General features: G+C 44.8%; 1 protein-coding gene across 7 annotated transcripts; it reads left to right on the top strand.

Moving 5' to 3' along the window:
* The first annotated feature begins 28580 nt into the window (after nt 1-28580).
* efr3b (EFR3 homolog B) lies at nt 28581-120078 on the top strand. Of its 7 annotated transcripts, XM_033025091.1 has the most exons (24): nt 28581-28688; nt 43636-43841; nt 66741-66817; nt 69194-69321; nt 69638-69788; nt 71427-71548; nt 73820-73969; nt 74669-74803; nt 79264-79342; nt 83563-83698; nt 84730-84891; nt 87212-87323; nt 90342-90393; nt 91048-91220; nt 93812-93887; nt 94519-94680; nt 95452-95583; nt 100478-100545; nt 112132-112259; nt 113001-113092; nt 114985-115033; nt 115978-116084; nt 116983-117032; nt 118897-118999. In XM_033025091.1, the coding sequence occupies exons 2-24, from the start codon at nt 43802-43804 to the stop codon at nt 118997-118999; spliced, it is 2484 nt and encodes an 827-aa protein (XP_032880982.1). In that variant the 5' UTR covers nt 28581-28688; nt 43636-43801. The 7 variants fall into 7 exon arrangements, with proteins under 7 accessions (XP_032880982.1, XP_032880981.1, XP_032880983.1 ...); XM_033025090.1 differs by lacking the exon at nt 28581-28688 and having other exon boundaries at nt 43579-43841; XM_033025092.1 differs by lacking the exon at nt 28581-28688 and having other exon boundaries at nt 43657-43841; nt 115981-116084; nt 118897-120078.
* The last annotated feature ends 10830 nt before the right edge of the window (nt 120079-130908 follow it).

The raw sequence follows: 130908 nt of genomic DNA, 5'->3' as shown, positions 1-130908 counted from the left end.
AGTCAGTGCTATATAGTTGATGTCACATGGCACACAATACAGCAAAAGCATCCAAATCACAATCGATTGCCATTGATGAATTGTTAATCAACATATACTACTACCAAGAAAAGAGTAGTAAATAGATAGACAGACAATAGGTGCAGGAGTAGGCCATTTGGCCCTTTGAGCCAGCACCGCCATTCAATGTGATCATGGTTGATCATCCACAATCAGTACCCTGTTCCTGCCTTCTCCCCATATCCACTGACTCCGCTATCTGTAAGAGCCCCATCTAGCTCTCTCTTGAAAGTATCCAGAGAAAGTATCCACCACCCTCTGAGGCAGAGAATTCCACACACTCAGAACTCTGTGTGAAAGAGTTTTTCCTCATTTCCATTCTAAAAGGCTAAAAGCCTTGCAATCGTGGAAGATTTTGTTTGATACAGGTGTGAGAAAAATCTTGAAGCATGGGTCAAATCAGTGGCTGTCCCTTGGAATTTGTATTGACAGACTTTTGTCATAGTGGGAACCACTGCAACTCGTTTTCAAAGAGGAAGACAAATACACAAAAGCTCATCAGTAACAACAAATCAAGGACCATCCTCCACGTCAGCACCTGCACCAGTGAAGCAAGCTTCATCTGCTGACAAAACACAGAAACAATGTCAAAGAATAACCTCTTGTGCAACTGTACCAGTGAAACAAGGTTCATACATGAAAAGTAAAACATCAACACCAAAGGCAAAGCAAATGTCATCCACTGCTGGAGCAAAATCAAAACTAATTATGTCCGAGAGTAGTACTAATACAAAAACTGTACAAAAGATGGCTGCTTCCACTCTTGGAACCAAACAGTCTGCATCAAAAGCTGTGAAAAGGTGTTAATCTATGTTGAGCATCTTTTTTAAGATGAGTCTCTTGAAGGAAAATGACATCTGTCTTCAATCTGTTCAACTGAGCTAACACCTTTCCCCTTTTAATTGGTTCATTAATTCCTTTTACATTCCAACTGCAGAAGGTTACTCCATCACCCCCAGTCTTCACCTTTATATCATGCATTTTACTATTAGGGCGGCTTTTTTTGGAGTAGCCTTCTTGACTCACCCAGCTCCCCGTTGCACCCGGACATCAATCCAATGAGAATTTCTTTCCACCTTAATCCACATCTATGTCTTCTTAAACTAAATACACAATATCCTTCACATCTACATTCAAATAATATATAATATAAGATCAATAAAAAACAAAAACAATAAGAAATATCAATAATAAAAAAAAAGTAAAGGGTGTTAATAGGGTGCTCAGAAAAAAAAGAAACTACACTTGTATAGTGTGTAGTATGTGAAGGTGAAAGCCACACTAACGTGGCCATTAATCTAAAGACTTCCGTTTTTTTAATAAAAAAAAGATGTTGATTATACCAGCTCCTATCTCAAATGCTATATATATTGGGGTGGGGTACTAACTTTATATACTTAGTACTTAGTAATTATTTCTATTATTCATATTACTATTTGCTAATTACTAATATCAATTGTATTTAATACTATAATATGTAATACTATTATCATGGAATAATTAAATATTTTCTAATAATTAATACAGAACTACTACTAAATGCCCATTATTCCACTTCCTTCTAAGTGAGTATTTCATAACCACAGGTCGATGATAAAAGTTCAGTCCTCTCCTTCTCCCTCGGGTTCTTCCTCCGCATCTTCTCTCTCTTCATCTTCTGGCTTCTGCTGTATGCCTCGGGCGAATTTCAATGCTTCAGTATGCTTAACGAAACGATATTCCTTGTCATCATAAGTTACTCTCAGTATTGCTGGGTACATCAAGCCATATCTCAGATTCTTAGTATTCTGTACATTCCTCAGGATACCTTTTGTTTCTTTAAATAGTAGCTCTTTTCTTGGCCACTTCTGCTGGGAAGTCTCTAAAAATACTGATGTTGTCTCCCTCGTATTTCAGGTTTCTCTTTTTTATTATTATCTTCATCATTTCTTCGAAGACATGGTCAAAGGCCACTTTTACAATCATTTGTCTGGGCGATGAACCTATCCCAGGGGCCCGTCTTAGAGCCCTATGTGCACGGCTCAACAGGGGTTCATGATCCAAATTCAAAATATCCATTAAAAGTTTTGCAACAAATTTTCGAGGATCTTGACTCCCCTCACGACCTTCGCTCAGACCAACTATACGCAAATTTTTACGGCGTTGGCGTCCCTCCAGATCAATACATTTCTCGTTTGTTTTATGTAATAATTCTAAGAGGCGTTTGTTCTCGGCACGGAGTTTTTCGGTCTCCTTAGTATTCACTTCAGCAATTTTAGTTAGCTCTTTAATTGCTTCGCCTTGTTGGTCTAGCGAAATTATAGTAGGATCTATCTTGTCATCCAGCTTTCTTTCCATCCCAGCAGCTATTTCCTTTACATCCTCAATTTGAGTTTGTAACTCGGCATTAGCCTTTTCCTTCCACTCATCCATCATACTTTTTACCGTCGTTATAACTTGTTTTATTAAGTCTTCTTTATCTTCTTTATTTTTCTCGTGAGACACCAGCATATCCGCTTTTAAACTTTTTATCTCCTCCATATACTCCTTCCTCTGCTTCTTTATCTCCTCCATATACTCCTTCCTCTGCTTCTTTATCTCACCTAGAATGGTAGTCTTAAGTTCCTCCATTTCAGCTTTCCTCTGTGAGACATCTTCTTGAGAAGCAGCAGTTGCACCCGAGCTGAGGCCAGTTTCCTTTCTCGTAGCTTTTTTTCCAGCGGTGGGGGTGGGGGAGCGCTGGGTCATAATTTCTTCTTAAATCGCGCGCCTGATGACGTCACGCACCTTTTAAACGCTGCCGGAGCCGTTCGCAATCGATCTCCTGTGGTAAGTGCGTTTGTTTGACCCTTTTACCCCCGTTTTAAATTCAGTTTTTTTCGGAGCTGTAATGGCGCGATTCCACTCACATGCTCAACATAGATTAACAGCTAAATGGATTTCTAAGGTGTATCATTCTACATTTATTCATAAATCTAGAGGAGTTGCAATAATTATTCGCAAAGGTATACCTTTCATACAAAGTTCTATTATAGAGGATAAAGAAGGCAGATATGTAATAATTACAGGGGAATTATATTCAAAAAAGGTAATTTTAATGAATATATATGCCCCTAATTTTGATAATCCATTATTTTTTAAGAAAATATTTAATAATATTCCTATATCCACTCAACACAATTTAATAATTGGAGGTGATTTAAATTGTACTTTAGATAATTATCTAGATAGATCATCCGCAAAAAGGAAAGCTGCCTCGAAATCAAGTAAATTCATAAATGCTTTTATCAATACATCTAATATTAAAGACATCTGGAGGTTAGATAATCCATCCGGACGAGAATATTCTTTTTTCTCGCCCGTACATGGAGCCTATTCGAGGATAGATTATTTTTTAATAGATTCTAAATTACTTCCTTTTACGTATGATGCAAAATATCATAATATTATCATCTCGGATCATGCGCCATTAACATTTAAGATAAAATTAAAAGATATATCTAATAAAACTACTACCTGGAGATTTAACCCTCAGATATTAAAGGACAATGACTGTTGTAAATATGTGATGGATCAGATTAAATTATTTTTTGAAACTAATGATAATCCTGAAACTTCTCCATCACTATTTTGGGACACATTTAAGGCATTCATGCGTGGCGCAATAATATCCGCACAAGCACATCTCAATAAAGAAAATCGAAAAATAGAACAAAATTTAGAAAATGAGATAAAACGTCTAGATAATGAAAATATAAAACAGCCTTCCAAAGAGTTAAGTAATAAAATTGCATCAGTAAAATATAGATTAAATAAAATATATTCTAATCAAGTGATTAAACTTTTTCAACAAACTAAGCAAGTGTATTTTGAATTTGGAGATAAGCCACAAAAATTACTAGCACGACAGCTTAGAAAATTAGAAGATGAGAAGATGATACACGGAATTAGATCTGAGTATGGAAATATATTAATTACTCCAAAAGATATTAATGATAGATTTTTACAATATTATAAAAATCTTTATTCGTCAAAACTAACAGGACAAACAGATAGTATGGAAATATTTTTACAAGAATGTCAAATCAATAGCTTAGATCAGGAAGGTAGAGAATTGTTAAATGCTGAAATAACAGTAAAAGATATTATAGAATCAATTAGTTCGCTAAAGAACGGAAAAGCAGCGGGCCCAGATGGCCTGAGTGCAGAATTTTATAAAAAATTTCAAGATCTGATTTCCCCAAGATTACAAATAATGTATAGATATGCATATGACCAAGGAAAATTACCAGAATCTTTAAATGAATCCACAATTACACTCATCCCTAAAGTAGATAAGGATTTGGAAGATCCTGGATCATATAGAGCGATTGCCCTTTTAAATACAGACCAAAAAATATTAACTAAGGTCTTATCTAGGAGATTAAGTTTAGTGATCTCTAAATTAATACATTATGATCAAACAGGTTTTATCCCAAAACGTTACTCATCCCATAATCTCAGACGTTTGTTTAATATTATATATTCAAAAAGAATACGAGATACGGAACTAGCGGTTATATCACTAGATGCAGAAAAAGCGTTTGATCAGGTGGAATGGATGTATTTATTTAATATAATGGAAAAGTTTCAATTGGGGGATAGATTTTGTAAATGGGTAAGAATTTTATACTCGAATCCTATGGCAAGAATTTTGACTAACCAAATTTTATCAGCCAAATTCAAACTCTCTAGGGGATGCAGACAGGGATGTCCGTTATCACCCTTATTGTTCGCATTGGTGATAGAACCATTGGCGGAAAAAATTAGATCTGAACCTGAAATATATGGCTATAATACTGATACAACAATTAATAAAATTTCTTTATATGCAGATGATGTTTTGATTTATATTACAAAACCGGAAATTAGTATTCCCAACCTGCTAAACATTATAACTAAGTTTGGTGCATTTTCTGGGTATAGGATTAATTGGGATAAAAGCGAGATTATGCCAATAACAGGAATAAATCTTAATACATTACAACAATACCCATTAAAAGTAGTTACAGACAAACTTAAATATTTAGGGATTAACGTAACTAAAACTCATAACTCATTAATAAAATCCAACTATCCTCAACTATTAGATAAACTTAGAAAAAATATTTTATATTGGAAAACACTGCCTATATCCATGATTGGTAGAATAAGTGCCATAAAGATGGTATTTCTACCGCAGTTGTTATATTTGTTTCAGGCTATTCCTTTTTTTCTTCCGAAAACTTTTTTTTTTTAAATTGATAATATTGTCAATAGCTTTATTTGGGATTATAAAAATCACAGAACAAATAAAAAACATCTATGCAAAGCTAAGATAAATGGAGGATTAGCACTTCCAAACTTTTTATATTATTTTTGGGCTGTTCAGATTAAGAATATGAATTTCTGGTGGGTAAATATGGATCATGAACCGACATGGTTAAATATAGAAAAGGAGGACTGTCTACCTTTCAATGTAGGTTCGATAATTTTTGCACCAACGGAAGTACAAAAAAAATATTATAAAGACAACCTAATAATATATAATAATAGACGTATTTGGAAACAAATAGTTAAGACTCTACACTTGGATAATCTCTCATTTAGATTACCAATTATGAATAATCCATCGTTTAAACCTGCTATATTAGATGGGGGGTTTAAACAATGGGATGATTTAGGAATTACAAGGATAGAACACCTGTATAGAAAAGGAAAATTTCTTTTATTCCAGGAGTTACAAGATATTTATGGATTGTCTCCACAACATTTGTTTAGGTATTTACAAATTAGAGATTATATTAAATCCAATACACAAGATTATAAAAATAAAGAAGCAGGATTGTTAGATGAACTGTTTAATTTATATCCAAATACAGAAAAATTAATAGCTTATATATATAACATCATTTTGGATAAGGAGAATCCAATAACGGAAGTATATCGTCAAGCATGGGAAAATGAAATGGGATTGGCTATAACAAAAGAAAACTGGTAAGAAAGTCTACAACGAATACACCGGTGTTCATTAAACGCCAGACATATACTGATACAATTTAAAGTATTATATAGGTTACATTATTCGAAAACTAAATTAAATAGTATTTTTCCGAATCTCTCCGCTATTTGTGATAAGTGCAAGAAAGCAGAGGCAAATTTAATACATAGTTTCGTTACATGTCCTAAATTGAATTATTACTGGACAGAAATCTTTAAAGTTATTTCTGAAGTCATCAAAGTTAAATTGGACCCTAACCCAAAGCTAATAATATTTGGAATTCCGGATTTACATCTATCACTTACAGTAAATCAAAGAAATTTCTTTGATTACTGTTTAATAATTGGAAAAAAAATCATATTGAAATTTTGGAAGGGAACATTATCCCCCACAACCAAAATGTGGGCAACAGAGATGATGGAGACGTTACATCTGGAAAGAATTAGATTTGTCCTATTGGACAAGTATAATTCTTTTGAACAGATATGGTCTCCATATATACAGTATTTAGAGAAGTAGCTGTTCTTGGCAACACAGCTCGACGTGCACCCTGCGGGATTTGGTGAGAATAATTCATTTTTATATTGGAATTACATATATGTCTTTATTGATACTATCACTTGTAGTAGTGTTATTAATAATACATATTGTGGTTACTAAAAATTTTTTTTTTTTTTTTTTTTTTTCGTTTCTCTTTTCTTTCTTATATATAATCAAATTATTATTTAATCACTCTCTTAATGATTTATAACTGTTCTATTCTTTCTCTATCATTATTTCTAAAAAAATAGTAGATAAGTATTACTAGTGTTTTACTTAATGCAAATTGAATTAATTTGATATAAAGTTGTTTGAAGCATTGTAATTGATTACCTTTAATAAAAAAATATATTAAAAAAAAAAAAGCTGTGAAAAGGAAACTGACAGAACCGTCTCATCATTTCCAAGTCTGGCACTGCACATTCTCCATCTCAGTTACAAGAGTCACGTTTAGCCAGGGTCCACCGCTTAATGATTTCACCCCAAACTAAACTTTTTTTTTTTTCTGAAGTACAGCAACAAGATCTTTGATAAGATCAACCTTCTTCTACAGAGAGAGCAGCCTTGTCTACATATCCTTGACAGGGAGTTGCAAAGAGTCTTCCATGATTTGCTTGTTAGATTTGTGAGACCAACAGTTATTTCAGAGTTCTCATCAGACTTGAAAAAAGTTGAATTTGGAAAGAGAGAAAATAAAAAATGTAATGAACAGCTCATGATTGGAAAAGAGGCAAAGGATTATAAGAAGTGAAGCAGAATCTCCATCATGCCTGACAAAGCAGGACATGGATCACTTCTATTGCTCAGTACAATACAATACAATACAATTTATTGTCATTTGGACCCCTTGAGGTCCAAACGAAATGTCGTTTCTGCAGCCATACATTACAAAACAAAAAGACCCGAGACACAACACAGTTTACACAAACATCCATCACATCGTTGTGATGGAAGGCAAAAAAAACTTATCTCTCCACTGCACTACCCCCCCCATGTCAGAGTCAAAGTCAAAGCCCCCGGATGGCGATGGCGATGGCGATGGCGATTGTCCCGCGGCCATTAAAGCCACGCTGGGTGATGCAAGGTCGCGCACCGGGTCTTGGTGTTAGAGCCCCCGGTGTGCGCTCGCAAAGTCCCGCGGCCATTCCAAGCCGCGCGGGGCGATGGTGTAAGGCCCCGCTCAGGTAATCTTCAACCCCGCAACTCGGGCGGGAGAAGTCGCCGCTGCGGAAGCCCCGAAAAGCGGTCACCCAGCAGGGACCCGCGGGCTCCCGGTGCCGCCGTCCACCAAACCCGCAGTTGCAGCCTCCGAAACTCCGGAGGTCAGGTGGCAGCAGTGCTCAACCACAGCTCCACCCGCTCTGGACTCCGCCAGCCCCGTGACGGTGAGTAGTCGGCAGCTCCGCAGCTGGAACCCCAGGTCGTTCCTGTTGGAGGCCGCTCTACGTTGCAGCCCCAACGACAACGGAGACCCGACAAAGAAAAGGTCGGGTCTCCCGTGCAGGGATCACTTCTATTGCTCAGTAAAGGGCCTGTCCCACTTACGCGTCCTTGGCTCACAAATTACGCGACCTCGTGGTCGCTTGAGGCGTACGGGCACCGTATGGCCGCGCGGGGCCGGTCCCACTTAGAAGCGCAGAGGGGTATGGAGTTGTGCGGGGCTGGTCCCGACATCGCGCGTGGCTACAAAATTCTTGCAGCAAACTAAATCTTCGCGCGCCAACGGCGTGTCGCGGAACTGACGGCCAAAGTGGGACAGGCCCAAGACTCTCGCGCGACGCAACGTCTCACCTCCAACAGCAGCAGAAGCAGGCAAACGATCGCCGAACTCGGCCTGGGGCTCACGGCCGTTGCGGTCCGGATCCGCCCCCACTTCTACTCCCACAAGAAAATTGAAGATAGACACAAAATGCAGCAGTAACTCAGCAGGACCGGCAGCAACTCTGGAGAGAAGCAATGGGTGACGTTTCGGGTCAAGACCCTTCTTTTCCAACTGAAGAAGAGTCTCAACACGAAACGCCACCCATTGCTTCTCTCCAGCGATGCTGCCTATCCCGCTGAGTTACTCCAGCTTTATGTCCATCTTCAAATAATGCCACGCGCTCCAGACGGCTGTGCGTACGCATGTAATTGCACCCGACCTTCGCTCGACCGTTTCGGCTCAACGCGACCACGAGGTTGTGTAATTTGCATGCCAAGGACACGCAAGTGGGACAGGCCCTTAAGGAACTATTTGATGGTTTTTGTAGAGAAGTTCCCAAACATTCTGCATGATACAAGTTCTGATGTAGTTGATCGACTGGAAGTGGAGTATGCAAACTATCAGGTTGAAAGTTTCAGTTAGGTACCGGAAGTGTTAGATGCAGCCGTCAGAGTGGACAAGAAGTGGGATATTATCTCCAATATGAAAGATGCAAATGGCTGCTAAAGGTTCCCATTACTCGGTAAAGTCATGAAGGGACTTCTTGTTATACCACATTCAAATGCGGCATGTGAACGTGTTTTCAGCATCGTAAGAAAAAATAAAACAGACTTCAGAGGATCAATGAGTCTTCAAACATTGCAGTCCTTACTGATTGAGAAAATCAGTAATGCAGATGTACCTTGCCATGAAAGACAATTTTCTGAGAACTTCCTCTGCAAAGCAAAGCATGCTACATATAAGTCATTGCAAGCAAGGAGTGCATCGACATCAAGTACATCTACACCCCAGTCCTCCTCACCCAGCAGGAAATTTTAAGTAGGCATAAAAGGTAAGAAACCAAGTATCTTATTGTAGTTGCAAATACATACTGTATGTTTAATATGGTACTGACTAAGTAGATCTATATCAACAATTATCAAATAATTTATTGCCAAAATACTCAGGAATCATTGAAAAATTGTACAGGGAAAGGATGTCAGAATGGCTAAAACCCATGAGCTTCATGAGCCCCTGGACCCCACCCGCAAGTGCTCGCTCGCTTCGCTTGCTCTCAAAAATCTCCCTGATTGGAAAATCCCAATGTTGGCAGCTCTGTGTGCTGATTGGTGATTGCTGGTTGGTGCGGACTCGGTGGGCTGAGGGGCCTGTTTCCGCACTGTATCTCTAAAGTAAAAACTAAACTAAACTATCATTTCCCCTCAGAATGTTATGCATCTAAGTGAGATCTCCACTCATTTTTTAAATTCCATTTAGATTGTGCTCCTCATAGATCATCACCACTTCCCAGGAGGTACCAGTAAATCTGTGCTGCCTTGACTCACAATAAAATTATTTTTTCTTTTTTTTAATGAAATTTATTCTAATAATTTATTCTAATAATTAAATACTTAATTCAAATATTATAATGTTAAATAAAAATATATTATTTTTAAATCAGGGGACCAAAATTTCACACAGTATTTCCAAATGATGCCACAACAAAGCCTGATATAAGCCCAGAAAGACATCCTTTTTAAATTCAATTTCCCTTAATAATTGCCAGCATTTCATTTGCCTTCTCCTTTGCTTGCACAATGCATATGTTTACTTCCTATATTGCCTGAACTTGGGCATATTGGTACACAAATATTTATCAATGATACAGTTTTAAGGAGTACTAGACTAAGTGGGACCCGTTGGGTCCCAGCATCACACAGGAGGGCTGGTCATCCAACGCAATATTCCACCTCTCCACCAATTCTAATATTGGTGGCCAGTTGGGGGGGGGGGCCTTTCTGGAGCGCTAGTATGGGTGTTGTGGGCTGAAGGGACTGGTTTCCAGAGGGCTAGTATGCAAATTGTGCGCCAAATGGATTCTTGGGCTGGCGTCTCAGTCAATCAAGCCTGTTGTGCTGGCAACTCACTCACGGCTGGTGGGCTGGTAGTTGACTCACGGCTAATCCTTGAAATTCTATTTCAAGCAGGGTATAAGGCCACCAAATTCAAGTGCAGTTTCTTACCACTTCCAGCAGGGTGCAAGGCCACCAAATTCAAGTGCAGTTTCATACCATTTGAAGTAGGGTGCAAAGCCACTAAAGACAGCGAGTCGTGACCTCTCCCTCCTCCGTCTTGCAGAGACTGAGCCACACCCATATTTCCGGGTTTTATAACCCCTCCCCCCCACCGGAAAAGGTGTGGCTTTCATGGAGTGATTGACAGGAGAGAGATTCTCAACATTTAAAAAAAACTAATAATACTTTTATTTTTCATTGATGGGAAGAATTCTCTGCATCTGCTCAGCGGAGGGGGACTGAGTAAGATGGCCAAAATGGTCGCGTTTTATCTAAAATCAACATACAGTGCAAACAGGAAGTAAGTGCATTTACAGTAGTGCCTTTTAACTTCAAGCCAAAGCACCCAAGCCACCATTTGCAGTAAGTAGTGCCTTTCAACTTCAAAGCTCCCAAGCCACCATTTGCAGTAAGTGGTGCCTTTCAACTTCAAGCCCATGCACCCACGCCCCCATTTGCAGTAAGTAATGCATTTTAACTTCAAGCCAATGCACCCAAGCCACCATCTGCAGTAAGAAGTGCCTTTCAACTTCAAGCCACACCCAAGCCATCATTTGCAGTAAGTAGTGCCTTTCATCTTCAAGCCAAAGCAACCAAGCCACCATTTGCAGTAAGTAGTGCCTTTCAACTGCATGCCATCATCTGCAGTAAGAAGTGCCTTTCAACTTCAAGCCACACCCAAGCCATCATTTGCAGTAAGTAGTGCCTTTCATCTTCAAGCCAAAGCAACCAAGCCACCATTTGCAGTAAGTAGTGCCTTTCAACTTCATGCCACCATTTGCAGTAAGTGGTGTCTTTCAACTTCAAGCCACACCCAAGCCATCATTTGCAGTAAGTAGTGCCTTTCAACTTCAAAGCTCCCAAGCCACCATTTGCAGTGTGGTGTCTTTCAACTTCAAGCCACACCCAAGCTACCATTTGCAGTAAGTAGTGCCTTTCAACTTCAAGCCAAAGCAACCAAGCCACCATTTGCAGTAATGGTGCCTTTCAACTTCAAGCCAAAGCTCCCAAGCCACCATTTGCAGTAAGTAGTGCTTTCAACTTCAAGCCAAAGCACCCAAGCCACCATTTGCAGTAAGTAGTGCCTTTCAACTTCATGCCACCGTGGAGCGGCCTCCAGCAGGAACGACCTGGGGCTCCAGTCACGGAGCTGCGGACCTACTCACCATCGCGGAGCTGGCCGAGTTCGGAGCGGGTGGAGATGTGGTGGCGCACGGCTGCGACCTGACCCCGGAGATTCGGAGCTCCAACCGCAGGTCTGGTGGACAGTGACATCGGGAGCCCGCGGGTCCCTGCTGGGAGACCGCTTTTCGGGACTTCCGCAACGGCGACTTCACCCGCCCGAGTTGCGGGGTTGAAGAGTACCTGGAGCGGGGCCTTACATCATCGCCCAGCGCGGCTTGGAATGGCTGTGGGACTTTGCTAGCGCCCGCCGGGGGCTCCAACAAGAACTGGAGCGCGGCCTTGCATCACTCGGCGCGGCGTTAATGGCCGCGGGACAATTACCATCGCCCGCCGGGGGCTTTGACTCTGACATCGGGAGGGGAATGGGGAGTGCAGGGGAGAGATACGTTTTTGCCTTCCATCACAGTGAGGAGGAGATGCGATGTGATAGATGTTTGTGTAAATTGTGTTGTGTCTTGGTTCTTTCTTGTGTGTATGACTGCAGAAACAACATTTCGTTTGAACCTCAATGGGGTTCAAATGACAAATAAATTGTATTGTAGTGCCTTTCAACTTCAAGCCAAAGCAACCAATCCACCATTTGCAGTAAGTAGTGCCTTTAAACTTCATGCCACCATTTGCAGTAAGTGGTGTCTTTCAACTTCAAGCCACACCCAAGCCATCATTTGCAGTAAGTGGTGTCTTTCAACTTCAAGCCACACCCAAGCCACCATTTGCAGTAAGTAAGTGCCTTTCAACTTCAAGCCAAAGCAACCAAGCCACCATTTGCAGTAAGTAGTGCCTTTCAACTTCAAGCCAAAGCAACCAAGCCACAATTTGCAGTAATAGTGCCTTTCAACTTCAAGCCACAATTTGCAGTAAGTAGTGCCTTTCAACTTCAAGCCACAATTTGCAGTAAGCAGTTTTTTGCAAGCTTTAGAATCAATAGACATTTTTTGCAAGCATTTTAGAACCAATAGACATGTTTTTGCAAGCTTTAGAACCATTTGACATATCTTTGCAAGCTTTAGAAACAAATAGACATATCTTTGCAAGCTTTAGAATCAATAGACATTGTTTTGCAAGCATTAGAACCAATAGTCATTGTTTTGCAAGCTTTAGAACCAATAGACACTTTTTTTTGCAAGCTTTAGAACCAATAGACACTTTTTTACAAGCTTTAGAACCAATAGACACTTTTTGCAAGCTTTAGAACCAATAGACATTTTTTGCAAGCTTTAGAACCAATAGAGACACATTTTGCAAGCTTTAGAACCAATAGACATTTTTTGCAAGCTTTAGAACCAATAGACATTTTTTGCAAGCTTTAGAACCAATAGAGACACTTTTTGCAAGCTTTAGAACCAATAGAGACACTTTTTGCAAGCTTTAGAACCAATAGACATTTTTTTGCAAGCTTTAGAACCAATAGACATTTTGTTGCAAGCTTTAGAACCAATAGAGACATTTTTTGCAAGCTTTAGAACCAATAGAGACATTTTTTGCAAGATTTAGAACCAATAGACAATTATTTGCAAGCCTTAGAACCAATTGACATTTTTTGCAAGCTTTAGAACCAATAGACACATTCTGAAGGCATTTTAGAACCACTAAGGGCACTTACATTTGAGTAGACATGTGTTCAGTGTTATTCACAGCTCAGAGAAACGTGACCCTCTGCCTTCCTCCAGCTTGCAGACACTGATTGAGGCACACCATTTCCTGGTTTTATAGTCCCTCCCCCCTGCCACCAGCGGGGGCAGCAGAGAGAATGGGGAATTTTGTAAAAACATTAATATCACTGTCATTTTTAATCGACGGGAAAAATCCTCGGCACACATGCGACGGAGGGGGGCTCTGAGCAAGGTGGCCAAAAATGACGGCCGTAGGTAGCGGCGTTCTCTCGGAAATCGCAGCACAGATCGCCAAAACCAGTCAAGAACAGAGTTTTAGTAATATAGATTCCTGCTTTGCTATTTTTTCCAATCCCCACAAGGTCACCCTTCACTCCAGGAAAAAGTCCCAGTCTATCCAACATCTCTTTTTAACTCCCGATAAAACAATCATAATTTTTTCCAGCTTAATGACATCCTTCCTATACCTGGGTGACCAGAACTTTGTACAATGTGATTTCATCAACAACTTATATAACTGCAACATGATGTCCCAAACCCTCTAAATGCCCGCAATGGCCGCCTCGCCAACGGTCTGTCTTGTCCTTTCTTTGGTGTTTTTTAGTAGGTGTTAAATGTATGTTTTAGTGTTCTTTAGCTTGTTTTATGTGGGGGGGAAGGGGGGGAACTTTTTTAAATCTCTTACCTCGACGGAGATGCAATTTTATTTTTTCCGTATCGTAGCTCCTAACATCGTGGAGCTGGTGGCCTCTGCTGGAGACCGACTTCGGGAGCTCCATCTGCGGGAGCCTGCAGACTTACCATCATGGAACTGGCGATCCCTGTCGGGGATCGACCTCGGAGCTCCAACCGCAGGAGCCTGCGGACTTTAACATCGTGGAGCTCGCAGTTCCTGATTAGAGACCAACTTCGGGAGCTCCAAGCTGCAGGAGCTTCGATTGCCCCGACGTGGGAGCTTTGATCGCCCCGACATGAAAGCTTCGATCTCCCCGTCGTGGGCGCTTCGATTGCCCCCACTGCGGATGGTTCGACTGCCCCGATCGCGGGAGAATAAAGAGGAAGAAGATTGCCTTCCATCACAGTGAGGAATATGTGGAACCGATGTGGTGGATGTTTATGTTAACTTTTATGAAGTTGTGTGTCTTGTTGCTTTTTTTAGTACGGCTGTATGGTAATTCGAGTTTCACTGTACCTTAATTGGTACACGTGATAATAAACAGACCTTTGGTGAAGGCAAGCATACCAAATAACTTCCTCTACACCCTGTTTACCTGGATGTTCTTTTTCAGGGAATTTTACCCCTGGTCTCTCTGTTCTACAACATTTTCCAGAGCCTGCCATTTACAGTGCAAGTTCTGCCCTGATTTAACTTTTCAAAATGCAACAAGTCATAATTTTCCACATAAAAATTCCATCAGCATAAATACATCTAAGGGTTGTGATCTCAGTCCCCTAATCCACTCTATTTACACCCATGATCATGAGGCTAAACACTGCTCCAATACCATCTCTACATTTGCAGATGACTCCATTGTTATTGGACCAATTACAGTGATGAGGCAGCAGCATGCAGGAGACAGATTGACTATCAGGATGAGTGATGTTGCAACAATATCCTCTCAGTCATAGTCAACAAAAACAAGGAACTCATCATTGACTTCAGAAAGAGGAAGTCAAGTTACTATATGCCAGCTTTTATTGCTTGTTCAGTGGATAACAGCAACTTCAATTTCCTGGACGTTAATAACTCAGATGAACTATCCTGGGCTCAGCACATAGATGCAATCAAGAAATAGATGCACCACTAGCTCTCTACTTTCTTGGAATGATAAAGAAGTCAGAAGGACAATAACCTCCCTCAATGTCGGCAAGATGAAGGAGCTAGTTATTGACTCCAGGAAGCGTGGTGGAGTACATGCTCCTGTCAGCATCAATGGTGTAGATGTGGAAATGGTTCCTTGGCATTGATGTTACCAACGATCTGTCATGGACCAACCACATTGATGCAACATCCAAGATGGCACACCAGCGCCTCTACTTGCTGAGGAGACTGAGGAAATTTAGCATGTCTCCAATGACCCTTAGAAACTTCTACAGATGCACCATAGAAGTCATACTGTTAGGTTGCATCACAGCTTGGTTTGGGAACAACTCTGTCCAAGAACATAAGAAATTGCAGAGTTGTGGATGTAGCCCAGTCCATTACACAGCCCAGCCTTCCCATCATTGACTCCATCTACACTTCACGCAGCTTCTGAAAAGCAACCAACATAATCAAAGATTACGAAGAAAGGTGCAGAATAAAGTTCTCAGTTGAACCTGAAAAAGAGTCCCTACCCGAAACTTAATCTATCCATGTTCCCCAGAGCTGCTGCTTGACCCACTGAGCTACACCAGCACTTTGTGTCCTTTTTCTAACATAATCAAAGAGTTGTCCCACCTTGATCACACCTTCTCCTTACTCCCACCCTGAAGATGGTACAGGAACTTGAAAGCACACACCACCAATCTCATGAACAGCTTCCTCCCCACCGTTATCAGGCTTCTGAACGATTCTTCCATAAGCTAGGGCACTGTGTGTCATAGAGTGATACCGTGTGGAAACAGGCACTACTCCCCAACTTGCCAACATGTCCTAACTTCACTAGTCCCACCTGCCCACATTTGGTCCATTTCCCACCAAACCCGTCCTATCCATGTACCTGTCTGTTTCTTAAATGTTGGGTTAGTTCCTGTCTCAACTACTTCCTCTGGCAGCTTGTTCCACACACACACATACACACTCCCCTACGTGTGAAAATGTTACCCTTCAGATTCCTATGAAATCTTTTCACCTTAAACCTATGTCCTCAGGTCCACTATTCATCTTCTCTGGGCAAGACACTGTGCATCTACCCGATCTATTCCTCTCATATTCTGATTTACCTCTACCCCATTGCGGACATTGGACTTTGTCTAGGGAATTGATGCATTACAATGCACTACCACGTTGAGAACTATATTCTGACCTCTGTATCTTTCCCTTTGCTCTATTGTAGTTGAGTTTGAACTGATTGTATCTATGCTTGAAAAAAAAGACTAGAAACACAGGCAGATGGTCAGCTTTTTCATAATGCAATCGGGGGGTTTCTTGGTTTCTTGGTCCTCCAAAATATTCCAAATGGAATTTAAACTGGAGGTGGTGAAGGGAGGGCTTAAGCCAGAAAGGGTTATTGGGAAGAAAGAGCTACTTTAAATTTAGTTGCATCTGGTTGGGTAACTATAGTTGGGTGGAGATTATTCCATGCTTTAATTGTGCGGGGGAAGAACGAATTGCTGTATACATCTGTCTTTGTAGCTGGGATCACAAATTGGATCGAATGCCCTCGTCTGCTCCTAATTGGTTTGGGTTTGGTGTAGGTCTTGTAGTCTATGTCGAGCTGACCATTTAACATTTTGTAAAAACAGGTCAAACGGTGAACTTCACGTCTGTCTTGGAGAGGGTTCCACCCCAGAGAATTCAGATGTTTGGTGACACTCGCTTCTCTCTCATAGGTGTTAGTAACAAATCGAGCTGCCTGTCTTTGGACACATTCGATGGAAGACATTTTTTTATTTGTGTATGGGTCCCATGCTGCAACTGCGTAGTCCAAATGAGGTCTAACGAGGGTGACAGAAGTTGAACAATGATGAAAGTTGCGCATCAGAAAGTTTAGGACACCTGTTGCTTTGACCGTTGCATGATGAGTCTGACTATTCCAACGCAGATCATTCTGCAATTTGATGCCGAGATACTTGGTTTGTTTGGATTCTTCAAGGGTGGTACCAAGTATATTGTAAGATGTTTTGCCTGGATTCCTCTTTCTGGTGACGTGCATAGTTTCACATTTGGAAGGGTTGAACTGCATGCCCCATTGTTGTGACCACTCAACCATAGTATCGAGATCCTGTTGGAGAGCATCTTCATCATCAGCTGACTTAATTGGACGGTACAGCAAACAATCATCAGCGAAAAATCTGGTCGTACTTGCGACTTTTTCATGGATGTCATTTATGTAAAGCAAAATTAGGTGTGGGCCAAGTACTGTGCACTGTGGTGTACCACTCAACACTGGATGCCAATTGGAGCTCCTTCCGTTCACACACACACACACTGAAGATGTTTTGTCAGGAAACTGGAGATCCATCGTTTCATGTTGGAATGAATACCATAGAAGTCAATTAGTCTCTGGTGTGGGATGACATCAAATGCTTTAGAAAAGTCCAGCACAACTAAATCCGTGATGACGTTACTATCAAGGTGCTTGGCCAGGTAATTTGTCGTCAGGATAAGCTGAGACTCGCATGATCTATGCCTCCTAAATGCATGTTGGTTGTCAGCAAGAATGTTATGTTTGCTCACGTGTCGCATCAGATTACTATCAATTAAATGCTCCAGCAATTTGCAGCAAGTACTTGTTAATGAAAAAGGACGATAATTCGCTGGGTTGGTGGTTGAACCCTTCTTAAAGAGAGGAGTGATGTTAGCCTTCCTCCAATCCAGCAGAACATCACCTGAGTCAAGCAATTGTTGGAAAATGAACTGCAAAACTGGAGCCAGTTCTTCGGCTGCGATCTTGAGGGCTTGATTCTGTATTTGATCTGGTCCAATTGCTTTTGTGGTATTGATGTTGAGCAATAACTTCTTGACACCTTCAACCTCAATTTTAATAGCAGGCATATCAGCATACGGGCTGGGCGGTAGGACTGGAAATGATGAAGGCTCCACATCTTCCCGGGTGAAAACGTGTTGAAATTGGTTTGCAAAAGCTTCTGCTTTCGCCTGGTCCTCAGTGATCAGACAGTTGTTCACTTTAAGCATCTGGACACCAGTGTTGTCTGTCCGTCTGGATTTCACATATCTCAAAAAAGCCTTGGGTTGCTCTCCCCGAAGAATAGAAGAAACATGTTGTCTATAAGCACTCCTAATTGCACGATCGACTTGCTTTCGCACGCTAGTAAAATTGTCCCAATCCAGTTTTGTACCACTTTTTTTGGCACAGATATAAAACTTCTCTTTCTTACTTGAATTATGTGAGGTAAGGGAAACGAGTAGAGTAGTTATGGATACTATGAGTTTCAAAGTAAAAGAAGTACTGACACTTTTGAAAAATATAAAAGTGGATAAGTCTCCAGGTCCTGACAGGATATTCCCTAGGACATTGAGGGAAGTTAGTGTAGAAATAGCCGGGGCTATGACAGAAATATTTCAAATGTCATTAGAAACGGGAATAATCTCCGAGGATTGGCGTACTGCGCATGTTGTTCCATTGTTTAAAAAGGGTTCTAAGAGTAAACCTAGCAATTATAGACCTGTTAGTTTGACTTCAGTGGTGGGCAAATTAATGGAAAAGATACTTAGAGATAATATATATAAGCATCTGGATAAACAGGGTCTGATTAGGAACAGTCAACATGGATTTGTGCCTGGAAGGTCATGTTTGACTAATCTTCTTGAATTTTTTGAAGAGGTTACTAGGGAAATTGACGAGGGTAAAGCAGTGGATGTTGTCTATATGGACTTTAGTAAGGCCTTTGACAAGGTTCCTCATGGAAGGTTGATTAAGAAGGTTAAACTGTTGGGTATAAATGCAGGAATAGCAAGATGGATTCAGCAGTGGCTGAATGGGAGAAGCCAGAGGGTAATGGTGGATGGCTGTTTGTCGGGTTGGAGGCAGGTGACTAGTGGGGTGCCTCAGGGATCTGTGTTGGGTCCTTTGTTGTTTGTCATGTACATCAATGATCTGGATGAAGGGGTGGTAAATTGGATTAGTAAGTATGCAGATGATACCAAGATAGGGGGTGTTGTGGATAATGAAGAGGATTTCCAAAGTCTACAGAGTGATTTAGGCCATTTGGAAAAATGGGCTGAAAGATGGCAGATGGAGTTTAATGCTGATAAATGTGAGGTGTTACACCTTGGCAGGACAAATCAAAATAGGACGTACATGATAAATGGTAGGGAATTGAAGAATACAGTTGAACAGAGGGATCTGGGAATAACCGTGCATAGTTCCTTGAAGGTGGAATCTCATATAGATAGGGTGGTAAAGAAAGCTTTTGGTATGCTAGCCTTTATAAATCAGAGCATTGAGTATAGAAGCTGGGATGTAATGTTAAAATTGTACAAGGCATTGGTGAGACCAAATCTGGAGTATGGTGTACAATTTTGGTCGCCCAATTATAGGAAGGATGTCAACAAAATAGAGAGAGTACAGAGGAGATTTACTAGAATGTTGCCTGGGTTTCAACAACTAAGTTACAGAGATAGGTTGAATAAGTTAGGTCTTTATTCTCTGGAGCGCAGAAGGTTAAGGGGGGACTTGATAGAGGTCTTTAAAATGATGAGAGGGATAGACAGAGTTGATGTGATCAAGCTTTTCCCTTTGAGAATAGGGAAGATTCAAACAAGTGGTCATGACTTCAGAATTAAGGGACAGAAGTTTAGGGGTAACATGAGGGGGAACTTCTTTACTCAGAGTGGTAGCGGTGTGGAATGAGCTTCCAGCGGAAGTGGTGGCGGCAGGTTCATTGGTATCATTTAAAAATAAATTGGATAGGCATATGGATGAGAAGGGAATGGAGGGTTATGGTATGAGTGCAGGCAGGTGGGACTAAGGGAAAAAAGTTGTTCGGCACGGACTTGTAGGGCCGAGATGGCCTGTTTCCGTGCTGTAATTGTTATATGGTTATACGTCAGAGAAGTTTCAGTTTTGCCGAAAACGAAGGAGGACGCATACGGCCCTTAATGAGTTTTTGAGGAACATGATTTGTAACAATATTATTTAAGGAATTTCTCAGCCACACCCAGTTGTCATTTACGGATCTTTTATCTGGTTGCAGGTTGAAGAAATCTTTTCCGAGTTTTTTTGCTAAGACTTTAAATTCCTCGCTGTTCACTTTTTTCCACAGGGAAATTTTACGCGGTGTTTTTGTAGGAACTTTAAGCTTTGTGTGCAGTTTTGCTTGGATAATATAATGATAACTAATTCCAGCACACGATGAAACTTCCGAAATTAAATCTGGGTGTGAAGTGAACAATAAATCTAAAGTATTTTCGGTGCAACTTGTCTCATCACGCCTGGTAGAGAATGTGACTTTGTGGGACAGGTGATTTTCCAGAGTAAGATCAGCTAGTGCTTCCTGGAGAGCCCCTTTTGGTTCGCTTTGTATGCCGATAGACCAATCTACACCCGGGACATTGAAATCGCCCCCCAGGATGATAAGTGGAGAGCGTGAAGAGGCGTTAATTTTGGAGATGTTTGATCCAAGATCTAAAAGAGGCTCCGTTTTCATGTCAGGTGGTCGGTATAAGCTTCCGATCTGTAACGACTGACCCTCGAGTGTAGCTTGACACCAGATTTGCTCAGAGTCGCTGACCAAGTCTGTTCTTTCAAAACAAGGAATGGTATTGTTAACTCCGATGAAGACCTCCATGCGTGTTTCTGTCCTTTCTAAAAATTTGGAGGGGTTGGTATATTTGATGGTTGTATAGTTGTGGTCAATGGTATTTGGGCTTTTGGTGAGATGCCTTCTGTGTCAGGAATTTTCAATGAGTCAGCAATTTCTGAGCGGGCCATTATTGTGGCCACTTGCAGTGTTCTACAACTCCTCATTGGAGTGCATTAGCACAAGGTGAGAAGGATGAATCCTCATCTGCCTGCACATCCCATCTGCCTGCACATTGTATCTCTCTATATCAGAACTGAACGAGGAGGAGGACACAAATGCAGGGTCAGACACAGGGCAGATCAGTCTTCAGAGTTTAATCGGTCCAAGTCGGTACACAGGTAAGCAAAAACAGGCAACAGTACAATCAAGTAGCATACACAACGAACTGGCAATGAGAACTAAAACACAAAGGGCTTAAATACAGACTAGCAGGGGGTAACGAGACACAGGTGAAACACATCAGGGCGGGGCCAAAAATCACATGAGCGTAAACGACCTGACAGGAAATGGGACTTGAAACAAGAGGAGATGTGAGACACCAAAATAAAACAAGAATGCAAACTCTAATACTAAAAACCAATAAGAAACAGAAACTAGATTAAACGCGAGACCTGACACTCTATTCCCTATCTGTTCCTGTATTTGCCCAAATGCCTCTTAAACTGCTATTGTATTTCCCCCCCCCACCACGGCCGGCTCCTGATGGCCCAGGATCTTCAGGATGTTGGCGCCGATATTCCCTGATAAGTTCCTGGTCGCATATGTTGCGAGCCGGCACCCAAGACTGCTCCACAGGTCCATAATCCTCCCAATCCACAAGATACTGACAATCACGACCACGCCGGCGCATCCCCAGCAACCGGCTGACCGTAAACACTGGACCCCCATCAAGGAACCGGGGGGGGGGGGGGGGGGGGGTGGGTGTGGAGGCAGGGACCAGAGGACTCTCCTTAAATAGCTTCAGTCGGGAGACATGGAAAGTAGGGTGGACCCTCATCGCACGGGGCAGTTTGAGACGAATCGCCACAGAATTGATGACCTTCGATATGGGGAAAGGACCAACAAAATGAGGAGCCAGCTTCCGGGATTCCACCCTCAGAGGCAAGTCTCGAGTGGAGAGCCACACCTTTTGGCCAGGCGAGTATACTGGAGCCGGCGTTCTTCCACGATCAGCCATCCTCTTGTAACGTGCAGAACTGCGCAACAGCATCTGACGAGCCCCATTCCAAACCTTGCGACAGCGACGGATGAGAGCGTGAGCGGAGGGCACACTGGACTCCTTCTCCACAGCAGGGAACAATGGCGGTTGATAACCATAGGCACACTGGAATGGAGAGAGACCAGAGGATGAGCAAGGAAGTGTGTTGTGTGCATACTCCACCCAAATAAGGTGTTTGCTCCAAGTTGAAGGGTTCTGTGCCACCAAGCACCGCAGTCCTGTCTCCAATTCCTGGTTAAGGCGTTCAGTCTGTCCATTGCATTCCGGGTGATAACCAGATGTAAGGCTGACCGTGGCGTCCAACAGAGAACAAAACTCCTTCCAAAACCTGGACACGAACAGGCCCCCGGTCAGACACAATGTCTCTGGGAAATCCATGAATTCGAAAAACATGAGACAGCATGACCTCTGCCGTTTTCTTGGCGGAGGGAAGCTTGTGCAACGGATTGAAATGGACCATCTTAGAAAATCTGTCCACCAGTCATGACGGAGGTGTTACCTTCAGAAGAGGGCAGGCCCGTGACAAAGTCCATGGAGATGTCTGACCAGGGGCGTGAGGGGACAGGCAGCGGATTCAGGAGGCCAAAGGCGGCCCGACGTGAGGTCTTGTTCTGAGCACAAATACTGCAGGCGGCGACGTACTCCTTAATCCCCCTCTCCATGGAAGGCCACCAAAACCGCTGTTTGGCCACAAAAGGGTTTGGCGGACACCGGGATGACAGGAGATCCGAGACGTATGAGCCCAGTGAATCACCTGTGAACGAAGAGACTCGGGAACAAACAGACGATTAGAAGGACACCCTAGCAGAGACTGAACACCAGCAGTTGCCTCGGAAACTCTCTTCTCAATCTCCCAAGTATCCGCCCCAACAAAACAGGAAGCAGGCAGAATGGGAGTTGAAACCTTAGGGGATGGGTCAGGATCAAACTGTCTGGAGAGAGCTGTCTGAAGAAGGGTTTCGGCCCGAAATGTCGCCTATTTCCTTCGCTCCATAGATGCTGCTGCACCCGCTGAGTTTCCCCAGCAATTTTGTGTACCTGTCTGGAGAGAGCATCAGGTTTGCCATTTTTGGCACCAGGGCGGTAAGACAGTACAAAATCAAATCGATTAAAGAAGAGAGCCCACCTTGCTTGGCGCGAGTTGAGGCGTTTGGCTGACTTGATGTATTCCAGGTTCTTATGGTCTGTCCAAACTAGAAATGGCTGCTTGGTACCCTCCAACCAATGTCTCCATTCCTCCAAGGCTGTTTTAACCGCTAACAGTTCACGGTTACCCACATCGTAATTTCTCTCAGCAGGAGAAAGCTTTCTTGAGAGGAAAGCGCAGCGATGTAATCGACCATCTGTGGAGGATTTCTGGGAGAGTACGGCCCCGATGCCCACACCCGAGGCGTCCACCTCAACCACGAACTGGAGTGACGGGTCAGGGTGAACCAGGATGGGGGCTGAGGAGAAGCTCCTCTTGAGTCTCATAAATGCAGTTTCTGCTTGAGAGGACCAAGAGAAAGGCACGTGGGGTGAGGTAAGAGCATGGAGTGGTGCAGCAGTGACACTAAAGTTCCGGATAAACTTCCTATAAAAATTAGCAAACCCAAGGAACCCCTGAAGTCGCTTACGACTGGAGGGTGTAGGCCAGGTGGCCACAGCACTGACCTTGCTCGGGTCCATCTGTATACCAGCAGGTGATACAACATAACCAAGGAATTGAACAGTGTTAGCATGAAATTCACATTTCTCAGCTTTCACAAACAGATCATTCAGGAGCAAACGTTCCAGCACCTGGTGTACATGCTGCACATGGGAAGTCTCGTCTGGAGAAAAAATCAAAATGTCATCAAGGTACACAAACACAAATCTGTTCAGCATGTCCCGTAATGCATCATTAACCATGCCTTGAAAAACTGCTGGAGCATTAGTAAGACCAAACGGCATGACCAAATATTCATAATGACCACTGGGTGTGTTAAACGCAGTTTTCCATTCATCCCCCTCCCTTATCCTCACCAGATGATAAGCATTTCTAAGATCTAACAGTGAATACTTTAGCGTCTTTTAACAGTTCAAATGCAGAGGAGATAAGAGGAAGAGGGTATCTGTTCTTAACAGTAATGTCATTGAGTCCTCTGTAGTCAATGCAGGGCCGAAGTGTTCCATCCTTCTTATCCACAAAGAAGAATCCAGCTCCTGCAGGTGAAGAGGAAGGTCTGATGATCCCAGCAGCAAGGGCGTCATCAATGTACTTTTCCATGGTGAACCGCTCAGGTGAAGACAAGGAGTAGAGATTACCCTTAGGAGGCGCTGTACCTGGCAGAAGGTCGATGCAGCAGTCGTACGGTCTATGCGGTGGAAGAGATTTGGCCTTGTTGAACACCTCCTTTAGGTCTAGATAACATGAGGGAACCTTGGTGAGATCTGGAAAATCCCCCTACCTTGAATGGGGAGGCTGCCGGAGGGTGGTCCTGGAAGATCCCAGCAAACTGCTCCTTGACGGATCCTTCATAGACTCAGGAGAAGAATCATGCAGATAGATGAGTTTACAGTTATTCCCCCAAGAAATTACTTCCCCAGTACCCCAGTTCATGTGAGGATTATGGTAAGACAGCCAAGGGAGCCCAAAAACCAGAGGATGAAGAGGACAGTCGAGGAGATGAAATCTGATGGTCTCAAGGTGATTACCTGCCACGATGAGTTGAACAGGTTGAGTTCGGTGAATTACCCTGTACAGTAGGCGCCCATCCAGTGCACTAACCCCCAGAGGATCTTGAAGCTGTTCACGTTCCAGCTTTAATTCATCAGCCAAGCGAATGTCCATGAAGTTCTCATCTGCCCCAGAATCAACCAAAGCCTGCAGGGAATGCCACTGGGAATGCACCAACAATTGTACCGTCGAGAATTGACGAGAGGAACGGCTCATAGGAGTGGTACAACTCACCAATGTCCTCTCTTTCATTGGCGAGCCTTGTCTTTTACTGAACAGCTGTTCAACAAATGTCCCAGTTCACCATAGTAAAAACACCTCCCCTCCCTTAGGCGGCGCTGCCATTCCTCCGAGCTGAGTTTGGCTCGTCCCACCTGCATGGGCTCCTCCGAAGAGACAGGTGGCGCTGTAGGCTGACTGGACCGGCCGAGAGGGAAGCAGCCCCGACCGGAAGGTGAAGGGTGACGCTGCCGCCACGGCTGGGAGGAGGACCGAACTGCCGCCGATCTCCTCTCTCGCTCTCTTTCTCTGAGCCTAGCGTCAATCTGGACAGCCAGGAAAATCATAGACTCGAAGTCGGAAGGCAGGGTTAGTGGAGCCAATTGATCTTTGATAGCTTCAGACAATCCATTGCGAAAAGTATCCAACAAAGCAGCCTCATTCCATCCACTCTTAACAGCAACAGTTCGAAAGTCAATAGCAAAATCCATAACTGAGCGATTACCTTGTTTCATGGAGACCAGGTTCTGTGAAGCCTCTCGGCCAGGATTGGAGTGATCAAACGTGCGGGACAGAGCTTCCATGAACAGGACCAACGTCTGGCAAACAGGAGAATTCTGAGACCACTCCGCCGTGGCCCAAGCCTCCGCTCTGCCCGACAGGTGCATGATGATAAAGGCTACCCTTGAGCGTTCTGATGGAAAGGAAGCCGCTTGAAGTTCGAAATGCAGTCCACACTGAATCAAAAAAGGTCTACACTTCTCCGATTCCCCCGAAAAGTGTTCCGGTCTTGCCAGGTGGACGAATGGAGACGCTGCGGCAGCCGTGGCCATCGGAGCTTCTGGAGACACATACAAGGAAACAGACTCGGCAGGCACGGGAGCCGCAGCAGGAAACAAAGAATTCAGCCGAGTAACCAGGTGTTCAAACGAGAACTTAAAGTGTTCACCTGTGAACCGATGTCCGCCTGGAACCCCTGCTGACGCTCGCCGAGGTCCCAGAACCCGGCGACGATCGAGGTGAGTTGACCCTCGTAATGCGAGATGCGCTCCTCTTGCTTCTGGAGCGCTGCACGAAAAGGATCAGAGCCCGCTGAGTCCATTGTTGGCCAGTTCGTAATATCAGAACTGAACGAGGAGGAGGACACAAATGCAGGCTCAGACACAGGGCAGATCAGTCTTCAGAGTTTAATCGGTCCAAGTCAGCACACAGGTAAGCAAAAACAGAGGCAACAGTACAATCAAGTAGCATACACAACGAACTGGCAATGAGAACTAAAACACAAAGGGCTTAAATACAGACTAGCAGGGGATAACGAGACAGAGGTGAAACACATCAGGGCGGGGCCAACAATCACATGAGGGTAAGCAACCTGACAGGAAATGGGACCTGAAACAAGAGGAGATGTGAGACACCAAAATAAAACAAGAATGCAAACTCTAATACTAAAAACCAATAAGAAACAGAAACTAGATTAAACGCGAGACCTGACACTCTATTCCCTATCTGTTCCTGTATTTGCCCAAATGCCTCTTAAACTGCTATTGTATTTCCTTCTACCACCCCCCATGGCAGCGCGTTCCAGACATCCAATACTCTGTGTAAAAAAAAAAAGTTGCTTCACATATTTCCGTTAAACTTCCTCTCTCTCAACTTTGCTATGCCTTCTGGTATTTGATATTTCCTGGGGGGGGGGGAAACTGATTGTCTACCTTATCTATGCCTCTAATATGTTTTTATAATAGTGGGTTGTGGATTTGGATGTCATTGTTGAGTAGCCTAGGTAAGTTACTCTGTCGCATTTTGTACGTAGAATGCATTACAGGTGGAGTAAATGCATGTTTCGAGTGGTTGATGGAGAATCAGTCCAGTGGACTGCTTTGTGGATGGTGTAGCCATAGTCAAAGAGTTGTACAGCATAGAAACAGACCATTTGTACCACCACGTCAATGCTGCCAATCATGTCTATTTATACTAACTCCACTTGCCTGCGTAAATTCCGTCTCCCGTATGGCCTGCTCAGATGTCTCTTAAATCTTATTACTGTTCCTGTCTCCATCACTTTCCCTGGCAACTCAATCCAGATGCAAACTACCTTTTGGGGTAAAATGTATCCCCTCTAATTCTCCCTCATCCACTAAACCTATGTTCTTTAGCTTTAGACATCCCTACTATGGGAAACGACCAGGAGTTTTTACCCTATCTATGTCTCTCAACATTTTATATATCTCTTTCATGCCACCTCTCAGCCTGTTTTGCTTCAGGGAAAACAAGTCCAGTTTGAGAGTTGTTGAAACTGCAATCATTCCAGACAAGCAGAGAATAGTTCATCTGAGGACACAACGTGCTGGAGTAACTCAGCGGGTCAGGCAGCATCTCTGAAGAATATGGATAAATGACGTTTTGGGTCGGGACCCTTCTTCAGACTTGAGTGTGTTTTTCCATCAACCACCCTAAACATACATTTCCTCCACCTGAAGAAGGGTCCCAACCCATAGGTCTCACCTATCTAAGTTCTCCAGAAAAGCTGCCTGACCTGCTGAGTTATACCAGCACTTTGTGTCCTTTTGTGTAAACTGACATCTGCAGTTCCTTGTTCGTACAATGGTCGATCTGATCCTGTCATGGTGGCGCAGCGGTAGAGTTGCTGCCTTACATGAATGCAGCACCAGAGACCCGGGTTCAATCCCGACTACAATAGACAATAGGTGCAGGAGTAGGCCATTCGGCCCTTTGAGCCAGCACCGCCATTCTATGTGATCATGGCTGATCATCCACATTCAGTACCCCGTTCCTGCCTTCTCACCATATCCCTGACTCCGCTATCTTTAAGAGCTCTATCTAACTCTTTTGAAAGCATCCAGAGAATTGGCCTCCACTGCCTTCTGAGGCAAAGAATTCCACAGGTGCTGTCTGTATGGAGTTTGTACGTTCTCCCCGTGACCTGCATGGGTTTTCTCCGAGATCTCACTTCTCCGAGATCCCACACTCCAAAGATGTACAGGTTTGTAGGTCAATTGGCTTGGTAAATGTAAACATAGAAACATAGAAAATAGGTGCAGGAGCAGGACATTCGGCCCTTCGAGCCTGCACCGCCATTCAATACGATCATGGTTGATCATCCAACTCAGTATCCTGTACCTGCCCTCTCTCCATACCCCCGATCCCTTTAGCCACAAGGGCCACATCTAACTCCCTCTTAAATATAGCCAATGAACTGGCCTCAACTACCTTCTGTGGCAGAGAATTCCAGGGATTCACCACTCTCTGTGTGAAAAAATTTTCCTCCTCTCGGTCCTAAAAGATTTCCCCCTTATCCTTAAACTGTGACCCCGTGTTCTGGACTTCTCCAACATCGGGAACAATCTTCCTGCATCTAGCCTGTCCAACCCCTTAAGAATTGTGTAAGTTTCTATAAGATCCCCCCTCAATCTTCTAAATTCTAGCTAGAAATTGTCCTTAGTGGGTGTAGGATAGTGTTATTGTGCGGGGATCGCTGGTTGGCCCGGACCCAATGGGCCGAAGGGCCTATTTCCGCGCTGTATCACTAAACTAAACCAGACTGCTTTTTTTTCTAAATAATGTTTTGCAACTCATTCACAGAATTTGGGCACCATTGGAAAATCCACATTACTACCTGTTGAACCAAGTGGCTTGTTGGACCGCTTCAAAGATAGTTAAAGAACTAGCGTCACATGGTGGTCATCCCAGGTAAGGGTGAATCACATAATAATTTATAATAATTACACAATTCTGCTAATTAAATTTGGAAATTAAAAAGCTCAGCTGCCATCGTAACATTTTAACAGCTCTCTCAGGTTTGGTTTTCTGGATTCAATCACTGAGAAATTAACCATTATGTTGTTGTACCCAGATGTACAAAGACTAAAATGAATGAGAGATGAGTTACTTTGAATACCAACCTCTGACCTGCTCTTGCATCCATTGTGTAATGTATGCAGGGGAATCGGAACAATGCTGACTTTTCTGAAATACTTTATTACAAACAAGACTGGGGCACAATGCTCCAGCTGTTCACCTCCAGTGCTAAACCAAAGCAAGCTTACTTGGTAACACTAGTAGTTTCTTCCACCCCTGATGGGAAAGGATGTCCCATGGGTGGGTTTAAACTAAACTAAATTAAACTAAACAGAGGGGGGGGGGGGTTAGAGTCAACAACGTGTAAGCATTTGCGTGCAGTTAACGGGAAAGACAGTGTAGGAATGGTTACGTTTAAACTAACGGCAGGGGGGTGGAAACTAATGCAAGGAGACAGAGGGCCATAAAAGGACAGAAGCAAAAGGTAGAAGGCTGATAATTTTTTAAAAAAACCTGAAAGCTCTGTGCCTTAATGCGAGGAGCGTTCGTAATAAGGTGGATGAATTAAAGTTAGTAGTTAAGGAATATGATATGGTTGGAATTACAGAGACATGGCTCCAGGGTGACCAGGGCTGGGAGCCAATCATGCAGGGGTAATCAATATCCAGGAAGGATAGACAGAAAGGAAGAGGAGGTGAGATGGCATTGCTGGTTAAAGAGGAGTTTAATGCAATAGCAAAGAGAGACATTAGCTTGCTGTAGAATCGGTATGGGTAGAACTGAGAAATAGTCAAGGGCAGAAAATGCTTGTTGGAGATGTATACACACCACCAAGGGAGGTTGGGGATAGCATCAAGTAGGAAATTAGGTTTGCATGTAACAAAGGTACAGCAGTTATCATGGGTGACTTTAATCTACATATAGATTGGGCCAGGCAAATTGGTAGCAGCGCTGAAGATGAGGATTCCCAGGAATGTATACAGGATGTTTTTTTGAACCAATATGTAGAAGAACAGACTAGAGGGCAGGCCATCCTAGACTAAGGAAGGGTTAGTTAGTGATCTTGTTGTGCAAGGCCCCCTGGGCAACTGCGACCATAATATGGTGGAATTCTACATTAGGATGGAGTGACACGGTTAATTCAGAGACTAGGGTCCAGAAATTAAAGAAAGGAGACTTTGAAGATATGAGACGGGAATTGACTAGGATAGACTAACAAATTATGCTTAAAGGCTTGACGGCAAAGATACGATGGCAAAGATTTAAAGACCGCATGGATGAACTCCAAAATTTGTGTATCCCTGTCTGGCGAAAAAATAAACTGGGGAATGTAGCTCAACTGTGGCTAACAAGGGAAATCAAGGATAGTGTTAAATCCAAGGAAAAGGCATATAAATTGCAGCAATTTAGAACAACAGAGGAGGACAAAGGGGTTAATTAAGAAGGGGAAAAAGAGCATAAAAGAAAGCATGCGGGGAACATATAAACAGACTCTAAAATCATCATCATCGCTGAAAAAATCAACGGGCACGGTGCCTGACAATGCTGTGTACGACAGTGATCGCAACTTCTACTGAAGTGTGGTTGGCCATTGGCTCGCTAGGAGCTCATCCGCCTTTGACAGGTCTTGTTTTTGGTCCTGCTGGGGGTCCACAGCCCCCTCCTCACCTGGCAAACCAGGTGGAGGAGACGGTTTAGTCGCCGATTATCTGACCATGTAGCAGGTAGCACAGAATTACATGGTACCAAAAGCTTCTTTAGATATGTAAAAAGGAAAAGATTAGTGAAGACAAATGTAGCTCCTTTACAATCAGAGACAGGCAAATTTATAATGGGGAAACAAATAAATGGCAGAACAGTTAAACAAGTACTTTGGTTCTGTCTTCACTAAGGAAGACAAACAAATTCCCAGAAATACTAGGGGACCGAGGATCTAGTGGGAGGGAGGAACTGAAGGGAATCTACATTAGTTAGGAAATGGTGTTAGGTAAATTGTTGGGACTGAAGGCAGATAAATCCTCAGGGCCTGATGGTCTGCATCCCAGAGTACTCAAGGAGGTGGCCCTAGAAATCGTGGATGCATTGGCGATCATTTTGCAATGTTCTCTCGACTCTGAATCAGTTCCTGTGGACTGAAGGGTAGCTAATGTAACTCAATTTTTTAAGAAAGGAAGAGAGAAAACAGGGAATTTTACTTCGGAGTCACGTGAGTGACTACGTGAAGAAGCCCGTTCAGCCGCACGTGCGTCATTACGTCAGACGTATTGGTGCAGGCGACCGGTTAGGGAGCAGGAGCTCCTCCAACGCGGTAAGTTTAAACGGCAGGTAAGCTTGTTTCTTACCTCTTTTATTCCTTGCAGGGACCTCTTGTTCCAGAGGCTTCCTGCCGGAGGATTTGCGAGGCCCGACGAGGGAATCAGCTATGGGCTGTGGGGAAACCCCGGTTCTTGCCGCCAAGAGCGGGTAGCTGGAGTATGTCGGGTGTCATGGAAGACGGTCGCTGACGGGGGATCAGTGGCGTCCAGGCGCTCTGGGTGCCGGGAGGGTTCCCTCCGATAGGCACATAGATGCTGGGGTTCCCAGGAAGGGGACCTCCAGTAGGCCGGGTGCCGTGAGGGGGTTTTCCCTTCGACAATAAAGATTTACGCGGGGGTGTCCCGAGGAAGGGGACTTCCAGTAGGCCGGGAGGGCTTCCCCCCCGATATGAATATGAATACTGGGGTTTCCCGGGGAGGGGACCTCCAGTAGACCAGGAGTCGGGAGGGCTTTTCCCTCTGATATGAATGATAATCCTGGGGTTCCCGTGGAGGGGACCTCCAGTAGACCGGGAGTCGAGGGGGGGGGGGGGGGGGAGTTTCCCCCGATATAAATATATATGCCGGGTGTCGGGAGGGTTCCCTCCGATAGGCACATAGACGCTGGGGTTCCCAGGGAGGGGACCTCCAGTAGGCCGGGTGCCGTGAATGGGTTTTCCCTCCGATAATAAAGATTTACGCGGGGGTGTCCCGAGGAAGGGGACTTCCAGTAGGCCGGGAGGGCATCCCCCTTGATATGAGTATGAATACTGGGGTTTCCCGGGGAGGGGACCTCCAGTAGACCAGGAGTCTGGAAGGCTTTTCCCTCTGATATGAATGATAATCCTGGAGTTCACGTGGAGGGGACCTCCAGTAGACCGGGAGTCGGGGGGGGGGGGGGGGGGGAAGGTTTCCCCCGATATAAATATATATGCCGGGTGTCGGGAGGATTTCCCCCGATATACATATAGAGGCTGGGGTTCCCGGGTAGGGGAATCCAGTGATTATGCGGCTTTCAGACCGCAGGGGTCCCCAGGTAAGGGGTTAAACGGACCGGAACGGTCAGCCCTGGTGCCGGTAGGAGTTTTCCCTCACTTAATATATATATATAAGGGTGCTGGGATTCACGGGGGAGGGGAAATCCACCAGCAATGCGGTGCCCAGACCGAAGAGGTCCCCAAGATATGGGATAAACCGACCCAAGTGGTCAGTGCTGGTGCCGGGAGGGTTCCCTTCCGGTAAAATGGAAAATGTGGAGATTGACCAGGATGGAGCCCCATTGAGAGGAGGCTCAAGCTACATACATCCTAACATCAGGAGTTGTGTCAGTGGGGGACTATGGGAAAGTCCGCACCAGCAGCAGGGCTGCTTAAAGGGGATGCTGAGTCTATGGCAGTGTTGGGCAGATGAGAGAGTCCGTGCCAGCAGCGCCTTGTAACAGGGCTGCATAATGGGGATGCCAAGTCTATGGCAGTGCCGGCCTATTGCTCTAGGCCGTGTCAGCAGCGCCTTGTATAGGGCTGCTTAATGTATGGCAACAGCACCTGTAGAAGGGCTGCATGATGTCTCCCTCATGGAGGAGGTGAGCTTACCGGGGCATTTTCTGACCCTGGAGGGTGGGCCTGTTGGAGAGGCTGCATCAGCAGCGCCTTGTAGTAGGGCTGCTTAATGTCTCCCTTATGGAAGAGGAGAACATGCCGGGTCAGTGTAAATCTGATGCCGAGGCTGAGGGTATAGCGTGGAGCATACCTCAAGGGATGAAGGGTACATGTCAGAGGTACGATTCCTGGCAGCAAGGTTGCCATCCCAACATAATGCAGTGAACACCACTATCAGGGGACGTTAGAGCCACCCGCCGAATCTTCTATTCAGGTAAGACCTATTCCACAGGCAAAACCTAAAGGACGAAGCATAAACTGTTGGACCAATTAGGCCAATGACGAGTAAGGATTCATAGTTAGGGGAAAACGCACCCCACGGCTTCATCGGCAGGAAACGGTTCACTGAAGCTGGTAGCAGCATTAAGCTGACCAGAGTTATTCTACAACTAAGTGACCACGAACAAGTTGGTAAGGTTTACAATTGGTTGTGCAATACACAAATGATTGAGACATTGTCATCTAATCAGAGGCATTTTAACCAGGTAAACTGGACAATACTAGTATTCCAAGAAGGTTGGAATTTGGCCAGAAGAGTGTTGAGCCAGGTCCAGTATTTTAGCTAGGTTGTTTTCGAGACAGGCTCGGAGATATGGGGAATTGTCTTTCAAGGCAAGGTCAGAATTGGGCAACAGATTGGAATCAATAGAAACCAGGAACAGCCTTGTGGTTATAAAGGCGTTCCTCTTCATTAGACTAACTGGCAATGTAATAAATGTGATGCAGCTGTGCAAGTGGGAGAACTGACAGTATGTTTAATGACAAACAATAAGGGTCATGAAGGTCATTGATAATACAACTTGCTATTGCCAGCTGAAGCTAATAAAGCCACTATGATGGACAAACAGTATTCAAGGGCTGATCGAGGAGGTTGGAGCACGCCTCCCCGGACGTGGGTTGAACGCCGCTCACGGAGTTTGGCTGTCGATTGAGTGCAGCTGCAGGGAGGGACCGCGCCGGTCCGGAGGTTGGGAGAGAGAGAGAGAGGAGACACTGAGTAGTAATAGTAGGGAGATATTGTATTGGGGTATCGGCCGACGGCCTGTATAGGTCCGGTAAACGGTGCTCTGGCAATATTCCCTCGCTGTTACAAAATGACAGGAGAGAGTGGGTCTAGTGGTATGGAGGCCAGTGGAGGAGAGGATAATGAAGGAAATGTTGAGAAGGAGTGGGAAACCGTGGGAACACGGGGTAGTCCCAGGAAGAGCAGCCGTAAAAGAAGGAAAAGCAATATTGGTGGATCGGAGAGTGAAGACAAGGAACCAGAAAAGGAACCAGAAAAGGAAATTTCGTTAAATGTAGTGGTGAGGTTTGAAGGAGAAGGAGGAGTAAAGAAGATAGAGCCAATGAAGCTGACAAAAATAATCAGAGCCCAGGTTGGGGAAGTAAAGTATGCAAGAGTGCTGGAAGATGGAAACATGCTAATAGGGTGCAACAGTGAGGCTCAAGTTGAAAAGGCAATGAAAATGAACAAGATTGACAAAATCAAAATAATCAAAGTAGTGAGAGTGGGAGAACGGAGGAGGGCAGGGTGTAAAGGGGTTATCTATGGAATCCCTCTCAAAGTCAATATGAGTGAACTGGTTCAGGAACTCAGAAAGAAATGTGAATTAATTATGAATGCCAAAAGAATGACCAAAGGAGCAAAGAAAGAGGAAACTGAGTCAGTCCTGCTTGAATTCAAGACAGAATCCCTTCCAAAAGTGTTCAAAAGGGGACTGCAGATGCTGGAATATCGAAGGTACACAAAATTGCTGGGGAAACTCAGCGGGTGCAGCAGCTGAGTCAGACTCTGAAGAAGGGTTTCGGCCCGAAACGTCGCCTATTTCCTTCGCTCCATAGATGCTGCTGCACCCGCTGAGTTTCCCCAGCAATTTTGTGTACCTTCCCTTCCAAAAGTGGTCCATTTTGGATTCATGCGATATAGTGTAAGAGAGTACATACCCAAACCAATGAGGTGCTTCAAATGTCAGAAATTTGGGCATATAGCTAAAATGTGCAAGGGGGCGAGGAAATGCGCAAGGTGTAGTGGGGACCATGAATATGGTCAGTGTGGAGAGGGGGTCAGACCAAAGTGCTGTAATTGTGGAGGAGTGCATAGTGTGGCTTACTGGGGCTGTGAGGTGATGAAACGTGAAGCTGAAGTACAAAACATAAGAGTGAAGGAAAAGGTCTCCTATGCAGAGGCAGCAAAAAAGGCTGACCCTACAAAACAGATGAATGAAAGAAGGATCAGGAGGGAGCAAGATATGGGCATAATGGAAACAATAAAAGAAAAAGAAAAGAGTATATGTAAAGAAAAGAAAAACCTGGTTATATTTATAGCAGGAGTAATAAATGCGACAGCAGAAGTAAAATCCAAAACAGAAAGGATCCAAATCATTGTAAAGGCTGCAGTCCACCACTTGGGCATGGCAGGATTGAAGTGGGAGGAAATACATGATGGTCTCAGTATCCAGGCGAGCCAAGAGTCAACATGTGTGGGTTAATAATATTAATGTTAATCCTACAATGGAATGCAAGAAGCTTGTTAGCCAATGGGCAAGACTTTAAGCAATTCATAGACAGTAGGAAGGAAAAACCAGATGTCGTATGTATCCAGGAAACCTGGTTGAAACCAAGTTTAGATTTTGTTCTATATGATTATGTTGCAGTGAGATGTGATAGGGGAAATGGGGGAGGAGGGGGTTGTGCCACTTTCATTAAAAAAGGGATACCATACAAGGTATTAGGAATTGGGCAGGAACAGGAATATGTGGTAATAGAAGTGTGGTCTGAGAGGAGGAAAATAGTGGAAATAAATTACTATAATCCATGTAAGCGATTAGAGGTCAATAAGTTACAGGAAGTAGAAGGCCAGAGCAAATCTAATGTTATTTGGTGTGGGGACTTTAACGCACATAATACATTATGGGGCAGTGGAAAGTCAGATAATAATGGACAGGTAATTGAGGAATTATTAAATGATGGTAATCTAGTATGTCTAAATGATGGAAAGAAGACCAGGGTAGATGTTAGGACAGGGAAGGAGTCTGTATTGGACCTTACACTTGTTTCTAATAGGATTGCTGCTAAATGTAACTGGGAAGTATATGAAAAGGGTACCATAGGAAGTGATCATCATCCTGTGCTATGCAAAATAAATATTACTTTAACTATGAGTAAAGAAAACAGAAGTGGACGATGGGTGTTTGGAAAGGCTAATTGGGAGAAATTTAAGGAGGAAAGTGATAGATATGTAAAACCGATACAAGAAGAGACAGATATAGAAAACTTTGAGAATAAATTGTCAGAAGGTATCAAAAGAGCAGCATTAGTTTCCATACCTAAAAGTAAAGGAAGATCAAAAAGGAAAGCTGTGCCATGGTGGGACAATAAATGTAAAGAGGCAGTGGTGAATAGAAACAGAGCATTCAGATTATTAAAAAGAACTCATAACTACCAACACATGATTAATTACAAACAGGCTCAGGCAATTGTAAGGAGGACTATAAGACAAACAAAAAGAGCATATTGGAGGAAGTATTGTGATTCAATTGGAAACACAACACAGGTAGGGGAGATATGGGGGATGATTAAAAAAATGGAAGGTGATAAAAGGGAGTGGAGTTATCCTATCCTTACAAATGGAGATCAAACTGTAGTCTCAAATAAAGACAAAGCAGAACTAATGGTTAACACTTTTAGTAGGGTTCACAGCTCCCACAACTTATCAGATGAAGGAAGAAGTGGTAGGGAAAGAACAAGAGAGGAAAATGTTGAGGCCTTACAAAGGAAAGGTATCACAGAGGACAAGCACAATATTCCATTTAATTTGGGGGAGCTAAAGAGAGCTCTGGCCAAGTGTAAGAACTCAGCCCCAGGGAAGGATGATATTTGTTACATAATGATAAAGCATCTAAGTGAGGAGGGACTCCAAAAGATACTTGCACTATATAACAAGGTGTGGGAAGAAGGGCGAATACTGGAGAGGTGGAAGGAAGCAATCATTGTGCCTATTAGGAAACCAGGGAAACATGCAAGTAATCCAGTAAATTATAGACATATAGCTTTAACAGCACACATGTGTAAACTGATGAAAAGAATGGTAAATGAAAGATTAATGCATCTAATTGAAGAAAACGGTATAGTGGCTAATTATCAGAGTGGCTTTAGAAAAGGGAGAGGTACTAATGATCCAGTTCTGTGCTTGGAAGATGATATAAGGAAAGCACAAGTTAAAAAAGAATCTGTAGTTACTGTATTTTTTGATGTAGAGAAGGCTTATGATATGTTGTGGAGAGAAGGTCTTCTAATAAAGCTGCATTTAATGGGAGTAGGAGGAAATATTTTTAACTGGATAATGGATTTTCTTAACGGTAGAAGTATCCAAGTTAAAATAGGGTCAGACATCTCTAGTAAATGTGTAGTCGAGAATGGAACTCCCCAAGGAAGTGCGATAAGCCCGATCCTATTCTCAATCATGATCAATGATATATTTGCAAACATTCAACCAGAGATGGGGCGATCGCTCTTTGCAGATGATGGCAGCCTATGGAGAAAGGGGAAGAATATAGATTTTATCGTGGGAAAAATGCAGCAAGGGATAGCCCAGGTGGAAGAGTGGGGAGTGAAATGGGGTTTTAAATTCTCTATAGAGAAGACAAAGACAATGGTTTTCACAAGGAAGGAAATTAAAGAGGATGTCCAGTTAAAACTATACGGCAACAATTTGGAAAGAGTAAAAGATTTCCGTTTCCTGGGAGTCCATTTTGACTCCAGATTAACATGGAGGGTCCACATTACAAAAATAATTGGAAAATGCAAAAAAGCCATCAATGTAATGAGATGCTTAGCAGGTTTAGAGTGGGGAGCAGATATATTATCTCTTAAACATATCTATGTATCACTGATCAGATCCAGACTAGAGTATGGCAGTATAGCTTATGGGTCAGCATCTAAGTCAGTGTTGTCCGAGTTGGACAAAGTCCAAGCGGAAGCTCTAAGAATCTGTATAGGAGGTGTGCGGACGTCACCTGTATGTGCACTACAGGTGGAAACTGGGGAGATGCCGTTGAGACTGCGCCGCAGACAACTAATGGCTAATTACTGGCTAAGCCTTAAGGGTCATGGAGAGAACCACCCAACAAAACAGGTAGTACAGGAGTGCTGGGAGAGAGGGGTGGCTCAGTCTGGAAGCTTCGGCTGGGTTGGAGGAGGTGTGGCAAGGGACATGGAAGTAGAGGACAAAGAGTTCTGCCCTGCAGTATTGTGGCCATCTGTCCCAATATGGTTACTGAACATCCCAAAAGTTGATCTGGAGATATGGGAGGCAAAAAGGAGGGAAAAAAATTCGGACCTAAAAACAGAATACCATAACCATATATATAATAGATACAGGGAACACCTCTTAATCTTCACAGATGGATCAAAGGACCCAGTAGCTGAAACAACAGGGGCAGCTGTGGTAGTGCAAGGGATGAATGTTGAGATTTGCAAAAGAACAAATAACTATTTGACAGTGTATACAGTGGAACTATACGCTATTTTGATGGCAGTTCGGTGGATAGAACAGGTGCAACCATGCAAAGTATTAATATGTAGCGACTCATTGTCTGCAATCCAGAGTATTGGATCTGGTGCATCCCATAGGCGGCCTGACCTAGTGTATGAAATTCTACTACTATTAAGCCAAGTAACAAGGAAGGGCAGTGACGTGACTTTGTTGTGGGTCCCAGCACACATTGGTGTGCTAGGAAATGAAAAAGTGGATAAATTAGCAAAAGAGGCCGTTAAAAAAGAGAACATAGAGGTAAACTTACAATTATCCAAATCTGAAGGAAAACACATTGTGTGGAAGAAAATAAATCAGGAATGGCAACAATACTGGGAACAGGAGACAAAGGGGAGACACCTCTATTCGCTACAAAATAGAGTGGGCATTACAGCAAGAAGAGGGGGGAACAGGAGAGAACAGGTAGTATTAGCAAGATTGAGGATAGGACACACTCACCTGAACAGCACATTAAATATGTTGGGAAAACATCCTACTGGGCTGTGTGAGGAATGCCATCAGCCGGAAACAGTTCAGCATGCTCTAGTTGCATGTAGAAGATATGAAACAGAAAGAAGAGTTTTGATCAATGAAATGAAGAAAATTGGAATGACAGATATATCAGAAAAGAACATTCTAGAGTATGGAGGGGAAGGAAAAGGAGTAAAGGTGTTGTTTAATTTCTTGAGGGCCTCTGGCCTTATAAAAAGGATATAATGTAAAGACATGAGGACTGTGGAGTGAAGCCAGAAGGTGGCAGCAATGCAACATTGTGGATGCCGGCTGCCATAAAACTCCAAAGAAGAAGAAGAAGAAGAACAGTATTCAACATTGCTCCAGTAGTTGATCAATAAATATGTCATTATATTGCAAAAAAAGATGCTATGGCTTAAGGTGGTAACATGCGAATGTCATCTCTAGTTGGAGGTGCAGGAGATTTGCAATGTTATTAACTCTTCAGTTTGGTATCAACTATCTATAGATCCTAAGTGCATTTATGGGTTAAAGAGTGATTGAGTGAGTATGCATAGGTGCATGCTCAACTTCATGTTGATACACTAAGATGTGGCATATGATAAGCACGAGGGTGCAATCAGGGAAAAGATCCTGTAAAAGGTACATTGTAGCGGCACCATACGTGATGAATATAGGAGACGTCAGCCGGTTCAAAGAATCATTTATTCGATGGTAGTTGGTGCGCTAACTATAATACAATGTTGTTGCAGCTGAGCGAGGTTGTTCCCTCGTGCTCAGCTGCCAGTTGTCTCCCTAGGTCTCGTGGTGAGAGAGCTTTTGTATCAGGACACTCTCTCTAGCCCATGACGTCACATGCCCGCCCTCGTATCTCCTGACGAGGGTTCGAGCATGAGTGGCCCTGTTTAGGCTGACGCCACAACATAATCTAATTTGTCACTGGAGTATCATCAAGTACAGATCAATGACAACACAGAATGGGTGTTGGACCACGCAGTATTTATGAAATTCTGATTTAATGCAACACCGAATATAGATATATTGTTTTCATCCTAATTAAAGGTTGCAAAAATGTGTGGCATAACAGTGGCGAAAGATACATTCTCGCTACAAGCATGAGGAATGGTCTTTTATGCCTTCCTCCAATTTGCTTTATGAGTCGGGTCTTGAAATAGAGTCATCAAGAGGCGCTTTAGGTTCCAGCTGTGGAATTGGCCTACGCAGTTTGATTCCCGATTTGTCGGGAATAATAATAATGCAACATTATATGGTTATTTTAAACGTAACTTGCTGGTTCAGCCTGTGGCTTGAGAGATCAGCTGTTGCATGATAAAATTAATATATGTTCTACAGATTCGCAATAGACTGCTTACGGCTTGGGTTGTCGCCTATTTTTGTATGTATTCACAGTGCTGGAATGGTACCAAAAAGCGGTACTTTACTCTTTCAGATGGGAAGCGGTTGTTTAATGCTCATGTTATATTTTAAATGGTACAGATTCTGAGTTATTGCAGTTCATTTAAATGGTCTTTGACAATTGAATTATAGGGTCATTAACTGTGCCAAGGGGCTTTCCATCAGACTTACTGCAGCTAACGAGGTCCAAGTTGTTGGGTTCACCTCGGATATCGAGTTAGTAAAGGATATCTGGTACACAGGTTTCCCAGGACAAGTACAATGTAGTATGGGAGATTGACATGGTGTAACACTATTTTAACCAGGGGGTTCCAGCTACATTCTTTGCTTTGATTGGACCTCATTAGGTAGTTATCCTCCTGGCGCTGGTTAGCGCAAAAGGTCACTCACTACATTATTGTGACAGGAGAGGATGATTACATCTGCAAATATATGCATAGTATTTTATGCTATAATTAATTTAAGCAGAGCAGTATGGGTGTCAGGTCTCAAAATAGTTCAAGACATACCCAGGGATTTTTCGTTTTGTGGGGACACACATATACAACAATACGTCAAGGTCACCAAGAGCCTTTGAGACTGAGCTAACTATGATTGTTAGTTACAAAAGACGTTATAAGAACCTATCTGCTCAGATCTTGTCAGGTGTTACAACGGAGTTGAGATATGCAAGAGTAGATACTGATCCGGTTCTCGCTCCACCAGGGCTGCTATAACAGCAGCAGCAAGGGTTAATTACGTTCCGCTGGACCACATCCTAACGGCTGTAGTGTGGTCAAATGAACAATATTTCAAACATGTTATAATAACCCGTTGCCAGACCAGAGGTATTTCTCAATTTATTTTATGTTCTGTTATAGGTTCCATCCGGATGAGAGATGTGACTATTGTTATTGCTTATTTAACAGCATCAGCATGTTTAAATCTATGTCATGACTGTATGCATTATGAATGTTTTCTCTCATTTGTCAATGAGGCAGTTGTGGTTGTGTAGACTTGTTTCTCATGGCATGAAATCACAGAGCTTTGAAATCTTCACGTAGTCACTCGCGTGACTCCGAAGTAAAATAGTAAGATTAAACGAGAACTTACCAGTTTGAAGTTTGATCTTTATTTTATGAGGAGTTACGATGAGGGATTACGTGCCCTCCGCTCCCAGCCCTCATTAAGATCATCTGGTAGTTCTAGTCTTCTTTCATCTTACTATCATACTTCAGTCACTATTGTTATCTGTGATTTCACACCGCTGCTTTGAAGATTGGCGCACGTGCGGCTGAACGGGCCTTCATCACGTAATCCCTCATCGTAACTCCTCATAAAATAAAGATCAAACTTCAAACTGGTAAGTTCTCGTTTAATCTTACTATTATAGATTATATAAATAGATTATGAAAGAAAACTGGCAGGGAACATAAAAACTGACTGCAAAAGTTTTTATATATATATGTGAAGAGAAGGAGATTAGTAAAAACAAATGAAGGTCCCTTGCAGTCAGAAACAGGTGAATTGATCATGGGGAACAAGGACATGGCGGAGCAATTGAATAACTACTTTGGTTCCGTCTTCACCAAGGAAGACATAAATAATCTGCCGGAAATGGCAGGGAACCGCGGGTCAAATGAGATGGAGGAACTGAGTGAAATCCAGGTTAGCCGGGAAGTGGTGTTAGGTAAATTGAATGGATTAAAGGCCGATAAATCCCCAGGGCCAGATAGGCTGCATCCCAGAGTGCTTAAGGAAGTAGCTCCAGAAATAGTGGATGCATTAGTGATAATTTTTCAAAACTCTTTAGATTCTGGAGTAGTTCCTGAGGATTGGATGGTAGCTAATGTAACTTAAAAAGGGAGGGAGAGAGAAAATGGGGAATTACAGACCAGTTAGTCTAACATCGGTAGTGGGGAAACTGCTAGAGTCAGTTATTAAAGATGGGATAGCAGCACATTTGGAAAGTGGTGAAATCATTGGACAAAGTCAGCGTGGATTTACGAAAGGTAAATCATGTCTGAAGAATCTTATAAAATTTTTCGAGGATGTAACTAGTAGCGTGGATAGGGGAGAACCAGTGGATGTGTTATATCTGGACTTTCAGAAGGCTTTCGACAAGGTCCCACATAAGAGTTTGTATACAAACTTAAAGCACATGGTATTGGGGGTTCAGTATTGATGTGGATAGAAAACTGGCTGGCAAACAGGAAGCAAAGAGTAGGAGTAAAGGGGTCCTTTTCAGAATGGCAGGCAGTGACTAGTGGGGTACTGCAAGGCTCAGTGCTGGGACCCCAGCTATTTACAATATATATTAATGATTTGGACGAGGGAATTGAATGCAACATCTCCAAGTTTGCGGATGACACGAAGCTGGGGGGCAGTGTTAGCTGTGAGGAGGATGCTAGGAGGCTGCAAGGTGACTTGGATAGGCTGGGTGAGTGGGCAAATGCATGGCAGATGCAGTATAATGTGGATAAATGTGAGGTTATCCACTTTGGTGGCAAAAACAGGAAAGCTGACTATTATCTAAATGGTGGCCGATTAGGAAAAGGGGAGATGCAACGAGACCTGGGTGTCATGGTACACCAGTCATTGAAAGTAGGAATGCAGGTGCAGCAGGCAGTGAAGAAAGCAAATGGTATGTTGGCATTCAAAGCAAAAGGATTTGAATATAGGAGCAGGGAGGTTCTGCTGCAGTTTTACAGGGTTTTGGTGAGACCACACCTGGAGTATTGTGTACAGTTTTGGTCTCCAAATCTGAGGAAGGACATTATTGCCATATAGGGAGTGCAGAGAAGGTTCACCAGACTGATTCCTGGGACGTCAGGACTTTCTTATGAAGAAAGACTGGATAGACTGCCTGTGCTCTTGCTCCATGACCACCGTCTTCTACAAATACCTATAATTTCCATCCGTACATTGACACTTTAATTGCATCTGCGATTGTAAATGTCACCCTGCCTGCTGTGCATCTGTAAAATGCAAACCCAGAAGTCAAAATTTATTTGCTTATATTTATTTGTGTTCATAAGATCACAGATTCTGACCCGCACCAATATGCTCACTAATTTCATTCCCATTTAAAATACTTAATTTTATTATCCACCCAATGAATCTTTAAGTCTGAGTCCTGTTGCTGTTGGTATACACTGATGCTGGATTGGATGTTTTACTGTGTAAGCTTTGTACTATGTATTTTATTGTTCATGGTGTGACAACTAATATCCCCTGGTGTAAAAGTAAATTACAAAAGTTATTGCTGGTGTTCCTTCCATGTGTTGGTGTCAGTGCACGGTGGTGATATGTTTTACATTGAAAGCTCTGCTGAAGCCTGTTGTTTTTGCTAATGTGAATGTGAAAGGACTGGAAATGGGTCTATTTGTGTCACTGTATCAAAACGCCCTTGAAAGGAGAGCGAGGACGGAGGAGGGCGAAGGCTGCAATATAAAGCTGAGCTGCTTGCTCTCTATTGAATCCAGAAACCTCTTTTCATTTGGAAGGACAATAACAGCATTCCAGGCAACAGGAGAGATCGGTATGGTGTCTTGCCTCTCCGTTCTCCTTCAAACTGCTTTCTGCTTTGATAAGTGAAAACCAAGCCTTGATTTACTGGAATGCTGGTGAGAGAACACAGGAGCATTCCTAATGGACTGCTGTGGAATTGCTGACCACCATATTGGAACTGGTAAGTATCTAACAGTGATTAGTATTTAGGCAGCTCTGTACTAGCCAGCAAGATTGTGGTGGTAGAGGGAGCTGTCGTTAAATGAACAGCAACTCTGACAGATATTCTGAGTACATTCAGAGTAAATGGTGGATGATATTTAGTGGCTGAAACATGCAGCAATGTTATTGCTTGGCTTGGCAAGCAAATAGTTTTCCAGATAGTTGCTTTAATTGTCCTCTGCTAAATGCGTTTAAAACACACCGAGAATCCAGCATCCCCCACCCTCTATCCCAGTCGTAATGAGCTGTGAGCCTGCCAGCAGTTTGCTGCTGATGCTGATGTAACACATTCGGTGCTGAAGCGTTGTATCAGTGACTGTGAAGCTGAAAACATGTCCCGAGAGAGAAGAAAGGATCAGTGATTCCTCCTTCATTCATCCCATGCTGGCTGGGCTGAATGAAAAGTCTGTGTGTGTGTCTGTCATTCAGCATTCATCAGGATCACTGTTGTCGTCACACAGGGCTAAGGTCACCTGCTTCGTTCATTTCAGGAGAGATTAGATTCTTTCAGATTTCTGCCTGGGATTGAGGGAGAGATGGTATAGTCCACTTTAAGATGTACGGTAAGGCTTGAATTAATCATCTTATCAGAATTCAACCTCAGTATTAAAATAACATTGGACTGTTGTAATGCCACTTTAATGCATTAAATTAATTTTAGTCTGCTGGTTTCTGACGGAAATGTTGTCCTCAATTTGTAAAGCTATCCGTTAAGTGGATACTGCACATCAAGTGTTGTAAAATGTGTTTGTGAAATAGCTGCAGTCATTTGTGCCCAATGAATTACATCATCTGTGTGTGGTGGCATTGCAATGATATTGCTCTAACTTAATGCTGCAGAGATGCAGATGCACCATAAACTCGGCATGTAAGTGAGCAAAGCCACGCTGACCTTATCCAGCCCCACTCATGTGCCTCAGATAGCTCTGAAAGAGGAAGGAAAAGTCCACCAGATCGCTGTCTCTGACTGTGGCCCATGCTCGTCAAACTGAAACAGTGTGTGTAGGTGGAGATTTGCTGAGGGCTGCATTCTCAATCATGCTGCCCAGCAAGCCCAGGCTTTGTGCTCAGTTCAGTGAGACATTCCGCATAGTTCTATCACTGCAAGCAAGAATCGGCACATCTCAGGAAGGAGAGGCAGGTAAAAGAGCGTGAAACATATAGTTACAAACGATCGTCCTAAGTACTGCTTACACTAGTGCACGTGCCAGAGGCAGTCTCAAGGTTATTGTTTTCCTATAGGTGCACAGTTCCTCCTCTCTGCTACTCGTGTAGCCTGAAGGTTCATCTCTCAGAAACACAGGATAAATAAGCAGTGCTGTTAATGCAGGGTTTACAACAAATCCTCTCTGCACTTGGAACACTTTCTAATTTTTGTACTCTGGTTGGTTTGAGCAGTTTTGGATTATAATATATTGTCCGTTCCACTCTGCGGAGGTTTTCCAGATCAGATAAAACAAAGGCTAGACACAGAGTATAACTCCCACTGAATTATTCCACATATTTCTGCCTCCAGATTCTAGCATAGTAGCATCTGAAGGGTTTTGTATCTCTAAAGCTCCCTTCAGACTGTCCTGCTGCATATTACCTGGAGAAAAATAGCACACCTTAGACACAGAGCAAGGCTCAAGTCATACATTCCCAGGGCAGTGACAAAAACAAAATGTGGGTGAAATACAGTTAACAATAGCTGTACAAGAAGTTAAAAGAGATATTTAAAATGGAGTTAGTCTCTGAAACAGAATTTATAAATTTATACTTATGAGGATTTGGAAAGGGGGCGAAAAAAGTTCACCAGGTTGTTGTCTGGATTAGAGATTGTTGGCTATAAGAGGACAAACGTGGATAGTTTTCACCAGAGGCCGAGGGAGGACATGAAAGAATTCTTCGAGATAAGATTTACTGCCATTTGGAAGAGAATTAGGGATAGCCAGCGTGGCTTTATACGTGGCAGGTCGAGTCTCACTGACTTGATTGAGTTTTTTGAGGAGGTGACAGAAGAGATTAATGAAGGTAGGGTGATTATGTTGTATACGTGAATTTTAGTAAGGATTTTGATAAGGCTGATACAGGAGATTAAGATGTACGGGATTCACGATGACTTCACAAGTTCACGTCATAGGAGTAGAATTAGGCCATTCGGCCCATTGATTCTACACCGCTATTCAATCATGGCTGATCTCTGCCACCTAATCCTATTTTCCTGCCTTCTCCCCATAACCGACACCTGTTCTAATCAAGAACTTGTCAATCTCTGCCTTACAAATATCCACTGACTTGGCCTCCACAGCCCTCTATGGCAATGAGTCCCACAGATTAACTACCCTATGATTAAAAAAAATTCTCCTCATCTCCTTTTTAAAAGAGCGCCCTTTAGTTCTGAGACTATGACCTCTGATCCTAGACTCTCCCACCAGTGGAAACATCCTTTCTATTTCCACTCTATCTATGCTTTTCATTATCCTGTAAATTTCAATGAGGTCCCCCCTCAACCTAAACTCCAGCGAGTACAGGCCCAATGCTGTCAAACGCTCATTATATTCTAACCCACTCATTCCTGGAATCATTCTTGTAAACCTCCTCTGGACCCCCTCCAGAGCCAGCACATCCTTCCTCAGATATGGGATCAAATGTGCTCACGGTACCTCAAATGTGGCTTGACCAGTGTCTTACAGTGCCTTGGCATTATATCTTCCACATCATCGTCCACAATGTAATCAACTGGATTTCATCATCATCACCAGGCTCAAAGGTATCAGTCTCATTGATTTTGGCAAGTTCTGGAAGTTCACCATATGCATTGAATTTGCCTCCCTTACTACCGATTTGACTTGCAATTTAACTTTTTGGGAGTCCAAGTCCCTTTGCACCTCTGATTTCTGGATTCTCCCTCCATTTAGAAAATAATCTACACCTTTATTCTTATCACCAAAATGCATGACTCCACACTTTGCAATACTGAATTTCATCTGCCACTTCTCTGCCCACTCTCCTAAACTGTCCAAGTCCTTCTCCAGAGTCCTTGGTTCCCCTCCACTGCTTGCCCTTCCACCTATCTTAGCATTATCTTTGCCACAAAGGCTTCAATCCCCTTATCCATATGGTCGTATGGATTCAGAACTGACTTATTCATAAAAGACAGAGGATTGTGGTGGAATGTGGATATTGTGACTGGAGGTCTGTGACCAGTGGAGTTCCACAGGGATCTGTGTTGGGATCTCTGCTGTTTGTGATATATATAAATTATCTAATGCCCTTTGTGTAAAAACCTTACCCCTCAGGTTCCTATTACATTTTTCCAACCCTCACCTTAAATCTATGTCCTCTGATTTTCTATTCCCCCATCTGGAGCAAAAGACTCTGTGCATTTACCCGATCTATTCCTCTCGTGATCTTATACACCTTTATAGGATCACCCCCTCATCCTCCTGCACTTCATGGGATAAAATCCTAGCCTGCACAACCTCTCCCTATAGCTCAGACCCTCGAGACCTGGCAATATCCTCATAAATCTTCTCCGCGCCTTTTCCTGCCTCACAACATCTTTCCTAAAACATGCTGTCCATAACTCAACATAATTATCGAAATGTGTCCTCACCAATGTCCTAAACAACTGTAACATGACCACCTAACTTATAAACTCAATACTCTGATTGATGAACACCAATGTGCCAAAAAACTTTTTGACCACCCTATCTACCTGCGACTCCACCTTTAAGGAACTATGTACCTGCACGCCTAGATCCTACTAGGTTCTAGATCCACTCCTAGGTTCTACAACACTCCCCATAGCCCTAACATTCACTGTGAATGTAAAGGATGATAGTAAAAGTGTAAATAATCTTTTCTAAGATTCCCCCCAGTCTAGTTCAGTCAATAAAGCACTGAGTCAGGCACTGGAACAACTAATCTTTATTTTTAGATTGAACAGCAAATTCCCCTGTACGATACCTAAACCACTGCGGGTTCGATCCTTGTATCTGCTTGGCCAAGCCCTTAAGCCTCGTGCAAGCAGAAACACTCCAAAAGGTCACGCAGTCCCAAGTGCTCTTTCAGAAGATCGACAAAGGATCTTTTGAGGCTGCCATTTATAGGTCCCTGAACCTTGAGTGGCCGAACTACATAGGGGTGGTCTCTTTACAATCCAATCAAACATATTAATTACAACAATACATTATTGACAGTTACCCGAACCAATAACAGAATCCCCCATACATTGTTTCAGGAGGAGCTTCTGGAAGAAGCTAACTTACCTGGAATAATGCAACATTTATCCTGGAATTCAAAACAACCCTACCAGGGCTTATCACTATCAATCAACAAACAGCAGGGTAACTGTCTGGCAACATTATTTATAATATATATACAATATATCTACAATTTCTGCTTTTGCTGTAATCCAATCATATCAATGCATTTAAGCTTGTTTGCAGAGTCTCTATACATTTTATCAATTAGGGAGAAATGAGGAGAACACCTGGATCTTTCACCATCCTGCATATCATTCTGAGGCTCAGACTAATCGGCGCCATCCAAAGCCTGTAATTTTCCGGTGACAAAGATTAAGCAATTCTGATAAATGCAGGGATCCTCCATTTTATGGTGTCTTTAATTTGGTCAATATTAACATTCCCCCATTTTATCATTTATGATAACACTCATCATTAATGATAACTCAAAATACAATAACGACTGCTTGACTTTAACAAATGTTCTAACAAAAAGATGCCGATGTATCTTCCCAGACTGCATCAAGCTTCCCGGGTTTTCGTGGGCATAGCTTCATGATTCCCGTCTGATGAGTCTTCACCTCCCGAGTTTTCGTGGGCGCAAATCCCATCCATCAATCTTGATAGTTCATCTGTGCTTGCTTGATCCATAATAGAGCCTACAGTTCCTAAGAGAACCTGCAATGAAATAAGTTAGCAATCCATACTTTCACTGATGCTTTTACAGTGATGGAGATGTACTCATGCATTCCATCCATCCAGCTGTTAGAGTCATTAGAAGAACCTGGTACGGTCCCTCCCAACGAACCTCCAATCCTTTCCTCACCCAGTTCTTTATAAGGACATAGTCTCCAGGTTTTACCATAATGGGAGTTTCTAACACAGGCATTTCACTATAGGCCGCTTTTACTCTATTATATGAATCCTTTAAGGCTCTAGTCAACGCTCGTATATAGTTGGTCATCTCCGCAGTCATATGATGGAAATTGATTATTTTCATCACATTCTGGTTCCAAGGTGTTTTCAAGGGTCTACCATAAATAATTTCAGCTGGGCTTAATCTAGATTTCCCTACAGGCGTGACTCTCATCTGAAATAAAGCTATTGGGAGTAAATTAATCCATCCAAGTCCAGTCTCCGCCTTCAATTTGGCTAATTTAGTTTTAAGGGTCTGATTTGCCCTTTCTACAAGTCCAGCAGCCTGTGGTCGATGAGCACAGTGTAATTGCTGCTGGATCCCCAGCTGTGCACAAAACTCTTTATTGATTTGTCCAATAAAATGTGGACCGTTATCTGAACTAAGTCAAATGGGGATACCGAATCTCGGGACAATTTCTCTCATTAACACTTTGACAACAGTAGCCGCTTTGTTATCAAGGGTTGGGTAAGCTTCGATCCACCGGCTGAATACATTGACTATGACAAGTACGTATTTATACCCCTGGCAACTTTCCAATTCAATATAATCCATCTGCAATGTCTCAAACGGACCCATAGGCAATGGTTATTTTTCCTCTTCACATCCTATTCCTTTCCCCAGATTGTATTTCTGGCAGACCAAACAATTACTGCTTACTTTCTGAGCTAAAGGTGACTCAAAGGCAGCTGCTTCTACAATTTCTGCTTACTGATTAACAATTGCATACCCAGACAATCTCTCACCCCACCGTCCAAAAAATGCACTCCCATCCACATATAACGTGATGTCAGAGTCCTCTATAGGTGCATCCCTCAAGTCCTCTCTGACAGATGTTTCCTCCTCTATGACAAAAAGACAGTCATGTCCCGCTTCAGATTGCTCTTCTGGGGGTGAAATAAGAAAAGAGTAAGGGTTAATCAATGTACAATGTTTTAGTTGCAGTTTTGGGTTGTTCAAAAGATAGATCTCATACTTATTTTGACGAGCCATTGTTAAGTGCTGGGTTTGAAGCTGGCCCAACAATGCCGATACTGAATGTGAACTGTACACTACAATCTCCTGCTGGAGTGTCAAAGTGTCGAGGGGGCGCTGTCCTGTGCGCGGCTGTCCTGCCAGCAGTTGTCTGTCTTTTTACCGTTTTATTTTTATTTTTAGTTAGTTAAAGTGTTTTGTTTGGAGGTCTAGACTATTTTGTGTGGGGGGTGGGGGGGGAAAGGGGGAAAGGGGGAAACTGCCTTTCAGGGTCCCTACCTGGTCGGAGAGGCAGCTTTTCTCCGGGCTGCAGCTTCGACCCGTCCTCGCGGCCTACCAACGGGCCTGGAGCGGCGTTTTCCTGTCGCGGACCGCCAGAACCTCGGCTTCGGCGGCGGCACAGCGCTGGAGCGCTATCGTGGAGCAGGCGATGCCTGGCCTGGGTCGCCGCGCTGGAGCTCCGGTGAGCTGAGACCGCCAGGAACAACATCGCGGAGCTGCGGAGCTGTGGAGCGGCCAGCTGCGGGCGGCGGCGCCGAACTTTACACCGGGAGCCTGGGATCTCGCGACGAGATCGCCAGTTGTGGAGCTCCATCCGGCGTGGCCTTGTCGGCTTCGGAAGCCGCGGCCTCCAGTACGGAGGCGGCCGTTCCAGGGTTCCCATGCCGCTGTGAGGACTCTCCAGACGCCGGAGCACCACCACCCGGCGAGAACGGCCAGGAACATCGGGCCTCCGTAGAGGCAACTGTGGAGGCCTCAATAGGCCCGACTATGGGTGAACTGGGGTTGTGGACTGGACTTTGTGCCTTCCCTCATGATGGGAGCCATTGTGGGGGGGATGTTCTTTGTGTTTAAGACTCTCATTGGTGTTATGTCTGTATTCTTTTGTGTACTGCAAAATGGCAAAAAGCATTTCACTTCATTACACCTCGGTGTATGTGAATGTGACTAATAAAAACCTTTGAATACTTTGAAATTAGCAGCTGATTGTAAACTATTATATATAGTATTGTTGTATTATTACTATCATCACTACTATTATTACCATGAGTGTTAGCAATGTCATTGGTAGTACAACTACCAAGGCTATTATTTTAACTTTGTATCTATTCATTTAGGTTTACTTCACTTTATTTCTATTTCTATTTTCTATTGTCCATTTCTCAAATTATTATTATCATTGTTATCATTATTATAGTTATATTCATTTTATGTTACTTTACTGATATTGAGCGACTTTGCTGCTTTGGGATGTGGAAATATTGGGAGTTAAGATCGGACTACTCCATGCGGATGCGAGGACAACGTACCTTGGTGCAATGGGCACTCAAGGTTCGGTTGGGACATTGGGGACCTCAGGTCCGGGGACTCAGGTTTGAAAGATGGTTAAGTGATATGTGTCACGACCGTTTGTTGTGTGTATACGTATGTATGTATTTTTTTTTGTTTTGTTTTTTTTCTTTTCCCCTTTTACCACCCACACCCCCACCCTCAGCAGCTGGCTTCGATGCGCTCTTCCATTTCAATCTGCAGTATTACAGCGCTCTGCCCACTCGTTTGGATATAGCTAAATATGGCCAACACAAACGGCACTCTTAGATTTGTCTCGTGGAACGTGAGGGGAGTGGGGGGTCCTACTAAGACTGATAAGATCTTGGCCCACTTGCAATACCTTAAGGGCGATATATTTTTTATTCAAGAGACACACCTTCGCAACAGAGAGGTAACACGGCTTAAGAGAGGCTGGATTAGCCACTTATTTCATTCAAAATTTAATTATAGGGCTAGGGGTACTGCTATCCTAATTCGTAAAAACGTTATGTTCGAACCACAGAAAACGGTGGAAGACCCTGCCTGCCGCTTTGTCATGGTCTCTGGCAAACTGCAAGACATATTGGCCAGTATTTACGGTCCCAACTGGGATGACAGCTCATTTGTAACCAAATTTTTTACATCTCTCCCAAACATTGAAAATTACCACATCATTGTGGGTGGAGATTTTAATCTGGTCCAAGACTCTATACTGGACAGATCTTCGAACAAAGCCTCCACTTTAACTAAATCAGGTAGGACTTTGCATGCTTTTACCAAACAACTTGGGCTCACTGACCCATGGAGACATACATTTCCCACGACTAAATTATTTTCATTTTTTTCCCACGTGCACCGTACCTATACCCGTATAGACTTCTTCCTCTTAGATAACAGACTGCTCTCCAAAATCAAATCCAGCGAGTATCATAGTATCGTGATATCAGATCACGCTGCGACTTCCCTCGATCTTCACTTTCGTAAACGAACTAACCCCTTTAAACAGTGGAGGTTCAACTCCTCATTACTAGCAGAGGCTCACTACAAGCAATTCCTGCACTCCCAAATCACCTTATATTTTGAGCTGAATGACTCGCCGGACATAGCAAGAGGTATACTCTGGGAAGCTTCAAAAGCTTATATTAGGGGCCAACTTATCTCTTGTCTCCAACCTGAAAAGAGCCGAGACGTCCCAAATGGCAGACCTGTTACGAAAAATAAAGGACATTGATGATAAATACGCATCTGACCCAGACCCTAATTTTTATAAAGAACGCTTTAGGTTACAAATAGACTTTGACCTCATGTCTACCAATAAAGCCAAGTTACGACTGCTTAAATCTAGGCAACACTTTTTTGAATCTGGGGATAAAGCTGGGAAGCTTTTGGCCCATCAGGCCAGAACCGAGGCGACTTCACGGCTAATTCCAGCCATTAGATCCAGCTTAGGGGAGATTCATACCGATCCTCTTAGAATTAATGAAGCATTTGCTAAATTTTACGCTGAGCTATACGCTTCCGATTGTCCTCCCACTGCAGATGACATGTTCCGTAGTATGACGTTTCCCCGAATTGACGATGAAGCCACGAAAGTCTTGGGTGGTCCCATAACTGTCACTGAGGTCCAAGCAGCCATCACATCGCTGCAAAGCGGAAAGTCGCCCGGCCCTGACGGCTTCACTGTAGAATATTACAAAGCTTTCTCTGCTCTCCTCGCACCAGTCCTGAGAGATATGTACAATGAGGCGTTTTTACATCGTCGCCTACCGCCCACCTTGTCGTTGGCTACTATCTCCCTAATTCTTAAAAAGGAGAAAGATCCTCTGCTTTGTAGTAGCTATAGACCAATTTCACTCTTGAATGTGGACCTCAAAATCCTCTCTAAAGTTCTTGCGCTCCGTCTTCAACAAGTGATGCCCTTTATTATCTCATTAGATCAAACAGGGTTTATGCCAGGCCGACAGTCCTCCCACAATACTAGGCGTCTCCTTAACATCATCCATTCACCAAGTAGTGAGACCCCGGAGATAGTGGTCTCCCTCGACGCCGAAAAAGCTTTCGACAGAGTCGAGTGGAAGTACCTATACGAGGCGATGGACAGGTTTGGCCTCGGCAATAGTTTCATTCATTGGGTCAGTCTATTATACTCGTCCCCGGTGGCCTCAGTACAAACAAACGACACACTGTCGCCCCACTTCCCCCTTTGGAGAGGTACCAGACAGGGTTGCCCGTTATCACCACTTCTGTTTGCTGTCGCGATAGAACCCTTGGCGGTTTGGTTACGCTCAGAGAAGGGCTTTAAAGGTATTACACGGTTTGACACAATTCATAAAGTCTCATTGTATGCGGATGACCTGCTCCTGTACATCTCAAATCCAGTCAGCTCTCTCCCTGTGATTATGAATATTTTAGAACGGTTTGGGGTGTACTCTGGTTATAAACTTAACTACCAAAAAAGTGAATTATTACCGATTAACTCATTGACTAAGCAGCTCCCTCGCTCTTTAACCTCATTCAAATGGGCGGAGGACGGATTTCGCTACCTCGGCGTTTTTATCACAATACCTATATTTGATATGTTCCGCACAAACTTCCTGCCTCTGGTTGAGAAAGCTGAAAGAGACTTTGACCGCTGGTCAGTCTTACCGTTATCCCTCGCGGCCCGGATAAATCTGGTCAAGATGGTCGTCCTACCCAAATTCCTGTACCTTTTCCAGCATGTTCCTATATTTATCACTAAATCTTTTTTTGATAAATTAGAAACGAGAATATCTAAATTTTTATGGGGTAGCAAACCGGCCAGAATTCGAAAGACGCTACTACAGTCTCCTAAGAGTGACGGCGGTTTGGCACTTCCTGACTTTAGGCGATACTACTGGGCTGCTAACTTGCAAAAAATCCTGTACTGGATGAATGATGAATGCGACCACCTACCGACCTGGGTACACATGGAAAAGGCGAGTTCACATCTCCCGTTGCGGTCTGTCCTATGCTCTCAACTCCCCCTTTCTATAACATCTGCGGGTGCAGGCCCAATTGCGTCCCTCTCGCTCAAGATATGGAGTCAATTTAGGAAAAACTTTGGTTTACAAGGCCCTTCCATCTTGACCCCACTGCTTAAAAATCACATCTTTAATCCTTCAAGTACAGACTCCGCATTCAAAACCTGGCATAGTAATGGCATCAGTAGTATCAAAAACCTATACAAGGATGGTATTTATTCGTCTTTTGCGGAGCTTTCGTACAACTATAGCCTCCCAAACTCCCACCTTTTTCGTTTTTTCCAGATTAGGAATTTTGTGAAGAAGATATTCCCCCATTTCCCAAATCGTCCCCCTGAAACCCTGACCGATTCCATCCTAGCTCTAGATCCCAACCGGAAGAAATGCATCTCTTTTTTGTACAACTTGTTAGGGTCGGTTATATTGAAACCTCATACCTCATTAAAAGCTGCGTGGGAGGGCGAGCTGAATATGAAACTAACAGACCAGCAATGGGACTCTGCCTTGGATTTGATCCATTCTTCCTCCATATGTGCCCGTCATGGCCTAATCCAATGCAAAGTCCTTCACAAAGTCCACTACACAAACGCAAGATTATCTAGAATATACCCCGCTGTTAAAGACACCTGCAACAGATGCAATCAATCCCCTGCCAACCATAGTCATATGTTTTGGTCTTGCCCTAAGCTAGCAACCTTTTGGAGGAGTGCTTTCGACGTGCTAAGCAGAGCCTATGGCCAGACTATTCCTCCAAACCCACTGTCAGCTATTTTTGGTATTCCCCCCAACACCAACCTCTCTGTTGCGTTGAAGCGGGTCCTGGCTTTTACAACCCTGTTAGCCCGGAGACTGATTTTGCTTAACTGGAGACTTACCTGTCCCCCGACACACGCCCGCTGGATCAAGGAGGTGCTCTACAACTTAAAGCTTGAAAAACTTAGGTTCTCTCTCAAAGGCTCTACCAAGACATTCCTAGATACATGGAACCCTTTCCTGGAACTTGTTAACTCTCTTAACTTGTTTCCGGACTCGGAAGAGGACTGAGTGTCCTCTATTACAGCTCTGTCTTATTGCAGCTGCTATCCCCTCAAACCCTCCCCCCACCCCCCCCCCCCCCTCCCTCCCCACAATCTATTTATTTATTTATTTATTTATTTGTTTATTTATTTATTTATTTATTTATTTATTTTTAATCGTATTTGTGTGCATGTGTACGTATGTGAGTGTTGTTTGTTCCCGGGTGGCGAGGGTGGGTAAGGGTAAGGGTAAGGGTTTTGAGGGTCGTTTACATACTGTTGTACAATTATGTCCTGATTATCACTGTCTGTTATCATTGTATGTATGCAAATTGCTGTTAAATTCAAAATTCAAATAAAAAGATTTAAACTAAAAAGCATTTCACTTCATTACACCTCGGGGTATGTGAATGTGACTAATAAAAACCTTTGAATACTTTGAAATTAGCAGCTGATTGTAAACTATTATATATTGCAATTAAAATTTGAGTACAAAGTGGCTGTCCCCTGGTGACCGGATCTAATTTAGAGGAGTAATAAGCAACTGGTCTATGTCTATCCCTATGTTTTTAAGTCAGAACTGAAGTTGCACATTCAGTTAAATGGTACAATAGAGCTACAAAAGGACCATGCCATGCCTTTGCCTCATTTGTTTGGCTTCTTTTGGAATTGGAAATTCGCAGATGGGTTCAAGTCTGCTTTTCTCGAGACTCCTTTTGGTATCTGAAATTATAATCCCTAAAAATGTTACTTTCTCTAGTGCCATCAGTACATTTGACGGGGAGACTACATATCCTAAATCAGCTAGATGATTTAATAGTTGAGCAGTATCTTGCCGATTACTAGATTTGTTTTTACTGGCCACTAATAAATCATCAACATACTGCACCAATGTTGAATTCATTTTGAATTTTAAAGTACTCAATTGGTCTTGTAGACACCTGGAAAATGGCGAGTTGATAAATCCTTGAGGCAAACTGGTCCAGGTATATTGTTGGCCTCTATGTGAAAGCAAACTAATATTGGTTGTCTTCGTGGAGAGGCAGAGAGAAGAATGCATGTTGCAAGTCGACTATTGAAAATATTTTTGCTTCAGCCGGTATTTGGGCTAGGATATGGGCAAGGCATGGAGCGGTTCTACAACAGAGTTGATTTCTCTCACATCTTGTACAAGTCAATATTGGCCCTCCTTTCCCGGCTTTGGAACGGCAAGAATAGGGGTGTTACAGATCGATTGGCACTTTACCAGTTTTCCTTGTTCGAGCAAACCCCAAATTAATTTGTCAATGCTGCTGATGGCCTGTAATTTTAGTGGATATTGTTGTATTGAAGGAAGTGTTACCCCTTTCTGGAGAGCTACTTGGATGGGATTGATGTTCACGCATCCTACCTGAGCTGTGTCCTCCGCCCACACTTGAGGGTCCACATACTTGTACACCTCACTCCCCAGATGATGTCGTAAGCGGGTAACCACTGTCATTGGGGCTTGATAAAATTCAACAACATATTGATTAAACAAATTTTGATTTTGGTAATTATTCGGGTCTGCCATGGTGATTACCTTTCTTACCATCGTTCTTAGGTCTTTAGCTCTCGCCGGGTAGTTCACCTTTCGGTTAATGTGAGGAGCCACTTCTTCAGCTCTTTTCCATAACTGTGCTGGTATTTTGATATATTTGGCAGCTCCCTCTTTTACTTCAACTAGTGCCAACACTTCCACCTCCCAATCCTGCTCCTCATATGGTTTAAGGGAGGCTTCCAACTCGCTATCCTTCCTACTCCTGCCATAAGCCAGTGTAATATGAGATGGGGGTTCTTCATCCAGATCTAAGGACCTGAGGAAATCTGAGAAATCTGTGGAAAGACATTCTTGCCATAGAAGGAGTACAGAGAAGGTTCACCAGACTGATTCCTCGGATGTCAGGACTTTCATATCAAGAAAAACTGGATAGACTTGGTTTGTACTCGCTAGAATTTAGAAGATTGAGGGGGGAATCTTATAGAAACTTACAAAATTCTTAAGGGGTTGGACAGGCTAGATGCAGGAAGATTGTTCCCGATGTTGGGGAAGTCCAGAACAAGAGGTCACAGTTTAAGGATAAGGGGGAAATCTTTTAGGACCGAGATGAGGAAACATTTTTCACACAGAGAGTGGTGAATCTCTGGAATTCTCTGCCACAGAAGGTAGTTGAGGCCAGTTCATTGGCTATATTTAAGAGGGAGTTACATGTGGCCCTTGTGGCTAAAGGGATCAGGGGGTATGGAGAGAAGGCAGATACAGGATACTGAGTTGGATGATCAGCCATGATCATATTGAATGGCGGTGCAGGCTCGAAGGGCCGAATGACCTACTCCTGCACCTATTTTCTATGTTTCTATCACCACCATTGAGGGGTCACTATGGAGTAACACTGCCGTAATGGAGCCCAGGGGGTCACTGCTATGCCTCTGTCGCCACATTCTATTTTTAATTGGAAAGCACAGAGCAAATCTCTAGCCATCAAGTTGCAAACTAATCTGGTGGTTATCACAAATCTGTGTCTGATTGCTTTCCCTCCATATACTACTTCTACTGGCTCAGAGATGGGATACTGGCAGACTTGTCCTTGAAACCCGGACAGATTCTGAACTTCTTTTGATTCTGGGAGATTAAAAATTGATTGAAGGGATGACATGGATGTGCCTGTGTCTACTGAGAAGGTGCAGATTTTTCCTTCTACCTGTAGAGGCAATATACAATGGCTTGCAAAAGTTTTCATACCCCTTGAACTTTTCCACATTTTGTTACGTTACAACCACAAACGTAAATGTATTTTATTGGGATTTTATGTGATAGACCAACACAAAGTGGCACATAATTGTGAAGTGGAAGGAAAATGATACATGGTTTTCAAATTTTTTTACAAATAAAAAAACTGATAAGTGTGGCGTGCAAATGTATTCAGCCCCCTTTACTCTGATACCCCTAAATAAAATCCAATGCAACCAATTGCCTTCAGAAGTCTAATTAGTAAATAGAGTCCACTTGTGTGTAATCTAATCTCAGTATAAATACAGCTATCCTGTGAAGGCCTCAGAGGTTTGTTAGAGAACATTAGTGACAAACAGCATCACAAAGCCCAAGGAACACACCAGACAGGTCAGGGATAATGCTGGGTCAGGGATAAAGTTGTGGAGAGGTTTAAAGCAGGGTTAGGTTATAAAAAAATATCCCAAGCTTTGAACATCTCACGGAGCACTGTTCAATCCATCATCCGAAAATAGAAAGAGTATGGTACAACTGCAAACCTACCAAGACATGGCCGTCCACCTAAACTGACAGGCCGGGCAAGGAGAGCATTGATCAGAGAAGCAGCCAAGAGGCCCATGGTAACTCTGGAGGAGCTGCAGAGATCCACAGCTCAGGTGGGAGAATCTGTCCACAGGACAACTATTAGTTGTGCACTCCACAAATCGGGCCTTTATGGAAGAGTGGCAAGAAGAAAGCCATTGTTGAAAAAAAGCCATAAGAAGTCCCGTTTGCAGTTTGTCACAAGCCATGTGGGGGAGACAGCAAACATGTGGAGGAAGGTGCTCTGGTCAGATGAGACCAAAATTGAAGTTTTTGGCCTAAATGCAAAAGCTATGTGTGGCGGAAAACTAACACTGCACATCACCCTGAACACACCATCCCCACTGTGAAACATGGTGGTGGCAGCATCATGCTATGGGGATGCTTTTCTTCAGCAGGGACAGGGAAGCTGGTCAGAGTTGATGGGAAGATGGATGGAGCCAAATACAGGACAATCTTGGATGAAAACCTGTTAGAGTCTGCAAAAGACTTGAGATTGGGGCGGAGGTTCACCTTCCAGCAGGACAACGACCCTAAACATACAGCCAGAGCTACAATGGAATGGTTTAGATCAAAGCATATTCATGTGTTAGAATGGCCCAGTCAAAGTCCAGACCTAAATCCAATTGAGAATCTCTGGCAAGACTTGAAAATTGCTGTTCACAGACGCTCTCCATCCAATCTGACTGAGCTTGAGCTATTTTGCAAAGAAGAATGGGCAAAAATTTCAGTCTCTAGATGTGCAAAGCTGGTAGAGACATACCCCAAAAGACTTGCAGCTGTAATTGCAGCGGTAGGTGGTTCTACAAAGTATTGACTCGGGGGGCTGAATACTTTTGCATGCCACACTTTTCAGTTTTTTATTTGTAAAAAAATTTGAAAACCATGTATCATTTTCCTTCCACTTCACAATTATGCACCACTTTGTGTTGGTCTATCACATAAAATCCCAATAAAATACATTTACGTTTGTGGCTGTAACGTGACAAAATGTGGAAAAGTTCAAGAGGTATGAAAACTTTTGCAAGCCACTGTAGGTTCTTCGTCAGACTTGCATCCAGTCACCATTTGGTTTTCTGATCATAGGCGTGTGAATGGATTATTCTGGGAAAAGGAGACTTGCCTCCTTGATTCTTGATTTTCCTGCCAGTTCCCTCTGTGCTCTTTAGGAGCTGGTCTCTCTATTCTCTTTGGTCTTGGAAATTTCTTCTTTTCTCTATTTGGGCACTCTACTCCAGTGATCTATCCCTCCACAAGTATAACACTGGCCCACTCCTGATGACTGGTATCTCCTTAAACCTGGTCTCTGGTGGACTGGCCCCAGGGCCAGTCTGTGATATCGGTCTAGATATTCCGGGACTCTAATTTCCCCCAATCTGTAATTTGCTGGTACTCTGAGGATCCATGGTTCCCGGTCAGATTTTGGTACTTCTTCTCTGATTACATATTCAGTCTTTTGTTTTACTGCAGGCAGGCTCTCCTGCTTCTTTACATCCCTCCATTGATACCTTACAGCCTAGCTATTTGGCTGGCACTATTTTCTGTCCAGTCCATGTTATTAGTTTTAATGGATTCCGCTACATTGTTGGGAAGGCAGTTCAATAAGATGGCACAATATTGTGGGGAATTTACTCCATTTCGATAATTTAAATCACCTGATTGATCCATATATAATTCAGAGAATCGTTCTAAAAATTCATCTGCTCCCTCTCCCTTTTTTGGTCTTACATCTAGGATTCTGGCCAAGTCAATCGGCGTTTGAAGGGTGCTTGCAAGGGCCGTTAAAACAGCCTCTTCCCTTGCACTATTGTCCGCTATTATATTCGCTAAAGCTTCGTGCGACGGATGTCCCAGAATTGTTAGGAACCTGGTGTGTTCGCTTGGGGTAATTATTTGCTGGATCACAACCCATGGATCTCGGGAGTCTGCGTGGTAAACGCACATTGTTGTTCTTGGGTGATCTACAAAGGATGATTTTCTACGATCAGGTATTTGACAATATGGCCATCATCTCATTGGGCTTTCATTGGGAATAAACTCTTATTGTACGGGGATTATTTGCACTCACTGCATTGGCTGGATCAAAAGAAGTATTAAGCATTTCCCTCACAGGGAACTGCCTACGGGTTGCCTGTTTAGTTTTTGTACTTTCTGCCATATCAAGATCTATCTCGGCTTCTTCAATTGTTGTCTCATCCCCAGATGTATCTTCCCCCTCACTAAGGGGTTCACTTTCTAAATGACTCCTTTTCTTCTCTCGCTACTCGTTCAACTCGTCTAGGTTTAAGCTCGCAAGAATTACCCTGGCTTCTATACCCTTCTTCTACCTCCTTTGTCAATAACTACTTGATTTTTCTTTCTAGTTTGGCTTCTTGTACTGTGAACTCTCAGACTACCTACTATTAATGGAGCAGTCGGGGTTAAGGAATCCTGTGCCACAGAATCTGATTGTCTATTCCGTTCGCAAGCTACACAATGCGTATCTAAAGTACGGGGATCGCAAGGGGAATAAGGTGGTGGTCGTGGATCCCTACTTCTAACACTTCCCCAATCTTCCAAATACTCATCGTCATCGTCCCCCTCCAAACTAACGCCAACCATCGGGTCCTCAAGCTCGCGATTTACTGGTGCCCGTTTCCCTTTCGAAGACATTCTTCTCCCCTTATATTTAATACTTTCAGGCTCCTCTCTCAAGGTGCCTGGAGGTCGGTACTCTTCAGTATAAATCCAATTCCATCACCTGCTTCAGAGTTGCTTCCTTCCAACTTGCCATTCTTTCAGCGTTTCTATTTGCTTTCCAGTTCCTCGTAATAATTTTTCTACAATCCAATTAATTCCCTTGCCTCTTCACTATCGATGCATTGCCATATAATTTGCTCATTGTACTTCAATCCCTTTAATGTACTAACAGATTCAGATTCAGATTCAATTTTAATTGTCATTGTCAGTGTACAGTACAGAGACAACGAAATGCACCCAATAACGCCACCCTCGGGCCATTATTCGCTCCCTAATTCTTTATGTGATACCCCGGAAATATTTCTCAATCGTTCAGCTCTCTGTGGAAACTCGCTGCATATTACTTGTAACTGACTTTCAGAATTGGCAGTCATATCTTTATCCACGTAATTCCCCATTCTTTTGGACAATGGAAGCAAGTCCTAAGCCACTCACGCCTTCTTAACAATTCACCCCTTATCTTAATTTCCGAGACTACCAAGGTCGCTCCTGAAGAATAGCCAATGGCTCCGACGCGCCAGCAGACTCACACCTCTTTCACGCAATCGCACAATCAATCTTACCAATCTACTTATTCAAATCTTTCCCCTTTCCCACAAATCCACACACTTCCAACTCTACAATTCTAACAATCCTCAATCACCCAAAAATTGAGGTGTCCCAGGGAACAATCAAACACAATCAAACACGTTCCCACAGCCTGTTTCCTATACCCAGAGCATCGTTAAACTAAACACATGCAAATAAGATCTGGACACGCAAGCAAAATCGTATACAGAAAATAAATTATACCACTTATTATTATCACACACCACCACATTCCTAGATAAACCACAAACATTCGTTTAATATCGCAATTTCGCCAACTGTACAGTTCCAAAAATAAATCACAGTATATTTTAAACCCTCCTCGTGGTGTGCTCGGTCAACGGAACAATCCCTCCCCTGAAACAACGATCGGAAGGATACGAACTCCTGGCCAAATAATCACAAGTCGGACTCCGATTATAACAACAATCCCGATCAAAGTATATTTTTACGCTGAGAGAATGGAGTGGCTGGGCTTGTACACTCTGGAATTGTGGACGGATTGGTGATAATTTTCCAATCATCTATAGATTCAGGATCAGTTCCTGTGGATTGGAGGGTAGCTAATGTTATCCCACTTTTTAAGAAAGGTAGGAGAGAGAAAACAGGGAATTATAGACCAGTTAGCCTGACATCGATGGTGGGGAAGATGCTGGAGTCAATCATAAAAGATGAAATAGCGGCACATTTGGATAGCAGTACCAGGATCGGTCTGAGTCAGCATGGATTTACAAAGGGGAAATCATGTTTGACTAATTTTCTGGAATTTTTTGAGGATGCAACTAGGAAAATGGACAAGGGAGAGCCAGTGGATGTAGTGTACCAGAACTTTCAAAAAGCATTTGATAATTCCCACATAGGAGATTAATGGGCAAAATTAGGGCACATGGTATTGGGGGTAGAGTGCTGACATGGATAGAAAATTGGTTGGCAGACAGGAAACAAAGAGTAGGGACTAACGGGTCCCTTTCAGAATGGCAGGCAGTGACTAGTGGGGTACCGCAAGGCTCAGTGCTGGGACCGCAGCTATTTACAATATACATCAATGATTTAGATAATGGGATTTAAAGTAACATGAGCAAATTTGCAGATGACACAAAGCTGGGTGGCAGTGTGAACTGTGAGGAAGATGCTATGAGAATGCAGGGTACTTGGACAGGTTGGGTGAGCGGGCAGATGTATGGCAGATGCGGTTTAATGTGGAGAAATGTGAGGTTATCCACTTTGGTAGCAAAAACAGGAAGGAAGATTATTATCTAAATGGTGTCAAGTTGGGAAAAAGGGAAGTACAATGTGATCTGGGGGTCCTTGTTCATCAGTCAATGAAAGTAAGCATGCAGGTATAGCAGGCAGTGAAGAAAACGAATGTCATGTTGGCCTTCATAACAATAGGAGTTGAGTATAGGAGCAAAGAGGTCCTTCTGCAGTTGTATAGGGCCCTAGTGAGACCACACCTGGAGTGTGGTGCTCAGTTTTGGTCCCCTAATTTGAGGAAGGACTTTATTGCAATTGAGGGAGTGCAGCATAGGTTTACGAGGTTAATTCCTGGGATAGCGGGACTGTCATATGCTGAGAGAATGGAGCAGCTGGGCTTGTACACTCTGGAGTTTAGATGAGAGGGAATCTTATTGAAACATATAAAATTATTATGGGTTTGGACACGCGAGAGGCAGGAAACATGTTCCCGATGTTGTGGGAGTCCAGAACCAGGGGCCACTGTTTAAGAATAAGGGGTAAGCCATTTAGAACGGAGATGAGGAAACACTTTTTCACACAGAGATTTGTGAGTCTGTGGAATTCTCTGCCTCAGAGGGCGGTGGGAGGCCGGTTCTCTGGATACTTTCAAGAGAGAGCTAGATAGGACTCTTAAAGATAGTGGTCAGGGAATATGGGGAGAAGGCAGAAACAGGGTACTGATTGGGGATGATCAGCCAAAATCACATTGAATGGTGGTGCTGGCTCGAAAGGCCGAATGGCCTACTCCTGCACCTATTGTCTATTATAGGGCCTGCCCTTGTTAGACTTCCCAAAATGCAGTATCTCACATTTCTCCATATTAAATTATTTCAACCATTCCTCAGCCCACCTGCCCAACCGATCCTGCTGAAAATTTTGACAGCCATCTTCACTATCTACATCACCCCCCACTTTTGTGTCATTTGAATGAATGAATAAGTTTATTGGCCAAGTATTCACATAAGAAAATGTGCTAATCATGCCTTGTACATTCTCAATCAAATTATTGATGACAAACAGCAATGAGCCCAGTACCAAACCCTGAGGCACACCACTAGTCACGGGCCGCCAGTCTGAAAAGCCACCTTCCACCACCACCCTCTGCTTCCTTCCATGGAGTCAATTTTCCATTAATTCAGGTATTTGTCCTTGAATCCCACGGGATCTAATTTCCAGAGCAGCCTACCATGTGGAACCTTGTCGAATGAGTTGCTGAAATCCATATATACGTCTAGAACTCTGTCCTCAGCAGCCTTTTGGTCACTTCTTCAAAAAAACTCAATGCAATTTGTGAGACACGATCTCCCACGTACAAAACCATGCTGACTATTCCTGAGATGCCCTTGTCCATCTAAATTTTATTTAAAAAGGACAGAAACTACTGGAGTAATTCTACAGGTCAGTGAAGCATTTCAAATATGGTTAGGTGACGTTTCAGGTCTCAACCCGAGATGTCACCTAACAATATTCTCCAGAGATGTTACCTGACCTGCTGAGTTACTCCAGTACTTTGTGTCCAATTGTGCATTAACCAGCATCTGCAGTTCTTTGTTTCAACAAAAGTAGATAGATTGGTAAAGAAAGCACTTGGTATGCTTTCTTCCATCAGTCAGGGTATTGAGTATAAAAGTCAGGAATCGTGTTGCAACTTTGTATAACTTTGGGAACACCACATTTGGAGGCTTGTAGAAAACTGGTCATCCCATTACAAGAATAATGTGGAGGCTTTGGAGAAGATGCAAAATAAATTACCAGGACACTGCCTGGATTACAAACTATTAGCTACAAGGAAAAACTTGGATTATTTCCTCTGGAGCTTTGGAGGCTGAGGGATGACCTGTTAGAAATATATAAAAGTTTGAGAGGAGTAGATGGGATAGAGAGTCAGAAACTTTTTCCCAGGATAAAAACATCAAACACCAGGGGGCAGCGCGGTGGCGCAATGGTAGAGTTGCTGCGTTACAGCGCTTGCAGCGCCAGAGACCCGGGTTCAATCCCGATTACTGGTGCTGTCTGTACAGAGGTTGCACGTTCTCCCCGTGACCTACATGGGTTTTCTCCGAGATCTTTGGTTTCCACCCACATTCCAAAGACGTACAGGTTTGGAGTTTAATTGGCTGATATATGTGTAAAATTGTCCCTAGTGTGTGTGTAGGTTAGTGTTGATGTGCAGGGATTGCTGGTCAATGCGGACTCGGTGGGCAGAAGAGTATGTTTCCGCCCTCTATCTCGAAACTAAAAAATCTAAACTAAACCAGATGCTATAGCTTTAAGGTCGGAGGGGAAAAGTTAAAAAGAGCTGTGAGGGGCAAGATTTCTACACAAAGAGTGATGGATGCCTGGAATGCATTGTCAGAAGTGATGGTGGAGGTTGATACAGTGTTTGGCCAGGCACATGGGTAAGCAGGGTATGAAGGGAAACGGTGCAAGTGTGGGCAGAAGGGGTAGTTTAATTTGCCATTATGCCCTTTGATATTGGGTACCAAAGGGTCTGTTTCTGTGCTGCACTGTTCTAATTTCCTTGTTCATGATGTATTCCAGCTTCTATGGTGCCCACTGGTCCTGCAAGAACTCTGTTGAGCCAGAAAATACTTTATTCTCAGGAAGTTGGCTCAGGCAGACACTAGAGGCCTGGGCCTGCAAATGGCCACCTTGGCCAGGCCCAGGAGCTGACAGATGAGGAAGTATGGAAGGTAGACAAAAAATACTGGAGTAATTCAGCAGGACAGGCAGCATCTCTGGAGAGAAGAAATGGGTGATGTTTCGGGTCGAGACCCTTCTTCACATAGATGTCAGAGGAGTGGGCAGGACAGATAGAATGTAAGACTGGTGGGAGGACTGGGAAAGGGGGCGGATGGAGAGAGAGGGTTAACAAGGGCTATTTGAAGTTAGAGAAGTCAATGTTCATACCGCTGGGGTGTAAGCTACCCAAGCGAAATATGAGGTGCTGTTCCTTCAATTTACACTGGGCCTCACTCTTACAATGGAGGAGGCCCAGGGCAGAAAGGTCAGATTGGGAATGGGAGGGGGAGTTAAAGTGCTGAGCAACCAGGAGACCAGGTAGGTTAAGGCAGACTAAGCGGAGGTGTTCAGCGAAACGATCGCCGAGCCTGCGCTTGGTCTCACTGATGTACAGGAGTTGACACCTGGAACAGCGTATACAGTTGGAGGGTGCTGGGTGCTTTGCAGAATGTTGAAGGCGGCCTTTCCAAACATACAGAGGGGCTGCAATCTCAAGCATTCCAATATATTTATATACTGTATAGTTTAGTGCAATACAGGCTAAATGCAAGCGAGTTGGATTAGCTCAGATAGACATCTTGGTTGTCATTGATGAGTTGGGGTGAAGGGCCTAACGCCTTGACTATGACAGTGTGATTTTTTGCAATGTCATTTAGGGATTAATGGGAGCTCTCTATGTTTTCATAGGATTTTGGTAATGCACCATGTTTTCCCACAGGAAGTTGCATGGTGCATGAGTAAGTGGGTCAATGACACGTCTGTGCTTCTTGCAGGTGTTTGCGGTTGCTGTGGAGCTCTGCGGCCAAGATACAAGAGGCTAGTGGACAATATCTTCCCTGAGGACTCTGAGGTAAACAGCCATCCATTAATTAAAGCATTGTTTCATTAAATTGAGTAGGTAGTGATGCTTTTGCTTTGGACCTGTATTTTCCTGTGGTAATCAATTAAATATTGCAGCGTAAAGATATATCAGGTAGTGCAGCGTACCAGAGCAGCAGTAAGACAGTCCATTTGTAGGAGATGGTTTGAATATGTGCAAATCATGCCAGTATCCTGCAATAGACTTCCAATGTGGGAAGTGGAAAACAGTGAAATGTCTACAAACACACTCGCTTCTTCTCTGTCTATTCCTCCATCTGTTTATACGTACGTGCATTTCACTTCCCCTTCTCTATCTTTGAATATAGATTTCACTTCCCTCCCTCTCCTCCTATGCTACCTCATCCCCTCTCCTTGTCTCTCTCCCCTTCTCTCTTCCCACTATCTCCCTCTCAATTCTACTATCTCTCCGTCCCTCTCCCCAGTCCCTGTGTTGGTTTCTCTTCCTCACTTTCTCCTCTCTCCCTCCTTCTCCTTTCCACTCCCACCATCTCCCTTACTCTCTTGCTCTTCTACTCGCTCTCGTCCTCCCTCATCCCTGTACTCTTGTCCACCCTCTCTTCCTCTATCTCCTATTCTCCCTTGCTCTCCCACATCTTTCTCCCTGACACTATCTCCCTCCCCTATTCATCGCTTGCTCTCTCTGCCTCCCACTTCCCCTCTGTCTCTGTCTCTGTCTCTGTCTCTGTCTCTGTCTCTATCTCTGTCTCTGTCTCTGTCTCTGTCTCTGTCTCTGTCTCTGTCTCTGTCTCTGTCTCTGTCTCTGTCTCTGTCTCTGTCTCTCTCTGTCTCTTGCATGGATTCTCCCTTGTTTGGGCGATCCTGTCATTTAAAACGGAGGTACATGGAAATTCTGCCCAATGGGTGTTGAGTCTAAGGAATTCTTTGCCCTGGCCTGTGGTGGAACCTGTATTATTGAAGGTATTGAAAGTGGAAATTGATAAATATTTGATAGATCCACGGATAGAGGGGTGTGGAGAAATGGCACAGAGGAGTTGAGGGCAGCGTAGATCAGCCACGATCACATTGATTGGGATGAAGGCTTGAGGACCTGATGTCCTACTTCTGCTCCTATCAATAGAGTAGATAGCCAAAGTCTTTTTCCAATGAATGAGAGTCTGAAACTACAAGACATACTAGGTTTATGGTGAGTTGGGAGAAACTTAAAAGAGATTTGAGTGGCAGCTTTCTTATACATGGCGCAGTGGATAAATGGGAGGAGCAGCCAGAGGAAGCAACAAATACAGATACCATTGCAGCATTTAAGGAATTTGGACAAATACTTTGATAGGAAAGTTGTAGAGGAAAAATGTGATTAGTGTGACGGTGGCACAGCGGTAGAGTTTCTGCCTTACAGCGAATGCAATGCCTGAGAACCGGGTTCAATCCTGACTACAGGTGCTGTCTGTACGAAGTTTGTACGTTCTCCCCGTGACCTGCATGAGTTTTCTCCGAGATCTTCGGTTTCCTCCCACACTCCAAAGACGTACAGGTTTGTAGGTTAATTGACTTGGTAAATTGTCCCTAGTGGGTGTAGGATAGTGTTGATCCAGGATAGCGGGGATCGCTGGTCGGCGCGGACCTGTTGGGCCAAAGGGCCTGTTTCCGCGCTGTATCTCTAAACTAAACTAAACTAAACACATAGTGGTCAGTGTAGACGAGTTGGGCTCAATGGCCGGTTTCTGTGCTTTACAGCCGTATGACTATGACTCTCTTACTTTCAAGTACTTCACATTGTTGGCCACATTGTAAGCCCTGTATACCACATAGTTTAGTATGTACAATGAAATGGCTGGATCTTAGGGGATTATGGCTTTTCTCTCCTTCCTGGCTGCTCACTCCTGTCCACGCTCCACAAGTGGAGCTGACGTTTATAATTACCGTGCAATCAACAGGAATAGTGGGAATGCCATTTGGATTTTCAAGGTGCATTTCCGGAGTACGTTCCTTCTTCACTAGAGGGAGTTGGATACCCTTACTCTACTGCAGGCTTGACATTTGTCAACAGGAAGGCTTAGCCTGTACTTAATGGTTCTTCAAGAGGAGTTAGAATAAGAGGAGAAAGGATAAAGAGAGTGAGGACAGAATGGAAGAGATTGTGGAGCATAAGGAGAGGATGATAACAGAGGTGGGACGATGGAGAAGGGACAGACACAATGATTGGTGAAGGAGGAGACTGGTCCTCTCAGGAGGTGCGGTCAAAGGCCTTGGCACGTGATGTGTGCGGATAATCAACCGCTGTCACACCACCTGCCTTTGGGATGTCACCTCAACGTCACCAATTCTCAGCTGCCGCCTCCAGGCACAGCCATAACCAAAGCTAACTTTTCCCAACTATTGTCCACAGGATGGGCTAGTGAAAGCCAACATGGAGAAGCTGACCTTCTACGCCCTGTCTGCACCAGAAAAGCTGGACCGAATTGGTGCATATCTTGCAGAGAGACTGAGCAGAGATGTGGCCAGGCACCGATATGGGTAAGGACATGGGAAATAGGGCAGACGAAGGCCATTCAGTCCATCGGGCCTGCTCTGCCACTTGGTAAGATCATGGTTGCTCTTGCACTTCTGCCCCACTTCCCTGCATTAACACGATTCCCTATCTTGAATATACTCAGGGAAGGACTCACAGGTTGATTCTGGGTATCTGGGTCCCACTGGGTAATAGATTCTGCCACCTGGGGCATGGGTTTCCCCACAGCACGGAGGGCAAGATATGGGAGGGCATGCCGTGTGTGGAGGGATGCATACTGGTTGCTGCATTGAATGTTGTGAATGCTTGATTGTCCGGCAGGTATGTGTGCATTGCAATGGAGGCTCTAGACCAGCTCCTGATGGCCTGTCACTGCCAAAGTATCAACTTGTTTGTGGAGAGTTTTCTCAAGATGGTGGCCAAGCTTCTCGAGTCTGACAAAGCAGCATTGCAGATCCTGGGAACAAATTCGGTAAGTCTGCCTCCCAATTCTCAGACTACAAATTACTGAGTGGATTAGTGCCACTGAGGTGGAAGGTTCTGTTACTGACAGATTTTGTCAATTTGGATAACCTTAAGGTGATATGGGAAGCTAGGGAAGAATTGTTACAAATGTGGGTGGTTTTGCAGATAGTGAAGATGGTTGTGAAAAATTGCAGCAGGATCGTGATCGTGATCGATCGGCAAGGTGGGCAGAGGAATGGGTGATGGAATTAAATACAGAGAAATGTGAGGTGTTGCATTTTGGGAAGTCTAACATGGGCTGGACCTACACAGTGAATGGTAGGGCTATGGGGAGTGTTGTAGAGCAGAGGGATCTAGGAGTACAGGTGCATGGTTCCTTGCAGGCGGAGTCACAGGTAGATAGGGGGGTCAAAAAAGCTTTTGGCACAGAGTATTGAATATAGAAGTTGGTACGTCATGTTGCAGTTGTATAAGACGTTTGTGAGGCCGCATTTAGAGTATTGTGTTCAGTTCTGGGCACCATGTTATAGGAAAGATATCAAGCTGGAAAAGGTACAAAGATTTACGATGATGTTGCCAGGACTATAGGGAGAGGTTGAGTAGGCTGGGATTCTATTCCTTGGAGCGCAGGAGGATGAGGCGGTGATTTTATAGAGGTGTATAAAATCATGAGAGGAATAGATCGGGTAGATGCACAGAGTCTCTTGCCCAGAGTAGGTGAATCGAGGACCAGAGGACACAAGTTTAAAGTGAAGGGGAAAAGATTTAATTGGAGTCTGAGGGGTAACTTTTTCACACAAAGGACGGTGGGTGTATGGAACAAGCTGCCAGAGAAGGTAGTTGAGGCTGGGACTATTCCAACATTTAAAAAGCAGTCAAGACAGGTACATGGATACGGCAAGTTTGGAGGGATATGTGCCAAACGCGGGCAAGTGGGACTAGTGTAGCTGGGAAATATTGGCCGGTGTGGGCAAGTTGGGCCGAAGGGCCTGTTTCCATGCTGTATGACTGACTCTATTACTGGGGCCCTAGCAGAGATCTTTGTATCTTCCTAAACTACATGTGAGTTACCAGATGTTTAGAGGGTTGTGACTGTTTGGCATTTATTTAAGATGGGTACATGACAAGCCAAGAAACTACTGTCTGGTGAGCCATCAGATTCTTGAAAAGGCATGCACAACTCTAATCCTACCTCAAACACTGAACACAATGGATCACCTCCTACATTACCATGGACTTGTGTCCAAGGTCAGGCTCTAACTTGGGTCTCTGGAGCTGAGGCAGCAGTGTTAATTGCTGTGACACTGTACATTGCTTCTGTATCCTACCTAAAGCCTTTACATCTTTCCTAAAGTAAGATGCTGCAAAAACGGCACAGAGTGGTGAATGCATCGGGACACAGGATGGAGGGAGTGGCCGGATGGAGGGGGGGTGGATGCAGGGGGGATGAACGGAGGAGAGAGAGAGAACGGAGGAGAGTGTGGATAGAGGGAGGGAGTGGTCAGAGGAAGAGAACGGGGGAGTGGACGGAGGGGAGGAGTGGACGGAGGGAGGGAACAGTGAATCTAATGTGGAAGGCAGAAAAAATATAACTTGCTTTGTGTGCACCAGAATCTATTTCATTTAATATTTTTCTTTTCCTCAGTTCATAAAGTTTGCAAACATTGAAGAGGACACCCCATCATACCATCGAAGCTACGACTTTTTTGTTTGTCGGTTCAGTGAGATGTGTCACTCAGGACATGACGATGTTGCTGACAGGACCAAGTGAGTCCACATCCAACCTCAGTTCCAGGAAATGTCGGATGATCCTCTTCTGTACAGCTGGATCTTTTCAGTCATGTCTGCTAAAATGAATGACAGCGATCATCTGATTGTTTTATTATTAGAGGTCACAGGTCCATCCAGTGCTAGGTCCCCTACTTTCTGTGATGTGCTTGTCTGTAAGTTAGATGTACATGGAGAGGAGAAAATTGAAGCAATTTATAGAAAGTACAAAAATTGGAATGGTGATTGGGAAGTAACGGAGATATCAATGGATTATTCAAGTGGGAAAACAATGGGAAATTAGATTCAATCTGGGAAAATGTGAACCAGTTGACTAGAATGTACTCAGGACCTAGAGAGAGGCATAAAGTAGTCTCACTATGGCATTCACTGACTGGAATTCAATGTTGCCACAAGTTAGCCTTTACACCAAGGGCTGTGCCAATTCAGAGCATTCAAAGGAAATCTGAAATATCTGGGCTGTATTGGCCTGAGGTGTTGAGGAAAGTGGGAGCAGAGCTAGATGTCAGCTGGGGTGGCGGAGCAAGAGGCTATTGCAGGCATGGTTGAGGTTGGAGAGACTGCTACTGGAGTATGGGAGTGGGACTCATTGAGTCAAAGGGTGGCAATGACTGCTTGGAGAGGGGCTGCGAGAGGTTAGTTAAGGGTGGGTGGGTCATGTGAGGGTTGCAAGACTGTTTGAGGCAAATCTGAGGAAGGACATTATTGCCCTAGAGGGAGTGCAGAGAAGGTTCACCAGACTGATTCCTGGGATGTCAGGACTGTCTTATGAAGAAAAACTGGATAGACTTGGTTTATACTCTCTAGAATTTAGGAGATTGAGAGGGGATCTTATAGAAACTTATAAAATTCTTAAGGGGTTGGACAGGCTAGATGCAGGAAGATTGCTCCCGATGTTGGGGAAGTCCAGGACAAGGGGTCACAGCTTAAGGATAAGGGGGAAATCCTTTAAAACCGAGATGAGAAGAACTTTTTTCACACAGAGAGTGGTGAATCTCTGGAACTCTCTGCCACAGAGGGTAGTCGAGGCCAGTTCATTGGCTATATTTAAGAGGGCGTTAGATGTGGCCCTTGTGGCTAAGGGGATCAGAGGGTATGGAGAGAAGGCAGGTACGGGATACTGAGTTGGATGATCAGCCATGATCATATTGAATGGCGGTGCAGGCTCGAAGGGCCGAATGGCCTACTCCTGCACCTAATTTCTATGTTTCTATGTTTCTAAGCCAATTCTGTTGTGAGCAACCTGTTGCAGTTGGCATGGGGCCAAGGGTTAGCTGGTAGGTTAATAACTTGAAACCTTTGATTCAGTGAAAAATGCTTTTATGATTCTCATTGTTCATTTCCTGATTTTTCATTCTTTTTTACAAATAAATTGTAATGAGGAGTGAGCAAAAATGTGGTGTTAAACAGTGTCATTGCCAGTCAGATTTAGTGAGGGTGAGCCAAACAGGGGCACAGGCAATCGGCATGTGAGCGAGAGGTGTGGAGGAACAGAGTGGAGTGCATGTCCTCATTTCCCTATCAGTGGCATTGCTGAGGATTAGGATGACCTCTGGTGTTATTGCCTTAATTGGCTGAGGCATTGAACAGGGTAAAACTATACAATGCTATACAATAAGCCTCTGACAATCCAGCTCCCTCTGGACTGTTGAGGTGCAGCAGATTCTTCAGATTATTTATTGTTATTCCTATTAATGTTCCAACGATAAACACTGTGGTGATTGGGGCGGAGGGTGGGAATGAGAGGTGGTGATTGGGGCGGAGGGTGGGAATGAGAGGTGGTGATTGGGGCGGAGGGTGGGAATGGGCGGCAATGATAGGAAGGGAGAGTGGGAATGGGAGGTGGGGTTTGGGAGAGAGGGTAGGAATGGAAGGCAGTGATTGGGAGGGTGAGGGAACGTGGATTGATCTCACTTCAGCAGTGTGGGTGCGGCTTGTCGAGGGTCTCTCACAGTGCCCTCGTTTGTGGAAACCTGTGATTCCATTGGCGGGATATGCATGGCCTCAGAGAAGAATGGGGACTTGTAGGTTTGAGGGCACGTCCTTGGGCACAGCAGACAACAGAACCCCTCAGTGTGTGCCCTCAACACAAATGCTGTGTCATTGAGGACCAGTTACTTCTGCCCAAAGCTGAAGTGTGTGGAATTTCTTGGATATCTTGGAGTTGCCTGCCTTCGACTAGGCCAATGTGGAAATTGGTGGAAACTGAATGCACATTTTTGATAGCTTTTGCTACATTCTTCCCATCAGAATCCGTATGTCTGGAATAAAGGGTCTGCAGGGCGTGGTGAGAAAGACAGTCAATGATGAGCTGCAAGCCAACATCTGGGAACCCCAGCACATGGATAAGATCGTCCCCTCACTGCTCTTCAATTTGCAGCAGGTAGAGGATGCAGACAGGTAAGCCATACTATTCATTCTTGGCTGCACAGCTGCAAGAGACCCATTACCATTCTTGGTTTCTAAATCTCTGGCTTTCTCTTATTTTCTACCACCAAATATGTTTTCTCCAGGTTCTCCTGGTTTCCTCCCACATCCCAAGATGTGCGGGTTTGTAGGTTAATTGTAAATTGCCCCTTGTGTAAGAAGTGGATGACAAAGTGGTTTAACATAGAACTAGTATGAACAGGCGATTAATGGTTAGCACATACACAGTGGACCGATGGGCCTGTTTACATGCTGTATCTCTAACTTTAACTAAACTATGCAGTTACATGCTGGACTTGGGATTTCCTTCCAATCACTTGGGCCCTTTGTTGCTGCCCCCACTTCCCACTGCTACTCGGGCTGAACCAAACTTTATTCATGCGATTATCTTCCAACTCCTTATTCTCGCCATCAAATAGATTTTTGTCTTCCACACGCCTTCCATTGCCCAATGTTCAAGCCTTCTGCTGTTAAACACCTACCCTGGTATCACCTCAGGATGAGTGATCAGAAGTTAAACAGCCTCCCATCCTCCAGCCTTTTTAACCTTTGGCTCATCTCAAACTCTGTATCTTCCCTAGGCCCCATATTCCTGATCCATAAAAAGTTTAATTTTCCATCTTTGTATTTAAAATTACACCTATCTTAATTCTACTAAATGAATCTTTTTAGCCGATCTCCATCCCCACTGCAAGCAACTGAGAAGGAGAAGGAGAGTCCCGCTGCTCTGGCAGAAGGTTGTCTCCGGGAGCTGCTGGGCAGAGCTGCCTACGGAAACATCAAAAATGCCATCAAGCCAGTTTTAATGTAAGTGATGTGCTGAACATTGCTGAATACAGTAATGTTCCAAGCAGTCGTTCCAGGTGTGACCGAGGTTCACCTGCTTCTCCTCCAACCTCATCTATTGCATCCGCTGCTCTAGATGTCAGCAGATCTATATCGGTGAGACCAAGCGGAGGTTGGGCGATCGTTTCGCCGAACACCTCCGCTCGGTCCGCAATAACCAAGCTGACCTCCCGGTGGCTCAGCACTTCAACTCCCCCTCCCACTCCGTCTCCGACCTCTCTGTCCTGGGTCTCCTCCATGGCCACAGCGAGCAGCACCGGAAATTGGAGGAACAGTACCTCATATTCCGCTTGGGGAGTCTGCATCCTGGGGGCATGAACATCGAATTCTCCCAATTTTGTTAGTCCTTGAGATCTCCCCTTCCTCAGTCCCCCTGCTGTCTCCTCCCATCCCCCAGCCTTCGGGCTCCTCCTCCCTTTTTCCTTTCTTGTCCCCGCCCCCCCCCACCCCCGATCAGTCTGAAGAAGGGTTTCGGCCCGAAACGTTGCCGATTTCCTTCACTCCATAGATGCTGCTGCACCCGCTGAGTTTCTCCAGCTTTTTTTGTGTACCATTGCTGAATACAGACTGCATTGTTCATCAGACTAGACAAACTATTCTGTTGAACCTTCTAATATTGCTAATTTTCAGAATAGGTCATCTATGATTAAACAGAAATTAACAATTGAATATAAAGCACATTCACAAAAAAAGGCTGGTCATCTGCTCCATACCTAGAGCACGTGACTAGCTTTTTGAAGAGGTGACCTAGAAGATTGATGAGAGCAGTGTGGTAGGCAATGTCCAAGCTAGCCGATCAGATACATGTTTGGATTGAAGAGACAGAGGGTGATGGTAGAGGGTTGTTAATGGGACAGGAGACCTCTTATGCAGTATGTGGTGTGCCACAGGAGTCAGTGCATAATCTACTGTGATATATTTATATTAATGATGACTATGCTGTTAACATGGTTAGTAAGTTTGCAGATGACACTAAAATTGGTGGAATTATGGAGTGGGAAAAATGGTATCTAAGATTACAACAGGATCTTGATCAACTGGGCCAATGATCTGAGGAATGAATTCAGATAAATGTGAGGTGTTGTATTTTGGTAAGGCGAACCAGGGCAGACAATATGCCCTTGGTTTGGGCTTAGGGAATGTTGTAGAGCAGGACACCTAGGGTACATCACTCCATGAAAATGGCAACACAAATAGTCAGTGTGGTGAAGAAGGCATTTGGCACATTTGATTGAATTGGTCAAGGTATTGATTACAGGATATGATGGTACACTGTAAACGATGTTGGTGAGGCCACAGTTGGGCACAGTGTACAGTTCTGGTCATCCTTATTATGTTTTGCCCGGAACAATAACCGCTAAAGTTAGTAATTTAACAGTAATTCACTAATTAACTTTGAACTTTAAACATCATCGTAACTTACAAATAAAGGCTGCAGCCTTTCAGACCGTGTCCCGGCCGAGAGCCACGCCGCCGTCCTCTGATTGGACGGTGCTTCCAATCTACCATGCCCGCGCCCACCTGTGACATACCCGGCGGGCATGGATGCCGGCATGCATGCGCATAAGATGCCGGCATGCATGCATGAGAGTTACCATTTGGAACGGTACATCCCTTCCCCCTGTAGGAGGGAACTATACAAGAGGAAAAACAAATGTTAGATGATCATAGAATGATGGAAGGAGTTAGGTCGACAACAGGAGCCATTTCTGTCACTTCATCAAATCTTCTGTTTGTTCAACGGCTTACGTTGTCCAAATGTCACCTTCAAACTTTCCCGTCTGTCAGCTCTAGTTCTAACACTTGACTATTACACTGCTGGACCGGTTGCCAGTTTTCTTCTTGCGCAAGTTGAGTGTAGTCTTTGTCTTCAGCCTCAAACGGTCGCAGTCTGGTGTGAGTGTTGTTGTTTAGTTTCATGGCTTCCTGTTTGTTGCTGATGCATTCCTGGACAGCCGGTTACAGGAGATCTAATCTGGTGCGTAGAGCGCGCTTGGACATCAATTTGGCAGGGTTGCACCGATTAAATCATTTGGAGTAATTTGGTAATGTAAAAAGAAATGTCTTAAATTTGTCATCGTCGACCTGAGTTTGCTTAGTGAAGCCTCGTTTCACCGTTTGCACAGTTCGGCCATTAGATGCAGCATGATAAGGAGCCGTTGTCAGGTGTCTAATAACATTCTTCTCTATAAGCTCCTTGAATTCTGCACGTGAAAGCAGGGCCGTTGTCAGATATGATCATTTCTGGAATACCAAATGTAGCAAATACCAATGGCAGTTTGGATATAGTAGTGGTTGAGGAACTCGATATACAGGTAGGTAACGCTGCAATTTGAATGAGCATTCATAACAACCAGAAACATGTGACCCCAAAATGGTCTGAAATAATCAGTGTGGATGTGTTTCCACGGAGAATCAGGCCAGGACCATAGTTGCTGATGTCTTGCTGATGAAACCCTTGCTGATGTCTTCTGCTTCTTCTGACAAATAGAGCAAATGCATACAAAATTTTCAATATCTATTTTTGGCCACCACAAATAGCTTCTCGCAAGTGCCTTCATTCCAACCACACCTGGGTGAGCATCATGCAGATCGCAGACTATAAGGCCTGTCCCACCAGCATGCGATTACATGCGTCTAGCGCGACCAAACGTGGTCGCTTGAGGCGTACGGCCGCGCGGGGCCGGTCCCACTTCGATCGGTGAAGGCGTATGGAGTTGTGCGGAGCTGGTCCCGACATCCCGCGGGGCTCCAAAAATCTTGCACTGTTCGAAAATTCTGTGCGCCAACGGCCTGTCGGCCCGCAGGCGCATTGAGGGCGTATGCAGCGTCTCGACGGCGTACGCAGCGTCTTGACGTCGTACACAGCATCTTGACGGCGTACGCCTAGTGCATGGCGTTGCGCGATGACATCGCGGCCCGCCTTCTGCCTAGCTGATTAGTGAGTTTGACGTAAAATACGTCACGTGCGAACTTTGCGCGTACTTAGCGCGTACTTTGCGCGAACTCCGCTTCCGTTTGGTCGCGCTAGACGCATGCAGTCGCATGCTGGTGGGACAGGCCCTTTAGTTCCACAAGCAATCAAGAGAGCTAGATAGAGCTCTTAGGGCTAGCGGAGTCAAGGGATATGGGGAGAAGGAACGGGGTATTGATTATGGATGATCAGCCATGATCACATTGAATGGCGGTGCTGGCTTGAAGGGCCGAATGGCCTTCTCCTGCACCTATTGTCCATGTATTCAATGTAAAAGGACAGCCCCAAGCCCATATGGCAAGGCGTCACACCTCATAAGGGGTTGGACAGGCTAGATGCAGGAAGATTGTTCCCGATGTTGGGGAAGTCCAGGACAAGGGGTCACAGTTTAAGGATAAAGGGGAAATCCTTTGGGACCGAGATGAGAAAAACATTTTTCACACAGATAGTGGTGAATCTCTGGAACTCTCTGCCGCTGAAGGTAGTTGAGGCCAGTTCATTGGCTGTATTTAAGAGGGAGTTAGATGTGGCCCTTGGGGCTATAGGGATCAGGGGGTATGGAGAGAGGGCAGGTACAGGATACTGAGATGGATGATCAGTCATGATCATATTGAATGGCGGTGCAGGCTCGAAGGACCGAATGGCCTACTCCTGCACCTATTTTCTATGAATCTATGAATCTATAACTGTAGGCTTCTTTGGATCATAATGCACCAGCACAAGCGCATTTTATTTAAGGCGGCTTTTATTTGTTCAAATGCCTTCTGCTTTGCTCTTGACCATACCCAGCGTAGGTCCTTCTGCAATAAATGCTGTGAAAACTTTAACATTGTAGACGACTGATTTATAAACCAGTTGTAATGCGTGACTCGTCCTAGGAATGAGCATCCTGTTTTGGAGTCCTGTTTTGAATGGCGGTGCTGGCTCGAAGGGCTGAATGGCCTACTACTGCACCTCTTGTCTATTGTCTATTGAGAAAGTACTCTGTTCAATGTGTCAAGATGATGTGACTCTGAGTACCGGTCAACTAAGTTATCAATCAAGTCTTGAAATATACCTGGGGCAGAGCTCACTCCAAATGATAGCCGCTTGTATCGGAACAGTCCTCTGTGAGTGGGTACACAAAATTGCTGGGGAAACTCAGCGGGTGCAGCAGCATCTATGGAGCGAAGGAAATAGGCGACGTTTCGGGCCGAAACCCTTCTTCAGACTGATGCTCTGTGAGTGTTACTCGTGGTAACGTTCACAAGAGGAAGAGAGTTCCTAGATTACATGGCTGAGGACAATTGCAAAGGTAGAGAGCTAAGGACAAGGAAATAGAATGAGAAGCTGCTTTCCTCACCTCTGGCAGTGGAAGAAAGGACACAGGGAACATTTCAACCTGCCACAGAAGATATGTGTGACATATGGGCCAATATAATTAAACCGCTTGTAATTTGTTCCTCAGGCACTTGGATAACCATTCACTGTGGGAGCCAAAGCTGTTTGCGGTGCACTGCTTCAAGATCATCATGTATTCCGTTCAGGTAACTATGCTGTCAGGTTTTTGCCGAATTATCTTATTGTGCACTGTCACAAATGGGACCATACCACCTAGTCAGGCAGAAAGGCAGCCACTGTTGCACTCCATAGTCTATGTCCTCACTCTTCAGGCCAGTCATCTGTACCATCAGTGTGCAGCTCACCATTGGTCATCTTACAGTGTTCACCAATATTCCCTGTTGAATTGTGAAAAGTTTATTGCATTGGTGGAACCAGGAGGAAACAGGCTCAGAAAGGAAGGTAGATTATTCACAGGCCACATTGTCTGTGTGGTATGCTTTGTTTATCAATGTGTGGAGCTCTGAATCAATGATGTTAATCATAGACTTGGCTCACCAAGTCTACATTAACCATTGAATACTCATTTACACTCATTTCAATTTATTCCCTCCACATTCTATTTACAACATGCACATCTTTGGGATGTGGGAGAAAGCCAGAGGACACGCAGTCACAGAAAGGGTGTGTAAACACTGCACAGGTCAGGAGTGAACCCAGGACTCGGGAACAATGAGTTGTGCCACGATGTTGCCATATCGATGCAGCAACAATGCAGTTACATAGTTATGTGACAGTTGTACAAGACGTTGGTTGGGCTGCATGCACAGTATTGTGTTCAGGTTTGCTCTCTCCTACTATAGGAAGGATGCTGTTAAGCTGGAAAGAGTGTAGACAAAAATGACGAGGATGTTGCCAGTGCTTGAGGGCCTGAGCTTTCGGGAGAGGTAGGGCAGGCATGGCAGACTTTATTCTTTGGTGCAGGAGGCTGAGGAGGGGTGATCTTCTGGAGGTGTATAAGATCGTGAGAGGAATTGATGGGGAATTACCAGTAGGGCAATCGTGAACCAAAAGACATAGGTTTAGGGTTAGAGGGGAAAGATTTAATAGGCACCTGAGGAGCAACGTTTTCATGCAAAGGGTGGTGGGTGGATGGAACGAACTGCCAGAAGAGGTGGATGAGGCACGTGCTAAAACAACATTTAAAAGACTTTTGGACAGGTACATGGGCAGGAACGGTATAGAGGGATGTGACCCAAACACGGGCAGGTGGGACTAGTGTAGATGTGGCATCTTGGTTGGCATGGGCAAGTTGAACCAAAGAGCCTGTTTCGTGCTGTATGGCTCTGTGACTCTATGTGGAGGAGAACTGAAGCCTTGCCTCAGCACAGATGTCAGCCTGCCAGACTAAAAAGGCAGTTTGTGAACAGTATTGGGATTGTTACTGAATGATCGGAGTGGGTTTGCTGTTCTCTATTTATTTTCCTTGGGTAGAGATGGCAGAATTTATCTGTGAATGAGTATCAATGGCTCAGCTGTCGGTTTGAGTTCAATTAAACCTCAGTGTTTCCCAGTCGAACATATGTAGCGGCTTAAAGTGTCTCAATTAATCTTCTAATACAGAATCCTGCATAATCCTTAAATCCAAATTGAACAGACTAGGCAAATTGGATAGACTTTAAAGTATGATCAAACAATTTAGCTGATAGGATCAACATTGCCAGAATTCCTCAGCAGCAGCAATGATTGTGTAATTAGTTAAGAAACATTCATTGGTCTTTTTGTTATTTGTACGTAATTCGAGGACAGGATTGTTGCTCCCTGGTGCCAGAGTAAAGACATCACTGAATGGCCTCAGAGCATCCTGAAGAGAGTCTGTAAATTGTGGTCCACAATGCAAAGGTTGATTGAGAGACGCTTTTTTATTTGTAAGCACAAAAATCTCCAGCATATTGATAAGTCTGAAGAAGGTTTTCGACCCGAAACGACTTTGTTCCGCCGAGTTACTCCAGTTTTTTGTGTCCGTCTTTGATAAAAGTTACCAATGATATGCTAATCCGGAAGATTAAAATGCTTGGGATTAATACTGGCTGGGTCATATGGATTCAAAACTGACTCACAAATAGAAGACAGTAGGTTGTGATGCAAGGACAGTATTCAGACCGGAGGCCTGTTACCAGTGGAGTAACCCCACAGGGATCTGTGATGGGACTGTTGCTCTTTGTGATATACATAAACGACTTGGCATAAAGGTAGATGGATTAGTTAGTAGTAAGTTTGCAGGTATCTCCAGGATTGTGGATTGTGAGGAAGGCTGTTGAAGTATACAGGGGGATATAGACCAGCTACAGTAACGGGTGGAGAAATATTGCAGATGGAGTTTAATTGAGCAAGTGTGAAATGTTGCACTTTGGGAGGTCAAATGTAAGGAGAAAATATTCAATGAATGGCATGACCATTAACAGCAGTAACAGATGGATCTTGGGATCTAACCCCATAACTGCCTGAAAGTGGCAACATAAGTAGAGTGGTAAATAAGGTATATGGTATACTTGCTTTCATAGCTTGGATCATTGAGTATAAGAGTCAGGAAGTCATGATGAAGCTTTGCTTAGATGCATTTGGAGTATTGCATGCAGTTCTGGGTTGTCCCATTACAGGATGTGGACGTTTGCAGAGGTTTACCAGATTGATGCTTGGATTAGGGGATATTAGCTACAGGGAGAGGTTGGATAGATTTGGATTGTTTCCTCTGGGAAGCTTGAGGTTGCAGGAAGGCCAGATAGAAGTATATAAAATTATGAAAAGCATAGATAAGGTAGACAGTCTGAAGATGGTTCTTGACCCAAAACATCACCCATTCCTTCTCTCCAGAGACCCTGCCTGTCCTGCTGAGTTATTCCTGCATTTTGTGTCTATCTTCGGGGTAAACCAGCTCCTGCAGTTCCCTTCTACACGTAGACAGTCAGGACCTTTTCTCTTTTCCCGGGATGTAAAAATCAAATACTAGAGGGCAGAGCTGTAAGGTGAGAGGGGCAAAGTTTAAAGTTGTACAGGGAAGTTATTTTACATGGTGGGTGCCTGGAACATGCTGCCAGGGATGTGGTTGCAGTAGATACAATAGAGGCATTTAGGATAGACATATGGAAATACAGGGAATAGTGGGATGTGGATTATATGCAGGCAGATAAGAGTTGGTCCTGGCATCATGTTTTGCACAGACATTGTCAGCCAAAGGACCTGTTCTGGTGCAGTACTGTTCTATGTTAAGTGGGACGCTTTTAAAGGTGAGACTGGGAGAGGTGAGGATCAGCATGTTCCTGCAAGGCTGACAGATATGGGAATACTGGCTGACCAGGATTGAGGAAACATAGAAAATAGGTGCAGGAGTAGGCCATTCGGCCCTTCGAGCCTGCGCCGCCATTCAATATGATCATAGCTAATCATCCAAGGGATAATAAGCCCCTCATAAGGAAAAAGCAGGTTTCGGCAGCTGAGGTACACTTGCAAGGTCAATCAGGAGGGCAAAAAGAGGATACGGTCGCTTTGGCAGATAAGGTAAAGGAGAATCTTAACAGATTCTATGTACATTAAGAACGAAAGAGTAACTAGGGAGAGAATAGGGCCCCGAATGGATCAATGTGGTCTATGTCAAGCCACAGGAGGAGTGAGGTCTTAAATTGGTATTTCTCGTCTGTATTTATCGTGGAGATGATAATGGAAGCTAGGAAATTCAGGGAAGAGAATAGTGATGCACTGAAATATGTCCACATAAAGGAGGAGTTGCTGGTGGTCTTAAAGTACATAAAGGTGGTTAAGGTACCTTGATTTAAGAAGGGCTGCAGTTGAAGTCTGGGGCAGATGAGCAATGATCATATTGAATGGCAAGGTTGGCTTGATTCCTCCTATATCCGTATGTCTCCTACCATAGTCATTCCAATGGCAAAAACATTGTTCTGAAAAGCTATCCCCGTCAAGGAATTGCATAGCCCTCCTCATTTGCTCCCATGATGCCCTTTTCTAGAACTCATGACACCAGTACATCATCTATTCCAATCACTGGTGCTCCACAAATTCGAGACTGATTTGACCCACGAAGCCCAATAAATAACAGGAAATTCTTTTGGGTGGATGGGTGGGACTAGGATTCCCCTTTCGATCACTTTTCTTAATGCTTAGCTTATAGAGATTTCAATGCAGGGTCGATTTAGGCAAAGTCATCACGGAGTGATAAAAGGAACACATTTGACAAATGTGCTGAGGTTTTTGAGTTTGCAACCAACAGAATAAGGGAGGAAAGTCAGTGCTGATGGTGTATTTGGTCTTTGAGAAGGCCTTCATAGATCTGTAGTTTGGACAGAGTCAGGGAAGTAAAGGTAAGGTTGTTGTTAATCCTTCTCCACCATTGACTCCTTGTCCCATGTAGTCGCAACATTCCCATCTGGTCATACAGCAGCTGGTAGGACACCTGGATGCCAACAGTAAGAGCGCCGCCAAAGTACGTACTGGCATTGTGGAGGTGCTGTCCGAGTCCGCTGTGATTGCAGCCGCTGGCTCTGTAGGTGGGTGTGAAAGATTCTCTCCTTACTCCTTTTGCTTTTCGACACCATTTTGTTATTATGTTGGTGGCCAGTGGTGGTTTATTTCTACCAGATCAGAGACACATGATGATGGTCGCTCAACCTGAGGTGGAAATGAGGTGCTTAAGCATGCCTCTCTGCTTCTGCTCACTAAATACGCCCACGCCTGCTCTTTAGTCAGAATGATAGATGATGACAATTTACCATATGAGGCATTGGGCGAAAACCCTGCCGGGGGGTTGTGGGTTGTCCTTGTATCTCAATGTGCTTACATCAGAGAGCAGTCTCAGTGACTGCACCGGCCAACTCTGGGTGTTTGTGGCATGACACGGAGTAGGTCACAGCATCGCTCTCTCTCACACCAGGAAAGTGTTCTTCCTCAGCACCTCTCATCTCCTGCCGTGCACTTAGTGCATAGTTCATTGTACTCCCAGTGTCGTGCTGATGTCAGTCATAGTCCACGGCCTGGTGCAGGTGAAGCGTGACTGGACGCCTGAGTTGCAACTTGGGACTGCTGTAACCGTGATAACTGAACTCTGTAAAGGACATCTTAGGTTGAAGGAGGAGCACCTTGCAACTGATAACATACAACAGTACAGGAACATCCCTTTGTCCTACTGTGCCAATGCTGACTATGATGCTAATTTAAACTGAACATCTGCCTGCACGTGGGCTTTGTCCTTTCATGTAACTGTTCTCATGCCTTAAATGTACAGCAAAAGTCCATTCTGAGGCTTGGTGCCTGGACTGCTCTGGATGAGGGGCTGGGGTGTTCCTGTGTAAGGGTTTGCTGGAACAATGTCTGTTCTGTGGGTATGCTGTTTACCTCAGCAGCTGCCTTGTGACTTTAGAAATAGGATGATCTTGCAGATCCTTCAGCCACAAGGTTACTCTGTAATGAGAACACACCTTCTGTGGCATCTTTTCACACTGATCTGAATTGCATACAAGAAGAGCAGTGTGCCAGCACTCAACTTCCCAACACATACTTAGTCCACTGCCTCCTTCCTTAGGGCCCACGGTGCTGGAGGTGTTCAACATATTGCTACGACATCTGCGCCTCAGCATTGATTATGAAGTCACGGGCAAATATGATTCCACCATTAACATCAGCAACCAGATCATCAAAGAGCATGAGGAGCGAGTGTTTCAGGAGGCTGTGATCAAGACCATTGGTGAGTGAAGTCACTTGGGCATGTGGCAGGGCTGGCAGGGTGATTGCTTCCTGTCATCTGCTTGGGAAGGGAACAGTAGGTATTTTAAGTAATGTGGTACTGAATACAGACGAGGCAGAGTCCATGAGGAGTGCAGCCAAAGTGTGTGGCTGAGCTACTCAGGGAGCGAGGCCAAAGTTGATCTACTGGTATTGCTTTATTGTCACGTGTACTAAGATACAGTGAAAACATTTGTATTGTGCATTATCCAGGTTAAAAAAAGGTCCATACACGATTACAAAACCATTCCCGATTACACATGGTAGTGCAAAGAGAAAGAAAACAATATTCAGAATATTCAGAAAATTCAGAAAGGAAAGAAAATTCAGAACAACAAATTGCAGACTTACAAGAGAAGACACAATGTATATCAGGCAGCATCACTGGAGAACATAGATAGGTGACATTTCAGGTCGGGACCCTTCTTCAGACTGATCCGTTGAGTTACTCCAGCAATTTGTGCAGAATGGAGCGTTGAGAGGTCCCAAAACCAAAATAATGCAAATGCCAAAAATCTAAAATGAAACAGAAAATGTTGAAACACTCAGCAAGTCAGCAAAAACTGAATTAACATTTTGGGTTTATGTCCTGGCACCAGAACAGCAATGTAGTGTCATGGCTTTACTTAAGGCCAGAATGATAGAGTTTTCTACAATGTGGAGAGTAGACGGGCTTTTCTATGGTCACATTCTTCCTATATATTGAGGTGCAAACAATTGGTCAAATTTGACTTCACCAAATTATTATACAGCTGGAACAAGACTTGCTACTTTATACAGTGCTCCAGCCGATGAGGACAAGTATGCCTTCTTTATCACTCTATCTACCTGTGTTGTCACTTTCATGGAGCTGTGGACTTGTGCCCAAACATCCTTCTGTTTGCCATTGTGCCTAAGGATTCTTCCATTTACTGCATACTTTCCTCTTGCATTTGATCCTCCAAAATGGTCACCTCATACATATCCAGATTAAATCCCATCTGCCATTCCTCCACCAAAATACCTGACAAAAAGAGTAGGGTGTTGACATGGATAGAAAATTGGTTGGCCGACAGGAAGCAAAGAGTAGGAGTGAACGGGACCTTTTCAGAATGGCAGGCAGTGGCGAATGGAGTGCCGCAAGGCTCGGTGCTGAGGCCACAGCTGTTTGCCTTATATATTAATGATTTGGAAGAGGGAATTAGGAGCAACACTAGCAAGTTTGCGGATGACACAAAGCTGGGTGGCAGTGTGAACTGTGAGGTAAAAGTTAGGAGGTTGCAGGGTGACCTGGGCAGGTTGAGTGAGTGGGCAGATGCATGGCAGATGCAGTATAATATAGATAAATGTGAGCTTATCCACTTTGGCGGCAAAAAAAGGGGGCAGATTATTATCCCAATGGGGTTAGGTAAGGGGGAGGTACAGCGAGACCTGAGCGTCATTGTACACTGTTCACTGAAAGTTGGCGTGCAGGTACAGCAGGCAGTGAAGAAAGCTAATGGAATGTTGGCCTTCATAACAAGAGGATTTCTGTATAGGAGTAAAGAGGTTCTTCTGCAGTTGTATAGGGCTCTGGTAGGACCACATCTGGAGTATTGTGTACAGTTTTGGTCTCCTAATTTGAGGAAGGACATCCTTGTGATTGAGGCAGTGCAGTGTAGGTTCACGAGATTGATCCCTGGGATGGCGGGACTATCATATGAGGAAAGATTGAAAAGACTAGGCTTGTATTCACTGGAGTTTAGAAGGATGAGGGGGATCTTATAGAAACATATAAAATTATAAAAGGGCTAGACAAGCTAGATGCAGGAAAAATGTTCCCAATGTTGGGTGAGTCCAGAACCAGGGGCCACAGTCTTAGAATAAAGGGGAGGCCATTTAAGACTGAGGTGAGAAAAAACGTTTTCACCCAGAGAATTGTGAATTTGTGGAATTCCCTGCCACAGAGGGCAGTGGAGGCAAAATCATAGGATGGATTTAAGAGAGAGTTAGAAAGAGCTCTAGGGGCTAGTGGAGTCAAGGAATATGGGGAGAAGGCAGGCACGGGTTATTGATAGGGGACGATCAGCCATGATCACAATGAATGGCAGTGCTGGCTCGAAGGGCCGAATGGCCTCCTCCTGTATCTATTTTCTATGTTTCTAAAATGTTCAAGTGGTTGTGTCCTGCTGTATCTGGGACAACTTCCTCACTTTGCATAACTCCGTCACTCTGGGTTTATCCTGTGCCCTGGTCCACGTGCCAGCACTGCAATGCTACCTGCTTGTCTCTGCCTCTACTTACAATTTCTCCTTACTCTTTAGGTGTTTTTGCCAATACCTTGCCTGCCTATCAAAGGTCTGAAGTCATGTTGTTCATCATGGGAAAAGTTCCACTTCCAACAGTTCACCAGGCCCTGGACTTGAGAAAACCAGGGTGAGCAACTTCACTGCCATATCTGCGTCTGACCTACATCAACACTTTTGTTTTTATGCTCTGTCCAAGAAAGCAAATCCCGTCTGCCTCTGTAACTACCTCATTCATCTGTCCTGTGTAGGAAGGAACTGCAAATGCTGGTTTAAACAGAAGATAGACACAAAATGTTGGAGTAACTCAGCGGGATAGGTTGCATTTCTGGAGAAAAGGAATAGGTGACATTTCAGGTCATAGAAACATAGAAAATAGGTGCAGGAGGAGCCATTCAGCCCTTCAAGCTAGCACTGCCATTCATTGTGATCATGGCTGATCATCCACAATCAGTAACCCGTGCCTGCCTTCTCCCCATATCCCTTGATTCCACTAGCCCCTAGAGCTCTATCTAACTCTCTTTTCAATTAATACAACGAATTGGCCTCCACTGCCTTCTGTGGCAGAGAATTCCATAAATTCACAACTCTCTGGGTGAAAAAGTTTTTTCTCATCTCAGTTTTAAATGGCCTCCCCTTTATTCTTAGACTGTGGCCCCTGGTTCTGGACTCGCCCAACATTGGGAACATTTTTCCTGCATCTTGCTTGTCCAGTCCTTTTATAATTTTATACGTTTCTATAAGATCTCCTCTCATCATTCTAAATTCCAGTGAATACAAGCCCAGTCTTTCCAATCTTTCCTCATATGACAGGGGACGACCGGGGATTAATCTCGTGAACCTACGCTGAACTCCCTCAATAGCAAGGATGTCCTTCCTTAAATTAGGAGACCAAAACTACACACAATACTCAATATGTGGTCTCACCAGGGCCCTGTACAACTGCAGAAGGACCTCTTTACTCCTATACTCAAATCCTCTTGTTATGAAGGCCAACATGCCATTAGCTTTCTTCACTGCCTGCTGTGCCTGCATTTTTACTTTCAGTGACTGGTGTACAAGGACACCCAGGTCTCGTTGCACTCCCCTTGTTTCCTAATCTGGCAGCATTGAGATAATAATCTCCTTGTTCTTGCCGCCAAAGTGGATAACCTCACATTTATCTACATTATACTGCATCTGCCATGCATCTGCCCACTCATTCACCTGTCCAAGCCACCTTGCAACATCCTAGCATTCTCTTCGCATTTCACACTGCCACCCAGCTTTGTGTCATCTGCAAATATGCTAGTTACTTTTAATTCCATCATCTAAATCATTAATATATATTGTAAATAGTTGCGGTCCCAGCACCGAGCCTTGCGGCACTCCACTCGCCACTGCCTGTCATTTTGACAGGGACCCGTTTATTCCTACTCTTTGTTTCCTGTCTGCCAACCAATTATTTATCCATGTCAATACCCTACCCCCAATACCATCTATATTACTAAAACTCTTTGTTTGTGCCGGCAATGTGTCACTCTGCTCTGCTTTTTCCTATCTTCTTCCAAACGCTAAGCCACAGCGTTTATCAAAGCAATAAACATCTTTCCGTCGCATTCCCACCTATATTTCCAAAGTTATTCATGATTTAAAGTTTAAAAAAAAGTCAAAAATTCGCTTTCTCAGACAGCGTCCAGTGATGATGTCACAGTGCACCAATCACAATGGGCTCTCAAGCTGCCTGCCGACTGCCACAATGACATCATAATTGACAACGGTAATAATGCCTTCTCAAGTTGGCTGTCTCTCACGGTGCACCAATCACAATGGCTCTCATGACGCTGTTCTACGACCTGGGCAGGTCCTGGGGCAGAGAATGGGAGGAGGAAAAGGGAGATGGAGTAGGGTCTCTACCCCCCTCCCTCTCTGCCCCTCTCCCTATCTGCCCCCACCCCTTCCCTCTACCCTCCCTCTCTATCCACTCCACCTCCCCCTCCCTCTCTACCCCCCTCCCTCTCCCTCTCTAGGGAGTGGTGAGTGTTGGGACCTATGAGTGAGTGGTTGAATATTGCATTGGAGGACCAGCCCCCCCCGTGATGCCGAACCCCCCCCCCCCCCCCCGTGTTAGGGGATGGGACCCAACGGGTCCCACGTGTGTGCTCTTAACTTTGCCCACTAATCTCCTGTGTGGGACCTTATCAAACACTTTCTGAAAGTCCAGATACACTACATCCACTGGCTCTCCTTCATCCATTTTACTTGTCACATCCTCAAAAAATCCCTGAAGATTAGTCAAGCACAATTTCCCCTTCATAAATCCATGCTGATTTGGACCAATCCTTTTACTGCTATCCAAATGCACCATTATTACTTCTTTAATAATTGACTTTTAAAGATAGCGGAGTCAAGGGATATGGGGAGAAGGCAGGAACGGGGTACCAATTATGGATGATCAGCAATGATCACATTGAATGGCAGTGCTGGCTCGAAGGGCCGAATGGCCTACTCCTGCACCTATTGTCTATTGTCTATTGACTCCAGCATCTTTCCCACCACCGATGGCAGGCTAACTGGTCTATAATTCCCCGTTTTCTCTCTCGCTCCTTTCTTGAAAAGTGGGATAACATTAGCTACCCTCCACACTACAGGAACTGATCATGCATCTATAGAACATTGGAAAATGATCACCAATGCGTCCACGATTTCTAGAGCCTCCTCCTTGATACTTTCTTGCATATCTTTCATTCATTTGTTCTACATCTCTCTACATCACGGTCTATATCTCTTGTTTCCCTTTCCCCCGACTGTCTGAAGAAGTGTCTCGACTCGAAACGTCACCTATTCCTTCTCTCCAGAGATGCTGCCTGTCCCGCTGAGTTACTCCAACTTTTTGTGTCAATATTCGTTATCACCTGTCCTACTAGCTTCAGAGGTTTACTGGTATTTATTCCAAGATCAGAAACACCCAGCAGCTTGGGTAGCAACCATGGAAAGATAGAAGGCTAACATCAGAAAAAAAGGAATATAGGGTGAGATGAAGTCATATAGTTTAATGCTCTGTACAGTGATCGCTCAATATGTATTTGGTTTCTCCAATGTACAGGATACCTCTTTGCGCTCATATTATAAGTTAAAACAGCATTAACTTTCATTCTGTGTCTTCCAGGGATGATGCGAATCGTATGATTCAGTTGATGCTGCTGAAATCTCTCCTCCAGGTAATGACTTCCTGAAAATATTCTCTCACACTTACAATGCAGATACCTGACTGCCCAAAGACAATCACATTTGTCTCTAAATTCTAATCTTCTGGCCTGCCAATTCACCAAAGTCCTATTTGATTCCACCACAAGGCATACCAAAACTCCTCAATCAGGAGAGCTGTAGCAGAGACCTAGTGTTTCCTGCAGCCTCGGGAGACATCCACCAGTTTCCTCTAGATTTTACTGGCAAAGTTGTGAGATGGACAGTATAGAGGGAACTTTGAACACAAAACAATAAAAACAAGATTAGGCCCGCAAGCCCATCAAGCCTGTCCGGCCATTCAATATGGTCTTGGCTGATCTACGCTGGTGTCAACTCCTCTCCAGCATCACTTCCTTTAGCCCTCAATCTTTCTCCACCTTAAATATATCCAATGATCACCCTTGGGGACAGGGTTCCAGAGATTCACTGTGTTCTGTGTGCACGTTGTGCTCTCCCAATCCGTCCTGTTGAGGATCTGTCAGCAGGTTTAGTACAGATTTCACTATTAGGTTGATAGTGAGTGTTGGGTGTGTTGTAGCTCAGCACATTGTTGTTTGTAACTTTGACTGCTCCTCAGAGGTTCCACTTTACACACCAGCCCCTTGCTGTGTCTTTTCTGCCTACAGGTAACGATTGGGTTCCAGAGCAAGAACCTGTTAGCAACCCTGCCCACCTCCTTCTTGGAGTCTCTTCTGTCTGCCTCATTAATGGAAGATACAGAACTTCGACTCCTGGTCATCGAGATCCTCCTCAGTCTGATCGACCGACAAGAAAACAGGCGCAAGCTCTCTCACGTCAGGTGTGTGACGTGGGCCGTCTGTCCTGAGCAGGCCCACCCTCGTTCCTTCTGCTTGCTTCTTCTGCGGGGGTGCTGCTTTGTATCGGCCTCTGGTAATGCCACCTGTTTGTGAAGCTGCACAGAGTTCCTGCATTCATTCTCAGTGCAGCCTTTCCAAGTCAATGCATAAAGGATGCACAGCAAGTGGTTCAGGGCAAAAGTCACAGACCAAATGTATTTGCTTTGTTTCTCCTTCTCTGATATTGCCTGAGTTGCAGAATATTCCCAACTATTTCTACGTTTCTTCTTTCTTCATATTTCCAACTTCATTCCCTCCTCAAACACATCACCTCACTCTTCTTCAGATTTCATGTCCACCCATGACTTTCCTTAACATACCTCCCCATGGAATCCACTGCCAATTTAGTGTCAATGTCATCCTGCTAAACTATGCCCCTGTATTAATATCTCCCATAGAAGCGTGGAGCCTGAGGAACCTAGCCACACCGCTACTAAACTCCTCTCAATCCTTACCCTTTGCTCCTGACGCATGAACCATTTTGAAACAACTCACCACTCTCCCTTCATCCCAGGGGTTTTAACTTTTCTGATCTACCTCCTTTGTGAGGCTTTGATAAACACCCGGCTCGAATTCATGTAAACTACATCCGTGGGCTACCCTTCATCTGTCCAGATGCTATTTAACTAGTGTAGTCAGGTCTTTCCCAAGCAGGTCCACACTGACTGTCCTAATTAATCTACACTCTCTGAATGCTCATTTCTGCCGATCCTCAGAGTCTTTTGCAATGATAGGTTTAGAGCGATATTGGCCAGATAGGACTAGCATAGATGTGGCAATCTTGGTTGGCATGGACAAGGTGGGCCGAAGGGGAATTAAAGTGACATGCATGGCCCACCAGTGGCTGAGATGTAGCCAAGTACTCTGTGCCATACATTTGTCATTGTGGTCTATAACCTTCATAACCTTTAAACAGCTGCTAAAAGCCTCCTCTTCAATCATCTATTCACTATTTCAAGTTTCCCTTGAAGTGACTTAGTTTATGAAGTACCAGGTGCTTACCTGTTTAAGGACCTGGTACTTCATAAAATCGCACAGTACAGAAATTGACTTTTCCACCAGCCTCTCCCATATCGACCGTGGTGCCTATCTATGCTAATTCCATTTGTCTGCATTTGGCCTGTATTAGACTTTTCTATCCAGGTACCTGTCCAAACACTTTTTAAATGTAATCGTATCTAATACTCCTACCTCCTTTTCATAGAAACATAGGTGCAGTAATAGGCTGATCATCTAAAATCAGTGCCCCATTCCTGCTTTTACCCCATATCCCTTCATTCCTTTAGTGCTAATAGCTAAATCTAACTCTCTATTGAAAATATCCAGTGAAATAGCCTCCGCTGCCTTCTGTGGCAGAGAATTCCACATTCACAACTCTGGGTAAAAAGGTTTTTCCTCGTATCAGTCCAAAATACCCCTTATTCTTAAACTGTGGTTCTGGACTCCCCCAACATCGGGAACATTTTTCCTGCATCTAGCCTGTCCAATCCTTTAAGAATTTTATATGTTTCTATGAGAATCCTCTCATCCTTCTAAATTCCAGTGAACACAAGCCCAGTTGACCCATTCTTTCATCATATGTCAGTCCCGCCATCCCAGGAATTAACCTGGTGAACCTACGCTGCACTCCCTCAATAGCAATAATGTCCTTCCTCAAATTAGGAGACCAAAATTGCACACACTACTCCAGGTCTCACCAGGGCCCTGTACAACTGCAGTAGGACCTCCTTGCTCCTAAACTCAAATCCTCTCGCTATGAAGGCCAACATGCCATTAGCTTTCTTCACTGCCTGCTGTATCTGCATGCTTACTTTCAATGTCTGATGTACAAGCACGCCCAGGTCTCGTTGCACCTCCCCTTTTCCCAATCTGACACCATTTAGATAATAATCTGTTTTCCTGCCACCAAAGGGGAAAACCTAACAATTATCCACATTGTACTGAATCCGCCATGCATCTGCCCACTCACCCAACCTATCCAAGTCACCCTGCAGCCTCGTAGCATCCTCCTCGCAGCTCACACTGCCACCCAGCTTTGTGTCATCCGCAAACTTGGAGATGTCACATTTAATTCCCTCGTCTAAATCGTTAATATATATTGTAAATGTCTGCGGTCCCAGCACCGAGCCTTGCGGCACCCCACTAGTCACTGCCTGCCATTCTGACATGGACCCGTTAATTCTTAGTCTTTGCTTCCTGTCTGCCAACCAGTTCTCTATCCATGTCAATACCCTACACATTATGCTCTAATTTTGCACACTAATCTCTTGTGTGGGACCTTGTCAAAGGCTTCTTGAAAGCCCAGAAACATCACATCCACTGGCTCTCCCTTATCCAATCTACTTGTTACATCCTCAAAAAATTCAAATCTGACTTTTTCCATGTTGAAAGCACGAACAAATTACTGTGTGTGTGCATGTATGTGCATGTCATGTGTGTGCATTCATCCTGTTGTGTATGTACCTGTGTGTACGTGTTCTGTTCTATGCGCCCAACTATTCTGTGACTGGCTGTGTTTCCTTTTGCTCCTCAGTCTTATTTCCGATATCTCTGCCCTGATGCTGAAGGTAGAAAAATGCTCTCGACAGGATACACTCTTCATGAAGAAGGTAAGTGTTCGCCTGTTATTACTGACTGCTGGGTTGACCCAATGTGGGTATAACAGAAAGACCAAGAGCAATCCATGATCTGTCAAACAAGGGCCTTGAGGAATGTAAAGAAAGCAGTAAAGAACTCAAGCAGGGAATTAGGAGAGTCAGATGTGGGCCATGAAATGTTATTTGCAAGTCCGAATAAAGACAATCCCAAGGCTTATTTTACATAGTCATACAACACAGACATTAAAAACAAGTTATACATTCAAATTCATACATTAAAACCAAGTGGGTAACCAGGGAGAGGGTATGGCCACTGAAGGATAATGGAGGGAATTTATACTTGGAGTCAGCATATAGGCCAGATACTACATGAACATCCTGCATAGGTATTCGCCAAAGGAAAGGACATGGAGGAGAATGTGATCAGATGAGTATAGAGAGACAGCACGGCAACAGCCCCTTTGGCCCACGTTTCGATACCGATCATTGTGCCTACCTATACTTATCCCACGACTGCATTAATGTTGTATCCCTCTCTGCCCAGCTCATTCAAATACCTGTCGGATGCCTCTTCCAGCATGGGTCAGCTAGGGGAGCTGGTAATACTGTCCACTGTGATTAACGTTGATCTCTTCCCGTACAGCACTCACAGACCTTGTACAGATATATCTACATGAGCTGCAAGCAGCAGAATAACTCTTACATCCATTACGATGCCATCTATGCCATGTTGGCCATCATCAGTATGGAGCTAGCCAATGAAGAGGTGGTGGTGGACCTGATCCGTGTGGTATTGGCCCTTCAGGTAGGTCCAGTGAGGAAGTGATCCCTGTAGGGGGGAGGGATGTGTGAAGCCTGTAGTATTGATCCTTCAGGGTGGAGTGGGTGTGATCCCTGTAGGGGGAAGGGGTGTGTGAAGCCTGTAGTATTGATCCTTCAGGGAGGAGTGGGTGTGATCCCTGTAGGGGGGAGGGATGTGTGAAGCCTGTAGTATTGATCCTTCAGGGAGGAGTGGGTGTGATCCCTGTAGGGGGGAGGGGTGTGTGAAGCCTGTAGTATTGATCCTTCAGGGTGGAGTGGGTGTGATCCCTGTAGGGGGGAGGGGTGTGTGAAGCCTGTAGTATTGATCCTTCAGGGAGGAGTGGGTGTGATCCCTGTAGGGGGGAGGGATGTGTGAAGCCTGTAGTATTGATCCTTCAGGGAGGAGTGGGTGTGATCCCTGTAGGGGGGAGGGGTGTGTGAAGCCTGTAGTATTGATCCTTCAGGGTGGAGTGGGTGTGATCCCTGTAGGGGGGAGGGGTGTGTGAAGCCTGTAGTATTGATCCCTCAGGGAGGAGTGGGTGTGATCTGTGTGGTGTTGGCACTCCTATTGTATTTCTCTCACTATCTAGTCACCAGGAGAATGCACAAACTTCACTTGGAGAGCAGCTGAGGCCAGGAATGAACCGAGATCATTGACTCTGTTGCCAACTGCTCTTCTCTCTATTGTTTTGTGCATTGATTTCTCTCTTGACGTAAGATCTCCACGCAGCTGGGGGCCAACAATGGAAACTGAAACGGTCTCTCCCTTTGACAGGAACTTTCCCTCAACAATGATGATTGCCTGCCTGTGTGGAACCGTTGTGCAATACATGCCCTTGCCTCTGCTTACCTGCACTTCATCAGCCAGCTCACCACCCTACCAGCCTTCTGCCAGAACATCCAGCAGGTAAGAACATGTTGGGGTGTGAATCGTTGGGAGAGTGACCCCATCTCCTCTATCATGGACACCTGGCTTCCTCTGGCACTGCAGCCAAACAGAGGGCCTTTTTCCTTTATCTCCCTTCTACTTTTTGCTTCTGTCCTCCTATTATGGCCATCTGAATCCTTGCATTGGGTCCCATCTCCCTGCCCTGTCAGTTTAAACCTTTCCTACACTCTCTTTCCCGTTAACTGCATGGATACACTTCCAAGTTGTTGACTTCACCCCCCCACATTTTAGGTTAAACCCTCCCGTGTAACACTAGCAAACCTGCCTGCCAGAATGTCGGTCCCCCTCCGATTAAGGTGAAACCCGTCCCTTTTGTACCCGTCACCCCTGCCCCAGAGAGATTCCAGTGATCTAGAAATTTAAATCCCTACCTCCTGCACCAACTCCTCAGCCACACATTCAGACCCCCTATCTCCCTGTTCCAACCCTCACTAGCATGAGGTACTGGAACCAACCCAGAGATATCCACCCAAGAAGTCCTGCTTTTCAACCTCCTGCCGAGTTCTCTATACTCACGTTGCAGAACCTCCTTCCTCTTTTTACCCACGTCATTTGTGCGTACATGCACAACTACTTCTGGCTGTTCCCCGTCCCTCTCGAGGATGTTGTGAAGTCGGTCTGAGACGTCACAGGGACAGGTTAAGCAACATCAAAGTTGCTATGGCAGACCAATGATTGTTCAGCCAGTTCATCAGGCATAGAACATGGGTGGCACAGTGGCACAGCAGTAGAGTTGCTGCCTACAGACCTGGGTTCCATCCCGACTACGGGTGCTGAGTGTACGGAGTTTGTGCGTTATCCCTGTGATCTGCATGAGTTTTCTCCAAGATCATTAGTTTCCTCCCACACTCCAAAGACGTGCAGGTTTGTAGGTTCATCGGCTTGGTGTAAGTGTAAAGTGTTCCTGGTGTGTGGAGGATAGTGTAAGTGTGTGGGGATCGCTGGTCGGTGTGGACTCGGTGGGCCCGTGCTGTATCACTTCGGCCCACCTTCTTCATGCAGCCCCACTAATTCAATTTTCCCACATTAGCCCTGTGTTCCTACACTCCTTCCCTATAGATGGATCCTTTAGATAGATAGATAGATCCTTTATTGTCATTCAGACCTTTCGGTCTGAACAAAATTATGTTGCCTGCAGTCATACACAGAATCAATAATAACAAAACATACAATAAACACAAATTAAACATCCACCACAGTGAGTTCACCAAGCACATCCTCACTGTGATGGAGGCAAAGTCTTAGTCTCCGTCTCTTCCCTCCTTGTTCTCCCTCTGCGCTGAGGCGATCGATCCAGGCTATAGATGCCGCTCTCCAGTCCAGCGGACCTCCATGGTGATGTCGCCGCCGCCGAAAGCCGGAACGCCGTCTCCGATCCGAGACGGCCCGCCACAGCATCAGCTCCAGGCTGCCGCCCCAGCTCCGGGCCGCCGCCCCCGCTCTAGGCCGCCGCCCCAGCTCCAGGTCCAGCAGTCTGCGCTCCAGGCCGCCGCCCCAGCTCCGGGTCCCGCAGTCTCTGCTCCGGGCCGCCACTCCAGCTCCAGGCCGCCGCCCCAGCTCCAGGCCGCCGCCCCAGCTCCAGGTCCCACAGTCTCCGCTCCAGGTCACGCAGTCTCCGCTCGGGGCCGTCGCCCCAGCTCCAGGCCGCCGCCGCAGCTCCGGGTCCCGCAGTCTCCGCTCTGGGCCGCCGTTCCAGCTCCAGGCCGCCGCCCCAGCTCCAGGCCACCGCCCCAGCTCCAGGTCCCACAGTCTCCGCTCCAGGTCATGCAGTCTCCGCTCCGGGCTGCCGCCCCAGCTCCAGGCCGCCGCCCCAGCTCCGTGTCCCGCCGCCCCAGCACCGGGTCCCGCAGTCTCCGCTCCGGGTCCCGCAGTCTCCGCTCCGAGGGCCGCCGCCCCAGCTCCGGGTCCCGCAGTCTCAGCTCCGGGCCGCTGCCCCAGCTCCGGGTCCCGCAATCTCCGCTCCGGGCCGCCGCCCCAGCTCCGGGTCCCGCAGTCTCCGCTCCGGGCCGCTGCCCCAGCTCCGGATAGCTGCCCCAGCTCCAGGCCGCTGCCCCAGCTCCGGGTCCCGCAGTCTCAGCTCCGAGCCCCGCTGCATCAGCTCCAGGCCGCCGCCAAAAGCTAGAACGCCGCACCAGCAAGTCGGGCCACCGCTGCCTTAGCTTCGAAGACGGCCAGCCTCTCGTTGGTAAGTCCTGGCTGGCTCTGCCTCCGGAGCCGCGGGGTCGGTCGCAGGTTGGAGGCCGTCAGCTCCGCCATTAGGCCTCAGCGCAGACGGAGGCAGAGAAGGGAGATACGACACGAAAAAGTCGCATTCCCCCGAAGTAAGAGACAGAGAACATGTTTCACCCCCTCTAACACAACCCAACAAACTAAAACTTTGTTACAGGTACTTCTACAAATGCCATTTTAACTCTGTAATTATTTCTGCTTTTACCACCTCCTTTTGCAGCTCATTCCACGTAACCGTCACCCTCTGTGGAAAAAACCTGCCCTCAGATATTCTTTAAACTTTTCCCATCTCATATTAAAACTGTGCCTACTACTTCTGGATTCCTCTTCCCTGAGTAAAAGATTCTGACTGTCTATCCTATCTATCCCCCTCCACTCGCTCTTTCTTACTCCAGCCCTCCATTCCAGTTGACATTCTGATGAATCGTATCCGCATTCATTTGCTACCACATCTTTCCTGTAAATCTGGTCATCTCTTATCATACGTTAGAGCCCTGATGTCTTTCTGGTGACTCCCTCCAAGGCCTATGTCTCTTCCTTCCACTCCTGCCACTTCCTCCAAATCAAAGACGTAGCCATGGGCACTCGGGTGGGCCCCAGCTTTTGCCTGCTTCTTTGTAGGGTACGTTGAACAATCCATGTTCCAGGCGTACACTAGCGCTATCTCCCAACTCTATCTCCATTACATTGATGACTACATCAGAGCTACCTCCTGCACCCATGCAGAACTCACAGACCATTAACTTTACCACCAATTTCCATCCTGACTGAAATTCACTAGGATCATCTCCGACACCTCCCTACCCTTTCTTAGAAACATAGAATAGAAACATAGAAAATAGGTGCAGGAGGAGGCCATTCGGCCCTTCGTTCATTGTGATCATGGCTGAGCGTCCCCTATCAATAACCCGTGCCTGCCTTCTCCCCATATCCCTTTACTCCACTAGCCATAGAAAATTCTTCCTCACCGTGTCCATCACAGGAGATAGGCTATCGACTGACATCTATCTACAGCTATCTAGACTACACTTCTAACCACCCTGCCTCCTGCAAAGACTCTATCCCCTTCTCCCAATTCCTCCATCTACGCCGCATCTGCGCCCAAGATGAGGTGTTCTATACGAGGACATCTGAGATGTCCATTCTTTAGGAAACAGGGTTTTCCCTCTTCCATCATATATGAGGACCTCACATGTGGCTCCTCGGTATCTCACAGCTCCGCTCTTGCTCCCCCTCCTCCCAGTCTCAAGTCCCCCTCGTCCTCCCCTTTCATCCCATTAGCCGTCACATACAATACATTTTCGCCACCCCCAACGGGATCCCACTACTAGTCGCTTCTTCCCATCTCCACCCCTTTCCGCCTTCTGCAGAGACCGTTCCCTTCGCAACTCCATGGTTAACATCCCTTCCCACCCTTACCACCCCCTCCTCAAGTACCTTTCCCTGCAACCACAGGAGATGTACCACCTCCTCCCTCGACTCTGTCCAGGGACCCCAACTGGCCTTTCAGGTTAGGCAAAGGTTCACATGCATCTCCTCCAACCTCCTCTACTGTATTCGTTGTTCTAGATGTGGACTCTTATACATCGGCGAGACCAAACGTAGACTGGGCGATCGTTTCGCTGAACGCCTTTGTCATGTCTGCCTGGACCTACCTGATCTCCCGGTTGCCAAACACATTAATTCCCCTCTACCATTCCTACACTGATCTTTCTGAGCTAGGCCTCCTCCATTGTCAGAGTGAGGCCATACGCAAATTGGAGGAACAGCACCTCATATTTCACTTGGGCAGCTTACAACCCAGCGGTATGGATAACAGCCCAGCGGTGTGGATAACTCTGTAACTTCATGTAACCCCCACATCCCCTCCCTCCCCACGAGATCATTGTACAAGCTTCAAAGTCATCTTGTTGAGTCTCATTGTCTGGACCTTATTTTCACCCAGGTCACAGCTAACAATGGCCTGTTCCCTTTATCATCGTTACTTTCTTGCATATCTTTCATTCATTTGTTCTATATCTCTACATCACTGTCTCTATTACTTGTTTCCCTTTCCCCTGACTCTCTGAAGTAGCGTCTCGACCCGAAATGTCACACATTCCTTCTCTCCAGAGATGCTGCCTGTCCCACTGAGTTATTCCAGCTTTTTTGTGACTCTCTTTGTCCCCATTGGACAAACCTGTGAATCGCCATTCCTCCTCTTTGGTCAAACCCATCATTCACCCTTTCCCATTGGTCAAACTCATGATTCACTCTCTCCCAATTGGTCAAACTCATGATTCACTCTCTCCCAATTGGTCAAACTCATGATTCACCCTCTCCCAATTGGTCAAACTCACGATTCACCATCTCCCAATTGATCAAACTCATGATTCATTCTCTTAGTTAAATCCATCATTCACCCTCTCTCAATTGGTCAAACGCATGATTTATTCTCACCCCATTGGTTAAATCCATCATTCACCCTCTCCCAATTGGTCAAACTCATGATTCATTCTCTCCCCCCATTGGTTAAATCCATCATTCACCCTCTCTCAATTGGTCAAACGCATGATTTACTCTCTCTCTCCTCCCCTCTCCCAAACCATTATTCATTTCCTAACTGTTGACCTTTTTGTTGCAGGTGATTGAGACACGTCAAACGGCAGCACTATACCTTTTACCTGAAGGAGTCTTTGAATCTGAAAACAGGTATGAAGAAAAATTGGGGCTGCTTTCCTCCGCAGAATCGTGAATTGGTTTGATATTCTTACATTGTGCTTTCTCACAATCGTATTTTCCAACCTTTGGCCCCATTTGTTGGTGGGTTAGTTATCAGAAATTGAAGAATTCAATGTTCACACAGTTAAGGGCCTGTCCCACCAGCATACGATTGCATGCGTCTAGCGCGGCCAAATGTGGGAAGCGCGGTGAAAAAGCTACTTTTCTTAACAACTAAACCAGGTTCGCTTCTTAATAAACAGACACCACACAAACTGTTTGGTAGACCAGTTCAAAACTTTACTTAACATCGGCCGATGGAAGGGAGCGAGAATTCCAGCTAAGTGACCAATGTAGACACTCGACTGTCCTCGGTCCCCTTCTCTGAACAACAGAATTACATTGCCTTAAATAGGGTTTTTTTTGTCCCCTTAGCACATTCCACAGACATTAGTCATGGTCAGAGGTACAGGAAAAGGTTTCCACAGAATGCATCACATCAAAGGTCTTTTGTTTACATGGTACAAGATATACTAAAAACATTGGCCATTTGTTTTAGGTCATTTTATCTTCAAAGAGATCACCCTAGCTCTTTCGCTGCTTCCTCTCTGTCACTTGGTCCCTCATAAACATAGGCCATTTGTTTTACGGCATCTTACTTCAAAGATGTGACTAGCTGTTTCTTTCTCTGTCACTTCCTCACTTGGGAGATAATGTTATGGTATTTATTATCCCACACGCTGCAACCTGAGGCAAGCCTAATTTGTCACTAAATATAAGCTGTAAACTAGCCCAGAAACCTATTTTAATTTTTTCTTATTTTTGTAACTTTATTCGGCTTCATCATTCCATCCTTTTATCAAAATTTTGATAACTACAGTCCTTGCCGAGTACATATGAAAGACCATAAGCATCGCATCAGACAAATTACGAGTACAACTAGTAATACAATCAATCCATAGTGGACAATCATTCCCCAAGTCACTCCAAACATTTTAAATGGCCACCAACCTCCCCCGGACGTGACACTAAGATACTACCATAGGACAGGAAAAGGATCATAAAAATTGCTCAGCCTTTATTCGGCTTCGCTTGGAACTCCCCGTGTGCTGGTGTAACTGGTTCATACTTCTCTTGTGTGGCACTGCATTTGCAACATAACAATGCCCTGTCACAAATATACTGTTTCCCTAAAATACACCAGTGCCTTGGTTGTGGCAAAAACAGGTAGATTTAAGAAGGGTTTCGGCCCGAAACGTCGCCTATTTCCTTCGCTCCATAGATGCTGCTGCACCCGCTGAGTTTCCCCAGCAATTTTGTGTACCTTAGATTTAACTGGCCTTTGCAGACCTCTTACTGTCTGTAGTCAGGGTATCTTTGCTGCGCTTGTCATGTTTGACGTCAATCTTGTTTAAAAGGAGGTGTGTACCATCCTTTAAATGTGGGTTAGTCCGCAAGTTTGACATTCTGAAGAAAGTTCAGTCCATGTGGGCTGGGCCACCCCAGAATAAAGGGACCATCAATAGCCCATCGTCCTTGTTTCCACAAACTGTTCACAGTCAATCAAATGTATCCAGCGACGATGATCTTTAATCTTTACAGCAGTTCATGTTGTTAGCAACACTTGGTTGTTCTTTTCAATACAGTCTCAATTTTTTCTTGTCCCAGCACCATCATCGTATAGCTTTTATGGCCTTGGTCACTGGTTTCCAGCAAAAACTCCTCCAACCTGGGAATGGTCCATACATAATTAGTTAATTGCCCAGGGCCTGTAAGTGGCTTCCCCCCACTCTCCAGGGGGTGGACACAGCAGCTTTTCCAGTATCAATAAAAAGTTGTAAATCTTGTTCACCAGCTGAGTTTCTCCAGCACTTTTGTCTACCTTTGATCCTCCAGTATCTCCAGTTCCTTCTTAACACTTCCCTGTGAACTTATTCTTTAATCCGATTATATCCGAAGAGGCTCTCCCCACCTAAATATTCAATTCTCCAAATATGTTCTCTTCCCCAATCTACTTTATCTTCTCACCTTTCATCCCTCATTGTGAGTTCCCTCAAACCCCCTTTTGTAAGCCATAAGACAAATTTTCATCTACCATCATTTCCCTCAAACAGCCCATGCTTCAAAATCTTTTTGTTTGCTTGAAAACAGTAATCTTGCTTCATTTGCATTTTAAAAGACAACCTCTGTTATCATATCAAAACAATCTTTCCCAAAAGAACTCACTCAGAATCAGTAATCAATAATACATTTTCTTTTTCTCTGTAATTTTGACATTTCCAATCTCATTTAACACTTTAATCGGGATGAGTCTTTTTTTTTTAAAACTTGATTCAAAAGATTTATAATCAACCAACATTTTATCATTCGAGTGTAGCTCTGCCCCCCATTCATGCCTGTTTCTTAACGGAGCACACCATAAACTGTCTGTCCATTTGCATTTTAAAGGACAAACTGTTCTTAAAGCGCCGCACAACTTTGCTCATTGCTTCAAATTTCACACATTCCACATACATATACAAAAACATTGTTTTACCAGCAGTTTATAATATTTCATCTTCAAAGACGTCTCTTTGTAATTTACTTTCCCTTTTTCTGACAAGACTTCTGTTTACCAAAATCCTGGTTACCTAACCCTAATTGGACATTGATCCAGATCATGATTAGTCAGACTCCCCGTGACTTTTCAGTCTCCCTACCCTATCCTTATTTCTCCATCGAATTTTCCTTCATCCCCAATTTTTTTATAACATAGTTGCCTGTCAGAAAAAGGATTTACCTCCGGGGTAATTTTGTTTTGCAATCCCCATTGACTCTTTCCACCATCCCAGATGCCTGTGGGTGGTGTATACAGTGAAATTGCAGTCGAATATTAAAATGTGCACATATTTCCTTATTAATAGTGGCAATAAAATGGGGACCATTGTGCGAGCTTATGACAGTAGGTAGGCCAAACCTGGGAATAACTTCTCTTAACAACAATGTTACCATAGTTTCAGCAGTATTATTAGTGGTCGGTAGAGCTTCAATACACCTGCTAAATAAATCTAAAATCACTGAGCAATATTTATAACACTGAGCCCGTGGCATTTCAATAAAATCAATCTGTATGCATTCAAACGGTCGTGATGGCATTGGCGTCACCCCTGAGGGTATCTTACGTGGTTTGCCTGGATTACTTCATTGGGAACTTTTACATTAAAGACCTGCTTCAGTGCCTCTTATCAAATTTTCGGGTGTCACCACATTTCCTTTGTTATCCTATCATTCCCTCCTTACCAGCATGGGTAAGAGAGTGAATATATGTTAGTAAAACAGGTAAAAACGCATCAGATACACAAACTTGCCCAAGCGGGGTGAGCCAAAGACCTGTGGTGGAGTCAATGGCACAGCCCTCTTGTTTCCATAGTTGTTTTTGGTTATCAGAGGCGTCCCTCTGTAATGTACATACCTCCTTCATGTTTGGCAGGACCGTTCTATTTGCTAGCATCTGTTTATGTGCTGTCACTACGCATTTGGATGTACAGACTGCACTGTTTGGATACACTATCGGCAACTCATTGTCTTTTGCTATAGTGGCCCCAGCACCAGTGTATGCAGTACATTTAATAATGGCCAGCTGTTCTGGTAGCATCAATGCCTTAAACAAATTACGCACAGAAAGGCATTCCCGTGCTCCCAATCCTGGGGAGCTTTGTAAGGTCAGAACTTCAAGGTATAGGGATGTTACTGACGGAACTGTCACAGGTAAAGATGCCATTGCTACTGGTAGGACATAGGGAGGTGGACATCTCCCAAGATTATCGAACTCCTCATCTTCATTACCAAATAGGGTCGTCGTGCCAGACATGAAGTCTCCTCCAGAGGATTTACCAGTACTGGGTTTATTTTTTACTAACCATCACCTGTTTCTCACCTCCTGTCTGTCTTTTAATTATTTTCCCTTGTTCCTCTGCCCACTGGCATTCTAGTTGCAATACGTTCCATCCTTTCCGAGTGCTATCCTTGTTTCTTAACTCTATCCCCTTCTTACATACAGCATCCATCCAACTTCAAACTCTATACTCTCCTCATGCTTCTTCACTGCTTCTGCTTTCCATGTTTTAATTCCTTTCTTCCATTCCTTTCCTGCCTTCCTTTCCCATATAATTGTCTCTACATTCCATGTGCCCCCTACTGGCCAGGCTTCATCCCCCAACCGTTTGGTCAACTTGTAACTTAACATTATAAATATCTTATTATACTTAGGATTCAAATAACACATATGTTGGACTGTTATCCAGAGCATTCCCCATAGATAGATAGAGAGAAAGCGAGGGAGAGAGAAAACAGACTTCTTAATTCCGAATCATTCCAAATATATCAACCAGGCCGACTCGCTGCTCGAGACCCCAGTTTCTCAACCTGGCAGATGTTTTAAACTTAATATACAACGCCACTTATTTCTCAATCCGACAACTCTTCGGATGTCTCAATAAGCCAGACGCACACCTCACCCCCCGTATCTCAACCCGACAAATCACGGATGTCTCAATGAGGCCGATGAGCCCTTAGTAGAGAGAGATTAAAAAAAAGAAAACAAAGAGAGATAGACAGAGAGAGAGAGGAACCGCTCAAGTCCTTCTTAACAATATACACAAGCCCTTCTTAAAAATACATGCACAATTCTGTCTTAAAAATACATACACAATCCCTTCTTAAAAAAAACATATAAAGCCCAACTGGTCTTACCTTTGTCTGTTTCTAAGAACCTCGGCAGGGAACCTGGATCAACCTCTGATGAAGGATCACAGACGTTCCCGGGAGTTTCTAGGGAGTCGGTCTTACAAGGGGGCCGATAGAGCTCAGTTATCTCCCTTCCAATCCCGGCAACCTCTTGCACAGTCAGCCGTTGATGTGGTCCCAGCGAGGCCTGCATAACTACGCCAATGAAAAAGCTACTTTTCTTAACAACTAAACCAGGTTCGCTTCTTAATAAACAGACACCACACAAACTGTTTGGTAGACCAGTTCAAAACTTTACTTAACATCGGCCGATGGAAGGGAGCGAGAATTCCAGCTAAGTGACCAATGTAGACACTCGACTGTCCTCGGTCCCCTTCTCTGAACAACAGAATTACATTGCCTTAAATAGGGGTTTTTTTGTCCCCTTAGCACATTCCACAGACATTAGTCATGGTCAGAGGTACAGGAAAAGGTTTCCACAGAATGCATCACATGGCCTTTTGTTTACATGGTACAAGATATACTAAAATATACTAAAAACAATGGCCATTTGTTTTAGGTCATTTTATCTTCAAAGAGATCACCCTAGCTCTTTCGCTGCTTCCTCTCTGTCACTTGGTCCCTCATAAACATAGGCCATTTGTTTTACGGCATCTTACTTCAAAGATGTGACTAGCTGTTTCTTTCTCTGTCACTTCCTCACTTGGGAGATAATGTTATGGTATTTATTATCCCACACACTGCAACCTGAGGCAAGCCTAATTTGTCACTAAATATAAGCTGTAAGCTAGCCCAGAAACCTATTTTAATTTTTTCTTATTTTTGTAACTTTATTCGGCTTCATCAGCGGGGCCGGTCCCACTTTGAACCGCGGAGGCGTATGGAGTTGTGCGGGACTGGTCCGGACATCATATTCACAAATCAGCTGGGCAGGAGGTGGGCTGACTGAATTTGGACGTCGCAGAGCGTCGGGCGGTGACGTCATCACGCAACGGCACGCCGGGCGGTGACGTCATCGCGCAACGCCACGTGCTAGGCGTACACCATCAAGACGCTGCGTACGACATCAAGACGCTGCGTACGCCGTCAAAACGCTGCGTACGCCCTCAATGCGCCTGCGGGCCGACAGGCCGTTGGCGCGCAGAATTTTCGGACAGTGCAGGATTTTCGGAGCCCCGCGCGATGTCGAGGCCAGCTCCGCACAACTCCATATGGCTCCGCGGTTCGAAGTGGGACCGGCACCGCGCGGCCGTACGCCTCAAGCGACCATGTTTGCTCGTGCTAGACGCATGCAATCGCATGCTGGTGGGACAGGCCCTTTAGATTGTAAGCTTTTATCCTTGTATAACACGTTTGCTCCCCCACACCACCACAATCAGCCTGAAGAAAGGTCCCAGCCTGAAGCGTCATCTATCCATGATCTCCAGAGATGCTGCCTAACCCTCAGAGTTACTCAGGCTTTGTGGCCTTGTACAACTGTAACAACTCGTTCCAACTTCTCCTCTTCTTAACAGAGTACCATATGGAAGAGGAAAATATTAGTTAAGACAACTGTAGGTCCCTTGCAGTCAGAAACAGGCCAATTTATAATGGGAAGCAAGGCTTTGACAGACCGATTTAACAAGTACTTTGGTTCTGTCTTCACTAAGGAAGACACAAACAATGTCCCAGAAATACTAGGGGACCAAGGATGTAGTGGGAGGGAGGAACTGAAGGGAATCCACATTAATCAAGAAATTGTGTTAGGTAAACTGTTGGCACTGAAGGCAGATAAATCCCCTGGGTCTGAAGGCAGATAAATCCCCAGAGCCTGATGGTCTGCATCCCATAGTACTCAAGGAGGTGGCCCTAGAAATCGTGGATACATTGGTGATCATTTTCCAATGTTCTCTCGACTCTGGATCAGTTCCTGTGGACTGGAGGGTAGCCACTTTTTAAGAAAGGATGGAGAAAGAAAACAGGGAATTATAATCCAGTTAGCCTTACATCTGTAGTGGAGCAGATAATAGACAATAGGTTCAAGAGTAGATCATTCGTCCCTTCGAGCCAGCACCGCCGTTCAATGTGATCATGACTGATCATCTCCAATCAGTACCCCGTTCCTGCCTTCTCCCCATATCCCCTGACTCCGCTATTTTTAAGAGCCCTATCTAGCTCTCTCTTTAAAGCATCCAGAGAACCTGCCTCCATCTGAGGCAGAGAATTCCACAGACTCACCACTCCCTGTGAGAAAAAGTGTTTCCTCGTCTCCGTTCTAAATGGCGAAATGCTTGAGTCGGTTATCAAAGATGTAACAGCAGCACATTTGGAAAGCAGTGACAGGATCAGCCAAAGTCAGCATGGATTTATGAAGGGGAAATCATGCTTGATTAATCTTCTGGAATTTTTTGAGGATGTAACAAGTTGAATGGATAAGGGAGAGCGATGTGGTGTATCTGGCCTTTCAAAGAGCCTTTGACAAGGTCCCACACAAGAAATTAGTGTGCAAAATTAGAGCACATGGTATTGCGGATAGGGTATTGACATGGATAGAGAACTGGTTGGCAGACAGGAAGCAAAGAGTAGGAATTAACGGGTCCTTGACAGAATGGCAGGGTGACCAAAATAAAGTTGTAACTTTATTTTTACATAAATTGAGTTATAAACATCTGGAAAAATTAAAACTTTTAAAGTGGATATAAAATCCATAAAAAGGGTGTTTAGCAGCACCTAAGACACCAGATGGTGCCACAGGGCAGGCGGGAGACATTTCCACAGTCACCAATAAAACTAGGAATGTAAACAAAAATGCTGGGGAAACTCAGCGGGTGAGGCGGCATCTATGGAGAGAAGGAATAGGCGACGTTTTGGGTCGAGACCCTTCTTCAGACTGTTATCGGGGAGGACAGGAAAAAGAAAGGAAGAGGCGGAGACAGTGGGCTTGTGGGAGAGCTGGGAAGGGGAGGGGAAGGAGGGAGAAAGCAAGGACTACCTGAAATTGGAGAAGTCAATGTGTAAACTACCCAAGCGAAATATGAGGTGCTGTTCCTCCAATTTGCGGTGGGCCTCACTTCTGTCCCAGGACAGAAAGGTCAGATTCGGAATGGGAGGGGGAGTTGAAGTGCTGAGCCACCGGGAGATCAGGTTGGTTATTGCGAACTGAGCGGAGGTGTTGGGCGAAGCAATTGCCAAGCCTGTGCTTGGTCTCACCGATGTAGAGAAGTTCGGGTTGTAAAGTTTGAAGGTTTGGGGATAAAACAGGTGCTGGAGACAGATCCCATTTTATAATGTCATTCATGCTAAAGGCTCACTGGATAAAAATAGTCAGCAATCTATAAATGACTGAGTATTGCAACTGCTTGTTTTCTGTATTCTGAACGTTTAAATTGGATCACATTTGCAGTTTTGAGGAACAATTACTTTGGTGCAGCCACAAGAAACTGCAGTTGTTAGAAGCTTAAGCAAAACACAAAGTGCTGGAGAAATCCAAATGGTTGGGCAGATGGAATTTAGTGTAGCAAAGTGTGTAGTCGTGCATTTTTGGTAGTAGGAATAAAGGCATAGACTATTTTCTAAATGGGGTGAGAATCCAGAAATCATAGGTGCAAAAGGGACTTGGGAGTGCTGGTGCAGGATTCCAAAAATTAATCTGCAAGTCAAATCGGTAGTAAAGAAAGCTAACTCAATTATTTCAAGAGGACATATACAACAACAGGGATGTAATGTTGAGGCTCTATAAGGCGCTGGTCAGGCAGCATTTGGAATATTGTGAGCAATTTTGGGCACCATATCTGTGGAAAGATGTGCTGACTCTGGAGAGGGTCCAGAGGAGGTTTACAAGAATGTTCCCAGGAATGTGTAGGTTAGCATATGATGAGCATTTGTCGGCACTGGGCCTGTACTCGCTGGAGTTTAGAAGAATGAGGGGGGACCTCATTGAAACATGCAGAATAGTGAAAGGCTTGGATAGAGTGGATCTGGAGAGGATGTTTCCACTGGTGGGAAAGCCTAGGACTAGTCAGCCTCAGAATCAAAGGACGTTCTTTTCGGAGGGAGATGAGGAGAAATTTGGAGGGTAGCTAATGTATACAACACTTCCGCTCAGTTCGCAATAACCAACCTGATCTCCCAGTAGCTCAGCACTTCAACTCCCCCTCCCATTCTGAATCTGACCTTTCTGTCCTGGGCCTCCTCCATGGCCAGAGTGAGTCCCAGCATAAATTGGAGGAACAGCACCTCATATTTCGCTTGGGTAGTTTATAACCCAGCGGTATGAACATTGACCTCCAATTTCAAGAAAGGAGCGAGATCCAAAACGAGGAATTATAGACCAGTTAGCCTAATATCGGTGGTGGGGAAGCTGCTGGAGTCAATTATTAAAGGTAATAATGGCACATTTGGATAGCAATAAAAGATTGGCCCAAGTCAGCATGGATTTATGAAGGGGAAATCCTGCTTGACTAATCTTCTGGAATTTTTCGAGGATGTGACAAGTAAAATGGATGAAGGTCCCGCACGGGAGATTAGTGGGCAAAATTAGAGCACATGGAATTAGGGGTAGGGTATTGACATGGATGGAGAATTGGTTGGCAGACAGGAAACAAAGTAGGAATAAATGGGTCCCTGTCAGAATGGCAGGCAGTGGCGAGTGGAGTGCTGTAAGGCTCAGTGCTGGGACCGCAACTATTTACAATATATATTAATGATTTAGATGATGGAATTAAAAGTAACTAGCATATTTGCGGATGACACAAAGATCGGTGGCAGTGTGAACTGCGAAGAGAATGCTAGGAAGTTGCAAGGTGACTTGGACAGGTTGAATGAGTGGGCAGATGCAGTATAATGTAGACAAATGTGAGGTTATCCACTTTGGCGGCAAGAACAAGGAGATTATTATCTCAATGCTGCCAGATTAGGAAAAAGAGGAGTGCAACGAGACCTGGGTGTCCTTGTACACCAGTCACCGAAAGTAAACATGCAGGTACAGCAGGCCATGAAGAAACCTAATGGCATGTTGGCCTTCATAACAAGAGGATTTGAGTATAGGAGTAAAGAGGTCCTTCTGCAGTTGTACAGGGCCCTGGTGAGACCACATATTGAGTATCGTGTGCAGTTTTGGTCTAATTTAAGGAAGGACATCCTTGCTATTGAGGGAGTTCAGCGTAGGTTCACGAGATTAATCCCCGGGATGGCGGGACTGTCATATGAGGAAAGATTGGAAAGACTGGGCTTATATTCACTAGAATTTAGGATGAGAGGTGATCTTATAGAAACATATAAAATTATAAAAGGACTGGACAAGCTATATGCAGGAAAAATGTTCCCAATGTTGGGGGAGTCCAGAACCAGGGGCCACAGTCTAAGAATAAAGGGGAGGCCATTTAAAACTGAGATGAGAAAAAACGTTTTCACCCAGAGAATAGTGAATTTGTGGAATTCTCTGCCACAGAAGGCAGTAGAGGCCAATTCACTGGATGAGTTTAAAAGAGATTTAGATAGAGCTCTAGGGGCTAGTGGAATCAAGGGATATGGGGAGAAGGCAGGCACGGGTTACCGATTGTGGATGATCACAATGAATGGTGGTGCTGGCTCGAAGGGCCAAATGGCCTCCTCCTGCACCTATTTTCTATGTTTCTATATTTCTTTAGTCAAAAGGTGGTGAATTCTTTGCCACAGAATGCTGTGGAGGCTGTCAGTGGACATATTTTTAAGGCAGAGATAAATATTCATGATTAGTACATGTCAGTACACATCATTAGGGTAGAAGTTATGGGGTGAAGGCAGGAGAATGGGTTTAGGAGGGAGAGATAGATCAGCCATGATTGCATGGAGGAGTAGACTTGATGGGCCCAATAGCCTAATTTGACCCCTATTCCTTATGACCTTATGACAGCATCCGTGGAGGGAATAGACAGATGGCGTTCCAGGTTGGGAGCCAATTTTCAGACTGATGGAGTAGGGGGAAAATGGAAAAGAAGGGGGTGTGACAAGGTGGATACAGGTGAAGGGGATTGGTAGATTGGGTGCAGGAAGTAACAAAGGCTAGAAGTGAAATGGAGACAAAAGGGTGTCACATGAGGAGAAGTGAAATGTAAAGTCAGAGGGAGGGATAAGGGGGGAAGGGCTTCCTACTTCCTCCAGCACATGGTACCAGAGGTAACCCTTGAAGGTCTGCCTTTTTAATCTCTTGCCTATCTCTCTATATTCACTCTGCAGGACCTCATCCATTTTTCTACCAATGTAGTTTCCACCAATGTGCAGACATCCTCTGGCTGCTCATCTTGAGAATGTAATGCAATTGCTTCGAGACATCATTGCCTCTGGCACCTGAGAATGGTGCAGGTGGTCACAGCACACGGTTTGTGAAGGCAAGCTCCTGTCTGTGCAGTAAGAATGCTCTTCACCTTGTTGTGTGGCACTGCATTACCAAGGGATGAGGCAAGTGACAGAAGTTAGGTGAAGAGCAGTTGCCCAACATAAACTGTAACCCCTTGGCAAGCTGCAGGCCCTGTTCCCCATTGGGAGCCAGCCCATGCTCAGTAAACGCTGGAAGCAGGAGAGGGCCGGTCAGCTTTCATGCGTTCTTTACCACTCAGGAAGACCATGCCTGGTCTGCTCCCCTCAGGGCCATTTTGCTGCTTCAATGCCATGCTGTTATTTCTCAAGGGCATGTCTCATCTCCCGGTCAGTGGTGGGTGTATGGAAGGAGACACGAACGCGTGTACGGTTTCGAGGGACGTGGGCCGTACACGGGCAGGTGGGGCTAGTGTAGATGCGGCACCTTGGATGGTTGTGGGTAAGTAGTTTCCGTGCGGTATGACTGACTCAATGACCTCCTCGCTGACAGCATTCTTCCTGGGTTTTTCTCCTCAGTATTCCGCAGTCCATGGACAAATTGGAGAAGGAGCTGCTGTTCTTGCAGAATGAGATCAGTGAGGCTTTTGCAGGTAGTGGCTACAGCTCCGACAGGCTGGGAATCCCCTACATCCCCCAATTCACAGGTAGGAGGTTCGAGGAATCTACTTGTGACAAGTGCAAGCAACCTCCCACAGCAACTCCGCCAATCACCGTCGATCTTCTATCTCGGCTCCACTTTCCTGCCCCATCACTCACTTCTTATATGTCCACAAATCTATCGATCACTGCTTGAATGAACTTGGTCACTGAGCCTCCATTGCCCTCAGGGGGAGAAAATTCCAAGGTGTCTGAAGTAAATTCCCCTTGTATGGATCATAAAGGCCGTATTCTCAAACTCCTCAATTCCTCAATCAATGGAAGTATCTTCCCGCATCTAACTTGTGTAAGTTTGATGAGATCTTCTCTATCTAAACTTGAAAGCACATGATCCTCTACACAATCCTCTTCTTCACACATACCAATAGAATATTTTCTAAAGCCATGAAAAGCCATGAATTGAATTGAAAAATATAGCATGGAAACAAGCCCTTTGGCCCACCAAGTCCACGTTGACCATCACCTGTTCATACCAGTTCTATGTTATCCCTCTTTCTCATTCACTCCCTACAGAAAAGAGGCAAATTACAGAGGCCAATTAACCTACAAACCCGCACATCTTTGGGTGGTGGGAGGAAACCGGATCAACCGGAGGAAATCCATGCGGTCACAGGGACTTCATACAGAGAGCACCCGTGGTCAAGATCGAACCCAGGTCTCTGGCAGTGTGAGGCAGCAGCTCTACCAGCTGTGCCAGCCTCTAATGTGTTGTGCATGGTGTGTTGCAGATGAAGACCGCTTATCAAAGAGGAAGAGCATTGGTGAGACCATCTCTCTGCAGGTGGAAGTGGAATCTCGCAATAGTCCGGAAAAGGAAGAGGTATCTCTCTGACGTTGCAGTGGGTAGCTGGTGTTGGGTTAATGAGCCAGAAGGTGGCTCACTGGAATAGGGTGTCACCAAGGGCTGCTGGTAACAGGCATAGTTGTAGAGCTCATCATCGAGTACAAATATCAACTTTAATTGGTACCATCCCTGTGGAAGCTGAGCACATGCCCTGTGAGAGACGATGAAAGAACTCCATGGAAAGAGTGCCTCATAGCTGCACAAACCAACTAAACCCTGTATTTATCTGTCGCTGTCCCTACCCCAGGAATATTTCATGGTACACTGTTGAGGGAGCTTTACACTGTTTCTCAGCAGTGTTGGTCCTGCCCAAATAACGTTTCACAGTGGATTTCTGGGCATTTTGTGAATATTCTCAGTATCAACCCTTGGGGTCTGTTTTTATTCTTGGTACTGATATTTGCTGACTTCAATATTTAGATTATAATTTTGCATTTTTTGGCACGAAAATAGAATGTCAAAGTGAGGCAGTGTAAAGAGTTACAGGTGAACACTTAGTGTGTAGGAAGGAACTGCAGATGCTGGTTTAAATCGTAGGTAGACACAAAATGCTGGAGTAACTCAGCGGGACAGGCAGCATCTCTAGAGGGAAGGAATGGGTGATGTTTCGGGTCGAGACTGAAGCCTGAAGAAGTGTCTGGACCTGAAACGTCATCAATTCCTTCTCTCCAGAGATGCTGCCTGTCCCGCTGAATTATTCCAACATTTTATGTCTATCTTCAGGTAAACACTTAACAGGTTAACCAAAGCAATTCAGGGTGAATGTGTGAAGGAAGATGTTCTGGTGGGTGACGGGGCCTGTTATTGTGCTGCACTGTTCTCTGTTCTATTAATAATGGATAGGTACCACGCTGTGAAAATCACGTGATACAGACTCTTTGCTAGTTTAAAAGCAGGGAGATGGAACTGTAGAAAGTCCAAAGTCAATCCCAGCAGAAGAATGGAGCACTAGATAAAGTGGAACATTTACTGAAGATTGGCTGGACTATTGTTGCCAGGTTGTATACATTGTGATGCTTCATTTCAAATGGTTCAGGGACTGCAGTCAGCAGAACGATGGAGTTATCCATAATAAGCAAAGAGATGTATTATCCTTGTAATGACATTCAAAGAGGCCAGTCATATCCATGCCAGCAGAGCAATCTCATCTGACACTTGCCCTGTAACTTATTCTCTCTCCCACACACATACATTCTCCTTTGACTCATTTGCCACTTATCTAAATCGATTATATTTAACAGCAGCCAATTAATCCAATGACCCCCCTCCTCACATCATCAAGATGTGGGAGGAAAACGGAGAACCCAGGGGAACCCCACATGGTCATAGGGAGAACATGCAAACTCCACACAGACAGTACACGAGTGCAGGAGAGAATCTGGAGCTGTGAGGCAGCAGAGTTGCCGCTGTGTTCTACTCGGGGATGGGACTGATTTGATTACTTTTACACAGAGCTGGTCAGATTCACTGGACCACATGACCTAGTTACTCCAGTGTAGGTATTTAACTTTGTGAAGGGTTGCCGAGGGGTGAGTGGGTAAAGAGCTATGTTTGGTAGCAGGTGTTGGGGAAGGAACGATGAGCTCTGCTTGAATTGAGTCTGTCAGGGCACCACATTACATTTGATCTGGGGTTAAACTCCTCTTGTTGTGGCAGGAACCCTGCCCAGGTGATTATGGGGCTGGGGAATGTGTGGTGAAAAGTGAAGCAGCGGGGGCTCGTGAGAGGGTGATGAATGCCAAGGGGAATGGGAGAAATCACGTGTGTTGATTGTGCCTTTGTTCTCCTTGGAGCATTCTGCTTGAGTTGTACATCTGGTTGTTACATGGCAATCTCAGTGACATGACAATGTCTGTATCTTGTTACAGAAGATGCCAGCTGAGGAAATCACATACGAAACCCTGAAGAAAGCAATAGGTAAGGTGTAGCTCAGCCTGTGAGGGCAGCACATCTCCCTGCACCTGCAGGTTGGGCTGCAAGTAAGCACAGCTGCTTGCTGCATTGTTGCAAGGCTTTGTTCATACACTGCTACCACTGGCTTCTCATTCATTCTATAATGGCAATGTGTATCAGTCTGCAGCTCAAACAGCTGCTGGCAGCGAGAGACTGAGTGTCTGTTCATGGGACGTGGAACAGTCCAGCACTGTTGAGACAGACCATTCAGCCCACCCTATCTATGCTGACCATGAATCCAATTCACACTGCACATCTGCCTGCTTGTGGTCTATATCCCTTCATTCTATGCCTGTTCACAGGACTGTATCTTGCTTTCTCAGTAGTATTTGGTTCTGAGGAGAGGTTCTCTTGGAGTGTGTGGCCATCTCCAAGACCAGAGCAGTGCTGGGAGGGAAGAGAATGGGCAGGAAAGCATGGTGCAGGGACATGGCTTAGCGGGCAGACAGCTATCCTGTGGTACAGATGTGGCTCCAAGATGGCAGCTTGCCTGGCAGTTGTCAAGTTCACAATACCAATGAGTGGACACAGAACATTCTTCAGGAAGAGGGTGAACAACCAGACAGCAAGTAGTAGAGGCAGATTCACCTGTGGTATTTTAAACGGAATAGTTAAGGAAGGAAACTTTGTGGAGGGGACTGGAGAATGGTGCAGACTAGACGAAGCCGATGGCTTCTACAGTGGGCACTCTAGTCTTTCCCCAATCCTGGGCTGCAAACTGTAGCAGACAAGTCGTGAGCCTCACTGAACGTTGCTGGGGCTCTCCTCACGTAAACTATGAATGGTAGAGGTTGATGTTCTTGCCTTTAAGGAGATCACCTCACCACCGGGTGGGGGCCTGCTGTGTCAGCGTGGGTTGGGGTTGCGGTGAATCTGCTGGCACTGATGCCCTGTGTTTTATTGGCCAGTAGATGGTGGAGCAATGGAGGAGCAGGAGAGGGAGAGGAGGCGGCTGGTGGTGGAGAAGTTTCAGAAGGCTCCATTTGAAGAGATAGCAGCCCACTGTGGAGCAAGGGTAAGGACCTACCTTGTGGAAGAGAGTTATTATCTAAATCTGGCTCCTAACGGAGAGGAAGTGCATGACAGACCATGTAAAAATTCCCAATATGGTCCAAAGGGCTGGCTTAAAGATACACTAGTTCAACGGTTACAGGCACCTGGAATAAGTGATCAACTTATGTCTACCTGCTCTGGAGCAAACCAAGGAAGGGTGGGCATTCATAACAGTTACAACACTCAACAGGCAATTCAGCCCAGCTAGTCCGGTCAGCCATGTGAGAACGTCTCTGCAACCTTACATCTCCCTGCTCCCTTTCACTGCAGTTTACTTTAGTCCTAAAGTCACTGCAGCACCTGTCCTTGCTGCCAACACCCAGGCAATGATGGTGCATTGGTTAAATAACTGCATGAGCCCCAGAGGCTTGCATCGTTGATGCAGAGCCATTTGTTCCCCTCCCACAGCAGCTGGGAAATATTAATTTCAACTAATTAAATACGTTTGGAATAAAGCCGCACCATATGGTGATCTTGAAGCCATTGGATTTTCACACAATCATGTTTGGTTTAGAATATCCTTCAGGGTGGCGCATGGCTACATGTCATCCAGTGTGGTTGATCATTAACTGTCTTCAGGAATGGTCTGTAGGGCTATTGAAGGACAGTGGTCATGGTGGCCACGGGCAGTCGGCAGATTCATCTAAAGAAACGGCAGCATTTCCATCCATCTCCCCCACTCGATCTCGTCAGCTCCTTCCCGGCCCCACTTTCTTGTGTGAAAGGCCACAGTTGTTGGTCTCGGCATTCTCGGCCTGATCCAAACACGGGAGGAATGTGTAGGGAATGATGGCAAGCTTGGATTCTGAGTTACTGTGATATTATCCATTACTTACTGCTTCTCATTCCTTTAATTCCAGGCAACTATTCTGCAGAGTAAGCTAAATCAAATCTTTGAGATAACTGTAAGGTAAGTTGTAAAATAACCCATCTGAATTCTTTGACACACATGAAGAATTCCAGGTTAGCCTGCCATCGGTTTTCTCGATACCAGTAGAATCATACAGCACGGAAACCGGCCTTGTGGCCCAACATGCCCACACCGACCAACATTCCCCATCTACTCTAGTCCCACCTGCCAGCGTTTGGCCCAAGTCCCTCTATCCCTCATCCAGTAGAAACAGAGAAATTTCCAAGTTAGATTACAGAAGGATTTTTATATAATTGATGCTTGGAATGAGGGTGTTGCTGCCAAGATCACATTTATCGTCCATCCCTAATTGCCTGATAAGCTGCTGATAGCTGGTTTTGGTGCGTCTTGGTTTCACACAACTAAATATCTTGCTAAGGCATTTCAGAGGATAGTTAGAATAAGTTTGCACATTACACCAAAATTGGTGGTGTAGTGGTCAATGGAGAAGGTTATTTAAGATTCTTTATTAAGGATCTAGTTGAACTGGCTAAGTGGGCCAAGGAATGGTGGATGTAGGTACTTAGTTCCCTGAACGAAGCAACACAGCTGGACAGGGTGGTGAAGAAGGTATTTGGCATACTTGCCTGCATCGGTTAGGGCATTGAGGACAAGAGTTGGGTTGTCATGTTGCAACTGTACAAGTTGTTGGTGAGACCACACTTGGAGCGTGGTCTCACCAACAACTAGGGGTGCTGGTTGCCTAGCTATAAGAAGGATGCCATTAAGCTGTAAAATGTGCAAAAAAGATTCAAGAGGTTGTTACTAGGACTGGTGGCTTGACTTGTGAGGATAGGCTGGAACGACTTCCCCACGAGCACAGGAGGCGGAGGAGGGTGACCTTAGATAGGTCTATAAAATCATGAGGGGCATAGATAAAGTGAAGGGTCATAGTCTTTTTCCCAGGATTCTCAAGGCAAGTTAAATATAGATTTAAGATGAGAAGGGGAAGATTTCAAATGGACATAAGGGGGCAACCTTTTCACCTAGTTTAAAACTAGAATTAAAATTAGAAAACGTTTAGAAGGTACATGGACAAAGGGCGAATATGAGCAAAATGCAGGCAAATAGGAATAACTTGGATGAACATTTTGGTCAGTGCAGGCGAGTTGGGTCAAAGGGCCTATTTCTGTGCTGTGCTGTTCTATGTTCTAATATTGGTGAGGCTACATGTGGAATATTGTTTGCAGTTTAGGTCACCACTGTACAGAGAGAACATGGCAGAGGGTGCAAAGGAGATTTGCCAAGACATTGTGGATGGAGGTCTCTGTTATGAGGAGGGACTGGATGGGATGGATTTATTTCCTTGGACCAGAGAAGACAGTGGGGGAGGGGGGAGGGGGAATCCTGACAGAGGGATACAAGATACTGGTAGAGTAGTAGAAAAACTCCGAAGGTCAGGCACAGCATCTGTTGAAGGCGAAACAAAGAATGTTTTCAGCCTGCGACCCTTCCTCAGAACACAAGATGACCATTGTAAACCTTTCCCCATTGCTAAAATATGTATATCCAGACAAGTGTGAGATAATGCACCAGTGATCCAGACTGGACAGATACAATAAACAGCAGGGACCACAGGAGTGCCAATGAACAGAGAGACATTGGAGTGCTGGTCTCCACTCCCAGAAAGTGGGGACAGGTGGATAGAGTAGTGAGGAAGCATTTAGCTTGTTGAGGATTCCTTTGCAAGGGTGAGTGGTGGCTGAGGTTCATGCTCCCTCTCTACAAGTGTGTGTCAGTGCTGCACTGACCTGGCAGCCCTCAGAGTTGTACGCCTAGAGTAGGAGCAGTGACACTGTTATGTAATCTCTTCACAGCACTTGCTGCCATTTTGTCTTTTCTGAAGAGCTCTCTTTATTTGCAGGCCTCCTCCGAGCCCATCAGGCTCAACCATTGGTTACGGCCAGACGCCGCCCCGCTCCGTGCCCGTGTACGAGATGAAGTTCCCAGACCTTTGTGTGTACTAACAGAGCAGGTTGCAGAGCAGCAGATCGGTGGAATGTTGGGTCCCCTCCCATCCATGGGATGGGGGCAGCTGCATCGAACGTCTCAAAAACCATCCCACAGAACGCCAGCCGTCACCTCGCTGTTGTGCCCGTTGGCGCAAACATGGTCATCCTTTAGTGCTTTGTCATGAAGTCACGTGTCAATGCACGGCCTGTGCTAACTAACCCCTGATCACAGATAAGCTTTACTAGAGCTTGCTGCTTCCTGTAGTGTGAGTGCAGAGCACCACTGCAGGCAGCAGTGAAGGAGCTGGCATCATCAACCCATACAACACATGCCTACTGATAGTCACTCTCCGATACCATGTCGATAGCCTCTCAGATACCACAATCTCAATGCAGGCTCTCTGGCCCACAGCAGTCCTGGTTTGATGCTTGGGGTAAGGAATGGGATAGCTACAATCAATTGAACGTTCAGAATAACCTGTCAACTCAGTGGTGGTGCTGAGAGTTTGTTTATCCTGTTGCCCTCGTCAATGTTGGTGTGTTTTGTTTCTGCTGATGTACTCTGGTCTCCCAGCATCGGTGCCGGGGAGAGCTCTGAAATCGCCGAGGTTACGAGGATCGGAGAGTGGAGCGGTGCTTGTAGCTCTAAATCGTTGCTTCCTTGCAGAAAGCTTAGAAGATGCTTTCATTTAAAATCCATTTCATTGATCGTGAAAATAATAAAACGTGCAGATGCTAGAAATCTGAAATAAAACCAAAACTCTGGAAACACTCATGAGGTCTGGCAGCAGCTGTGGAAGGAGGAACAGTTAACATCTCAGATGAAAGATCTCTCATTAGCTGTTCGGACCAAGTGTCTAGGCTGAAAGGTGAACGGTCTCCTACACAGATGCTTGCCATACCTAAAGAGTGATTTCAGAGTGTTCTGGTTATGTGTCATTGGTCATCTGTCTTATCAGAACTCTGCCAGCTCCTATACTGGAAGCTTACAACACAACAACAGCCTGCACTCAACAGCAGACATCCCCAGCATGGAGCCCTGCTCTCAGACCATTGCCATCAGTGAATATTAAAAACCAATGTTCAAACCTTCAGCAGCATGTGTGGATCCATCTACATCTTGGTATTAGTTTCCTGTGGTCACATGTACTGAAATGCAATGAGAAATGCATGCTATTGAGCAAATCGTAATGTGACAGTGGCGCAGCAGTAAAGTTGCTACCTTACAGCACCAGAGATTCAGGTTCATTCTTAACTGAGGGTCCTGACTGTACAAAGTTTGTATGTTCTCCTTGTGACCGCATGGGCACTCCAATTTCATCCCACATCCCAAAGATATGTGGGTTTGTAGGTTAATTGACCTCTGTAAATTGTTCGTAGTGTATAGGATAGAACGAGTGAACGGCTGATCACTCGTCGGCATAGAATCGGTGGGCCAAAGGCCTGTTTCCACGCTGTATCTCTAAAACTAAAATAAATAAAAACAGGCAGTGTAACAGAGAAATTAAGCAGAGTGCAGAATATAGTGTTACAGCTACTGAGAATGTGTAAATTAAAAAATAATGCAAAGGGTGCAATGAGGTAGATTGGAAGATCAGATCTACACTGCCAGCATATGAGAGGACCGTATGGTAGTCCGTTAACAGCAGGGAAGAAGCTGTTTCTAAGTCAGGTGGTATGTGCTTGAAGGAATGACCAGGGTGATACAAGTCTTTAAAGGTACACAAAATTGCTGGGGAAACTCAGCGGGTGCAGCAGCATCTATGGAGCGAAGGAAATAGGCGACGTTTCGGGCCGAAACCCTTCTTCAGTTCCCTTTTGATACAAGTCTTTGATCTCTGGCTACTTTCCCGAGGCAGCGTGAAGTGTAGATGCAGTCAATGATGGGGAAGATGATCTGTGATGGACTGGGCTGCAATTTCTTGCGGTCTTGGGCAGAGCTGTTCCCAAACCAAGTTGTGATGCATCCTGACAGTATGCTTTCTATGGTGCATCTGTAAAAGTTGGTCAGTGTAATTGGAGATATGTCGAGTTTCCTTAGACTTCTTGGACAGATTATTGTGAACCTTTCCAAATACAATTTTGGCACTTCCAGAAATATTACCGAAATATTCCAGACAGTATAGTGAGCGGGCATCAGAACACCTGCATAGACAGTATCAGAGCTGTGCAGGAGACGAGGCTTACCTTCTGAACAGATGCTGGACACAGAGACCTTCAGTCCTCTTACAAACAATGTGGGAAGGAAACCCCAGTCATCCTGAAGGACACGCATACACATTGCTTTTGATTTATTTAGAAATCCAGGATCAATAGTAAATTTAGTGTATGCATATATCCAAGATGTCCGAATGTGTTTTAGTACAACAAACTTCACGACAGCATGGCAGAGACTAGAGATGGGCATGATGGCAGGGTGTACTATTTCCCCGTTAGCGCTTACAATGGCGATGGGCTTAGTGATTAGAGCATCACGGTGGGTCGTCGACAGGGAGAGACGGCAGGACGGGCGGCACCTGCCTCCAATCTGGGCCTATATGGATGCTATCACCTTGCTGACCACAACAGTAGCTTGTGCAAGAAGGTACAAATGTTGGGACCCCAGCTATTTACAATATATATTAATGATCTGGATGAGGGAATTGAATGCAACATCTCCAAGTTTGCGGATACACAAAGCTGGGGGGCAGTGTTAGCTGTGAGGAGGATGCTAGGTGACTTGGATAGGTTGGGTGAGTGGGCAAATGCATGGCAGATGCAGTATAATGTGGATAAATGTGAGGTTATCCACTTTGGTGGCAAAAACAGGAAAGTAGACTATTATCTGAATGGTGGCCGATTAGGAATAGGGGAGATGCAACGAGACCTGGGTGTCATGGTACACCAGTCATTGAAAGTAGGAATGCAGGTACAGCAGGCAGTGAAGAAAGCAAATGGTATGTTAGCATTCATAGCAAAAGGATTTGAGTATAAGAGCAGGGAGGTTCTACTGCAGTTGTACAGGGTCTTGGTGAGACCACACCTGAAGTATTGCGTACAGTTTTGGTCTCCTAACCTGAGGAAAGACATTCTTGCCATAGAGGGAGTACCAAGAAGGTTCACCAGACTGATTCCTGGGATGGCAGGACTTTCATATGAAGAAAGACTGGATAGACTCGGCTTGTACACACTGGAATTCAGAAGATTGAGGGGGGATCTTATAGAAACTTACAAAATTCTTAAGGGGTGTGACAGGCTAGATGCAGGAAGATTATTCCCGATGTTGGGGAAGTCCAGAACTAGGGGTCACAGTTTAAGGATAAGAGGGAAGTCTTTTAGGACCGAGATGAGAAAATCATTTTTTACACAGAGTGGTGAATCTGTGGAATTCTTTGCCACATAAGGTAGTTGAAGCCAGTTCATTGGCTATATTTAAGAGGGAGTTAGATGTGGCCCTTGTGGCTAAAGGGATCAGGGGGTATGGAGAGAAGGCAGGGATGGGATACTGAGTTGGATGATCAGCCATGATCATATCGAATGGCGGCGCAGGCTCGAAGGGCCGAAAGGCCTACTCCTGCACCTATTTTCTATGTTACAAGAGAAGATAAATATCATCTTAAATGGACTAGATTGAGGATTAACCCTCGTAAATCACAACATATTTATTTGGCTAAAGGAAAGGTAGTAGAGAATAGGTTTTATGTAGATGAAGAAATCCCATCTATAATGGAGAAGCCAGTTAAAAGTTTGGGTAGGTGATATAACAGGAAGTTGGATGACACTGAACAGGTTCTGCAAGTTAGAAAATATGTTATTGACGGGTTAAGGGCCGGTCCCACCAGCATGCGACTGCATGCGGCAAGCGCGACCTAGCGTGGTCGCTTGAGCCGTACGGCCTCACGGGGCCAGTCCCACTTCGATCGCCGGAACTGTATGGAGTTGTGCCAAGCTGGTCCCGACATCGCGCGGGGCTCTGAAAAACTGACACTATCCAAAAATTCCGCGGGGCAACGGCCTGACGGCCCGCAGCCGCATTGAGGCCGTACGCAGCGTCTTGACGGCGTACGCCTTCGCTCGAACTTCACGTCAACTCGTACGGGATCACTCGACCACCGCGCGGTCCCCGCTTCTGGTTTGGTCGCGCTCGCCGCATGCTCGTGGGACAGGCCCTTTAGAAAGAATGCAGAAGTCAAAGCTTCCAGGCAGGGCTTGAAGTTGTGGTGTTTGCAGTTTGGGTTATTCCCTAGGTTAATGTGGCCATTAACAATATAAAAGGTGCCAATTTCTAAGGTGGAAAGAGTTGAGAGATTGGTTAGTTCATCTATTAGGAAATGGTTCGGAGTTCCATAATGTCTTAATAATGTGGCTTTATATGGGAAACTTCATTTACCATCTGCCAAACAGGAGTTTAAGTATGCTAAGGTGAGGTTAGAGTTGCAATTATCAGGGAGCAAGGATACGTTAGTAATCTGGTGCCAAGTGGAACTAGAGGGAGGAAATGGAACTCAAAGCAGGCAGTAGAAGAAGCACAGGCAGCTCTGAGGCATACAGACATTGTTCTTAGGGTGCAGCAAGGGAAAGGAGGCTTACCAGTGTGGAGTAAGGCAGGTCCAACAGAGAAAGGAATTAGTTGTAGAGCTGTTATGTCAGGAGGAAGCAGTGATATGTACTCAGTGATGGAAATGGGAGGGTACGCAGGGGGACGGCGTTCCCCTACTTTTCAGTTTCCAGCTCGGGATTATTGAGTACTGCAGAAAGATTGGAGTCGCTTATCATTTGATTCAACTGAGACGTAAACGATTTGTTAACTGCCACTGTTATCACTTGTTAACAGCCAGTAGTTAACACATAGTTATACAAAGTGTCACCAATACATCGATCTGCATTCCTCAGTCAATATAATTGTGTTTTGACCAAATATTAATGACGCCGCGTTCCTTTGAATAAAATTCACGGGAGGATTTCTTAAAACTTACTATCATTAAGGACTCCAGACTGCGAGCACAGGCCTTCTTCCTGGTGTGCAGGTACAGTCATTCACCCACGTTATTTTAAGAAGGAACTGCAAATGCTGGAACAATCGAAAGTAAACAAAAATGCTGGAGAAACTCAGCGGGTGAGGCAGCATCTCACCCGCTGAGTTTCTCCAGCATTTTTGGCCACCCACGTTATTTAGTAATTTGTACCCGTCATTTAGGGATGTTATATGATTTTTTTTTTAAATAAGTTTATGTGTGTTTTCTCTCTCTCTCCTTCAAGGTTAGTTCTTCGGTTTGCCTTTATTTGCTTCAGTTTTATTTAGTGTTATTTATCACGTTGTGGTTGTAGCTTTTGAACGATTTAAACGTATCGGATTTTTTTAATTCATAGCGTTGCCCGAGCGCCAAATCCCTTCAGCTGTACCTGCAACTGAAGCTACGGGTGGATTAGTAGACCTTGAAGAAGCATTGACACATTTTTTTTTTTGTAAAGGGGTAATAGAGAAGGGCTCTGGACCGCGAGCTCACTGACTAAATGATACAGACGTCCTGACTGAAAATCACACCCTTTCGATCAATTATTTTAGGATAAGCCTTTCTAGAGAACATGCTACTTTTTGCTTTGCCCATTTTCAAAATATAGAATTTTAAATTTGGCGTTTGATTGGTACAAGGAGACTACAAAGCTCGTAATATCTATTTTTTTACATACTGCTACTTTCTACTTTTGGGTATGTAGGTGGCAATTATGGCTCGTGGCATTTTCTCCCACACTACTCGTTATATTCGTAACAACATATTTAAATACGTGAAATTTTCAATCTTTCCCAACCCCTTAAAAAATGCCTGGAGAAGGGACCCGACCCTAAACGTCGCCTAACCATTCCCTCCATAGATAGACACAAAATGCTGGAGTAACTCAGCGGGTCAGGCAGCGTCTCTGGAGAGAAGGAATAGGTGATGTTTTGGGTCGAACACAGTCTCCGAGGGCCTTGTGACTAATCACCGACCTGGTTCCCTCACCGAAGCAAATGATGGTTAGATCCAACACAGAGAGAGAGAGAGATGCAAGAAAGCAGCTATGACATATAATACACGATAAACTGTCTTACAAATACACAATAAACAAGTTATGCATTCTTGTACTCTTACATGGGTATGACCGCACATTTAAAAAAAATCCCCCCCCCCCCCAGTCTCACGGACCTTAGCGTACCCCTAGTTCGCTGTATGTACTGTATATGGGCAGTGGCTCAGGTTAAGCAGGGACAGTGGATGAAGTGGAGGTTTAGCTGGAAGGACCTGTGGTGCATGGAGGCGGGTCATGTACGTTTCCTTATAGGGGCTATTTATGATGTGCCGCCATCACCGCAGAACCTCAAGCAATGGGTAGGTGGTGGTAGGGGAAGGTGTGACCCGTGTGTTCAGAGGTGACAACGTTGAGGCATATTTTGTCAGGAAGTAAGACTTGTCTTCCTCAGGGTCAGTATATTTAATGGCATAACCAGGTCTTGAAGTGCATAGCTGCAGCAATAGAGAAGAGGGGAGCACAAGTGAATTCAGTCGGCATCGGGACTGAGTGTAGCTATTTATTTTGTCCGTAAGGGAGAGAAAGGTAGAGGAGGAAAGTTTTCAGACAGGTATGAGTTAGGCCAGCTAAGGGCCAGCAATGATTGGGAGATGCAGGTAGATTTGGGAGCAAAGCTTGTTGTTATGGTCAGTCAGCAGATGGTGTATTTTATAGAACTGATAGTGCCGTGTGAGAACTTAGTGGATGAGTCTCATGAAAGGAAAAAGCTTAGACGTGTAGATTAGGCAGCAGAAGTTGAGCAGCGAGGATGGAGAGCTGGTAGAGGTGGGTTGTAGAGGTTTCAAAGCGCGATCAACCATACCTCTATTTGGAGAGCTAAGAATTCAGAGTTTGCGTCAGGCCATAAAGGAGATGTCGGAGGCAGCAGAGCAGGGTAGTGGTTGGTGGATAAGAAAGTGTCAGTTGGGGGCAGAAAGTAAATGTATAAGGAAAGAACTGCAGAAAGGTCTGAAGAAGGGTCTCGACCTGAAACGTCTCTCCAGAGATGCTGCCTGACCCGCTGACTTACTCCAGCTTTTTGTGTCTACCAAGGAAATATAACATGCGATATGTGTATTTTACTTCGGAGTCGCGTGAGTGACTACGTGAAGAACCCCGCCAGGACGCATGCGTGTCATATCGCTACACGCATTGCAACGAGTCACAGCAGGGGGAACGATGTTCCACTTAGCGGCAGAATTTGAAAGCCGGGAACAGCAGGTAAGGAGACTCTGCGTTCCTTCCACTTACCTTACAGGTGGAGACATGGACCAGATCCACGAAGGCTGCGAAAAAGCTGGCGGGGGAGAACCGCGGAGTTGCGGGCAGCCAGCAGCAGCAGCCAACGGCACGCCAATCTCCCGAAATGGGAACAGCTGTGCCCGACTTCGCTCCCGCACCGGCCACGGCCGGGCGGTAGAGCGAAGCAAAAAACTAACAGAGTCGTTGACTCCGATGAGTCCGACTCTGAATAGCCGCGAGCGGCCAGTGCCCATGCGCATTGGAGTCGGTTGGAGCGGCTGGGAGCGGGGAACAAGAGCAGCCGCGACGGCCAGTGCCCGTGAGCATTGGAGCCGGTTGGAGCGGCTGTTGGAGCAAGTACTCCAAAGTGACAGGCTCTGGGAGATGGAGACTAGTCACAGTGGGTAGCTAGCAAGTCCTACAGCAGTACCTCTTGTAGGGCTGCACAGTGTTTCTCCCTCATCAGAGGGGAGTACAGGGGGTCAATTCTGGGCTGACCCTGAAGAGGGGTGCAGAACATACCCCTAGTGCACATGGGGTGCAAGAAAACCTATTGGATATGGTGTCCCAGTTTATTTAACCCGACCAAACTGGCCAAATCCTGGAACCTAAAATAGCTGCAAGTATCGACTACTTGTCATTCAACCAGCTATAAGGACAGGCATTATGGGACAGAGGCCATAATGGAACTAAAATGGTGGAAAGATAACATTAGGCATTGTTCCAATCCAAACATTATCAGCTACCCGTCTATGGAACTACAAACTGATGCCAGTGCACTTGGATGGGGTGCTACCAATTCCATCTCCAGCTGTGGGGGAGATGGAATGCACAGGAGACATCATTATTACAAACACTGTGCATAAACTACCTGGGAATGTTAAGTGCATTCCATGGCCTTAAGTCATATTGTTCTGGGTTATATCACCAGCATGTTAGACTACAAATTGACAACACCACCGTGGTAGCATATATCACCCATATGGGTGGAAACAAATCGACATTATGTGACAATCTGGCCAACACAATTTGGCAATAGTGTATCCAGAGAGAGATATTTGGATATCAGCTACCTACTTACCAGGTAAACTAAATTTAGTGGCAGACAACAGGTCACGCAAATTCAATGAAAACACTGAATGGATGTTGGATAAAAATGTATTTGCTGAAATTACAGCACGGTATGGAACACCAGATATCGACCTATTCGCATGCAGGCTCACACCAGCTATCGAATTATGTTCATGGGAACCAGAACCTGGGGCAGTGGCGACAGATGCATTTTCGCTGCATTGGGGGATTGTTTATTTATGCATTCCCTCCTTTCTGCCTCATCAGTCGGGTATTTAGGAATATACAGCAAGACTCTGCGTCTGGTATTTTGATAGTACCCGATTGGCCTACTCAACCATGGGTCCGGGTGATACTCGACATGGTATTAGAACCATGCATCACCATCCATCATAGACCTAATTTACTGGTTCATCCCGCAACAAGGGGTAGTTACCCATGTCATAATTATACAAACCTATTAATTTGTAGAGTTTGAAAGCACCTCTACTACACCTGGGACTGACGGACCGAACAGTGGATATTATTTCAGCGGCCCACAGACAGTCCACCAAAAAAGAGTACTTGGTGTCATCAAGAAATGGGAAGTACTGTCACAACAATAAACATCACCCACAGATCTATGAACATCCCGTCTGTTCTGGAATTCCTGGGAAGCCTCCATTACGATGAGAGGCTCAGTCATAGTGCCATCAACTGCGCCAGAAGTGCTCTGTCAACATACCTGTGGCAAGGAACAGAGCGGCATTCTTTTGGGACACACCCTGGTAACCAAACTCATGAGGGGCATTTTTAATGTTAATCCCCCAAGAACCAGGTACTCCCAAATATGGGATGTGAGCATTGTACTGACCATGTTAAGAAACTGGTCTCCAGCTACAGCTCTGTCCCTACAGAAACTGACTATGAAAACAGTCATGCTGATGGCGTTGGTCACGGCACATAGGGTCCAGTCACTACAGAAACTAAGGCTGGACAACATGACTATTTCATCTGGAAATTTAACTTTTCACATCAATGAATTAGTCAAACAAAACAGACAGGGGTCAGCAGGCCTAAAAACAGAATTCAGGGCCTACCCGACAGATGATCGTCTCTGTATTGTAACACACTTACTATTATATATGGAGTATACTAAGATCATCAGAGGGAAAGAATTGTCACTTTTAATCAGCTACAAACAGCCACTCAAAACAGTGACAGTCCAGACCATCTCTAGATGGCTAAAACAGGTCCTAATAAAGGCTGGAGTAGACACTAGCATTTTAAAATTTCACTCCACCAGGTCTGCAGCCACATCGGCAGCTATGAAGTGGGATGTTCCGATGGACCAAATCCTCAAGACAGCAGGATGGTCAACGGAGAAAACTTTCCAACGATTTTATAACAAACCAGTCATTGAACCTGGAACATTTGCAGAAACAATTTTAAGTTCTGTAATATAATTTACCCCATAAATAAGGGCTATAATTTGGTGTTAATATATTTATCGTTGGGTTTTCAATATCGTATTGATGTCTAATGATGTTAACACTATTCTCCCCATAATCAAGGCAGATGTGATGCATGGACTCGTTTCCACGGCATGAAATCACAGAGCTTTAAAATCTTCACGTAGTCACTCACGTGACTCCGAAGTAAAATAGTAAGATTAAACGAGAACTTACCAGTTTGAAGTTTGATCGTTATTTTATGAGGAGTAACGGTTGAGGGATTACGTGCCCTCCGCTCCCACCCTTGATCATATACTCAACTGGTATCTCTTCTCTAATCTTACTATGTTTAGTCATTACAGTTATCTGTGATTTCACACCGCTGCTTTGAAGAATGACACGCATGCGTCCTGGCGGGCTCTTCACGTATTCCCTCAACGTTACTCCTCATAAAATAACGATCAAACTTCAAACTGGTAAGTTCTCGTTTAATCTTACTATTTCTTTGCGAGTGTATCCCGGTTTTATGCATTATTTATATCTTTCTGATGCTATGACTGTTTAATGATGGGTTAAGATAAGTGTAAGACAGGATGCGAGTGTGTCGCATTTATTTGAGTGAATTAATCGTCTGTAGTTTCCTTCGTTTAGTAAATACTGGTAGCATAGGTGGTGAGGGCAGGTATTAAGGGGGGTTGTTCTGGGACACCAGTACTAACCGCTGAGCCTTCCTGAGGTGTCGTGGGCCTAACTCAATGAAACACCAGTGAAGGGAGGTGTCTATTTGATAACCCCAATTATATACTTGCATCTACACGATTGTTTTTTATGTGCTTGATAGTGCTTATGTAGATAGTGTATTATTGCATATGCAGTTAGTTATTGCCCTTAGCATAAGCTAGTATCGTCAGTTTAGAGACTACTTTGGCTTTGGACTTGGATTTTCTTGGTTGAGCACCTATCCTGGTTTTATAGCACGTTCTTTGTGTTTTAACTGTCATTTAATGAACATAACATGCATGAACAAGCACATACACAAATTCACACGGCAAACGCATTCACAAGTGCATGCAAACATGCACACATGTAAAAAAAAAAACACACTTGCACACTTGCGCAAGCGTTGACGAGTCCCCTGGTATCAAAGGTTACAGGGAGATTGCAGGGGAATAGGGTTGAGAGGGAAAATAGACTAGCCATGATCGAATGGCAGAGCAGACTCATTCGGCTGAATGGCCTAATTTTGCTCCGATGTTTCAGGGGGTCAAGCTTGAGATTCCTGCGCTTCACTTCTGTGCCACTGAGATGGGAGCCGGGCCATGGCTGGAGAGGGGACACAGATCAGTGAGTGTGTGTAACACGGATCAGTGTGTGCGTGTGACACGGATCAGTGTGTGTGTGTGACACGGATCAGTGTGTGTGCGACACGGATCAGTGTGTGTGTGTAACACGGATCAGTGTGTTGGTGTAACACGGATCAGTGTGTGCGTGTGACACGGATCAGTGTGTGTGTGTGTAACACGGATCAGTGTGTGTGTGTAACACGGATCAGTGAGTTGGTGTAACACGGATCAGTGTGTGTATAACACGGATCTGTGAGTGGGTGTAACACGGATCAGTGTGTGCGTGTGACACGGATCAGTGTGTGTGTAACACGGATCAGTGTGTGTGTGTAACACGGATCAGTGAGTGGGTGTAACACGGATCAGTGTGTGTATAACACGGATCTGTGAGTGGGTGTAACACGGATCAGTGAGTGTGTGTGACACGGATCATAGAAACATAGAAAATAGGTGCAGGAGGAGGCCATTCGGTCCTTCGAGCCAGCACCGCCATTCATTGTGATCATGGCTGATCGTCCCCTATCAATAACCCGTGCCTGCCTTCTCCCCATATCCCTTGACTCCACTAGCCCCTAGAGCTCCATCTAACTCTCTCTTAAATCCATCCAATGATTTGGCCTCCACTGCCATCTGTGGCAGGGAATTCCATAAATTCACAACTGCGAGAAAAAGCTTTTTCTCACCTCAGTCTTAAATGGCCTGCCCTTTATTCTAAGCCTGTGGCCCCTGGTTCTGGACTCGCCCAACATTGGGAACATTTTTCCTGCATCTACCTTGTCCAGTCCTTTTATAATGTTATATGTTTCTA

This window comes from Amblyraja radiata, chromosome 8, assembly GCF_010909765.2.
Source record: "Amblyraja radiata isolate CabotCenter1 chromosome 8, sAmbRad1.1.pri, whole genome shotgun sequence".
In the NCBI taxonomy this organism is placed as follows: Eukaryota; Metazoa; Chordata; class Chondrichthyes; order Rajiformes; family Rajidae; genus Amblyraja; species Amblyraja radiata.
This window is presented reverse-complemented; position numbering and strand designations above follow the sequence as displayed.

Bases quoted from the DNA above. Each gene is read 5' to 3' on its own strand.
- efr3b (XM_033025087.1), top strand. From the start codon at position 66,665: ATGCACCATGTTTTCCCACAGGAAGTTGCATGGTGCATGAGTAAGTGG. The intron at 84,892-87,211 runs GTGAGTGAAGTC...CTTACTCTTTAG, and splicing joins GGCTGTGATCAAGACCATTG to GTGTTTTTGCCAATACCTTG. The intron at 87,324-90,341 runs GTGAGCAACTTC...TGTGTCTTCCAG, and splicing joins CTGGACTTGAGAAAACCAGG to GGATGATGCGAATCGTATGA.